At 43.1% G+C, this 112475-nt stretch overlaps 2 protein-coding genes across 10 annotated transcripts; both read left to right on the top strand.

Moving 5' to 3' along the window:
• Positions 1 to 1240: 1240 nt before the first annotated feature.
• On the top strand, positions 1241 to 82428 carry LOC117366587 (UDP-GalNAc:beta-1,3-N-acetylgalactosaminyltransferase 1-like). Of its 9 annotated transcripts, XM_033958109.1 has the most exons (5): positions 1241 to 1415; positions 15236 to 15348; positions 70896 to 71022; positions 72240 to 72375; positions 80941 to 82428. In XM_033958109.1, exon 5 carries the CDS (start codon positions 81050 to 81052, stop codon positions 82013 to 82015), a length of 966 nt encoding a protein of 321 aa, XP_033814000.1. In that variant the 5' UTR covers positions 1241 to 1415; positions 15236 to 15348; positions 70896 to 71022; positions 72240 to 72375; positions 80941 to 81049; the 3' UTR covers positions 82016 to 82428. The 9 variants fall into 9 exon arrangements, 8 of the variants coding, with proteins under 8 accessions (XP_033814000.1, XP_033813996.1, XP_033814003.1 ...); XM_033958105.1 differs by lacking the exons at positions 1241 to 1415; positions 70896 to 71022 and adding an exon at positions 12588 to 12598; XM_033958108.1 differs by lacking the exons at positions 1241 to 1415; positions 15236 to 15348 and adding an exon at positions 45457 to 45670.
• LOC117366589 (UDP-GalNAc:beta-1,3-N-acetylgalactosaminyltransferase 1-like) lies at positions 12570 to 20019 on the top strand. The gene is made up of 3 exons (XM_033958113.1): positions 12570 to 12598; positions 15236 to 15348; positions 18581 to 20019. The coding sequence occupies exon 3, from the start codon at positions 18690 to 18692 to the stop codon at positions 19653 to 19655; it is 966 nt and encodes a 321-aa protein (XP_033814004.1). The 5' UTR covers positions 12570 to 12598; positions 15236 to 15348; positions 18581 to 18689; the 3' UTR covers positions 19656 to 20019.
• Positions 82429 to 112475: the final 30047 nt, after the last annotated feature.

The raw sequence follows: 112475 nt of genomic DNA on the forward strand, positions 1-112475 counted from the left end.
TCAGTGACTGAAACCCATTAAGGCACAGGTGCCAGCCAGCTGTTTAGATATAGTGCTTGAGCATCTCCTCATACTAAGCAAACTCATTCACTGTGTGCAAGGGGTGGTGGGGGGAATCTGTTTTTTAAACGTTATGATTTATGAGGACTTTTTTTTATAAGTCCCCTTGCTGTCTCAGCAGCTCTTCTTTCTTTGAGCAAGCTGTGGACTTTGTGTAGCACATAACCTGCCAGCACCACTTTCCTGCTGACAGTGAAAAAGTAAAATTATCTTGGGTTTACATTTTTTTTTAATAGTGCCTATTACAAACAAATCTAGTGAAACACCTACCCTAGCATAGCTGTGCCACCGCGAGAGTTTTGGGGATCCTTCAAACAGGAACAAAGCATATCCCCAAACACACAGAGATAAAACAAAAATATTCCCAGCCCTGCTTTCAGTATCCCAAAGGAAAGATGTAGCACATGGAAGCTGTGAAACCCCAGGTGGGCAAGGGATACACTCTTCTAGGAATGTAGCAGACTAAAAAATCCACTTCTATCCTGACGGCTACACTTTCCTTCCCCTAGCTGGTGTGAGCTTTTGCAAACAAAGAAAAATAAATAAATAAATAAAGCAGTCTGCCACAAAGAAAATGTAAACAAAAGACAGTTTATTCTAACTCCTCACTCTCCAGCTATCACCTCAAGCATCATCTTTGTAAAAGAATCAGAAGGCGTTGACGCCAGAATGAGGCTTGGAACGCACACAGGCGGAGGACGAGGGAAGGGGGTAGGAGCTATTGGGAGATCCCAGGCACTAAGAAAACGCTACAGTATTAGAGACCCAGAATGAGGCTAGGAATACACAGAGAGGCGTCCGGAACACTAAGAACACAAGAATTGCCACAAGCACCTAGTAGCAAAACCAATTCTATGCTGCTTATCCTAGGTATAAGCAGTGGATTAACCCCAAGCCATCTCATTAATGGCCTATGGACTTCTGAGGTTTAGAACGCATATTTGGTCGTATTAGTGAATACTGGCCAAAGAAATCCCTACAGCCAGCTTCAGAAATAACTACATTTGGCGGGAAAGCCAGCTAACTGGAAATGCTACCTTCAGCCCACACTCCCCTCCCCTTGAAGGGCGTGGATCTCGCGCTCCTTGGTTCCTGATTCTTCTGCAGTTTTCTAGGTAACGCCTGCCCTCCTCGCGCTCCTCCCTTCTCCCCTCCCCCTCTAGTCGTGGGGGGCGGAGCTTGCTGCTTTGCGGTTTTGATGCTGCTGAGTCGACTTTTCATTATTGTTCGGAGGGGGTAGAATGTAGCTATTTGGGCCGGATGGGGCTTTGTCTGAGGGCAGAGCTTGCTGCTTTAAACCAGATCGCTGCTGAGAAAAGGAGAACAGAGCATACTTTCGGCTCTACTGCTTCAAGGTATTTGGGGCTGGGGGGAAACATGGTTTAATGATCTTTTTACTTCCGTTTGTTCTCGGTGCCTGTTACAGAGAGTGTTTCCCTGCTTTTTGTCAGTACTGCTCCTATGATCTTATTATAACGCAATAAGCTAGAAGGATGCTAAGTTGCATAGGGAGAGGAATGGCCAGTAGGAAAAAGGAGGTATTGATGCCCCTATATAAGACTTTGGTGAGACCTCATTATAAATATTGCATACAATTCTGGAGGCTGCACTTTCAAAAAGATATAAAAAGGATGGAGTCAGTCCAGAGGAAGGCTACTAAAATGGTGTGTGGTCTTCATTATAAGGTATATGGGGTCAGCAGTGGCGTACCTAGCATGTGTGACATCCGGGGCCCATCATTTTTTGGCATCCCCACCCCCCCCATCTTTACGAGAACATGATTTTTAGTAACAAGCCATATGTCACACATGAGTACCTAGGAAAAGGCAGCATCTTACATACTGCAGTTAGAAGTACAACAGCAAAACCATTGTAAAACTAAACAAGCCAGACTAGTACAGATCAATCCTAACAGAAAACCATGTCTTTCGAACACACAGAACACAGAAAACAACTTCGTCTAGTATGGAATGTCATCACAAACTTACCCCTCCCCCTTTTACAAAACTGTAGTGTGGATTTTAGCCACGGTGGTAACAGCTCTGACGCTCATAGAATTCTGAGCATCAGAGCTGCTACCACCATGGCTGGCGCTAAAAAACGTTCCACAGTTCTGTAAAAGGGAGGATAAAATAGAAATATATAGACAAAGGTTAAATTGAACCAGCAAGAAACTGAACTCTACATACAATGAAATACCACAGAAACAGTGACACATGTCTCCTAAAGCAATAAATAAATAGAAAATTTTTGTTCTACCTTTGTCTTCTCTGGTTTCTGCTTTCCTCATCTTCTTGTTACTCTCTTCCTTCCATCCACTGTCTGCCATCTCTCTACCCCTATATGGCATCTTCTCTCCTTCTATGCCCCTTCCAGAAACTGTATGCCTTCCCCTTCCATCTCTCCTTTCACCCCCATTGGTCTGGTATCTGTCTCCTCTCCTTCCCCCATTGCTCTGGCATCTCTCTCTCAGCTCCCTTCCTCCTGTTCTTCCCTGGTCTTCCTTCTCAATTTATTTTCTGCCTCTGTCTAAATTCTTTTTTATTATTCAGTCCTCAATTTCCCTCTTTCACTGTGTCTACCTATAGCTTGCCACCTCTTTCCCTCACCCCTTCCAGAACAGAACAGCTAGAAAGATAAGAAAAAACAGCAAAGGTGACCTGTGGTGCTCAATTCTTTATTGCATCGATTAAAACTCTACACATACAATGTTTTGGCCACTATGGCCTGCCTCTGGACTATGTATCTTGAATTTATAAAAGAAAATAATGTCAACTATATTATTGAAAGAAAATAAAAATAAAAAATTGAAATGTGTCTTAAGAACATAAGAATAGCCTTACTGGGTCAGACCAATGGTCCATCAAGCCCTGTAGTACATCCTCACGGTGGCCAATCCAAGTTCCAGTACCTGAACAAAACCCAAAGAGTAGCAAGATTCCAGAACCCCAATGAGAGTAACATTCAGAGCTGAGCTTGTGATGTCTTAATGCCTCATTCGATAGTGCCTCAGAGCCAACCTCATCAGTGATGTTACAATGGCTTAACTGCCTATACTTGGCTCACATAAGAATAGCCATACTGGGTCAGACCAATGGTCCATCTAGCCCAGGATTCCATCTTCATGGTGGCCAATACAGGTCACCAGGTCACCAGTACCTGGTAAAAACCCAAAGAGCAGCAACATTCCATGCTACCGATCCAGAGCAAGCATTGGCTTCCCCCATGTCTTTCTCAATAACAGACTATGGACTAGGGGTTATATTTGATTTAAAAAAACTAACCATATAAGTTGTGTAATCAAATCATGTTTTTTCAAGCTATGACTGATTCGATCAATCTCTAAATTTTTAGAACCAAAATCCATTAACATTATGGTTCATTCATTAATCATTGCAAAATTAGATTACTGTAACAGTTTATTTACAGGAGTAATCCAGAATTAAGACGCCTACGTAAGCCCCCTACTTCGAAATGCCCATTGGCTGCCAATTAATCAAAGAATCTGTTACAAAATCTCTTTAATAATGTTTAAAACAATTCATTCTAAACTGCCCCAATTTATTGATAGATATCTTATCCAATATGAGCCACCCCGCAGTCTTAGATTGTTTAATCGTAAATTGCTGACGGTCCCCTCCCTTTGTATAATAGGAACCAAAAGGCACAACATTTCTCAGTCGTAACCCCACAACTTTGGAATACTCTACCAGCTCTCGTAAGGGAAGAAGCTAATCTTGAACTTTTCAAAAGCCTACTCAAGAGTCATTTATTTAAAGAAGCTTTTAACATTTTAATAATTTACAGTATCCTTTTAACTCCCTTAAGGAATTAAGCAGCAATGAGCCCTTTCCTTTTGGTTTTTTCCTTATTTGGCTTTCGTTGCTATCCAATTTGCATTTCTAACCCTATTTCCTTTTGACTCCCATTTGTCTGTCATATTTATCCCCTTTTAATATGCCATGTATTAGTTGATGCTTCTCTATAATTTTTTTTTCTCTGTATATGTGTTAATGGTATTGTTAATGGCATTTTTATTATGTTCATGTTCTGTTTTTTCTTTTATTTTTTATATTGTAAACTCGCTTAGAAATTGGATAAGCGATCAAATGAAATTGTAATAAAACCTTGAAACCTTGACTTTTCCTCCAGGAAATTGTCCAAACCTTTTTTAAAACCAGCTACACTATCCACTCTTACCACAACCTGTGGCAACGTGTTCCAGAGCTTAACTTTTCTCTGAGTGAAAAAATATTTCCTCCTATTGATTTTCAAAAGTATTTCCCTGACAGTTTGTTTCCACGAGAAGACACATTTCAATTTTTATTTTCTTTCAAGTACAACATCTATAACATAGTAGACATTATTTTCTTTTATAAATTCAAGACATAGACTCCTGAGGCAGGCCATAGTGGCCGAATCACGTACATGTCGAGTCTTAAATCGATCCCACCAAAAAAGGGAGCCCAAGGAGGCCTCAACGACGAGACAATTAAGGCACAACAAAGGAGTCGTGAGGATGAGATGTCAATAATTCAGCCATGGGTGTAAAGTTCAAAGCCTTTGAAGATGTGGGATGCATACTTCTAAAATATGCAGTGCCTACAGTGAACCCTTGATAAAGCCACAAAAGTTGGCAAAATGTGTCCCTTCGGGCTTTTGGATACCTGCATTCTTAAAGATAAGTGATATAATTCTCTCTGCTGGTTAATGTTAAATAAGAATATTAATAAATAAATTTGGATTTAAGCAGAAGAGTTTCAAAACAGGGAGGAGGTGGTTTAGAGGGAAAAGTCAGTCTTGGTTTAAGCTTCTTTTCCTAATTCCAAGCAGGTTTCTGAGACCCTCTACCTCTCCTTTCTTACACTCTGTTACCTCAAAGTGAGATTTTGTGTTCATTTGGATTGTTCCTATACCATTTTTTTTTCTTAAAATCAGTGGGAAGCCACTGCTTGTCCTGGATCAGTAGCATAGAATGTTGCTACTCTTTTGGGGTTTTGGCCAGGTACCAGTGACCTGGATTGGCCACCGCAAGAACGGGCTACTGGGCGTGATGGCTATTCTTATGTTCTTATGAACTTTAATTGCTTGCCTTGAATCTCCTCATCCACAGAAGAATCACTGTGGTCAGCCAGTGTTGTATGTTGTCTTTCAGGAGTTATAAATAAAGAAAAATGTAAATAATGGTATTTTCTGGTAAAGAATATTTATGACAGTGTTGATCTGCTGATTTGTTTCTCTTCAAGTAGAACTGAAGCTACATTGTGAAGATGCCCAGCTGAAGTTGTGGTAACTGAAATCTAGAGATCAAATGATGACCCAAGATACCTGTGCGAGATCAGCTATTGAAGAAGAGCCGTATCATTTTTAAAAAGCATTCCTCATGTATGCATTCCCAGCATGTTTTGTTTTCAGACTTCTTTATGATTAAACAATTTTTATTGACTGAAACAATGCAGAACCATGACAAAATATCAAAGTACAAAATACATTTTGTACGGAGAAACTTTTGAACGGAGAACTTTTGAACGGAGAAACTTTAACTAGGACTTCAGCAGAACGAGATTTAGGAGTAATCATCAGTGCAGACATGAAAACTGCCAATCAAGTGGAGAAGGCTTCATCTAAGGCAAGGCAGATATTGGGTTGTATCAATAGAAGTTTCGTCAGCCGAAAGCCTGAAGTCATAATGCCGTTGTACAGGGCCATGGTGAGACCTCATCTGGAGTACTGTGTGCAATTCTGGAGGCCACATTACAGTAAAGATGTGCGCAGAATTGAATCGGTTCAACGGACGGCCACCAGGATGATCTCGGGGCTCAAGGGTCTCTCGTACAAAGAGAGACTGAACAAATTGCAGCTCTACACTCTTGAGGAACGTAGGAAGAGGGGAGACATGATCGAAACATTTAAGTACCTCACGGGATGTGTCGAAGTGGAAGATGATATTTTCTTTCTCAAGGGACCCTCGGCCACAAGAGGGCACCCGCTCAAACTCAGGGGCGGAAAATTTCATGGCGACACCAGAAAGTATTTCTTCACAGAGAGAGTGGTTGATCATTGGAACAAGCTTCCAGTACAGGTGGTCGAGGCAGACAGCGTGCCAGACTTTAAGAATAAATGGGATACCCATGTGGGATCCCTACGAGGGTCAAGATAAGGAAATTGGGTCATTAGGGCATAGACAGGGGGTGGGTAAGCAGAGTGGGCAGACTTGATGGGCTGTAGCCCTTTTCTGCCGTCATCTTCTATGTTTCTATACACCGAAAAGAAGCGGGAAATCCGCTAGAATAATACATAACAGTACCAAGTCATGTGTCTTTTTTTATATCAACTCCCCCTATCCCCATGAACCCCCAAAAATCCCCCCTTCCCCCCCTCTCTAGGGAGGGAATAGACTCAGATGTTTTCAGATTTCTTTATTGTACCATGTTAAGAGTCGATTTGCACGAGAGTTTGGAGAGAATCAATATGAGATATATTCCACATTTTAACAGTAAGCTTTTATTTCAGTGTTTTAAATAAATATTAGTTGTCTTTTGATTCTCTTCCATTTTTTAATTTCTTTTTTTCTTCTAAAATATTTCAGCATTTTTTTCTTTTCTTACCTCCCCTTTTACAAAACCACGATAGCATTTTATAGTGCAGGCCGGTGTGCTGAATGCTCTGCGCTGCTCCCGACGCTTATAGGAATTGTGGCCTGCCCTAAAAAACCGCTATCGCAGTTTTGTAAAAGGGAGGTTATTTATTTAAAACATTTTATACTCTGCCAAGATCCTAAGTGGCTTACAAAATCATCAAAAAAAGCCCACTAAAGGAGGTACTGAAGTAAAAATCACACACAAAACACCCTTTAATCACTCCAGTAATTTGCTGGAGATATCTGCCTATTCTAATTCAAACCTCTTGCCAAATATGCTTTAAGGAACAGAATAAACTGGCCTCAGAAGCCTCGTTGCTCCAGAGCTATGGAAGGGATCTTAAGACTGTTATAGCTCCCTTCCAGGGTGTGGCATGTTGCAATAGTTTTCCTGTGCTATTAATGAATCCTCTAACTTGCCATTTTGGATTGCACTAACGGCAGCTACTTTTGGATTGCGCTAACAGCAGCTATCACGGTTATCACCTCTTCCTCAGAACTTAAAAGACTGTTATAGCTCCCTTCCAAACTTCTATCATTGGCCTCAGTGCTCCTTACTTCTCTTGAGCACTGACTGTTCCTGAAACTTTCTTTGCAATTTCTATTTTATTTGTTTTAAAGCACTGGCAGTTGCAGAACTCAATATCAGCAAATATAACAAAAAAATCAATAAAGCAAGCTTATCTTATCTTTTAGACGTATGCTGCTTGTCAGCTCTCTCCACTTCTTTCTGTCTCTATGCAGACTGAATTAATCATAGGAAATCTTCCCGACTCTGTTATGCTGACAGGCAGATATCCCCAGTAAATTACTGGCGTGATTAAAGTGTGTTTAGTATGTTACAAAATCAACACACATAATTAAAATATATATTACAATATAGTCTTACATCAGATTCTCAAGACTTTCTGAAACACATGTCCCATATGCTTTTCTAATAACAGATAATCATCTGCCTCAACCACCCTCAGTTCAAAAGCTTGCTGAGTAACATAATTTCTTAAAAAGCACAGTTACTTACCGTAACAGGTGTCATTCAGGGACAGCAGGCAGATATTCTCTACATGTGGGTGATGTCACCGACGGAGCCCCCTAGTGGACGTTCTCACAAGCAGACATGCTTGAAGATCTTCAAACTTGCGAGTGGACCGTGCATGCGCGAGTGCCTCTCCTGCCCGACCTAGGGCATGCATCTCCTCAGCGTGGCCTCAGTTCAGATGGCCAGCAAAGAAGCCAACCCGGGGAGGTGGGTGGGTTGCGAGAATATCTGCCTGCTGTCCCTGGATAACACCTGTTATGGTAAGTAACTGTGCTTTATCCCAGGACAAGCAAGCAGCATATTCTCTACATGTGGGAGACCTCCAAGCTAAACAAAATGGGAAGGAGGGAGAGCTGGCAATTTAGGAGAACAGATTTTGCAAAACTGACTGGCCAAAATGGCCGTCACGTCTGGAGAAAAGATCCAGACAGTAGTAAGAGGTGAATGTATGAACCGAGGACCACGTGGCAGCCTTGCAGATTTCCTCAAGTGGAGTCGAGCGGAGGAAAGCAACTGACGATGCCATCGCTCTGACCTTGTGGCAAGTGACTCGACCCGGCAGGGAGAGACCAGCCTAAGCATAACAGAAAGAGATTCAAGCGGCCAACCAGTTAGAAATGGTCCACTTAGAAACAGAGCACCCCAAGCAATTAGGATCAAAAGAGATGAACAGCTGGGGAGCAGTACGATGAGGAGCGGTGCGCTGTAAGTAGCAGGCCAGCGCACGCTTACAGTGAGGAGAATGTAAAGCCACTTCTCCAAGATGAGAATGGGGCTTCAGAAAAAACACAGGAAGGACAATGGATTGGTTGATGTGAAAGTCTGAAACAACCTTAGGCAAGAATTTAGGATGGGTACGGAGAACCACCTTATCATGATGGAAGATAGTGAAAGGCAGGTCCACCACCAAGGCCTGAAGCTTACTGACCTGACGGGCAAAAGTGAGAGCAACCAGAAACACAACCTCCAAGTGAGAAACTTCAAATGAACCTGTGTCAGCGACTCAAACGGGGGCTTCATCAATTGCGCAAGGACCACATTGAGATCCCAAACCACAGGAGGAGGTTTAATGGACGGATGAACGTGAAAGAGTCCCTTCATGAAGCGGGAAACCACGGGATGTACAGAGAGAGGCTTCCCATCAATCGGCTGATGAAAAGCAGCGATGGCACTGAGGTAGACTCGAATCGATGAGGACTGGAGTCCAGCGCCAGACAAGTGTAACAGGACAGAAGACAAGGAGGCAGACTGCGGATCTTGACACAGCCGAGCACACCAAGAAGAGAAACGAGTCCACTTCTGATGATAACACTGGTGAGTGGACTCCTTCCAAGAGGCCTCCAGGACATCCAGCACAGACTGAGAAAATTGGAACGAGGGCATTAAGTCTTTAGGAACTAAGCTGTTAAGTGCAGAGACTGCAGGTTGGGATGAAGCAGAGATCCCCGACTCTGCGTAAGCAGAGAAGGAAAAACAGGCAGAAGAAGAGGCTCCCTGGAACTGAGCTGCAACAGAAGGGAGAACCATGGCTGGCGGGGCCACCGAGGAGCAATCAGAATCATGGTGGCGTGTGCGGACTTGAGCCGGACGAGAGTCTTAAGAATCAGAGGGAAAGGAGAGAACGCATACAGAAACCTGTGCGTCCAATCCAGAAGAAAGGGATCCGCCTCGATCCTGTGAGGGGTGTAAACCCTGGAGCAGAAGCAAGGCAATTTGTGATTGAGGGGGTACGCAAACAGATCGACATCCAGAGTCCCCCAACGAGCAAACACCTGACACGGGGTCGAGGAATGGAGAGACCATTTGTGAGGCTGCAGAAGACGACTCAACCTGTCCGCCAGACAATTGCGCCAGCCCTGAATGTAGACCGCCCGAAGGAAAATGTTGCGGCGAATAGCCCAATCAGAGCCGCATCACCTCCTGGCACAGGGACAGGGACCCAGTGCCCCTCTGTTTGTTGATATAATACATGGCAACCTGGTTGTCCGTGCGAACCAGCACCACACGGTCGCGAAGCAGGTGATGACAAGCCTTCAGAGCGTGGAAAATCGCCCGAAGCTCCAGCAGATGGATGTGACAAAGGCGGTCGGCACTGGTCCAGAGACCCTGGGTGCGAAGACCGTCCAGATGTGCTCCCCAAGCATAGGCTGAGTCCATCATGAGGATCTTCTGCGGAGGAAGAATATGAAACAGAAAACCTCTGGAAAAATTGGAAGAGAGCATCCACCAGCGGAGAGACTGTTTCAACAAAGCAGTCACGACAATGGGTCGAGAGACAGGATCCCGATCTGGTTCCACTGGGACGTCAGAGTCCATTGAGGAATACGGAGGTGAAGTCTGGCAAAAGGAGTCACGTGAACCGTGGAGGCCATGTGGCCGAGGAGGACCATCATTAGCCGAGCTGGGGCCGAGGACAGAAGGGCCACCCACTAGCAAAGACGAACAAGGGCCTCCTGACGAGGCTGAGGCAAGAAGGAGCGGAGACGAACCGTGTCCAGGATCGCTCTGATAAACTCGAGAGACTGAGACGGACAGAGGTGAGATTTGGGAAAGTTCACCTCGAAGCCAAGACTCTGGAGGAGTGAAATAGTCTGATTCGTCGCTCACAGAACCTCCTGGCGAGATGATGCTTTGATCAACCAGTCGTTGAGGTAGGGAAACACCTGAAGCCCGCGGAGATGCAGAACCGCAGCCACCACTACCAGGCATTTCATGAAAACCCTTGGCGAGGCCGCCAGGCCAAAGGGAAGAACATGATATTGGAGGTGGAGATCCCCCACCCGGAATCTCAGGTACCGGTGGGAGGCCGGATGGATTAGAATGTGCGTGTAAGTCTCCCTGAGGTCCAACGAGCACAGCCAGTCCCCCTCATCCATCAGGGTATACAACGTAGGAAGGGTGAGCATTCTGAACTTTTCCTTGACCAGATACCTTAGGGTTCAGAACCCTAAGGTCCAGGATCGGACGCAGATCTCCCTTCTTTTTGAGAACGAGAATATACCGGGAATAAAACCCTGTATTCCACTGATCCGGAGGAACCTCCTCGACCGCACGTAGGCGAAGGCGTGCCTGAGCTTCCTGCAAAAGAGGTAGCTGAGACCTGGCAGAAGGAAACTCTCTTGTTGGAAGTTCCGGGGGTACGCAACTGAAGTGAGAGAGTACCTGTCCCAGATAATGGACAGCATCCAACTGTCAGTGGTAAGCCGTTCCCACTGAGGATAGAAGTGATGGAGATGACCCCCGATGGGAAGGGGGGAAGGCTCCAGAAGGAAGGGAGCCAGCAGGCTCATACAGGAATTGTCAAAAAGACGGCCTTGGCTTCGCTGGGGCCGGCGGCTGGGCCTTAGCAGGGCACTGCTGCTGCGGACGCTTTGGAGGCAGCCGAGAGAATGCAGGAGTAGATTTCTGCGGGTACCTCCGAGGAGGGATCTTATATGGCCAAGCCGGAGGAGTTTTTGATTTAAGTCATACCAGCGAGGCGAAAAACCGCTCGTGCTCCGAGAGGCGCTTAGTGGCAGCCTCAATGGAATCATCAAAGAGCTCATGCCCCACACAAGGGAGATTGGCCAGATGATCCTGGAGGTTCGGGTCCATATCCACAATCCTGAGCCAGGCCGTGACCCTCGAGGACAACTCAAAGGTGTCGTAAGCCACCTGAAACAGATAGAGATGGAACTGGGAGAGGGTCTCCTCGAGAAGTTGAAACTTCTGACGCCCATAAGGCGGCACAACCGCCTGGAACGAGTGGAGGGCGTCCACACAGTACCTGAGATAGGACGTGAAGGAAAAGTATAGTTAAGGACACAGTTCGCCATCATTGAATTTTGATAAAGGCGACGACCAAAGTTGTCCATCGTACGCCCCTCCCGGCCTGGAGGGACCGCCACGTACACCTTCGAGGGGTTGGACTTTTTCAAGGAAGACTCGACCACCAAGGACTGGTGGGAAAGCTGAGCATTCTCAAACCCCTTGGCAGTAACTGCATAAGGCGTCTCCAGGTTCCGGAGGAAAGTCTGCCTAAGAACCTGATGCTGCGGCAAGCGCAGCGCCTCACGGGGCGGGTGAGGAACCCCCATCTCTGCCAAGTATTCCTGGGTATAGCGGGACTCAGACTGGAGATCCAGTTTCAAGGCCTTACCCATATCAGAAATAAACCGAGTGAAGGAGGAGTTACGAGGAGAAGACTCATCCTCCAAAGGAGACCCAGAACGAGATCTGGGGGCAGCAGAGAAAGAGGGAGAAACCTCCCTCGAGTAATAAGCAGGAGCCTCGGAGTCTCGAGAACGAGAGACCAAGGAGGCTCTACTGAAATGCCTCATGGGCGAGGAAGAACGGCACCGCGGTGGAACCAGACAGGCATTGTGCCTGACCTGGTTCCAGCTAAAGTTCCTGCTAAGACACAGAATAAAACCCGGAAGGGAATGGACAAGGGTTGTTCTAAGGAAAATAGGGATGATTTTCAGGTTAACCGCCAGGGGGAGCCTGAAATCTCCAAGGATCTCCTGAATGAGCAGTATCTAGGTCACCACAGGAGGAGCCTAAGAGCCCCAGGCAGGTCTGCTGACTCATGTAGAATAGGGTGTACCCTTAGAGTACAAAAACCAGCAGCTGAGAGCAAGCAGATAGGCAGGCTAGGGAGAAGGTTGAGACCTTTCCTCCCCGAGAGTCTCCTCGGGCCAAGCAAGGGTGATCCAGCCTCACCTATGGAGGTACAGGAGGCCGGAGAAATGCTGGATTAAGTCTTTTCTGATTCTGATCTCCCGATGGAACTGGACAACTTGCCTGAGGAAATAAGTACTGGTGAAGTAGCCATGGAGGTTGGTCTTTCTACCAGCTGCAAGTCCTAACTGGAGGAAACGGTGAGTGTGTTTTCAGCTTGCTTTGTTTGAGAAAGACTGTTTGTTGAAGCTGAACCTTTTGGGATCTTTTGGGTTTTTTTTTTTTACTGTTTTGCATTTTTGCTGTGAAGCTGATAGTGTCTGATTTGGGAGAGGTTTGCTGTTACCTGGGAGGGCATTTTGTAGGCTATATTATAGCAAGATAAAAAGCAAACCTGTGACACTCTCCTGTGCCTGGCAGTTTAGTAAATGTCTGCCAGAAGCTTCACTATAATAATAACAATTTATTCTTGTATACCGCCACACCCAATAAGTTCTAGGCGGTTCACATCCATTAATTAAGATCCGTGCTGACACATGGATTTACAAAATTTTGACAAAGTTACAGCAACAAAGAAGGGAGCGTGGGAGCGCTTTAACAGTTTTATCAATAGTACAAGCAGCAACAAAGGTATGGATGGAAGGTAAAAGAAGATAGGAGAGAAACCAAGTAGGGGGAGTGGGGGAGCAATAGGAGCGGGGAGAGTGTAGGATAGGGGTAGTTGCCGGTGGAAGGGGGTTAAAGGGCCTGTTCTCGGAAAAGGTGCGTTTTGAGTAGTTTTCTGAAGCTAAGGTAGCACTGAGTATAGGGTATCCAGTGCCTTGAACCCTATTGTTTTGAATGAACTGAATAACCAGCTTGGGAGCAGGCTGCTTTAAATTCTGAGGTGAGCCCAAACCTCAGAGGTGTGAAATAAGAAAAAGCAGTTGGACTTTATATTTGAATTGTTTGTTGCTCTTTCTTTTGAGTTTGGATTGTCTGAAGTTTTGGGGTCTACTTACCTTTTTGTTTGGACTCATAATACACTGACTTTTGCGCTTTGCCAAAGAATAAAAGTGAAGCATTTTTGTATTTCAACCTATTTGGGAGAATTTTGTTTTTTTTATTATTGATTGGTGTCGGTTCAGGCCTGCAGGGTGACTCCAGGCCGGGTCACATGCAAGTGCTATTATTTCTTGTAAGCACTGAGGGGTGCTGTGGAGTCCCGATCGAGCGGACCACAGTACTGGTTACAGCGGAAAGTGACTTGGGGAGGATCCCGGCGTCCGGGGCACAAGTCTGTGAAGCCTCGGGGAGGACGGAGCAAAGGAAAACTCCCCTTCATGGCTCGAGGCAATCACCCGGGAAACATCCAGCTGGCGTCCCGGGAAAAGCAAAAAGGACGGGGTCAAGCGAGGACCCGCCTCCAAAGCTGAAGACAGCAGATGCCCCGCGGGTCTCGAGGTCGGAGCCTGGCCCCGGAGGAGCAGAGAAGACTGAAGCCTTTTAGAAGGAGCGAGCCTTGATGAGGCCGAGGAGCGGGTTCCCTTCCATGACGCCCGAAAGGCCACATGCCCCGACTCCGGGGAGGAAGAGTCACTCGAGGACAGTCTGCGAGACTTCCGAGCACGACCCCGAGAGACAAGGGAAGAACGCCCAGGCTGGTCAAACCGGGACTGGGTCGAGGTCGAGGCCAGTTGACTAGAGGCCGGGACCAGTTGGCTCACCACCAAGGAATGCTGCATGGTAAGGATAGCCTTAAGCATGTCCTCGAACATAGGCACCGAGACCAGGGGCTGTTGGGTCGGAGGTGCAGCAGTGCGCTCCTTCGGTGGCGACCTCGAGGAAAAGTATTCCCTATGTGAGGAGGAACACTTTGAATGATGTCTCGAAGAGGCCGATGAAGCGGCACTCACATGAGACTCCGAGATAGGCTTTGCCGGCACACCTGAGGAGGCAAGAGGAGACTTACCCGAGGCCTGGGTAGCAGGAGGAGCCGAGGTCGCGGCCTTCGAGGCCGAGGCCCCCAACGCCGGGGCCGAGCTCGAGGCCTGTCCCGCATGATCCATGGGACCAAACAGTTGAAGAATCTTGGCCACTCTCCGAAGCACCCGCGGTTGCAAGGTCGCACAATGAGGGCAGGCCTCAGCACTGTGATCCGCGCCAAGGCACTGCACACACCAACGATGCAGGTCGGTGATTGAGATAACCTGGTTGCACTGGGTGCAGTTTTTAAACCCGATATGAGGCCAGGAATAAGAAAAAATACCGCCGCGGCCCCGCGAGGCCAAGCGGCCTAACAAAGAACGGTAACCCGGCAAAAAGACACAAAGTGAAAAACAAAAGACGCGAGCACAGCGACTAACCTGAAAACAAATGCAAGCCGCGGTGCAAAGAGGCATGATTTTGCGCAAAGCAAGGGAGCAGTGCTCCTGGCTCTGCGGAAACTTAAGAACTGAGGCCACGCTGAGTAGATGCATGCCCTAGGTCGGGCGGGAGAGACACTCGCGCATGCGCTGTCCACTCGCAAGCTTGAAGATCTTCAAGCAAGTCTGCTTGCGAGAACGTCCGCTAGGGGGCTCCGTTGGTGACATCACCCACATGTAGAGAATATGCTGCCTGCTTGTCCTGGGATAAGATCTTGTTGCCAGTTTCTTGATCCTATGCTTTCTTAATTTGGCATTTAGTGGGTCTTTTACTAAGGCGCGCTAGCCGATTTAGCGTGCACTAAATCAGCTAGCATTCCTTAGTAAAGACCCCCTTATTTTTGAGTCTTATCTTTTAGATACATTTATACTTTAGAATAACAGATGTTCACTTTTTAATATGACCACTTTTTTTTTTTTTTTATATTACAGTGCCTGAATGCACTTTACAGGCTGCATTCTTGTTTTTAATGTGACTGTGTGATGTTCTGAGCTTCCAAGGAGAATCAGCAAAGCAGTTTATCAGTTTACCAATATTCCTGAGGGTAAGTGTGGTTAAACATCACCATCTCCCCAGAATTGAAATATAAATTGGAGCCAAAAGAAGTAGTCTTTAGTTTGGTTAAAATGTCAACCTTATTATTCAATTTGCTGGTATGCTGTCCTTAGATACGGCAAGTCTCAACCGTTGTATCCATATCTGGTGGAGTATTAGAGAGAGAGGAAACACTGATCTCCAAGTACTGAAGGCTGGATAGACTTGTTTACATAGTCAATGAAAATTCACAGTTAATGGCACCTATATGAGGGGCTGCTGAAAAGCTCTCAGTCCAACCAAGAAGTGGAGCCATAAAACTTACAAGTTGTTCCATACTTTTTGTTTCATATGATTGAAACGAAAAGTGTCAAGAAAAGTGTGGAATAACTTGTAAGTTTCATGGCTCCACATCATTCTCTTCTTGGTTGGGCTGAGAACTTTTCAGCAGCTCCTCCTAGACTACAGTTGCTTGGCCTGTGACAAGATGGCCTCTGTACCTGTTCCAAATCACTTGTTTTCTCCTCCTCATAAGTTTGTAACATGATGTGTAGGACAATTCCGATAATGGCAGCCAGAGGAATTAGAACATTGTCTTGGAACTAAAGCGGTGTCATTAGTTCTTTTCATTTGGGTCCTTTTTATAAGTTCAAATTGAATTTGAACTACTGATGTTGTGCTCTGATAAATCTCTTGGATCATCTGGTTCCCGTTCAAACCACTTAAATGCCTCAGACATGAAAAATTCAACTTGTAGGCTGTGGGAGATTCCTGGCTTGGTTTTTCAAGAACCCTGCACATTCACCCAGTCAGCGCACATAAACTACTTTAGAAGGTGCAAAAAAAGTCTTTGAGACATCTATCTGAGCCTTTTCCCTATAGTCTCGGGAAAGACAAAGATATAATTTTAACTTTATATCTTGTATCTAGTGCAGCAGCCTGTACACATTTAGGCAGTTAGCCATATCCCATTCAGTCCAGCGACCTCAGCTTTTGGTCAATTTCCCCAGTTCTCACAGGCTTAATGCACCATAAGTCTGGTTCCTACTTCACTTGTTAAATAGTCCAAACAGAAGAACATTTAGGAGAAAGAAACCCCTTTTCCACAACAACAGTCTCAACTGGCTTTGGCTCAGTTGCCACACCCCAAACACCTTTAAACCAGTAAGTTCAGTTTAGAGAGATCTTGGATTAGAAGCTCACCTTTCTAGTGTTTTCCTGGATGAGTTCTTGGCTAGCTTTCTCACTCCAGTCCTCCCCAGGGCTAGGGAAGGTCTCTTTTCTTTGAGATCCTCTCTCTCTCAAGGGACCTCCCTGAATGACTCTCCTTTGTGGCAGATAAACACCTCCCTGCTGAGTCCCACCTCCTGACTCAGCAGGGCTGCCTTGTTAAGCCCAGTGCATTCTGGGACAAGTAGTCCGCTTAGTCTTGGGATAGTAGCCCCTGCTGTATGGAGGTGGAATGGTAGCATTGGTGGAAGATAACCCTTTACTGTTCCAAATAAACACAGAAAAGGAGAAAAGTAGGACAAGACTACAGAAACTTTTAGTAGGCAATTCTATAACTGAGCACCTACTAGGAGCCTGTTCTTTAAAATAACATAGGTGCCTGCCTTCCTTTCTAGAATACTAGGGTAATTGTGAATATAATATAATATAATATAAACTAAGTGCACTTAGGCCTGCCATAGAGTTGACAAAACCATGTGTGTCTGAGTGCCTGAGATAAGCACATAACTTATAATATGCAATAAGCTACACATGTGTGAGTCCTGTGCCATGTGACTTGTACACTGCCTTTTTGTAATTATACAACCATAGTCAAAGTGGTTTACAAATATACAGGTACAGTAAAATCCTGATTATCTGAGACTCAAGCAATCGGCACTCACCCAACTAAAAAAAAAAAATTGCCAAGAAAAAAAATCATCCTCCCTCCATCACCCGATGCAGCAGCGGCAGTGGTCCTGACCCACCAAAAACCCTCCCTCCAGCCCCGAAGTGGCAGTGGTCCTGATACACTAAAGTTAAGTGCTTCCTCCTTTTTTCTTCTTTCAGATGCACATACGAGTTGGTACATTAGCCAAATTTGAAAATATTTTACAAATGGACCAACACCCCAGTAAGGGCACGAAAGAAATTTTGATTAGTGTCCCGGGTGTATGAGGTCCAAAAGTTAGGTTTAACATTATACAAGTTTACTCTCGTAAAATTCTTCATAAAAATGGCCTTAGTATGTGCTGAGACTATATAGCTGTAGCAGCTTAGTAAAAGGACCCATAATCATTTTTTTCCTGTTTGTCTTTCTGCTTGAGTTGCTATGAGCCAAGGAAGTGGAAGGGCAGCTGTTGTAACGGAGCGGCGGTTAACATTCTGTGACTGCAAAAGTTTGCAGATTTTTGGGAGGCTCAGTTCTCTGAAAATACTGGCCTGAAGTTTCTGGTTTTCATACTCCTCCATAATATTTTTTTTTTTTGGGGGTGGGGGAATAGTTATCATGCCTATAGGTGGACATTTAGTTATTTCATATAATGAATTCCAACATTCCTTATGTTGGAAAGTATACAAATATTGTCATAATAGTATAAATTCAAATCTGCCTGCTCATTTTGATAACAGAAGAGGGATGAAATGGGAAAATGACTCTGCTACATAAATAAGGCCCTCTTTTACTAAGCCACGGATCAAGTTCCTACTGTGGCCTGAAGCACTAAATGCTCCGACATTGCTCCAACGCTCATAGGAATTCTATGCGTTCAGGGCCGCAGTAGAAACCTCTACCGCAGCTTAGTAAAAGGGGGGGGGGTTAAATAAATTAGATTTCATATATAGTACCTTGGTAATATACAGAGGTTTTGTCTTATGCTGTGGATAAGACATAATTTCTTTATATTGTTATTTCATTAGGCAAGATTATAAGGGGTGCAGTTATTAATATGGTCTGCCGTTAAGACATTTTACCACTAACTCATGCTATTGCACAGGTCCCATTTCAGGCAGTGAGACCTACCCCCTCTTTTGCTAAGGCGCACTAGCTGATTTAGCATGCGCGCCTTAGTTAAAGGACCCCCTAGTTAGTAATAATTGGTAGTCCATGTTGATAATTGCACTCCTAAGTCCTTTTTAATTAAAATTTTATTATATCATTTCTCTGCCAAAAAGGAATGCAGTTTCATAATGTACCAAATTGTAAAAAATGTGTTTTTATATTTAAATCTTATGTCATTTTGAATCCCTTTTAGAGACGAACAAAGAACAGTTGTCTTTTAAACATTTTGCCCTGAAACTTGAAGAGCATTCAGAGCTTCTTTTGACGTACACTTCTGTCAAGTAGAGTTCTTTGTGAAACCCATGGCTCAGAAGTGTTTCTTTTGCTGTTTTCTAGTCCTTGCTGGACTGTCCACTACAATTTTTATATGGTTCTTGGTGCAGCCCTTTCCTACTGTGATTAAGTCTGAATATTGGATGTATTTCTATGAGTATGAACCAGTTTACAGGAAAAATTTCACCTTTACTTTACGTGAACATGTGAAATGTGAAGACAGAAATCCTTTTGTGGTCATTTTGGTATTTTCAAGGCTTAGTGAAGTGAAAGCAAGACAGGCCATCAGGTCAACATGGGGTTCAAATCGAACTTGGTGGGGTCAAGAAGTTGTAACCTTTTTCTTAGTAGGCCGTGGAACTGAAGCAGAAGACAGGACAACCTTGTCGATTGTGGAGGATGAAAGCCATTCATATGGCGATATAATACGTCAGGATTTTCTGGACACTTATGGCAACCTAACCCTGAAAACAATAATGGCATTTCAATGGGCATCTGAATTTTGCTCCAACACAAAGTATATTATGAAGGCTGATTCAGATGTGTTTATCAATACTGGCAATCTAGTAAGATTTCTCTTAAGTTTGAGTTCAACAGAAAACTTAATTACTGGTTTCCCATTCCTTGACAATAAGCCTCAACGAGGACCTTCTGAAAAAGTACACATTTCTTATGAAGAATATCCTTTCAACGTGTATCCACCATATTGTACTGGTCTGGGATATGTAGTGTCGATTAAGCTGGCACTGAGGATCTATGAAACTATGGGTCAAATTAAACCTTTTAAATTTGAGGATGTTTATGTTGGGCTTTGTTTACAAAAGCTAAGAGTGAAAGTGTATGTTCCAGAAGATACAGAACTTTTCTTTTTGGACAAAATTAAATTTAATATTTGTAAGTACAGACATTTGATAGCAGTGCATGGATTGTCTTCCAGTGAAATCATAAAGTTTTGGCAGAACTTGAACAAATATTTTATGTTTGTCTGTAAGTGATGCTTTTAATTGTTCACAGAGCTTGAGGCAGCTTCATTTATTGGTGTAATTTGTCAATCCTAATAATATTGTTCCATATTTCTGAAACTGATAGGTAGAAGCAGGATTGGAGTTTGACCTTTTGGCTTGTAAGCCATTCATAAGAATAAGAACCTAAGAATAGCCTTACTGGGTCAAACCAATGGTCCATCCTCATGGTGGCCAATCCTGGTCACTAATCCCTGGCAAAAACGCAAAGTGTAGCAACATTCCATGTAGAGAATGAGGCGGGGAAAGAATTTGGCCCCATCCTCGTCCCCACCTCATCCCCATCCCCACATCCCATCTGCACAAGCCTTGAATAGTTATGATTTTATACTGAACTTATTTTATTAAAATATAAAAAGAAACAATATTCTGTACAATTTGTCATTTTATAAACACAAATAATGCACATCAAGGATCAACAAAATCCCTGTCTCCCATCCCCTTCACAAATATCCTCTCCACTATCAAGAAAACTGAATAAGCCAAATTATTACAGAATGCTACACAGCAAAAACATGCTAACAGAGTATCACAGAATATTTATGAAATTTACTAGTACGTTTAAATATACAAAAGTTCTTAACTTAATGAAATATTGAATAAAAATGAATATATTATGATCCCATGGTGACAGAAAACATAAAGCTCTGTTGTCACAACCCCAGCCTTAAGGCTAAGTTTGTGCCAGGTAAATCTCCTCACCCAAGCCTTACCTTGAAAAGGGCTAACCAGTGTGACAGGTTAGACTCAGACAGACAGATAGGGTCTGAGTTCCAATTGAACCACCATGTTACAGAACCCTGGGGAGGGGAAGATGAGTGGGAGAACAGCCTGGAGCAGCAGGAGGTGCCTAACAAAAAGGGACAGCCTAAGAGGCAGGCTCCTAGCTCAGGTAGTTCACAGCTGTTGAGCCTAATTAAGGCTCAGAGGAAAACTCAGCAGGAGCAGCAGGTTGCCCTTCTCCCTCCCAGGTTAGGGCGTGGCCAGCTCAGTGCTTTAGAGGCTGAGCTGAGAAAGACCAGATCAGTCTACCCTGGGGCAGCCCAGAAAGGAGGTCCTCAGGACTGGCCTCCTGAGTCTCAAGAAAGCCAGGACATTGAGATGGTGGATGCAGCCCTTGTTCCTGAGGCCAACCAGCCAGCCAGCCCAGAAGCCATGGAGTTTATGAACACTGCCATGTACCCAGAAGTAACAGTGATGGATGAAAGTTAAGTGCAATAACTTTAACTTTTTGCTGTGGTTGAAATTTTGTGGATTTTTGGTTTTTGGAAACCTGCATGCACCCGTTTGAAGCCCGGTGAGCAGTGCTGAGCTCACAGCTACAAAGGTGCCTGGATCTGGTGACATTAAAGCCAGGTTGAGTTTGTTTGGGCAATTTTTACTTTTGGCCTTTTTGCTGCTTGTTTGGGACTGCATTGTTGACTGTGTAAAGGGGTAGTAGAATTGGGGAGAATCCACACAAGATACTTGGGTGGGATTGTGGGGCCATTTGTGGCAAGTTTATTTGCAAGTGGATTCGGCTACTCCCCTCCTCCCACCAACTGCTTGCTGAGTTGGCGGGGATAGGCCTGTTACAAGCCAACATGGTGTACTAGTGCCTGAGCAGCATTGTGAAAAGACTTGTATAAAACTGAAGAATTGTAGTAGCCTTATTTCTGCCCTGCTTGGACTGTAGGAATATTAGGGCTGAGCTACTAGGGTCTATTGGAGCACTTACCTATTGGTACCTGCAAGGAAGGTGTGGGCTTTTGTTTTGCAGCCCGGATGTTTTGTTCATGGTTTTTTTTTTGTTGGAGTTAACCGACTAACCCCGACCTAGGGGCTATGCACTCAATACAGTGAGACTCAAGTTAATAAGAAACTTTATTGTTCCTGACAATTTGTTTTATTTTACTTAAGTACCAGCAGGGCTTCCAGCATCTTCTGGAGGCACGTCGAGTTCGGTCCTTTCTGCGCGTTGACCGGGGGCCATCGTTAAAGCCGGCACCGGCAACGCCACAAATGGTTTCAGGAGTGGGATACAGTGCCTCCTGCTGGTGGTGTTGGGAACTTTTGGAAAAAAAAAAAAGTTTGACTTTGTTTTTTTTTTTAGTTTGTTTTGTTGATTCCTGTTCCGGATCAAGGAGTGTTCCAGGACTCTTCAGCGGGTGGCCGGTGAGAGAACCAAGGCTGCTGGAGAGGATATCCGGAAGACTCGAGGAAGTCGGCGGGAGCTGGAGCCAGAGGAACCGGGACGTACTGGCCTGAGCTGTCCTACAAGGTGACCGACAAGTGCCAGACCGAGTTCCAGAGGACAGAGACGCAGACCGAATGACTGGGGGCCAAGGAGGCCTATAATACAAGCACAGACTCATCAGTACCGTCGGTAAGAGTACCTGAGCTAAGGGGCTGGTGAGGGGAGAGAACTAAGCTGTCTGGAGGTACCGAACTTGGTTTTGTTTTTTGTTTGTTTCTGTTCCAGACCCGGAAGGAAGATGGACCAGCAGCAGCTGATGGCGTTTCTGGCTGGAGAAAGACAGAAGCAGAGTGAGGACTTATAGACTGTCCTCAAGACTAACCAAGACTTATGGTATCGTTTTCAGGAACATTCAAGGCGGCAGTATGACGAAATGCTGATAGCTATGGGGGAGCAGACAGAGGTACTGACACAGCTTTTACAAAAACCTGCGCCAGCCACAGGCAGCGAGCCGGGACTGAGTTTTTCGCAGCAACCGGCAGTAGCAGCTAACCCACTCTCAGTTATGAACTTATGCAAAATAACACCGTCAGATGCTCCGGATGAATTTTTGTCCGCATTTGAGAGGGTAGCTACTGCAGCTGGTTGGCCACAGGGACAGTGGGCTGTCAGGCTTTTGCCTTGTCTAGCTGGGGAGACACTGACAGCATTTCAGACACTCAACCCCGAGCTAGCCAACAACTACCAGGCAATGAAAATTCACATCCTGGAATACTTAGGGTTTACTCCCGAGCACTACAGGCAAAAATTTAGATCCACTGTAATGCAGGAAAAAGAGAGACCCAAGGCTTTGGTGCAGAAGTTAACAAAATTGGCAGAGAGATGGCTGCACACATATTTAGGGGACCCCAGAGCTTTGTTTCTAGAAGTGGTAAAGGAACAGTTCCTAGAGTCAGTCCCGAAAAAACTACGGGGCTGGATTCGGAGACAGGGATGCAAGAACCTTCACCAAGCTATGGAGGTGGCTGAGGCGTATTTAGACGCCCAGGGCACCGGTGAAGAGGAGAGAGCAACCTCTTCACAGAGCTAGGAGAAGGGGAAGGCAGTGCTGCCTCAAGGCCAACCTCACAAGACCACTGGGTATCCCAAGCCCAAGGAGCCCTTGCACAAAGAGGCGCTCCGTTGCTATCGATGTGGGAAGTCGGGGCATACCCAGAGGTTTTGTAGAGACAGATGGAACTTGATGGTGACCCAAGGGACACACACCCAGATTCCTGAGGCATATCGTGCTCTAGTCTTTGTTGCAGGTAGGGAAGTCTCAGCCCTCATTGACACCGGGGCCGAGCAATCAGTGGCCTCGGACCAACTCTGGTCCGAATTGGGAAAGGATCAGAGCTTGGGGGCAGAGAAAGTTCCCATTACCTGTATTCATGAGGAGTCTAGGGAATATCCTCTAGGGCCCTTGACTATAGATTATGGCAGGGAGAGAACCCGCATACAAGTAGCGGTCTTAAAATCTACTCCTTACCCGTTAATCTTGGGCAGAGATTGGTTAGCCCAGGCTCGTGCAGGGGTTCCTCAAGGAGGGGGGAGCCCGTGGAAGTGTGTGTTGGGGGACAAGGTAGAAGGGAGAGTGACTGCTCCATCGGGGAGATGGCATTGGCCTAGAGTGCCGAGGCGGAGAAGAGGGCGTCCGACTATTCGCTGGGCCCCTCTTTTGGATAAAGCCTTAGCACCAACCCTGGCCTATCCTAGGGCAGCGGGATATGATCTTTACGCTGCCCAGGAGCAAACTATCCCAGCTAAGAGGAGGACCTTGGTAATAACCGATATCCAGGTATCACCACTGCCAGGTTCCTATATCAGGATAGCCCCACGATCAGGGTTAGCCCTTGAACACGCAATAGATGTGGCCGCGGGGGTAATTAACCCTGATTTTTAGAGGGAATCTGGCGGTACTACTCGTCAACCAAGGGGATACTGATTATAGGGTTCAGGTCGGGGACCGTATAGCTCAGATGGTATGCGAAAGGATTTGGCACCCTGAGCTGGAACAGTGGGAGCGGCTCTCTGATACGAGCCGGGAACAAAAGGGATTCGGATCTATGGGGGTTGGGACCCGAGGGTCTAGTGCATTCCCTGAAACCTTAGGTACAAATAAAGAGAGTACGGGGGAGGCAACCCTAGCCGCCCTTACGGCGGAAATAGGAACTCTAAGGGGGGAGTTAGAAGCCGCACAGCATAAATGGGAAACAAACTTCAAGACCCAAGCTGAGGCTAGTTTCCAATCCTGGAAGGATCCACTGGACCGAGCGAACGAAAAGTCCAGGGAAGAGATCACTGCTCAGTGCCAGCGAGAATCCGACGGGTTGAGGAAACTAGTTGACCAAATGAACGCTCAAATAAAGTTAGTTCAGGGGCAGGTAAAGGAAAGCCAAGCCCAACAGCAGGCTGTCCAGCACAGTGTCAGAGATATAAAAACATTGTGTGGGAAACTAACAAATAAAACAGGGAGAGCGGAGAGTTGGGTTGAACGTCAACAAGTCCAGGACGAACAGCTAGAGCACCACACCCAACAGTTTGACCGGGTCATAGACACATTTAAGGAGATGGAGCAAGGCATGAGTGAACTAAAAGAGCAAATCACTCAAATGCAAAAAGAGGAGCTAGGAGGGATGACTCAGGTTATCGCTGCCTTAGCACAAAGGGTGGATGGATTGGAGAGGCCAAAGAGTTATGACAGCGGGGCCTCAGAAGGGAAATACGAGACCCCCCATTTTACGGTGGCCAGAGGATTTTGAGGACCCAGATACACCACCCCTAAGTCAAGGGAAAAAAGGTAACAAACCACGGAGACGCTACTGAGCATCGCTCAGGCAAACTTAGCACTAATGTGGATAGTCTCTCCAGAATGCAAGAGAGTAGTAAAACAGTTCTAAAAGCTAGGGACGGCCAACCCTTAAAGGTGAGGGTATGTCACAACCCCAGCCTTAAGGCTAAGCTTGTGCCAGGTAAATCTCCTCACCCAAGCCTTACCTTGAAAAGGGCTAACCAGTGTGACAGGTTAGACTCAGACAGACAGATAGGGTCTGAGTTCCAATTGAACCACCATGTTACAGAACCCTGGGGAGGGGAAGATGAGTGGGAGAACAGCCTGAAGCAGCAGGAGGTGCCTCACAAAAAGGGACAGCCTAAGAGGCAGGCTCCTAGCTCAGGTAGTTCACAGCTGTTGAGCCTAATTAAGGCTCAGAGGAAAACTCAGCAGAAGCAGCAGGTTGCCCTTCCCCCTCCCAGGTTAGGGCATGGCCAGCTCAGTGCTTTAGAGGCTGAGCTGAGAAAGACCAGCCCAGAAAGGAGGTCCTCAGGACTGGCCTCCTGAGTCTCAAGAATGCCAGGACATTGAGATGGTGGATGCAGCCCTTGTTCCTGAGGCCAACCAGCCAGCCAGCCCAGAAGCCATGGAGTTTATGGACACTGCCATGTAACCAGAAGTAACAGCGATGGATGAAAGTTAAGTGCAATAACTTTACTTTTTTCTGTGGTTGAAATTTTGTGGATTTTTGGTTTTTGGAAACCTGCATGAAGCCCGGTGAGCAGTACTGAGCTCACAGCTGCAAAGGTGCCTGGATCTGGTGACAATAAAGCCAGGTTGAGTTTGTTTGGGCAATTTTTACTTTTGGCCTTTTTGCTGCTTATTTGGGACTGCATTGTTGACTGTGTAAAGGGGTAGTAGAATTGGGGAGAATCCACACAAGATACTTGGGTGGGATTGTGGGGCCATTTGTGGCAAGTTTATTTGCAAGTGGATTCGGCTACTCCCCTCCTCCCACCAACTGCTTGCTGAATTGGCGGGGATAGGCCTGTTACAAGCCAGGCTCAAACAACATGGTGTACTAGTGCCTGAGCAGCATTGTGCAAAGACTTGTATTAAACTGAAGAATTGTAGTAGCCTTATTTCTGCCCTGCTTGGACTGTAGGAATATTAGGGCTGAGCTACTAGGGTCTATTGGAGCACTTACCTATTGGTACCTGCAAGGAAGGTGTGGGCTTTTGTTTTGCAGCCCGGATATTTTGTTCATGTTTTTTTTTTGTTGGAGTTAACCGACTAACCCCTACCTAGGGGCTATGCACTCAATAAAGTGAAACTCAAGTTAATAAGAAACTTTATTGTTCCTGACAATTTGTTTTATTTTACTTATAAGTACCAGCAGGGCTTCCAGCATCTTCTGGAGGCACGTCGAGTTCAGTCCTTTCTGCGCGTTGACCGGGGGCCATCGTTAAAGCCGGCACCGGCAACGCCACACTGTGTAGTGAAAGTTTATTGAACACAGAGTAGTGTTTCTGAGGATCAAAGGATTCTGGAAAGGTGATACTATTGGGGGATATTTGAATTTAATGTCCTTTCTATGATATTACCTTTAACACCTTAAACATTGATCACGAAAGCGCAGTTATATTGATATACTAACAATATCACAGTCACACATGACAGGAATAGTGTTAGGGGAGTTCAACTAGGGCAACTGCCCCCTGGTCAGAGAGAGCCCTAAGCCAGCTGGAAGCTAAAGCATGGCCTGGGCTATGTGGTACCCAGATATGTCTAACACCAATTCTAGCAGGATACATATTTCAAATCTGATATATTCTTCTTTTTTTTAATCTTTATTAATTTTCAATCTATGACAGCGCATTACAAATAATATAATATAAAAATATTACATAAAATGCACCATTCTCACAAATATTAAAGAAAACAATCATTTTCCCCATCCTTCTCCCAATTAATAATATATCAAATCATATTATGTATTACATTATAATTAAATAATTTTAATCTTCAAATAAAAACCCCTCCCTCCCTTCCCCCCACCCTGGATGTGCAAGGAAATCTAAAAAAGAAAAGATACATTACCATTATTGTATGTTAACAAAATCAATCAATGGACTCCATTCTTTATTAAATACAATACTAAAACCCGAACATTCCACATGCAATCTTTCATATTTATATGTTACACACACTTTCCCACCAGAATGTATAGTTAAGTCTGTCATGACATTTTCAGTTTTTCGTGATCATTTGGATGGCTACTCCTGTCATGATCAATAAAAGACGGCTTTTATATTTATCCAAAACAGGCTTTACCTGTAACAACGTGCCACAAATTACAACTTCATAAGATAAAGGAATAGATGAATCAAGAATAAGATTTATTTGCCCCCAAATTGACCTCCAGAAATCAAGTATCAATGGACAAAAATATAACAGATGATCAAGAGTCCCTATATTAACATAACAATGCCAGCATCTATTAGACTTAGAATTATCCAACTTTTGTAATCGAACTGGAGTCCAAAAAATCCTCTGCAATAAAAATAACCATGTTTGCCTCATAGATGCTAACGCTGTACATTTAAACCTCCAAGTCCAAATTCGTGGCCATCGAGATTCAGAAATATACTGTTTTATCTCGATACTCCAAATATCCATGAGACTATTTTTTGGCTTTTTATTCAAGAATTGAGAAATTAATTTGTACCACTGGGCAGCCTGATGTCCTACTAAATCTGTCTGGTAGCAAAGGATCTGCAAGCTATAAGTTTTTAAGTTTTCCCATTCGGGGAACCCACTTTGAATGGCCTGCTTCAGCTGCAACCCCCTATATTGTTGAGATTTTAGAATGCCAAATGATTGCTGCAGTCATGAAAAATCAAGCAGTTTCCCATTAGATATAACATCATCCAATGTCCGAATACCTGCCTGCATCCAGTTCTTCCAGGCGATCCCAGCACCGCCTATTTGAATCTTGGAGTTTAACAATAAGGATTGCAAAGTAGATTTCATTATAGGAACATCTGTTAGTTTATCAATAAATTTAATTGTTTTCCATGTATCCAATATACAGTCAAACCTCGGTTTGCGAGTAACCCGGTTTGCGAGTGTTTTGCAAGACAAGCAAAACATTCTCGCAAAACGTGTCTCGCAAACCGAGTGTTGACTCGATTTGCGGGCACCCCCCCCGTGCAAACTGGCACCCGCTGCCCGAACAACTTAAACTTACACCCCCCCCCCCCCGGTCTGGCACCGTCACGCAGCCCACAGGATGTGCCGGTGCCGCTAGAAGATCTTCCTGCTTCTGCTGGCCTTAAGCATGCATCTGCGCATGCTCAAGGACTTCTAATTCTCCCTCTCGCCGACAGGGGGGGGGGGCGTTAAGTTTAAGTTGTTCAGGCGGGGGGTGCCGTTTCGCGTGGAGAGGGGCTTTGCGAGTGTGGGGGGGTTCAGCGCCGCTGGCCTCGGGGGTAGGGTGGGAACGTGTCAAAGCAAGTTTCCATTATTTCCTTTGGGGAAACTCGCTTCGATATACGAGTATTTTGGTTTACGAGAATGCTTCTGGAACGAATTATGCTCGTAAACCAAGGTTCCACTGTAATTCGGTTGTGCTTAGCATATCTGGGTATTTTGATACTTAATATATGACATAGTCGCATAGGGGACATAATTTTCCATTCTAGATGTAACCAATCTGGATAATGCTCAATGAGCTCGGGGAGGATCTAATACATTCCTTGGCGCATTATATAGGCCTGATAATACCTATAAAAATTGGGGAAATTTACCTCACCCTCCGTAATCGGCTTTTGTAAAGATACTAAAGCAATTCTCACGTTTTTCCCAAGCCAAACAAATTTTGTCAGAATACTATTTAATTTTTTGTAAAAGGGTCTTTATTCATCTTAGGCAATACCAGAATTCTTGCCGTATTCATACCATCAGACAAAGCCTCTGCACCAACCATGATGTTAAACATCCTAGCAAGTGGATTGATAATCTCTTCTTTTAGAAGTTTATAAAACTCTACTCGCATCCTCACCTGGCGCCTTCAGCAGAGGACTATTCCCAATTGCCCAGTACACTTCTTCTGGAGTACTGTATTTTCACGCATATAACGCGCGCGTTATACACGGTTTTTACAAACTGTGCATAACCTTGCGTTTTAAACGCGTGAGCGCGTTTTACAAATTTTTTTAACATAGTTCCCCCCCTGACGTCTGATGCACCCCCACCCCGAAGGACCGCTCGCACGCACCCGGACTCGCACCCCCACCCCGAAGGACCACTCGCATGCACTCCTACCCGCACCCCCACCCTGAAGGACCGCTCGCACCCCCACAGCCTCCCGACCCCTCCCCTCATCATGTAGAAGTTCCTACCGGTGTCCTGCTTCCTCTTGGCGGTCCCGGCCCTTCTGTGAGCCCTGCGTCTGCGCTGCTTCGTCTTCCAGCGGTCCCGCCCTTTCTCTGACATCTGACGTCAGAGAAAGGGCGGGACCGCCGTAAGACGAAGCAGCGCAGATGCAGGGCTCACAGAAGGGCCGGGACCGCCAAGAGGAAGCAGCAGGACACTGGTAGGAGCTTCTACATGATGAGGGGTGGGGGTCGGGAGGCTGTGGGGGTGCGAGCGGTCCTTCAGGGTGTGGATGGGAATGCGTGCGAGCGGTCCTTCGGGGTGGGGATGCGTGCGAGCGGTCCTGCGGGGGGGGGGGTGAATCGGACGTCGGGGGGGCATCAGGCTTTCAGGGTGGGGACAGGACTTCAAGGGGGAGAGGAGAGTCAGGGCGGGGAAAGGAGAGTCGGGGTGGCCAGAGGAGAGTCGGGGCGGGGGAGAGGAGAGTCAGGCGGCGACGGGAGAGTCGGGGCAGCATGCGCGGTATACGGGTGTGCGCGGTATATAAATTTTTTTACATATATGTCGGTTTCCCGCACGCTATACCCGTATGCGCGTTTTACACGGGTGCGCGTTATCTACGTGAAAATACGGTAATTGGCTCATTCAGACGCTCCCTATCATTCTCAGAAATACAGGGCAATTTTATCCCATCCAAATATGAATTTGTCAATATCTCCTATCTCCGGATCAGTTATAACCCGCTTCCCTTGTTCATTTATCAAGGCTTTAACCCTATTGGGACCCATTCTAGATGAAACCGAACGAGTTAATAGTTTTCCCCCTTTATTCCCTTGTTTATACAGTTGAAATTTATAATAAGCTATAGATTTATGTGCTCGCTGATGTAGAAGGGAATTAAGAGTTATTTGGTATTCCATCAATTCCTGTCTAAGCGTTGAGTCACTCGAGTGCCCATATTTCTTCCTAACCTTTACAATATCCCTCTCATAACGCAAAATTTCCCTATCCCAAGCTTTTTTAACATGACAACTATAACTTATTGTATCTCTTCTCAACACCGCCTTTGCCGCTTCCCAAAATAAAATAGAATCCTCTTCGGCGTGAGCATTATGCCTCTTATAATCTATCCATGTACTCAATAGTCTTTCTCTATATATTTGTCCCTATATAGTGCTAGCGGAAACACCCATCGCCACATCCTTTGAGACCCCCTACCATTCTGCCACCTCGCATATACCCATGCATGATCAGAAATTGTATAAGGACCTATATCCGTCTGCACCAAATTCCGAAACACCGAATCCATTACCCAAATGTAGTCAATACGAAATAATGTGTACCATGTGCTCAAGATACATGGGTATAATCCCTCTCAAATCCATGTAATACCCTCCAAGAATCTATTAATTCCAGATTTTCACTAAATTTTTGGATCTCCCTTTCCCCTATTCAATGCATAATACCCCCTGGCCCCGTACAATCCAAATTAGAATCATGCCCAGCATTAAAGTCTCCCCCAATAATTAAAGAGACTTGAGCAAAAGGCAATAATAATCGGGTTAAGTTGGCAAAAAAAAACAGATCGCTATCATTTGGAGCATATACACAGCAAAAAACAAAATTCTGTTGCGCTATTACCCCTTGACAGAGTATATATCGTCCCTCTCCATCTTTACTCAAAATTTGTAAAATATCCACTAGACCCCTACGAAACAAAATCGCTACTCCTGTGTCTACTTTGTTCAGAAACTGCCACACATTCCCCAACCCACCATTGCTTCAATTTCATATGTTCAATATCATTTAAATGAGTCTCTTGGAGAAAGGCCACGTCCACCTTGTGATGCTGTAATTGCTGCAAAATATTTGTACGTTTGATGGGAGAATTAATTCCCCCCACATTCCAAGATACAAAATTAACCAGGACCCATTTTTATTAACCATTCCACATACTCCTTCATCAAAATCCGTGTAACCCAGCCATCTCAGCCACTGACCAAGTTCCACCCTAACATCAGCTGATCATCCAACTTCAAAGCTAGATAGAGAGTACCATTTCCTTTCACCCATCCCTTTATTCCCAACCTTTCCCCTACTTTACTACTATAATTTCCCACCCCCTAAACCCTACCCAAAATTGTATCTCAAGACCTACCATATAGATCTTAAGATCACAAGAAAGAAGTAACCTCATCCCAACCACCCCAAAATACTTCTCCAACTTCCAGATAAACACCTAAGAAATCCCCACCTTCAGAACATCCCTTTTAACACACCTTACTACTCTGACAGACTCACCACTATTTTCATCACCAATAGTAACCCTAGCAATCCATTCAACACACTTTCTGCACTCAAACCACCCACCAATTAACTTCACAATCCTCCAATCATCCTCACACTACATGCAAACCAATAAAAAGGTCCAGGAATGATAATAATTCTTCTTAAACCAGTCGACTTCCTGCACATTTCGCTGAGGCTCCTCTGGTTTATCGACGCCATCCAGAAGAACCAATTACATCTTTTCCTTGGTCACCAGCATATTCTTTCACCAGGAGATTAGGAGCTCCTAATTTTTGTAACTCCGTCCAAGCCTCCACTACAGTTCGAACACGACTAGTTGTACTCCCCACTGTCAAAGCCAAAGCAAATGGAAAAAGCCATCTATATTTAATACCCTCTTTACGAAGATAGGTAGTTACCTTTTGCAACTCCTTCCTTTTTCGTAAGGTAACAGCCGCTACATCCTGATAAATATCCAGTTGTAAATTGTTCCATTTGTAATCCTTTAGTTTTCTTGCTGCATGAAAGATTTCCTCCTTCATTCGAAAGCTTCCCAGACACAAAATAATGTCTCGAGGCAATTTGGATTTAGGACGTCTCAGTGCCCTATGCACTCGTTCAATTTCAATCTCCTGTACCTGTCCCTCACCTGTCTTTGCAGTAGTGAGAATGTCTTTACAAATGTCCAAAGCAGTTCGGCGTGTATCCAAAAAAGCATGTTCTTCCGGAACCCCCCTGATCCTTAGATTACACCTCCGAGATCTATTTTCTAGATCTTCCAACTTATCTAAAATTGCTGACTCCTCCAAGTGAACTTTTGCCACTTCCTGTTGTACCACCATAATGTCTTCAGTCATGGTGTTAACATGTGTTTCCACCAAATCTTGTCGCTTCACCAACTCCCCAATTTCATGCTTTAAATCTGTTACAGCTTTAGTCACATCAAGACGCAGAGATTGCATTTCTTTACAAATATCCAAAAGTAGATCTCTCAAACAATCCGGCGCCTCCTATGAACTATCAAGGAGTTCTATTTCATTTCCTTTTATAGCTCCCAATTCCACTAAATTAGCTTCTTGCGAACCAACTTCCATCGATTTTTGAAGCTCCCGACTTCTTACCAACAAATCCATAACTGTCCAATTTTCTCCGCGAAGACATGTTTAAAAAAAAAAAAAAAATTACAGCTGTAATCAGTCCAGATCAATTGGATTCAGTGATTCAGATTGTTTCAAACAACCTCTAGGTGGTAGCATAGATTCACTTTTGTTATACAGCTGGAGACTTTGGATTGTGCCCACACTTTCTCACAGCTGATGATCCAAGACGCTGCATAAAACCAGCAGCAATCAAAATATCAGCTCCAAATGTATTCAGCTCCAGTAAGATCTCATTAGGTAAGAAAACCAAAGCAGGCAAGCAGACCGAGCGTTCCCACAAAAACCACCAGCAGTCAAGGAGTAAACTAGATCAAGCAGGTAGGCAAAAATAAACAATGCATCAGCCAACTGTCTCCTCAATTCACTGTCAGCTCAAGTCTACCCGATTGAACTGTCACTGTGTAGCAGTCAGCGCTCATATCCGACAGTTGATTTCTGACCGCCGCTGACAGCACATAAAATCTTCATTTAGCTGCCAAAGCAGGCAGGCAAAAACAATTCACTGTCAGCTCAAGTCCACCCAATTGGACCGCCAGTGTAGCAGTCAGCACTCGTGTCCTACAGTTGATTTCAGACATTAACGGCAAAACTGCCGCACGGCTGACCGTCGCTGACAGCACATAAAAACTTCATTTAGCTGCCAAAACATTCGAACTAAAAAGGAAGTTTCCTTCTTGAGCGCTGACTATTATTCATACAACCGACAGCTGATTTTAGGCATCAACGGCAAAAACCGCCACACAGCTGACCGCCACTGACAGCGCATAAAAACTTCATTTAGCTGCCAAAACACTCCTCTGACTGACACAATCTGCATGGGAAGTTTCCTCCTTCATTTTTGAGTCATCCAAGAAGCTGCCAATATGCATCAAATTAACTCTCAAGGTGGTTGAAGACGGAGCCTTCACATTAGGCTACCATCTTCTCTGATGATGTCACAGTCTTTCTTTTTCTTTTTATTATTACTTGACTTTAGTGGATAAGATTCAGTTGGAGAATATTGTTTAATGGAATGTTCATTGGGATTTGAATACATGAGAAAGTAATGCTGATAAGTTTCTTAGCGATTGAAGAAGAGTGACTCTGACAGTTATTGAAGAGAACGGGGACATTGCCAGTAGGTTATAGTTCTCTACCAATCAAAAAAAAAATCTGATATATTCCGGCTCATCAAAGAAGACCAGCACCAAATGTACCAGAAATCCCTTAAATAATGTCAAAAGAGCCCAAAAGAGAAAACTGCTACTGTCGTGAGACTCCATTATTGAAGGAATCAACTTGAAATCACAGTTCAAGAGACAGGAAAAGGTTAAATGCCTCATGGAATCCTCAGCCACAACAAATTGTGAATGAAATCAGAGCAGACAGTAAGAATTATAAAATTGATGTCTAATGCTGAGGCATTAGAAATAATGCCTCAGCAATACAATTTTCAGAAGTTCTATTTGCTCATGGTAAGGGAGAAGAGAGACTGCTAGTGATGGTGGGGGGACTGATAGAAGATATGAAAGAAGGGTGGTAGAAAGGAACAGATAGTAAAGGAGGAAGGGAAGGGTGGTGGTGGAAAGGAATAGAACAGACATTGAAAGAGGGTAGAGAGGAACAGCAAACTAAGGTGAGGTGGAGAGAGGAAGCTGGTTAAACGATCGAGCCGGCGTGCGGGTGGGGGCTGCGGGGACCGCACGATCCTTGATGCCTCACTGCAGTGACAAGACCATTCACCGCTCCACGGGGTGGTGAATGGCCTTGTCCCTGTCCCCGCAGAGGCTGCTATTTTTCATTTCCCATTTTGGTGGGATACCCGCGGCTAAACACGGTAGCCGCGGGTAAACCGCCACCGTGTCATTCTCTAGTTGGGAACTCATCACTTCGGATCAGTGGGTCCTCACCATCATTTGTCAGGGTTAGTCTTCATTTCCAGACTCTTCCTCCAGACTGTCCTCCAAAAGAGTCTGCTTTGGACCCTGCACAGTCCTCCATTCTTCAGGAAGTTCAATCTCTTCTTCAACTAAATGCCATCGAAGAAGTTCCACTCGATCAGCAGGGGAAGGGGTTTTATTCCTGTTAATTCTTGGTTCCCAAGAAGACGGGAGACTCAGACCCATCTTGGATCTCAGAGCTCTCAACAACTTCTTGGTCAGAGAAAAGTTCAGGATGTTGTCACTAGCTCTCCTGTATCCTCATCTCAATCTCAACGATTGGCTATGTTCCCTAGACCTCAAAGAAGCCTATATGCATATACCCATGCACCCAACATCTCGGAAGTACCTTCGGTTTCAAATAGAGTTGCACGGGGACAGAAATCCCACCCGTCCCCGTCAGGATCCTCTCCGTCCCTACCCATCCCCACAAGGAATTACCTCCATCACCGCCCGTTCCCATAAAAAGCAGCAATTACTTCTGACAGGATCATCAATTCCACAGTTTCTTTTTGTGTTTGCGCTGCTGTTTTCCTTGTAGAATCTCTTTGGTGGAACCCTTTTTTTGTTTTCTATTCAGTAATTAACTTATAAACCCCCTCTTTTACTAAGGCTGACATGTCCATTATATTATATGGATGAACCCTGCTTCCAAAGCCTTCCATCCCCAGTTGCTGAGATTTCGGGATCAGGTTGCCCAGTTGCAATTGCCCAGATTGCGAGTTCGGGTACTAGACTGTGTATTCCTGTAGACCCCCCCCCCAACGGCCCTCCCGACAATTGCAGCAGAAGGGTACCCAACCCCTCCTGCCGGTCCTCCCAATGGCCTCCCCTAAGATCGCCGGCAGGAGGGTACCCAACCCCTCCTGCTGGACCCCCCCCCCAACGAACCCTCCCACCCCGGAACCCCCTTAGTCTTACTTTCCAAGTTGGACCGGACGGCTCCTCACACGTATGGCCAGCAGGCTTGCCTCCGTCCAAATGAGGCGGGCCCGCCCCTACCCTGCCCAACCCACAGGATCCTAGGGCCTGATTGGTTTAGGCACCTAAAGCCACTCCCGCTATAGGAGGGGCCTTAGGTGCTTGGGCCAATCAGGCCCTAGGATCCTGTGGGTTAGGCAGGGGAGGGGAGGGGCGGGCCCGCCTCATTTGAACGGAGTCAGGCCTGCTGGCCAGACGAGCGAGGAGCTGTCCGGTCCAACTTGGAAAGTAAGACTAAGGGTGGTGTTTCGGGATGGCGGGGTTTGTTGGGGGAGGGTCCAGCAGGAGGTGTTGGGCACCCTCCTATTGGCGATATAGGGGGCCGTTGGGGGGGCCGGCAGGAGGGGTTGGGCACCCTCCTATCAGTGATCATAGGGGGGCTGTTGGGGAGCTGGCAGGAGGGGTTGGATATCCTCCTGCCGCGATCGTTGGGGAGGGCTGGTTCTGTCGGCATGAAGGGCTGAGCACCTTCCTGCCGGCGATCGTCGGGGGGGGGGCGGGTTCTATTGGCAGGAAGGGTTGATCTGACAAATGCAAGTTGGATCGAGAGTAAATGCGGCAACGTGCGAGTTGGATCGAAAGTTGGAGGAGACAGACAACATGGCGGAGACATCTAACACCCGGTCACGAACACGGTGAAACACAGGTAAATAGCGGTTCCTAGAAGGGGGGACATTGGCCTGCGGGGACAAATCTATTCACCGTTTTTGCGGGCGGTGAAAGGATTTGTCCCCGCGTCTGCGGCGATTTGCTAATGAGGTCACCATAACCCGCAGCCAAACCGCAGCCACGCAGCGGTTCGCTGCGGGGATCGCTCCCCGTGTCATTCTCTATTCACTATGTTCCTTAACCGGGTCCTGTTTGTGCTGAAAACATGACCATATATGTACAGTACTTTGCCCTCCTGGACAAATAATGAAACTGCAAGGCTTAGAAAAAAATTAGAGTTGCTCCCTATAGCACTATAAGGCTACCCCCTGAACCAATAGTAAATGCAGGCTTAGGACCAATGTATGTCAAGAATTTGTGACAAGAGTAGCGAATGGAAAATTGCAGCTAGCATCCTTTTGTCTTAGACAGGAAACATATATTTACCACTGCATATCCTGTTTTTGAACACTTCTGAGGCAAAACTTTACTGCCCAGAAGTCTCGCATATGCTGAATAAAAAACCCTGTTGCTTTCTTCAAGTCTCTGATTATTGTGGTTGACCAAGTGACCTTTCATAACACCTCAGTTTTCTACATCATACATCTACGTTTTCTTGCAGAGAGCCCTTTCTCAAATTCTCTAAAGTTGTCAGGCCCATGGGTTCAAAGAAGAGTGACAAGATTCTCAAGTTGTTGAGTGTTTGGAGTGTTTTCCTCCTTTATCTGGAGGTGACAAATGAATTTCAACTTTGGATCATCTCTGTACTAGTGGGTACTGACCGTCGGAGACGGCTGGCATCCATTTCTCGATGGGTTTGCATGACAATTTCTTCAGCTTATATTGGAAGCAGAAGACAGCCCCCCTTATTGTTGAAAGCACCCTCCACTAGGAATATAGCGTTGTCTTGGGCAGAGTCTAGAGCAGTTACTCCTGAAGAAATTTGTAGAATGGCCACAAGATTCTCCCTCCACAAAGTTTTCCAGAGTGGATGTAACGGCCAATTTGGATACATGTTTAGATACTCCATACTGTTAGCAGTGTCATCTGTCCTGTCCTAGACTTAGGAGGCTGCTTTGGTATGTCCCATAAGTTCAAGACTGATGTGCCTATTGCACTAGAAGGGAAGATTAGGTACTTACTTTGATAATCTGTCTAGTACAGAGTTTCTCAACTTCTTCAAGCCAAGTACCTCCTAAGTCTAACAAATATAATCTGAGTACATCTGCCCATGTTCCGCCCCAGCCCAGACCCCACCCCCATAATAATAATACTAATTGTAATTTTTCATATACACACAATATAATCTTATTATTACATAATGATAACCACAAAATAAAAAACCACAAAGCATACTGTAGGAAGAGAAATTGTTAATTATATTCAGGGGTTTTTTTTTGTTTTTTTTCAAAGCAGATTCAGGCAGATTCAGTGTCACCTCAGTCAAGGCAGATTCAGTGTCACCTCAGTAACAACAGTAGAAAGATAGACAAATATAGTGCAAAATATAGACAGCAGATATAAATTCTCAAAACTAACACATTTCGATCGCTAAATTGAAAATAAAATCATTTTTCCTATCTTTGTTGTCTGGCGATTTCATGAGTCTCTGGTTGCATTTCCTTCTGACCGTGCATCCAATATTTCTTTCTGCCTCCTGCATGCTTCCTCTACTCCAGACCTCTTTCCCTTCCCCAACCAACATCTCTGTCCATGAACTTTTCTTCCTCTCTCTTCCACCTCATTGGCAAAATGTCTTCCTCTCTCTCTCACTGTCCTTTTATTCCCTCCCTTGCTGCAAAGGGAGTGAGGAGAGAGATCCAGGGTGCATCTCTCTCATGCCCTGTACTGCCATATCCAACATTTCTCCCTCTCCACCAGTTCAAACATTTCTTGCTCTCTGCCTCCTGAACGCTTCCTCCTACAGTCCCCATTCCCTCCCCCAACCAACATCTCTCCCTTCCTCCATGAGTCCAACTTTTTACTCTCTGCCCTCTCCCCCTTCCCGAGTATGACATTTCTCTTTCCTTTCTACCCTCCCCATCCATCTCTCTCCATGAGTTCAACACTTTCTGCTTCCCTCAAGTGAGACATCCCTCCTTCCCACCCCTCAGTCCATCTCCACAACCCCACTCACAACAAGCTCTCTTTCCATGCACCATTTCTTCCTCCCCTCCACACCAATGTCCATTTCTCCCTCATCACTCACTCATCCTGCAACAATTTCCTTCTCTTCCCAACCCCACTCAACTAATATGCACTCTTCCCAAGCACCATCTCACCCTCCCCTCCAGCATGCAGCTCCTTTCCCTTCCCTTCTCCTTTAAGTCAGAGAGAAGGCTTTCAGATGAGGCACGGGATGTGCAAAGAGCTGCTGCCCACAGCTTTGTGCACTGCATCAGTGAGAAAGAGGGAGCTGGCCTGAAGATAATACCGGGGGCGGAATAAAATGGCCAGGCGGGAGCAGGCCAGAAGATAAGGCATAGCATGGATAGAGGGAGACAACAAAGGTAGGGGGGAATGATTTTATTTTTGAATTTAGTGATTGAATTATGTCAATTTTGAGAATTTACATCTGCTGTCAGTGTGCTTTGTGTAGTTTAATTTTGTGGTTAACCATTATGTGTTGTTAATAAGATTATATTGTGTATCTGTGAAAAATGAATGGAAAAAATAGTGTTACAATTAGTATTATTGGGGCAGGGTCTTGGGTAGAGATGGGCGGGGTCTGGCCCACGATTTAGCCCAGTGTTCTTCAACCACTGGTCCATGGACCGATGCTGGTCCACAGAATAATTCTTTTATTTCTGTCAGTCCATAGGTGTAAAAAGGTTGAAAAACACTGATGTATATCATACCTGATTTCCTCTATGAATCCGCTTAATAGCAAAATACATACAGAGAATATTATTATGCTTTTCCTTAATATTAATCTGTAGTGTGTTTTTCAGGCCTTGGCTACATCCATATTCAGATTTTCATTCACCAACTTTTTGTATGCTTCTATTGGGCGTGGCCTTAACTTTCATATGCACTTCTAACTAGTTTACCTAGAACAATACGAAAAGCAGGCGTTTTTTGTAGAAAAAACTCCACAAAATACTGCATCATGTCCTGCACACTATCCATTCCATTAGCGCCCCCTACAGCCCACAAGCGCCACTCCACCTCAATGTCCAGCAGTACCCCTTCCTCCGGCCCTTCCCCATGTCCATCAGTACCTCTCATCTCCCTAACGGCAGCTCACTTTGTGCTTTTAACTTCACCACATAGCTGCCACTAGCATTAGTTTAGCTGCAGTTCCATCAGGCAGCCTCCGGGACTTTGCTAGGCCTGCCTGCCATCCAATGATGCAACTTCCTGTTTCTTTGGAGGTGGGCCATCCTAGCAAAGGTCCCGAGGCTGCCTGATGGAACCGCAGCTAAACTAACTCTAATGGCAGCTGTGTGGGGAAGTTAAAAGTCACACAGCGAGCTGCCGCTATGGAGAGGTTCTACTGAGCCTGCAAAGACCCAAGGCTGCCTGGTGGAATTGCTGGCTCAGCAGTACCTCTCCTCTCCTTAGCCACAGCTCACTGTGTGCTTTTAATTTCCCACACAGCTGCCGCTAGTATTAGTTTAGCAGCGGTTCCATCAGGCAGGCTTGGGGTCTTTGCTAGGTTGGCCCTCCTCTGATGATGCAACTTCCTCTTTTGTCAGAGGCAGGCCAGGCTAGCAAAGGACCGCAGCTGCCTGATGGAATCGCCGGCTAAACTAATACTAACAGCAACTGTGTGGAGAAATTAAAAGCACACAATGAGCTGCTGCTGTCTTTTTTTTTTTTTTTTACATTTCCCCACACATTTTTGTTTTTTTTGTGCACACAGTGAGTAGAAAAGATTTTTATGCATGCTGATTGTATGTGCATTAATTTGGAGATTTATGCATATACAAGATATTTGTATGCACTTTGAATTTTTAGAAGTCCATATGAACTGAATGTACATCCCTAAGGTTTAAATCCTTACGTTTCCCATCAGATGATTTTTCCTGCAGACCCCACATTATTTTGGTAGCCTTTCTTTAAACTACCTCCAGTCTGTCAATATCAGAGTCCATGAAGCCATCTGCACAATGTGCTGCAGCGGTGAAAAGGGCGAACAGAATGCTAGGAATGATCAAGAAGGGGATCACGAACAGATCAGAGAAGGTTATGCCGCTGTACCGGACCATAGTGCGCCCTCACCTGGAGTACTGCATCCAGCACTGGTCACCATACATGAAGAAGGACACGATACTACTCGAAAGGGACCAGAAAAGAGCGACTAAAATGGTTAAGGGGATGGAGAAGTTGCCGTACAGTGAGAGATTGGAGAAGCTGGGCCTCTTCTCTCTTGAAAAGAGGAGACTAAGAGGGGACATGATCGAAACATTCAAAATACTGAAGGGAATAGACTTAGTAGAGAAAGACAGAATGTTCACCCTCTCCAAGGTAGGGAGAACAAGAGACACTCTCTAAAGTTGAAAGGAGATAGATTCTGTACAAACGCAAGGATATTCTTCTTCACCCAGAGAGTGGTAGAAAACTGGAACGCTCTTCCAGAGTCTGTTATAGGGGAAAACACCCTCCAAGGTTTCAAGACAAAGTTGGACAAGTTCATGCAAACTGGTGAGACTGGACTCATTTGGAGCACTGGTCTTGACCTAGGGGCTGCCGTGTGAGCGGACTGCTGGGCAGGATGGATCATTGGTCTGACCCAGTAACGGCAATTCTTATGTTCACAAAATAACATGAATGTGTGCAAAAAAATATAAAAACTACAAAAACTAGCCCAACATCCAAAGGATTTATGCTCCTATATTAGAGGTGTATTATGCTCATAAATTGGCATCTTTGAAAATATTTACTAGTATAGTAGATTTTCTTAGGAGCATTTGTCTGATGTGGAAGGGCATTTTTAATATGCTGTCTAAATCTGAATATAGATGTTTTGGAAAAAAAAACCTTCCAAATATCCAGTAGAGAAAATGGCCATTTTCAAACCTGAAAAACATCTTATAACATAGTAACATTTCAGTGTGTCTATCTTTTTGAACCATTTTTGGGAAAAAAAAAAATCCAAATGAAAAATGCACAAAAAAATCAACCATTGGGACATAGAAGGAACCAGCATTCTTAGTAGACTGGCCAGACATCCCAGCAGAGCAATGGGGATAGACTTAGTAGATAAGGACAGGTTGTTCATCCTCTCCAAGGTAGAGAGAACGAGAGGGCACTCTCTAACTCTCTAAAGTTGAAAGGGGATAGATATCGTACAAACATAAGGAAGTTCTTCTTCACCCAGAGAGTGATGGAAAAATGGAACGCTCTCCCGAAGGCTGTCATAGGGGAAAACACCCTCCAGGGATTCAAAGCAAAGTTAGACAAGTTCCTACTGAACAAGAACATACGCTGGTAGGGCCATTCTCAGTTAGGGAGCTGGTCTTTGACCAAAAGGGCCGCTGCGTGACCGGACTTATCGGCATGATGGACCACTGGTCTGACCCAGCAGCAGCATCTCTTATGTTCTTATGTAACACCTGCAGGCACAAGGGCTATTGGTGTGGTATACAGTTGGATAGAGTAGGTGTTGGGTGAGTTTTGGAGAGCTCACCATACAATTTAAGGGGATTATGGTGAGATTTGTACCTGGAACCTTTTATATGGTCACTGACGTCAGAGGAGGGGGGCGGGACTGCGGTGGAGGAAACAGCACCGAAGCAGTGCAAAGATCGCTGGCATTGCGATCTTGCTGCAGGCTGCTTCTCTACGGTACATGGTGCGGGGAGGCCAGGGGGATAAGCGGTCCTTTGGGGTGGGGGGGGAGAGCGGTTCTTCGGGGTGGGACAGCAGGCCTTCAGGGTGGGGCGGGCAAGCAGGCCTTCAGGGGGAAGACAGGCCTTCAGGAGGGGGGAGACAAGCCTTCATGGGGGGGAGACAGGCTTTCAAGGGGGACAGGCAGGCAGACCTTCAAGGGAGGGACAGACCTTCAAGGGGGACGGACAGGCAGGCAGGCTTTGAAGGGAGGGACAGGCCTTCAAGGGTGGGGGACAGGCCTTCAGGGGAGGGGGGGCCCTGATGTAGAAGTACACGGAGGGAAGGGGTGGTGTTCAAAGAGACATGCATATGCCGGACTTTGGGGGGGGGAAGAAATAATGGGTTGAAAATAGAGGAGAGGGAGAGAGATGATGGACCATTAGATTTAGGGAGGGAAGGAACAAAAAGGAAGAGAAGTTGGACACAAGGGATGATGTGGAGGGGGGGATAGAGATACTGGATAGGAGGATAGTTGGGAAAAGAAAGGGAGAGATTGTGGACCCTGGCGAGGTGGGGAAGGAGGGAGAGATGCCGGATGAAAGGGTAGTTAAGAAAAGGTGGATCTGTGGAGGGAGACGAAAAAAAGGAAAGATGCCAGACCTCCTGGGGAGGGAAGGGAAACGGAAGGGGAGGACAGAGATGGCAGATGGATGGTTAGCATGAAGAAAGAAGGAGACCCTGGCAAGCAAGTTATCAGAAGACAACCAGAGCCTTGGACCAACAAGATTTGAAAAATAACCAGACAACAAAAGGTAGAAAAACTAATTTTATTTTCTGTTTTGTGATTACAATATGTCAGATTTGAAATGTGTATCCTGCCAGAGCTGGTGTTAGACCGCAAACGTGAGCTAGGATTTAACAGAGAGAGGAAAAGTCCTTTTTGTTTCTTTATTTTATTTACACCACAGCGCCAGTGTGGTTAGAAGACAAAGGGGGTGAAAAAGCTATAAAATAAACCCACCAGGATGTTTGAAAAAAACACCCAATTGGGCAGGAAAATCGTATCAAAAAACCAATTCAATAGGCTGAATCGAATCGAAATTTTTTTTCCTGAATCGGGCAGCACTAGTTTGCGCTACTGTCTTAGACTTTAGGACCTGGGATTGGGGAGAGATGGCATCCTGAGTACTTTATAATGCAAGTGAAACGAGGATTTGGTCAGACTTTTGAAGAGTCTGCAGAAGAAAAATATTGTATAGGCCGAGGACATGAGACAGCAGGAAATGGGAACTTTTCTATCTTCTATTTTTGTCAATGGCAAGGCTGAGGATGTCAGAGAATTCAGTTAAAATATGTGCTTTATAAGAAAATATAATAATGTGTTTTATAAAGTTTATAAGCATTGCTGGCCTACCCGGTGAGGTGTTCCTAGTGGTGGTGGCAACGTGTCAATGTGTTGAGAGGAAGAGGTGGGAAATTCTGCTGAGCCAACTCCGGGCCGATTTCCACCCCCCAGTTAGTCCACTCCACTCAATTGGTTCACACACTGAATGGGTCTTTTGGTGTTGTGCCTGGGTAGTTGTTTTGGGATCTCTTCCAGTGGTATGTCAGGATCTCCTTGTGGTCCAAGGAAGGAAACTTTGTTAACCTTGCTGCTTGTGTGTCATTAGGCTATGTAGTGATCGAAAGAAAAAACCAGACCTTTGCACATTTTTGCACTATATGGTGGGTGTATGAGGAGATTCACATTTCCTGTACAGCTAAGTCCGTGTGAAGTTACCTTGTGCTGTATTTGACATCTAGCAAGGTCTCTGTTTGGAAGGAAAGATCTAAGCTTAAAAATGAAGTGGCCAGAAGTTATGGTAAAAGCAGATAGCGTAGCTGGTTTTAAGAAAGATTTGGACAAATTCCTTGAGGAAAAGTCCATTGTCTGTTATTAAGACATGGGGGAAGTGTCTGCTTGCTCTGGATCAGTAGCATGGAATGTTGCTACTCTTTGGGTTTTGACCAGGTACTAGTGACCTGGATTGGTTACCATGAGAATGGGCTACTGGGCATGATTGACCATTGGTCTGACCCAGTTAGGTTATTCTTATGTTATGTTGTCATCTGTAAGGGCCTTTGTTTTCACTTATTTTAATGTATTTTTTTTTCTGGGAACTTATCAGGGTTTTTTTTTTTATAATGGGAACAAAAATGGAAGAGAATTAATGTGTGTGGAATGGGGGGGGGGGGTAACTAATTTCTTCAGCTAAATAATTCAATCCACCTCAACTAGACATAGGAGAACTCACGCACCATTCACACACCCTCCAACCAAAAATGTCAAAAGAAAAAAAACTGTTTGACAACCTCCTAGCCAATCGAGTTGCACCACTCGACCCCCAACTCTACAATTTATTGAACTTGACCATAGACTACAAAACCTTCAAAAAAGAAATAAAAACCCTTCTATTCAAAAAACACATAAAACCGAACTAACACAATCAGAACTGTCCCAAGCATCACCTGCAAGTACTCCATATATACTTCTGATGTCATGACAATTCAGACATAATTTATGTTATGTTATGTTTGGAATAATGGTTACATATATGAGGTTCAATAAAAGAAAATTTTCACTGCCTGTTTCTATTCTGACCATTTATTCCGTTTCATGGTTATTACAAAAAATATTTTTTTACATGGGGGTGTCAAAAAATGATGTGCCCCGGGTGCCACATACCCTAGGTACGCCACTGTTCAAACAGGAACGAAGCATATCCCCAAACACACAGAAACACAGAGATAAAACAGAAATATTCCCAGCCCTGCTTTCAGTATCCCAAAGGAAAGATGTAGCATATGGGAGCTGTGAAATCCCAGGTGGGCAAGGGATACACTCTTCTAGGAATGTGGCAGACTAAAAAATCCACTTCTATGGCTACACTTTCCTTCCCCTGGCTGGTGTGAGCTTTTGCAAAAAAAAATATAAATAAATAAAGCAGTCTGCCACAAAGAAAATGTAAACAAAAGACAGTTTATTCTAACTCCTCACTCTCTATATATCACCTCAAGCCTCATCTTTGTAAAAGAATCAGAACGCAGTAGATGGTGATGACGCCAGAATGAGGCTTGGAACGCACACAGGCGGAGGAAGGGGGAAGGAGCTATTGGGACATCCCAGGCACTAAGAAGACGCTACAGTATTAGAGACCCAGAATGAAGTTTGGAATACAGAGAGAGGCAGCCGGAACACTAAGAACACAAGAATTGCCACACTGAGATAGGCCGAAGGTCCATCAAGCCCCTATCCCGTTTCCAACAGTGGCCAAGCACCTAGCTAGATCCCAAGTAGCAAAACCAATTCTAAGCTGCTTATCCTAGGTATAAGCAGTGGATTAACCCAAAGCCATCTCATTAATGGCCTATGGACTTCTGAGGTTTAGAACGCATATTTGGTCGTATTAGTGAATACTGGCCAAAGAAATCCCTACAGCCAGCTTCAGAAATAACTACATTTGGCGGGAAAGCCAGCTAACTGGAAATGCTACCTTCAGCCCACACTCCCCTCCCCTTGAAGGGCGTGGATCTCGCGCTCCTTGGTTCCTGATTCTTCTGCAGTTTTCCAGGTAACTCCTGCCCTCCTCGCGCTCCTCCCTTCTCCCCTCCCCCTCTAGTCGTGGGGGGCGGAGCTTGCTGCTTTGCGGTTTTGATGCTGCTGAGTCGACTTTTCATTATTGTTCGGAGGTGGTGGAATGTAGCTATTTGGGCCGGATGGGGCTTTGTCTGAGGGCACAGCTTGCTGCTTTAAACCAGATCGCTGCTGAGAAAAGGAGAACAGAGCATACTTTCGGCTCTACTGCTTCAAGGTATTTGTAGCTGGGGGAACATGGTTTAATGATCTTTTTACTTCCGTTTGTTCTCGGTGCCTGTTACAGAGAGTGTTTCCCTGCTTTTTGACAGTACTGCTCCTATGATCTTATTATAACGCAATAAGCTTGAAGGATGCTAAGTTGCATAGGGAGAGGAATGACCTGTAGGAAAAAGGAGGTATTGATGCCCCTGTATAAGACTTTGGTGAGATTTCATTTAGAATATTGTGTACAATTCTGGAGGCCGCACCTACAAAAAGATATAAAAAGGATGGAGTCAGTCCAGAGGAAGGCTACTAAAATGGTGTGTGGTCTTCATTATAAGGTGTATGGGGTCAGATTTAAGATCTCAATCTTTGGAGGAAAGGCGGGAGAGGGGAGATATGAGAGGGCATAAGATGAAGTTAAGAGGTGATAGGCGTCGGAGCAACAGTCTCCTGGATGAGGTGGTGGAGACAGAGACTGTCTGAATTCAAGAGAGCATGTGGGATCTCTCGGAGAGAGAAAGAGATAATGGTCACTGCGGATGGGCATACTAGATGGGCCATTTGACCTTTATCTACCATCATGTTTCTATATGTATTTTTAAAAGACATTATTGGTTGTGACACATCACAGATAAGGACAAACCGTAACAAAAGTAATGGGGGTGCTGCTGGGTAGCCTCGATACCAGATGCTCCAAAAATAGGAGCTGGGGAAGGATCAATAGTCTCTACATTGTGCCTGTACTTGCTGTCTGTCATATGTACTGGGGCTTGGAAATTCAATGTATCATGGATCTGTACGATTGATGCAGTTGGCTGCATTTTGGATACAGAGAGAAGATGTGGGAGGGGAGCGCATTAGAAAGCTAAAAAGCAAGAGGAGAGCAGCTGGAGGGAAGAAGCTTGTGTGGAGGAATGTAGAATGAAGGGAGGGGAGGGAATGGTTAAGAACCACAAAGAGGACTGCTATATCACCCTGTATCTCACATCTCCATCATTCACACCAAGGGATAGTATCGGAGTGATTTTATTTTTCCATTTCATTGTACATTGTAATGCACATATTTATTTCTGTGTTGTAGCATGTGATAATTTACCATGTCTGACTAATTGTAAATTGACCTTGCTAGCACTAATTTCAGAAATTGATTCAAATATCATTATAAACCACATAGATTCCTTGCAGAAAATTGAGGGTATATTGTATTAAAAGCAGGGTGGATTTGATTTAAATCAAATCTATTTAAATCATTTTTTAATGCACAATTTAAATCACTAGTCAGAAAGACTAGATTTAGTTTCAAACAATTTTTATTGATGCAATCCAAAAACAGAGCCAATCGGCAAAAACAGTTACCAATGTAAAGAGACAAGAATGCAGCTTATTCCAAATAAGAGACAATGTCCAGCATAAAAAAAAAAATTGTTATCCCCCCCACACTGGTAAAAAAAAAAGTAGTAGAAAAGCAGAACAATAAAGAGGATTCTTCAGGAAATACAAAAAGTACACACACAAGATTTGAACAAGCAATAAAACAGCCAGAATAATAAGCATCACAAGAACTCGATAACCCCTCCACCCCTCAAACCCCCAAGAGGTGCAAGTGGAGATGAGCAATAAATAGAAGAACCCTAAAAAACCCCCAGAGAGGAACTAACTCTCTATCCATTCCAATTAAGAAGGGAACAGCAGCCTGATATGGAAACTGGCCTCAACAATTACCAAAAAGAGCAAAAGACAATCCCCAACTCAACCTCCCCCCCTACAAGTACCAGAGGAGAGTAATCAACAGCAAACCACACAAGGGCCTTGGACTCTTATGAGCCCTGATGAAATCCCTCACTCAGATCCACTGACTCCCCTATCCCCCCCCCCTGTACCCCTGCTTACCTACTGAGAGGGAAAAGAGGATGAGACGAAGAAGAAGAAGACCTGGTGTGATACAGGTGAAGCAGGACAAGTCCTTTGGATAAAGGTGAAGTAACCAGACCTCACAAGAGAAAAACCCCCTCCCCTCCCTCGTGCTCTAATAAATCAGTATATTAACTGTAAAAGATATTTCATAACCCACTTGCCAGCTGGCCTATAGTGATTGAGAAATATTCTGCTTCTGAGTTAGCTATGGTAAGCAAAAACTTGTAAGAAACAAGACTTAAATTCTGATGCATGGCACCTGGCCGGATATTATGCAAAGAGGAACACAGCTCATGGTCAGAAAAACAGAGTACTCAGGAACATTATTTAGCAAGATATATCATGTGTTACCACAGCAGAGAAGGAATTTTAGACTCGGAATTGCATATATGGTAAAGGGAAAAGGGCATTTGCAGGAAAGGGTTAGGCCTTTCGGCAAACTGAACAGACGTATAAGATGACACAAATAGATAAGCCAATAAATGAATCTACTTATGTATTGACGTATAAGAAAAATAACCAATAAAGATGTATCATGTGATTTAGGCTAACGTGGTATTGACCACCAAGAAATGTATAAAACCAGGCCTATAAGCAGAAGTAAGCAGAACAGACATCAGAGGACCCTCAGGCCTGAGGATCACATCGTTACATTATATGCTGAATAATTTATTCTTGTAAGCTGTTACTGTTTTGTTAATAAATGTATACCTATTGAAACCAGTATATAGTGTGTGGAGTCTCCATTTCGAGGTAGGCCTAGACAGCGGTCTACTTCAATGGTGACCCACGACTGTGTAGGACACGAGCCTTAAGCGACCTCACTGGATTGCAGGCATAAAATCTGCTTGTCAGATTGCCTCTCCATTACTTTTGGCCAAAAGTTTGATTCTGGGTTTTATTTCTGTATTTATGCATTATTTTCAACTGAACTTCCTTATTTTACAGAGTTGCTGTGTTGCCTTCTTTATCTTGTTCCCCTTTTTTTTTTTATGCCGCACTTCTCCTTCATTTCCTTTTACACCAGCAATTGAATATGTTCTGCCTTATACACTATTTTCTTTTTCAGCACTAATCTTTTTTTTTTTCTTTTTGTTTTTTTACGTAGGACTCACTGGTGTCAAATTTGGATGGTCCCGGACCCTGGAGCGGTTTTTCTGCATTGCCTTGCCCAGGACCGGGTTCCCATCCTCAATTGTCCTATTGGTCCTACGCACTGCAGTTAGTGAAAACAGGAACTAGGAGGTAACGCAGCATAGCGTAGTATAAGGACTGGCTTTAGAGTAGCCAGCATAGTATAAGGACTGGCTTTAGAGTAGCCAGCGTAGTATAAGGACTGGCGTTAGAGTAGCCAGCGTAGTATAAGGACTGGCGTTAGAGTAGCCAGCGTAGTATAAGGACTGGCGTTAGAGTAGCCAGCGTAGTATAAGGACTGGCGTTAGAGTAGCCAGCGTAGTATAAGGACTGGCGTTAGGGTAGCCAGCGTAGTATAAGGACTGGTGTTAGAGTAACCAGCATAATATAATGACTGGTGGGAAACGAAGCTAGGATAGCATATATAGTGGAGCAATATTTACGGCCGTTATTACTTTATCTCTGTGTAAATCTTATGTTTACTTCTTTTCCAAACTCTTTCCTTGGTACAGACACTGATTCAATTGCTGGTTGAATTCTTTCCTCTGCTCGGATAACGCCTGGCCTTCCATTTTTCTGTCCACAGGTTAACCATTTTGTAATATTACATTGTATAGTGACATTGTATTTTGATGCTTCTATGAATCCACTGTCTTACATTTTGATGTTTCTCTGCATCCGCATCGTTGGTGCCATGTGAAATCAGTCCCCTATATATATCTCTGTGGTAAATAATCTCTAAATCTGACCTATTACTGTTATCTATATATATCCATTTTCTGTCAGCATGCATCTTTGTGAACCTTCATTATCATAAGTGTTGGGGGAACTGATGCCTGACTTCTTTTATCTCGTTCTTCCTAAATTTTCCTCCTAGTACCGGCTGGTGCATACTTGGTGTTCAGGCATATTTTTGAGGGCGGTCTTTATGCCAGTAATCTCTACTGAACGCCTATGAAATATATGTCTTCAAATCTATCTTTCTCAGCCTCTCTTCTCCATGAGAGTCCTGGTATCTTTTCCCCGGGTCATTGCACATGACCTACAGGGGTTCAGGGACACACATCGTTGTTCGTCTGTGATCACTACCGGACACTGACTCATACATTAACTTCCTGTGTCAGCGTCTCACTGGTGATCTGCTCCACATCCTAATTTCTTATCTATTCCTATAGTCTAATAAGCCTCTAAAGGGAATCCAGAGGGGAAGCGCCCCATGGCTATAAACCCCTCTTACACATACATTATTAGTCTGACCTACAAACAAGCTCCTCCGTTCCTGTTACCCACTGGGTGGGCTGCCCAGAGAGGTGGACTGTGGGGGCTTGCCAAACTAACCACACCATTTGCTATCTCTTAGGTTATTTCACAACTGTTGAGCTCCATTTCAACAGCTGTGAAGAGGGGGGGTGAATAAAGGTGAAATTATTTTTGTTTTTTGATCACAGACGGATTTCGCATACACTATAAACAGATTACTGGAGATCAGAGAAAGATAATGCACGAAGAAAACAGAAACTGTATTTGCACAAGAAATACATATATGTCCAATTAATAGACAAGGTGACAATGCAAGAAAAAAAATAAAATAAAAACAAAAACAGGTCCAGGATTTTAATATTGCCACCTACGTTTCTTTCTTTTTACTAATGCCTATTTTGTTTCCTAGAGTCAGGGAAGACTGCAGTGTTCCTGTCTCGGGAAACCACATCTTGAACAGGCTTGCCCGTTATGTCTGATTTCTCCCACTACTCTTGCTGACATTAGGAATCCCCCTGTTTTATTCTTCTCTGGCTGCCAGTGCTAGCCATGATTATTTGTCTTGTGCCTCTAGCCCTAGTTTTTCTTTCTCTTGCCTGTTCCCTCTTGATTCCATCTGCCGTTGGTTTTTCCTCGATCTTCTGTTAAGCCGTTGCTTAGACAATTCTGTTCCTCCTTCTGCCCCCATATTTCCTACCATTGTTGAGCCAAAAGTATACACCTCTTCTCTGCATTGTGCTTTGTGTTACCTAGCCCCTTATGATGTCACCATACTGCTTGCTTATGACGTTGCTTTCCCTGACATACCATCTTGCCTTGCCAAGCTTTCTTTATTTACGCTTGATATGTTGTCTTCCTGGATTTTATTAGTGTAAGTGGTATTATCATGTGTGGTCACTATTTTGTATGGGTTTTGGCTTATTAGTTCTGCTTTTATGGGTTCATTTTTTTGCTACTGACAAGAGAGGGTCTTCTAGCCTTAGTACAGCTCTGAGTCTGCGTTTTACTGTAATATTTTCAGCTTGTCATGCTGTCTGATGGCTTCCTTTGTTCTTCCGTTTATGCTGTTTGCTTTACATTTTAGCTGTCGCTTGTGTACTGGCCTGTGTAATATATGGCACTTTATGGGAAAGCGAAAGCATTGCTCTCGTGGTTCTTGTTTCCTGTTCTTTTGTGGTCACGAACCAGAAAAAAAAAAAAAACGGGGAGTGAGGGGGATGAGATTGAATGAGACTGAAAGAGGAAGTATATATTTTAACTGTGTTTCAATGTTACCATAAGCTTTCATTAAAACAATTATTTATTTCATATAAGTTTGCTGGATTAAGAACATAAGAACATAAGAACATAAGAAATGCCTCTGCTGGGTCAGACCTGAGGTCCATCGCGCCCAGCAGTCCGCTCACGCGGCGGCCCAACAGGTCCAGGACCTGTGTAGTAAACCTCTATCTATACCCTTCTATCCCCTTTTCCAGAAGGAAATTGTCCAATCCTTTCTTAAACCCCAAAACTGTTCTCTGCCCTATAACGTCCTCTGGAAGCACGTTCCAGGTGTCGACCACACGTTGGGTAAAGAAGAACTTCCTAGCATTCGTTTTGAATCTGTCCCCTTTCAACTTTTCCGAATGCCCTCTTGTTTTTTTATTTTCTGAAAGTTTGAAGAATCTGTCCCTCTCTACTCTCTCTATGCCTTTCATGATCTTGTAAGTCTCTATCATATCCCCTCTAAGTCTCCTCTTCTCCAGGGAAAAGAGACCCAGGTTCTCCAATCTCTCAGCGTATGAAAGGTTTTCCATCCCCTTAATCAGTCGTGTCGCTCTCCTCTGAACTCTCTCGAGTAACGCCATATCCTTCTTAAGGTACGGCGACCAGTACTGGACGCAGTACTCAAGATGCGGACGCACCATTGCCCGGTACAGCGGCAGGATAACTTCTTTCGTTCTGGTTGTAATACCCTTCTTGATTATACCTAGCATTCTATTCGCTCTCTTAGCAGCCGCTGCACACTGTGCCGTCGGCTTCATTGTCATGTCCATCATTACCCCCAAGTCCCTTTCCTGGGTACTCTCAGTCAATAACATCCCTCCCATCGTATAATTGTGCCTCGGGTTTCTGTTTCCCACATGCAATACTTTACACTTCTCAACATTGAACTTCATCTGCCATCTCTCAGCCCATTCCCCTAGTTTGTCCAAGTCCCTTTGCAATTCTTCGCATTCCTCCTTCGTCCGAGCTCCATTAAATAGTTTGGTGTCGTCCGCAAATTTTATTATCTCACACTTCGTTCCTGTTTCTAGATCATTTATGAATATATTAAAAAGCAGTGGCCCGAGCACCGAGCCCTGCGGAACACCCCCTCCCAGTCATGCAGTGAAATAGTAAGGATGGTGGAGGTGTGTGTGCAAATGTCAGAGCAACAGTCAAATCAAAGCCTTCCAGGAGGAGGCAAGGCGGCATCCCCCAAGCGATTTAAGATAGAATTACGCAGGCGATGAGGCAAAGATTGTATGTAAAGATCAAACAGAGATCCTAGAGTTCCAACAGTAATAACTCATGAATGCATACTGATGGGGAAAAAGACTATCCTCCTTCTTTGGCTGGATGCCCAGAACCCCTCTTTACAGCAGTGGCGCTTGCTTATTATCAATATGTTGAAGATGGAACGCACGCAGATCAGGAGTTTCAAGTCCCTAGCTGGCCAGAAGTTCTCTCGAATTTGGAGCAGATTTTGGAACTCCTTTTCTCCTGTGGCCGGCTGCTGAACTTTTAACTGAGTCTTCCTTTTTTTTTCTCTTCTGTTGTTACTTTTACTCTTTTTGTTTATTAAGAGTGGGTTTGGGTGTGGGGAGGTGAATGGTTTCTTCTGTATGATAAAACTGTTTGAGCTCATGCTGCTCTTTGCTGTACAGGTGTAGTCTGTTTTTGCTGGAATGGTTGGCAACCTGTTCTGTTTGCTGAGTTCAATAAAAATGATTTAAACATAACTTATGAATGCGGTTGCGTCAGTGTCAGAACAAAGAAGCTGCCTCGTTTGTCCAATGTTGCAGGATGCATTTTTTTCCCCTACAATGCAAGATTTGGTAACCCAAAGTCGGGGTCCCTTACCTCGAACCCCAATAAAGAAACCTACCCTGGAAGAACACCCACAGGATGAATCTGAATCGATTGCTGGAGAATACCTTCAAGATACCGAAAAAGTGCCTTAGTGAACAATCTGGGGGCAGATCCACAGAGAATGTATAAAGATATTCAAGGCTTGATTACAGCGACAACAAAGATCAGAAAAAATGCCTCCCATCAGGAAAAGACCATACTGACATACGTATGCATGACACAAGATACGAAATTGGCACTCCCGCAATTCAGCATAACCCACCCAGGAGGGAATAAACCGCATGAATGTCCATGTCTAAGTTCCAACCCCAGCGAGCAAGGATAAGCGCAACAGATTTAACAGGGAGATTTTGCACCAACCTCTTATGAAAATACGAAAAAGACAGCATCTCCTGTAGAAGGATTTATGGTTCACTTATCAGTATTATAAACACGTTACGTCTCTGTTAAGTTGTCTAGGGAAAACCATAACCTCTTATTCAAGTCCAAATATCCTGGTCTAATTATACGACACAAAACCCAGGCTAATGAGAAATATCTTTATTATGAAAATAGAAAAATATAATTCACAAGCCAGCTGCAGAATCTAAGTATTGTTCACAAAATATCTGATTACACAAATGAAACTCAGTACATAATTATCACAATCTAATGGTTAGACAATTGAGTAATTTTACTTGTTAAACACACACTACACAATTCCTTATAATAATAATCCCTGATTAGCAAATGATTATATTATCACCAATGAATCTTTTCAACCCTTATCCTTTATCACAAGTGATCCTTATCTAACCCCGCTGATAAGAGTGTAAATTCCGTAATCTCACTTTAAGATTAGCCTCTCAGACGAAATTAGGTGAAAGGAAAAACTTCTTGGCAGCTTTGGTAGACGTCAGGAATCCGGTTGTTAAAGGCACACATGTTGACAATCCTTGATGAGGCTATAAATCATCTGCAAATAAGTCCCGTTCCGTGCCGAGTTCAGAGCCGTTTTTAAATGTCTGAATTTCTTTCTCTTAGGCAGAGAGTCACACGAGGTATCTTACAGGTCTAATTATTGAAAGAAAAAGTTTACAATTAGAACATCTGTGAGCAGATCTGAGCTTCCCCGGACCTTATCACAGACTATCTAACTAATTAATTAGCAGTCTTTCTTGTATCTCATCAGATGACCTCTCGGACCAATCCAGAAACAGACTTGGATGAATAGCCTTTCTGTAGAAAAGTATCATATAGGCTGGAAGACCCAGGGCCGTTAGACAGATAAGAACAGGATAATTTCTTCAAGATTCACACTGTCCCATTATGAAAAGCACAGATGAACGTCCTTGTATAGTATAACATTCTGGTACATACCCATAATGCATCAGGCAGAAACAGCAAAGCTGTGTACTTCTTTCTTCTTGCAAAATTCATGCTGGAAAGTTGCTTGCAGAGATATTTCTTGAGACAATGGTTCAGGCTTGGTGACATCATAGAGGCCTAACCCACAGGTGTGAATACGGAACTATCCCTACAGTCCTCCGTAGAAGGAACAAAGATATCATCCAAAAGTTGAGCTACGTCCAACATTAGGAAGTCGCAGACAAAGACTTCACATAGTGATAAAGCTGTCTATAAGCAAAAACCTCTGCCTCCCCAGTCTCCGGTCCCCCAAGGAGGCCAAAGGGCAAAGCTGTCCCGTGGGTGTAAGAAAATGCCTGACCTGAACAAATCCCATAGATCCCCCCACCGACGGTAAGTAGTGCTCCCTAGGCCTGGCAAGAAATCGCCATTCCCCTGCAGCAGCAATAAGCCTGTCTCATTATGAATGGATTAATGAGATTTATTTACCCAAAAATGTAAACACAGAATGAATATATAGCCTCATGCCACCACAACAGAAGAGGGGATACTACCTTCCCAGGTAGAAAGACAAGAAAAAACAGCAAAGGTGACCTATGGTGTTCAATTCTTTATTGCATCGATTAAGACTCTACACATAAATGTTTCGGCCACTATGGCCTGCCTCTGGAGTATGTGTCTTGAATTTATAAAAGAAAATAATGTCAACTATATAACACTGATATATAGGCTTGTAACTGAAGAATAATTATAGAAGAATACGTGCTGTAACAACCTAAGGAGAGGGTTTCACTGTAACCCTCCCCACGTTGTCTTCTATGTCACAACTGCTCAATAACCAGAATCTTCAGACCCTCAGAGGTGCCACCAGATGCTCAATAGTATCTCATAGCAACTGGCTTTATGCCCCCTATCGTCATCGGGTCACATAGACTAATTAGTTTTTAGAGATTTTTTTGTGCAATGCTATAATTTACTTATGTGTTAATTCAATAAATAATTAATAAAGTTTGTTAAAGTTTGTTACACTTATCTTGGGTGGTTCAGCCAAGAGGGACAGAGTACTGCCAACATATTTGACCCTATCCGGGTTTCCTCAGGGCACAATCCCTCAAAACTGTGTTACTCTATACGACGTGGCCACCCGATAATTGTTTTTTCTTGTCTTTCTACCTGGGAAGGTAGTATCCCCTCTTCTGTTGTGGTGGCATGAGGCTATATATTCATTCTGTGTTTACATTTTTGGGTAAATAAATCTCATTAATCCATTCATAATGAGACAGGCTTATTGCTGCTGCAGGGGAATGGCGATTTCTTGCCATCAATATCTTGGATCAATTATTCGGGTGGCCACGTCGTATAGAGTAACACAGTTTTGAGGGATTGTGCCCTGAGGAAACCCGGATAGGGTGAAACATGTTGGCAGTACTCTGTCCCTCTTGGCTGAACCACCCAAGATAAGTTTAACAAACTTTAATAAACTTTATTAATTATTTATTGAATTAACACATAAGTAAATTATAGCATTGCACAAAAAAATCTCTAAAAACTAATTAGTCTATGTGACCCGATGACGATAGGGGGCATAAAGCCAGTTGCTATGAGATACTATTGAGCATCTGGTGGCACCTCTGAGGGTCTGAAGATTCTGGTTATTGAGCAGTTGTGACATAGAAAACAACGTGGGTGGCCACGAGTGGTTGAATTTCGGAGCGTCTCCTGAGCGTTCGGTAGACTTTACAATTTACCTGTTCTGGTTAATCAGCTTGTTCTGAAGATTTCCTCATGCCTAAGAGGAGAGGGAGAAGTGCCGCCGGAGCCTCGCGGCGTTCTGTAAATCCTCCTCCTCTCACTATTGAACGCCTCTTGACGCGGCTTCAGAGGGAGCCAGTAACTTCGGGGAATCGCCCGCAGGTCTTGGCGGTACGGGGTGAAGCCGCTAGAATCCAGGGGCTAGAGGTCACGTTGAGCCCGGAAGTAAGAGATACTCCCCCCCCAACCGCAGCATACTAGCTCGCCGCAGGCACAAGGCACATCCATAGAGGCAGTGCCGGTAGCCCAGGAGGCTGGTTCATCTTCGAGCGATGTAATGGATCTATCAAAAGACTTTTTAAGTCTGGAGAGGGATACTGTTGGAACATCAAGGGAAAGGGAGATACAACAAGACTCGATTCCTACAAGCATGGCAGGTGAGACTCCCTTCTTTTTGGTTGAAAAACTCACTGAAATTACAATGGAGTCTCTCTGGGACTTAGTAGTCAAACTGGGAAATTCATTGAATCCACAACTTAAAGCACTAGAAATGAAAATTCATAAGCAGGAACAAGAATTGACTCAAATACAATCAGAACTGACTATAGTTAAAGCTACCTCAGAAAAAAATAAAAATGAGATAGTAGGGGTCAAACAAGTACAAGAAACTATGATTAGAGATAATACAAATATCAGGATGAAACTGGAAATGATTGAAAATGGCCAACGAGCCAATAATTTGCGGTTCCTAAATTTCCCCAGGATATCTTCTATGTCTCCTAGGGAAATGTTAAAAAAAATACTTCTTGGAGATTTTCTCAGTTTCAGAAGAATTAATTCCACCATTTACACAAGTATTTTACCTGCCTGATAGAAAATTGGATCAGCAATTGATCAACGAGGGACAACAGGAATCAAAATTGGACATTACTACATTACTGGAAAGTTCAATGAAAGAATTAGTTAAACCTGCGACATTGTTGGTAACAGTTGTATTGATGCCAGATAAGAACTGGATTATGAAGATGTTCTTTAAAAATAGAACTAAAGAGTTCCTGGGTCAGAAAGTACAAATTTTTTCTGATGTTACCAAAGAGACTCAAAAACGTAGAAAACAGTTTTTGTTATTAAAACCTGGTGTAATTTCAGTGGGAGGAAAATTTTTCCTTAGATTTCCTTGCAAATGTATTGTTCATTATGGTTCTGATAAATATGTTTTCTTTGATCCGACACACCTAACCAAATTTGTGGCATTGAGAAAGGTAAACGTGGCATTGAAAGGTAAATTTGTGGCATTGAAAAAGGTAAACGTCTTGAGAAAGGTAAAAAAATGGAAGTAACAGCAGAAATACATGATTAGCTCCCTGCGATTTCATCCATTTAGATTTTCTTAAGTATAAGATTAATATTATGATCTTTTGTTTTATTTCACCCTATTGAAGTCCTGGATCCAATAATTGTGGACTAGAGATTGTCTTTATAAAGAGAAGATGTTATGATATTTAATATCTTCTATATTGTATTGTAATTTGTTTTCTTTTTCTTTATTTGTTTCAAAACAATCTTACTGTACAAGATGTTTATGCTTGGGAATAATGTCTAAAATTATAAATAAATAATTAAAAAAAAGAAGACAACATGGGGAGGGTTACAGTGAAACCCTCTCCTTAGGTAACTATATAACACTGGCATTCGCATCACTCCTTATACTCACATCACTGAATAAAGACACATAACACTTAGTAATGGCAAAGCATGGGCCGCAGCTTTATTAAACTTATCCATCAATGAATTTGTAAAACATAACATTTTATACATAAATAATTCAGTGTAGCTTAACAACCATAAACCTTGGAGCTATTCGGTGTCGAACTAGCTCAACTCACAAAACTCAAACCCCTTGATGCTAATCGGTGTCGAATTAGCACAGCTCAACAAATTCATCACATTCCATGAAACACCACTTCCCCCAGCAAGACTCGCGGTATCGCACAATCATGCCGGCCACCCATGGCGGTTCAGCACATGAGCAGAATAAGCACATAAAATATATAACTTCATAAGCCACACTGTGCACAATTCACCCCATAACACATTTCCGCCACAAGCAGTGACTGCCTCGCAAGTCACCGCTCCCCCCCCCCCAGCTGCGACCATGCTGCCCATTATAACAAGCTTCCAACAGGTCTTGAATAGAAGTCAAGAAAATATCAAGACCAATATCAGATAAATGCACACCGTCTGGTCTGTATAAACCAGGACAATCAACTGCAATCAAATCATGGCATAAAACAAACCCACCAAGAGAAACAATGAACCGAGAAATTTCAGAATTCATCCGTTTTCTCAAGCGCTCAATACCTTCAACTTTGAGCGCATCCATCCAAACGATCCGAGGAATAATGCGAGACCAGACTAAGCGGGTGCCAGGAAAGTAACTGGCCACCAACAATAAGTCTCGCTTTATACATCGAATCAAATCCACCCCTTTTACCTTGCAAAGATCATTCCCACCAACATGGAAAACAATCAATTGAGGACAGGAAAATCTTCTGGCTTGCAACAAGGTCGGAAGAACTTGGTCCCAGCACATGCCTCGGAGTCCCAGCCAACGAATTCGAACTCCATAATGCACAAGGCCCAGATTCGATCCCCAGCGAGATTCCACTGCACGTTTCTGAGCCCAAAAGATGTAAGAATGGCCACATAACCACACACAGTTATCAGGCGGCAAAGGACCTGCAAGAAAAAACTGAAGCAGCAAGAAAATCATGAACAAACTGACATACAACCCGGCCTCACATAGCGTTTATAACAGGTAGAACGCCAACGCCCAATTTTACATAACATGGAAGGAGAAGCCCCCCGTTAAGCCGCATAAGAAGCAGCCCCAATACGGAAGGAATGTGTCCCAAAAGACCGCGGGTCACAGCCAACTGCCACCAGACACCTCTTCAAGAGGGCAGAAAATTGAAAATGAGTCAGTGGCGTTCCATCAGCATGAATAAGCCAATATATACCCCCCAGCGGCCGCACCGCAGCATAAGACAATGCACACTGCACAGGACACAAGGGATCAGCTGCCAAAGCCCGCAAATAAACAGAGGACCCTCTCCCGAAAGGATCAATCTTTGAACGCCGAATATGCAAACGCAAACAGCGCTTACCCAAAAACACATCAAATACCAGGAGGCCAGTGCTACCAACCGCAGACTTTGCCGGAGCTACCAGTTCACCAACTCGCAAAGCTGCAAAAAAGGCAACACTAAAAGCCACCCAGAACAACAACACTTCGAAGCCATCTGTACAAACCCCAGGCAAAACCGCACACAACTGCTTCAATAAAAGTGGTAAAATAGGAAACGCTCAGGCCTAACAGGTCTAATAAGAGTAGAGCGCTGAAAGCCAACCCACAATTTCTTCACTAAAAAGTACGCACAAGGATTCGGATAGCCGAGCAGCTGAGCCAAAAAAGCAACACTGGCCAAAGAGGCATGAACTACCCCAACAGACCAGCCCCGTTGCTGAGCAAAAAGCAAAAAGTGTACCAAGAGAGATACCGAAAAGGGCGGAACATCCAAAGCAGATGAGGCTTCCAAAAACCCCAGGTAACGGCGCCAGCCAGCCCGATAAGAATTCCACGTATTCTCAGCCAAGGAATTCCTCAGTAACTCTCCCAACGATCCAGCAAACAGGTCCACAATGTGACAGGCATGACCACAGGTTCTTCGTCCACTGCAGGTACCAAAGCCCGGAAACGGGCCCACTGAAACCGAGATAAAGAATCAGCAATCTCATTCAAGAAACCAGTAACATGCTTAGCAGAGAGTGTAGTATTAAGCTGTAAACAACGCAAAACAATGAGCCTCAAAAGCTCAACCAATAATGGACAATGAGCAGATTGAGCATTAATCGCCTGCACAACAGCAATGTTATCAGAAAAAACCACCACTCTCCTGTTAGCCAACTTGTTCCCCCAAAGAACCGTAGCCACAAAGACCGGAAAAAGCTCTAACAAAGCAATGTTATCACACCAACCCCGATCTCGCCACCACCCAGGCCACCTATCCGCACACCACGACCCTTCAAAGTAAATGCCAAAACCGAAGCCCACCGCGGCATCAGTAAAAAGACGTAAATCCACTGATGTAACTTCCTCCTGCTGCCACACACAAACCCCATTAAAGCAAGCCAAAAAATGAGACCACAGCCGAAGATCTTCCCGCACACCCCGTGTAATGTGCACACGGAAATGCAGTTTCCGCAAACCCCGAGACAAAATTGCCAAACGACGGCAAAAAATCCGACCCTTCGGGATCACCCGAGAAGCAAAATTAAAGTGTCCCACCAGAGACTGAATTTCCCGCAATGTCAACTTGGATTTCTGCAACGCTGCCTGAATAGCCTCTCTCAAGGCAGCAACCTTAACAGCAGGCAAACGAGACTCCATACGCACAGAGTCCAGTTCAACCCCCTTAGAAAAACTAAGGAAGTAGCTGGCCCTTCAGATTTATCCAATGCTAAGGGAACCCCCAAATTCTGAGTTACTGCGTGAAATGCCCCCACCAAATCAGCACACTGAGAAGAACCAGCCGGACCTCCAAACAAAAAATCATCCAGATAATGTACAATAGTTACACAGCCAGAAACACATTGAGTAACCCAATGAATAAAAGTAGAAAATGCCTCAAAATAAAAGCGATGCTCAAAATGAAAACCAAGCAAATAAAAAGAATCTGGATGCACAGGAAGTAAACGAAATGCAGACTCGATATCGGCCTTAGCCAAAAGCGCCCTCATACCCAGATTACGCAGCATAGCAATGGCCACATCAAACGAGGTATACTGCACAGAACAAAAAAGGGGGTCAATAAAAGAATTCACACTACAGCCCAAAGGAAATGATAAATTATGGATGAGCCGGAACTTGCCCGGCTCCTTTTTAGACACAACACCCAACGGTGATAGTACCAAGTCTGGAAAAGGCAGAAAAGAAAATGGGCCAGCAATCCTCCCCAACTCCAACTCCAACTCCTTCTGCAACTTAACACGAACCACCTCCACATGCTGTTCAACTGAAGGAGAATTACGACAATGATGAGCAAGGGGTGGCCCAGCAAAAGGAATCACAAAACCAAAATGAAAACCTTCTCCCAGCAGCTGAGCAACATCCTCTAAAGCACAGGTGTCAAAGTTGGTCCTCGAGGGCCAGAATCCAGTCGGGTTTTCTGGATTTCCCCAATGAATCTGCATGAGATCTATTTGCATGCACTGCTTTCAATGCATATTCATTGGGGAAATCCAGAAAACCCGACTAGATTCCGGCCCTCGAGGAGGGACTTTGACACCCCTGCTCTAAAGGGTACAAATCGAGCCATAGATCAAGCATGAGTAAATTAATTGGGGACTCTGCTTTGACCCGGCAAACTCCCGCCAAAGGTCCCGGCAGACCGGACCCCTGCCCCGCGACCACTGGCTCCCGCACTGAAACAACGAAAGGCTGGGTGGGCACTGGAACATTGACTACACCGATGTCTGAATTTACAGACCGCTCGGTCACAGCGCCCGGCATTAAACTGGAAACAGAAGGTACCCACGGCAACCCATGACCCAGGCAACCCAAAGGTCTCACCCCGTCCGGAATTACCAAGGGGCACCCGGGAACCAAAAGAGGTGGAGACCCCACTAACTGAGGGCCCTCCCGAAACAGCAGAGCCAGCACCCCCTCCCAAAACGAAAGGAACCAGCACGAGCCTGTGTCATCTCTGAAAGCCATAAATCCACATCCCTATACCCCCACACCCATGATTTGTCAGTAGCCAAACTTTTATGAAATTGCTCATCATAGTTTAACCATGACCATCCACCATAAATCCTAAACGCCTGCAAAATGAGATCAGAATATTTCAACAAGCCTGCATACAACCCAGGCCGTGCTGCCCCAACCACAGAAGCATAAATATTAAAACCCAACAACCAATTCATAATGGTTCTAGGCACACGAAAATGACTACGCTGCCCATCAGCCTTACTAGTATCTTTTTCTTATCCAACGTACCCTGCTCCTTTTCCAACAAAGAAAAAACATCCACATACTTGCCCTTCAATATTTTTTCCCGCAATTTCTTAGAAATACTACAGTCTAAGGGCGCAATTTCGCATAAGGTATGTCCACGACGCATCATCTGAGCAGCTGCACCAGCAGAACCACTCGACACAGGCATGGACGGCGGGACACACACTCCCAAATCCACCGACTGAGCCGAAGGTCCAGCTGCATCACCACTCTCAGATGAGGAAGAGGCACCAGAAGAAACTTCCGAGGAATCCGACAACTGCCAAACAGCCATAGGATCAGCAGGAACCCTCCTACGCTGCCTCTTGTCCACATCTAACCGCTTCACAACATGCTGAAGATGTTTCAAAAAATTTTTATCCCGCAAACGCTTCGCCACAGATCGAGCCGCCGGACGCACCCGCGAGTGCCCCCGTTGTGCCACCCCACTCCCAGACTCGGCAGCACCCACACCAGACAAAACATCCATCAAAGCCCCAAGAGACTCACCAGAATGATCAACAGGAGCAGGAGCCACCACAGATGGACCAGGCTGAGAGGAAGCTGGCACCACAGATGTCCGTGTAACAGGGGTCCTGACACCCCTCCGAACAGCTGCACAGGAACCATGCCTCGGCGTCCCAGCCGCAGGATCACGGGGAACGGCACCCACCCCTAGCCGAAGAGCCCCTTGTTGCCGAAGAGCCCCTTATAGCAGAAGAACCACCTTTAGCTGAAGAGCCCCTGCTAGCATTACGCAGCTTCCTAGGAGCCATAACAAAACAAAATAGAAAAACCTGCTCTCACTACTGTGCAAGAACTAAGCCCCAAACAAGCCCACCCCCACCCAAAGCACTCACACCACACACAGCTCAACCACACAGCAACCCAACCCCCACACCACGAACCCAACACCTCCCCCCCCCAACAGCCCCCAAGAATACACACCCAAAGAGCCTGACCAAAATGAAGAAGCAGGCAAGAACCACGGGCAGCAAAAAACTTACACACACCACAAAGGCAACCCACACAGCAGGAACAAAAAGACTTCAGCTGTGCACTGACACCGCAGCTCACCGACACCCGGTGCTCCAGATAACAACAGAAGCAGAAGAAAAGGCTTACCCGACCAGCTCGGTGCTCACACTGGCAGCTCCCCTCCACTGGACTGAGCAGGAAAAATGCACGAGGCTGACCTAGCCAGGCCGGCAGGCCAAGCCGGCTCACAAAGATGCGCGGCACCCCTGTCAAACCAAGCAGGGAAAAGATGCTAATGCCGCGTGTCGTGTAGAGCCGGCCCCCAGGAAACGCGGAGCCCGGAACAGCCAGAAACAAGCAGGAAAACACAGAATGAGGACCTATCAAGTCCGGCGCCACACCAACGCGCGTCACCCCGTCAACGACGCGAGTAGCAAAAGGACACTCGGTAATGGAGCCGCTAAAAACCTTGACAGGAACTCCAGCTCAGCTCCAACGCGTGTCACAAATACCGGCACTACCCAAAGAACAAAAGCAACGGTCCGTTCTCCACAAAACCACCGCACACCAGCCCAAAAACGCTCCAAAGCAACAACCACGTCAGGAACCAGGAAGGAAAGGTAAAGCTACCATTAAATTGCTCAACAACAACAAAAAACAAATTTAAACCTGAACAAATTTAACCCTGCCTACCCACCTCTTCCCACACTCCCACCCTTCCCAAACTGATTTTGCCCGCCAAATTCACCCTTAATCCCCACAAGTCCTCCACCAATCACCCCTCACCCTTCTTCACAACCAATCCTCCTGTCCTAGCACCCCAACCACCAATCCCTGCCAACCTCTAGCTCCCACAACCAACCCTCACATTCCAACCCCCCCCCCATCCCCAGCCCACTGTAATTATGGTATAAGAATTCGCTCAGCCACTGTTATCAGCTTACAGCTAAACTGTAAGCTCCCTTATTAATGTACATGAAAGAAATTAAAAATTGAAATGTGTCTTAAGAACATAAGAATAGCCTTAATGGGTCAGACCAATGGTCCATCAAGCCCTGTAGTCCGTCCTCACGGTGGCCAATCCAGGTCCCTAGTACCTTGCTAAAACCCAAAAAGTAGCAAGATTCCAGAATTCCAATGAGAGCAACATTCCAGAGCTGAGCTTTGAGCAGCCAGGTTTGCTCATAGGTGGGTAAAGTGTACATGAATGATGGGCACATGACGCAAAAGGTTTAAAAAAAAAAAAGTATTAATTTTATTTATTTCCATAACATTTATCAAAAGATTATTGCGTCTTTGGTGGGAGTCATTACAGGCGCCAAATGCTGGTATTTCTGGCAAAGAATCCCCACCAATAATTCGTTGCTCACTAATATATATTTTCTGTCCAATCTGACATCATTACTTATAAACCAATCGGCTAATAGAGGCTGTCCGTAGGTTTAAACAAAAAAATTCTTTTTTGACACCGAAAAAGTTTCACAAATCATATTTACACAAGGACAAAAAAAAAATCAAATGATCTAACGTCCAAACTTCTAATCTACAATGCCAGCATCTATTGGATCTAGCACTATCTAACTTTTGTAAACGTGTAGGGGTCCATAAAACTCAATGTAACAAAAACATCCATGTTTGACTCATAGATACTGACCTTGTAGACCTTAATCTCCAGGACCAAAATCGTGGCCATTGAGATGCAGAAATTGTCTGTCCAATCTCAATACTCCAAATATCCCTAAGTCCAGTTTTCTTTTTTTTATTTAAAAATCCATATAATAATTTATACCATTTTGCGGCTTGGTGTCCCAAAAAATCCGCCTGAAAGCAGAGGACCTGCAAGCTATATTGAGTGTTAAGACCCTTCCATTCAGGGAACCCTACCTGAATAGCCTGCTTCAATTGCAACCATTTAAAATATTGTGTTTTATTTAAGCCAAATTTATGTTGCAATTGTGAAAAACTAAGCAGTGATCCATCTGAAATAACATCATTCATTGTCCGTATACCTGCAATTATCCACTGCTTCCAGATGATCTTAAATCCGCCAATCCTGATCCTGGAGTTAACCCAAATGGATTGATTTAATGATTTTGCAATTGGATCTGGTGACAAATTACTAATATACCTTAAGGACTTCCAAGTATCAAGTAAAATCCTATTATCTTTGTATTTCCTAGGCAATTTTATACTAATTACATGCTCTAAATGTAATGGGAACAGGAGCCGCCATTCTAAATATAACCAATCAGGTACATTCTCCATGAGATCTGGGAGGATCCAAAACATACCCTGTCTTAGAATATAGGCTTAATGGTACCTATAAAAATTTGGAAAATTTACCCCTCCCTCCACAATTGGTCTTTGTAATGATGCTAAAGCAATTCTGGGTCTTTTCCCAAACCAAACAAATTTTGTAAGAACATTGTTTAACTTTTTATAAAATGACCCCTGAAAAAATATTGGTATCATACTCATTTGATAACAAACCACAGGCAATATCATCATTTTAATTGTTTGAACTCTTCCCCACCAAGAGAGATGTAAAGGATTCCATTGCTCACACATTTCCGTTATCTTTCTTAATAAAAGTTTTTCATTTTCTTTCACTGTGTCCTCAATTGTATTTTTGATAATAATACCTAAGTATTTTAAACCTTCATCTTTCCATATAAATGAATATGAATCAAATAATCCTTTGGTACAATGAACATTAATTGGAAGAACTTCAGATTTACTCCAATTAATTTTATATCCAGAAAATTTTCCAAACTTCTCTAAAAGATTAAGTAAACATGGAACAGTATTCCCCGGTTCTCTTAAATATAGTAAAATATCATCTGCATATGCAGAAAGTTTAAATTCCCAGTTAGAGTATGGGATTCCCTTTATCCCCTTAGTTTGATTAATTGCAATTAATAAGGGTTCAAGAACAACATCAAAAAGTAAGGGGGACAAAGGACATCCTTGTCTAACCCCCCTTCGCAAGTTAAATCTATCTGATAAATTATTATTAATATATAATTTTGCGCCAGGAGAGCTATACAATGTCTGAATCATTTTAATAAAACCGGGGCCTATACCAAACCATTCTAAAGCTTGATACATAAAACTCCATTCCACTCTATCAAATGCTTTTTCTGCATCTAAAGACACTATAAAAGCTGGATCATTAATATTTTTTACTAAATTTAAAGAGTGAAATGCTAATCTAGTATTATTTGAAGAATGCCTTTTAGCAATAAATCCTGTTTGGTGGACATCAATAATAAAAGGAAGAGCTTTTGCCAATCTTAATGCTAATACTTTAGCAACCAATTTACCATCTACATTTAATAAAGAGATAGGCCTGTAATTTGAAACCAAAGTAGGATCCCTGTTTGGTTTTGGCAAGACAATAATTACAGAATCAGCCATAGTACCTGATATATTCCCATTATTCATTTGGTACTGATATAAATTTAATAGATATGGTAAAATAATATTTTGAAATGATTTATAAAATTCAACAGTATATCCATCGCCACCTGGAGCGGATCCAATTCTAAGAGACTTCAATGCTGATTCTACTTCTTTTAAAGATATAGGATCTTCTAAACTTCTTTTTATATGATCCGGAACATTTGGTCCATTAAATGAATTTTAAAAATCTAACCCATCTTGTTCTTTATTTTCATAAGATTCAGAAGAATATAAATCTTTATAAAAATCAAGAAACTGTATTAAAATATCCTTAGTGTTAGTGTGTGTATTGCCTTGTATATCTTTAATTGCAATAATCTTAGATTTCCTTTTTTTTGCTTTAAGAAAATTTGCTAATAATCTTCCAGCCTTGTTTGAATTAGCATAATACTGAACTTGCCGAGAGAACATATCTTTCCTCACAAATTGAGAAGAAATCTCATTATACTTAGCTTTTGCTTTTAATAATTTTTGTAATATATTATGTTCCCATTTCTCAATTTATTTTTTAATACTTTAATTTCTTTTTCCAAATCAACAAATTGTTTTTTAAGTTGTTTTTTAATAAATGCTGAATATGAAATAATATTTCCTCTCATTGTTGCTTTAAAAGCATCCCATAAAATCTCAACATTTATATTATCCGAATTATTAATTTGAAAAAATTCATTCATCTTTAATTTAAGATCTTCCAGAAAGTTCGAATCCACAAGTAAAGCATTATCAAATCTCCAAATTGATTTAGAATATACCAAATCATCATTCTGAAAGTCAATCCACACACCAGCATGGTCCGATATTACAATAGGATCAATAACTGCTTTTATTACACGCTGTGCTATATTATTAGACACAAATATATAATCAATTCGTGAAAAAGATTTGTGGACCTGAGAACAAAATGAAAATTCCTGATCATTAAAATGAAGAATACGCCATATATCAACTAAATCACAAGATTGTACCAAATTATCTAATCCTAACGATTTCATAATTCTGCTTGGTCTCTTATCCAAAATCGGATCCATTACAGCATTGAAATCCCCAGCTACCACTAAATTAGAAGCAGCCAGTGGTAATAATATTTGTTGAATTTGTTTGAAAAACTCCATTTGATTCGAATTAGGAGCATACAAATTAAATAAATCCAGGGTTGTGTTTACCAGAACCATTTTGATATGCACCCATCTTCCTAAAGGATCAGAATTTATTAATTGAAAATCAGCACTGCATTTCTTATTTACAAGAACAGCTACCCCAGCTTTTTTCCCAACAGCAGGTGCAAACAAACATTTAGATACCCAACCCCCTGATAGCTTCTTAGATTCAATCCCAGAAAGATGCGTCTCTTGAATGAAATATACATCCGCATTCTGTTTATGTAGAAAAGCTAACATTTTCTTCCTCTTAATTGGGTGATTTAGACCATTGACATTTATAGAGAAAATTTTAATATCCATCTATTTTTATGATTAAAATTTGACACATAACTCTATAATAAGTATTATGATCAGACATCCGCACATATTTAAGATATAACCCCTTTCCCCTAATCCCCCATCCCTTTTTTTCCCAAAAAATAAAATTATATTGAAACAATTCAATTTTTACATTCCTTCTAATTTCATGTCTTAAAGAAACAGTAATCATCCCACCACCCCCACCCTTTAATAAAAGTGAAAGCCTGGAAAACCACATATGGTAACAAGTGACAAGAATCTCCCCCAGGTCAATTATACATATATCACATTCTTACAAATCAATAAGCTATCTTCATTTATTTCCTCCCATGAATTCCTAACTAAATTAATCCTTTTAATAATTAATTTATAAGAAACTTTTATCCAATTTCCCCTCAAAATCTTAAAAAATCCCCAAATAAATATTACCATCCTTATAAGTCAATCCCTAAACATTAATAAAAGTTTATAAGGAATCCCCAATTAGTGTATAACAATTATATATAAAATACTCTATCCTTATTACCTCCCTTTAACATAATACATCTTAGTTAACCTATAACTAAACATCAGTATATTCTATCATATAAAGTTTCTCATATTATAATATTTGCAGTACAACATTATGAATATAATTCATAAATTACATTTAATTTCTTTACTCTCTTTTACTATTTTTTTCCCCCTTCCCCTCAAATTATACTAAATTCATAAATATCTTTGAAAATATCTAGTCTTCATACCAATTTGTTAAGACAAGATCCAAATAATTTTAAATACTTTACAATGCATCAACTTTTCATACATCTTCCCAAAAAATTTTTTTTTATATATGTATCTATTAGATATTAAAATAGTTACTATCTTCACTCATCCTTTATCTCCTCCAAAAATCCTTCTATATTTATATTCACTTTTCCCTTTTAACAATAAAAGAAACCCCATAAAACAATATTTAAAATTTGTTTTCATTCCTATAAATGAACCAAAACCCTTCTCAACTTTTCAACACCTTCCCTAACTCTTACATTAATACTTTGCACTAATATCCAAAAGAAGGGGTTAATAAGACTTTTTCTATAATGAGCCCTTTGTAATTACCATTAAATTATAACAACAGGCTCATTATATAAGAAACTGTGTATTTGAAACATAACATGGAATCAAGTTATGTAAAACACTCCTCATTCTATATCCCCATTTAATATGAAATACTGAGTTATGATTCATCCATACTATCCAATACATATACCATATATTTAAGACTATTCAGCATTCTTAAAGTCAAATTTCTGATATTCTCTCAATCATCTTCCAAGAAAAGTACTTGTGTTAAAATCCTATAACTTCCCACATCTTGAATACATTGTCTTCAAAGCTTTTGGCATAGTTTATATTTCAATTCCGCTTCTCATCTTTATTACAGAAGTAGTGCTAGCCTTTCAACTTCTTTAACAACCCACTGTACATTAATTCCAGCACTTATTTCCTTTGCGGAATATCTTTCCATATTCATTTCTACTCTCCAACATTTTACTTTAAGCTTAAGCAAATTGTCCCACAAATTATTTATTCCTTCACATCCAATAGTTTTTCATTTTCCTTATATGTCCAGATCCGTTTAGAATGTTCACTCGAAGCATTCCACTCCTACACACTGTCTGCTAGCTGCATTGAAAATAAATTAAACTGACATCTGGCATTCACAGTTTTCAATAAAGTCACTTAACTTCTCTGGATCCTCAAAATTAAGAGCCTTATTGTCATATGTGACCTTCATTATGGCTGGATAAAACAGCCCATATCTCGCTCCTAGACTCTTTAATTTCGGTCTGAAGTCCAACAGTTTCTTTCTTTTCTGAGCCGTAGCCCTGGTGAAGTCAGGCACAATGTATATTTTTGAATCCTGATATTTTAAATTCCGGTTTTCTTTAGCCAGTCTCAGGATTTCTGCAACCTGCTGAAATCTTAACAACTTGAATATCAAAGGACGCGGTCCCAGCTGTTTATTTGATCTTCTTGTCGGAATTCTGTGAGTCCTTTCAAACTCCATCGGATACTTGAACTTTAAAGGTAAGATTTTAGGTAAAAAATTTTCTAGAAATGAAACAGGATCATTTTTTTCTGATCCTTCCGGCAGCCCAATTACCTTCAAATTATTCCTTTTACTGCGATTAATACAATCTTCCAGATCACTTGTAAGGCTCATAAGTAACTTTTTATCTGGCTTCAACTGTCTAATCTGCGCTTCAGTCACCTCAGTTCTTTTTTCTAACTGATCCATTTTTATATCTAAAACTGCTATTTTCCTTGTAAGAAGCGCCACTTCATCAATGGCTTCTTGTATCTTTTTTGAATTATTCAGTACTATTTCTGTAATCTGTCTGAGTTCATTTCCTACATCAATTCTTTCCTCACCTGGCAACGGAGCTTTTCAGCGTTTCAGTTTTTGATCTTTTCGCACTTACTTCGCTTGTACCAGCCACCTCTCCCTTTGATTGTTTTGAAGCTGCCATTATATTCACAGAAACACCGTCTCAAATGAAAAAATTCTTCAAAGCTTATTTATCCAAGATATAGATCTGTTATGAAGGAGCTACTATATCACCCGTCCATTCCGTTGCAGCTCCAAGCCACGCCCCTATTTCCTCCTATTGACAGTTTGTTTCCACAAGAAGACACATTTCAATTTTAAATTTGTATTTTCTTTCAAGCACATCAATAACATAGTTGACATTATTTTATTTTATAAATTCAAGACAGATTCCTGAGGTATGCCATGGTGGCCGAAACACGTACATGTCGAGTCTTAATCGATCCCACCAAAAAGGGAGCCCAAGGAGGCTTCAATGACGAGACAATCAAGGCACAACAAAGGAGTTGCAAGTATGAGATGTCAATAATTCAAATTCAAAAACGCTGTGGAGAAGATGTCCAACATGCAGGCTTTATTGAAGATACATAATAAAATGTGTAGGACCCATAAAATAGGAACTATGGACTCAACACAGTCCTGTCTTCTTCAGGGTTCCTAAGAGTCCTAAGTCAAAGAATGTGGGTCAAAGGCTCTATCGTGCAGAGTAATGCTCTATCGCGCAGAGCTCTCGAGCAGGATTGTTCTCAGCCTTTGATTCACGTTCTTTGACTTACTACTCTTAGGGACCCCTGAGGAAGACAGGGTCATTGAAACACGGACTATTGGGTCTAATCTATCGCGCAGAGCTCTCGAGCAGGATTGTTCTCAGCCTTTCATCCACGTACTTTGACTACATCTTGGACATCTTCTCAGCATTTTTGTTTTTGGTTGCTCTTTGATTCTGTGGAGTATCAAGGATCAATTTCTATTTGTTTGTGTTTCATGATAATAATTCAGCCATGGATGTAAAGTTCAAACCTTTGAAGATGTGGGATGCATGCTTCTAAAATATGCAGTGCCTCCAGTGAACCCTTGACAAAGCAACAAAAGTTAGCAAAATGGGTCCCGTCGGGCTTTTGAATACCTGCATTCTTAAAGATAAATGATGTAATTCTCTCTGCTGGTTAAAGTTAAATAAGAAGATTAATAAATAAATTTGGATTTCAACAGAAGAGTTTCAAAACAGGGAGGAGGTGGTTTAGAGGGAAAAATCAGTCTTGGTTTAAAGTTCTTTTCCTAATTTCAAGCAGGTTTCTGAGACCCTCTTCCTCTCCTTTCTTACACTCTTGTTACCTCAAAGTGAGATTTTGTGTACCTTTGGATTGTTCCCATTGGATCTCACATACCATTTTTTTTTCTTAAATTCAGTAGGAAGCCACTGCTTGCCCTGGATCAGTAGCATGGAATGTTGCTACTCTTTTTGGGTTTTGGCCAGGTACCAGTGACCTGGATTGGCCACCGCGAGAACAGACTACTGGGCTTGATGGACCTTTGGTCTGACCCAGTAAGGCTATTCTTTAGTTGCCTTACCTTGAATCTCCTCATCCACAGAAGAATCACTGTGGTCAGCCAGTGTTGTATGTTTTGTTTCATGAGTTATAAATAAAGAAAAATGTAAATAATAGTATTTTCTGGTAAAGAATATTTATGACCGTGTTGATCTGCTGATTTGTTTCTCTTCAAGTAGAACTGAAGCTACATTGTGAAGATGCCCAGCTGAAGTTGTGGTGACTGAAATCTAGAGATCAAATGATGACCCAAGATACCTGTGTGAGATCAGCTATTGAAGAAGAGCCGTATCATTTTTAAAGAGTATTCCTCATGTATGCATTCCCAGCATGTTTTGTTTTCAGACTTTATGATTAAACAATGTTTTATTGACTGAAACAATACGGAACCATGGCAAAATATCAAAGTACAAAATACACCGAAAGGAAGCAGGAAATCTGCTAGAATAATATGTAACAGTACCAAGTCATGTGTCTTTTTTATATCAACTCTCCCTATCCCTGTGAACCCCCAAGAATCCCCCTTCCCCCCTCTCTCCCTCTCTAGGGAGGGAGTAGACTCGGTTGTTTTCAGACTTCTTTATTGCACCACGTTATGAGTAGATTTGCACAAGTTTGGAGAAAATCAATATGAGATACATTCCACATTTTAACAGTAAGCTTTTATTTCGGTCTTTTAAATAAATATTAGTTGTCTTTTGATTCTCTTCCATTTTTTAATGTCTTGTTTTTTTTTCTTCTAAAATATTTCAGCATTTTTTTCTTATCTTACCTCCCCTTTTACAAAGCCGGTGTATTGAATGCTCTGCGCTGCTCCTGATGCTTATAGGAACTCTGGCCTGCCCTAAAAAATCGCTATCGCAGTTTTGTAAAAGGGGGGTTAATTAGGTACACAAACAATAGTATGTATTTTTATTTATTTGAAACATTTTATACTCTGCCATGATCCTAAGTGGCTTACAAAATCAAGAAAAAACCCTACTAAAGGAGGTATAAAAATCACACACTAACACACTTTAATCACTCCAGTAATTTGCTGGAGATATCTGCATATTCTAATTCAAACCTCTTGCCAAAAATGCTTTAAAGAACAGAATAAACTAGCCTCAGAAGTCTCGGGGCAAAGAGTTGCTCCGGAGCTATGGAAGGGAACTGAAGAGCCGGCTGATTCGGCTTTCACTGACAGACCACTCGACACTCTTTATGCTGGTTTGAGTAATGTCAATTTAATAATAAATCAGCAATAGCTTGCATAAATAAATCACATAGCATACAGAGTAATAGCACACATACCAGGCTGGCCAGACTGATGAAGAACTTTGGATCAGTTCTGAAACCATTGTTCAAGGAGTTTTCTTTTATATGATTCTGACAGCTGTGGCCCACATTGGTGCATGTTAAGTTTCACATTTTCATTGTTTAATCATACTCATTATCTCACTTATTAATCTATTGATTGGTTAACATTTCTGAGTGATACTGTGTGTCACGCTCTTCCTCTAGGTCTATTCTATTTCCCCATAAATGTCCTGTTAATATACCAAAGTTCCTCTTTTGAACACCTGGGCCTAACAGCTTTTAGCTCTGTGGTCAGTTTTCTTAAATTTCACATCCTTGTTTATGTGATGCTTTTAACCACTGTCCATCCTGGCTTGGGTGGAGGGTAGCTTTTCACAAGAATTTCCAACTTTGTCTTCTGTTCGACCTTGTTCAAAGCTGACAGTTTCTGGTTAGAGTGTGTCTTTAACCATTTTAATCTTTTCATCAGCCATTTTAGGTTCTTGGGCTGTGTTGGCCTATTTCTGCTATAGTGGGGATGCTCAGGGGTCTTCCAGTGGTCTTCACCTGTGCTTTCCTGCACAGGACTTTCTGCTCTTCCTTCCTCATCCTCCTCTTCGAAGACTGAGAAGTCTTTGAAATCCCAAGGTCAGGATTTGGTTGAAGTTCATGCTGGTACTTGGTCAAGAAGCACAGGCATAAGGCCCAGATACTCAATAAGTGGGTTTGATATGGGATTAAGAGGATAAATAAACTAACCCAACCCCAACTATACTATAGAGGCATGTGTCACAGTATAACTCAGCAATCTTATAAGGTCATATATGCAACTGTTACTATAAAAGAATAATGGTGATAGATTATTAATTTACAGTTTGTTCAAGCAAAGAAGGTGATATACCAATGACTCTTAATAACCTGTCATACCCTGATCCGTAGAGGCATTATTGTAGGTGTAAGGAGTCCCTATTTCAACATTTGAGATAGTTCGGGCAACTAAGCATCTCCGGGGGTTCATCATCTGATCTGATATTCAGGATCTGTGGCATGTGAAGCAAGTTCACAGTAAATATGGGTGGCTAACATTTTAATATACCTTTCTTTTATGGCTTCATCCTGTCATGAGTATACTATATCAAAAAGGGATAAATTAACAAGTTAGATAATTTCCATGCCCTTCCAAAATAGCCGGGATCAGTGCAGACTCGGCTGGGTCCAAATGCCATCAGGTTATGCTCATAGGCCAGGGCGGAAGTCCAGGTAACCACATCAAATCTTCAGCTGGGCTCGTTACTTCTTATTCACTGCATTTTTTCTCAGCTTAGCAGCAAGAAAGGGGATGGAAAGAATCCAGTTGAAATGGAAAATAGCTAGGGAGCGATTATGGGAGTCAAAACAGGATGAAAATGCATAAAAGTCACAATCAAGCAAAACACATGAATCTTGCAATAGGGCTGTTGTTAAAAATAATTACAAACACATGAATACTAATACTGCATAAGTCCATAAAAGAGTTAAAGTGCAAATCAACGAGTCTCCAATTAAAGCTGTAGAAGTTCAAGGTCATAAAGGTCATCCTTTCCTTAGTAGCAACAGTCAAGAAGTCTTCGCTGGTAAGTCTTTAGGGTTTCCTAGGCGCTTATCAGATTCCTTCTCTGGTAGCAAGGTCCTTCCGCTGGGGCTCATCCATCATCAGGGTTTCATATGAATGGAAATCCTCAGCGATGATATTTCAAATAGCACTAGTCCATAATTGTGCAATTACGTCATTAATAGACATCAAAAGGGTGTAAACACAGATTTTCAAATAGCAAAACAGCTTCATCTGATATGGAAAATGTCTTTGAAGTGATCCACAATTAATAAGGCAGAAATATCTGTACTGTATATGCCATTTAATTTGTTTCCAACAATATCTGAGTAATATTACTAACAGGATAGGTACAGCATTAAAAAGATGAAATACAAAAGAAAACAAAAACTTATCTGCTTCTATTCAAATAGGCTAAGGTCTGATATATATTTGTCAGCCTAAGGGAAATATGGCTACAATGACATATGATGTTAAAAGGACAGAGGTAATATGCTAAAACATAAATATGAATTAGCAAAGAGTCCGACCTAAGTAAAAGGATGGCAAAGCTTTAGCCTTAGACATATTAACACATAGGTTATATTGAAACACGCTAAAGTAAAGATGATAAAACCTAAAGATTAAAATAAAATGTATAGGGAAATTTATGAGAGCATTGTCCTTCCCATGGAGTTCTAGCAAAGTTAAGGGTATAATTTTGTTTGGCTCATAATATATTTCACTAAGAAAACAAATAAAATAATACATATTGCTTAAAGCTAGAACAGTGAACAGCCTATAATGGGTTAACTGTATAGTGTATATCTCTCTGTTGAAACACTCAAATCTTAGCTTGGGAGAGTTTTTTTCCAACTGCGACAGAGGAGATGAAAAAGCAGAAGTTAGTTACTTTCGCTTCAGTGTGTGGTACATTCGAAAAAGACTTTCACTAATATTTTGAATTTCAATCAGCAAATAGACCTAACCACAATATTCTGAATTTCAATCAATAGGACTGGGCATTTTCTCCAGCAACTTATTAGAGAACTTTTTTTAAGCAAAGTTAGAAATGTTTTTAAATAAAGCAAAACGCTGATTGCATTGTGTTAAAAACCAGGAAGTATTCCTGCGTGTGTCAGAGAATCAGAAAAAAAAGGAAGTAACTAATTTATTTTTATAAGTTCCAAGAAAAGGCAGAGAGAAAGACTGCTAGAAGGTTTTTGAAATTGTTATGGTAACTAAAGGAAAAATAGTTTTCCTTTTATATTGTTAATTATATTGAGCCCTTAATTATATTTCCAAAAACATTGAATTTGACGTATGACATAATACAACAGATAATGACTCACAGTAACATAAAGGACTGTAGTGCTGAAAAATGGACAGACATTAATTGCTAGCAATTCTCTGTAGAAGACTGCAGGGTTTTTTTTCCTCTAACTCTTAAGAAACAAATAGTCATTAGTAATAATAATAATAACAGTTTATATACCGCAGGACCGTGAAGTTCTATGCGGTTTACAATGATTAAAGATGTTACAGATTGAGTGGAATAAATAATAATAAATGGGGAATGGCCATATTAAAATCCTGGACCTATAAAGACAAAGGGGGTTTATTTTTATATTGCCAGTTATCATGCCTGTTATTTTGTTAGAAGTAATATGACATATATCATTGTGCAATTATGCAAAAGCTTAACCCAAATTCTTCTTATTTACGTACACTATCTTTCTCTGATCTTCAGTAATCTGCTTATAGCTTCCCGTTATTACCACTTTCACTTGACAATCTCTATTAACTTCTGGTGTTTTCCTATTTTTGCTCACCAACATTCTTTGAAATCTGTCTGCGATCAAAAACAAAAATTTGTCTGTGATCCTTTTTCTCTTTCTCACAAAGCAATCTCATAATACTGCGATTTTATATGGGCCAAAGTATTTAGGTTGTCATGAGGCGTTCTAAGGGTGTGGCATGTTGCAATGGTTTTCCTGTGCTATTAATGAATCCTCTAACTTGCCATTTTGGATTGCACTAATGGCAGCTACTTTTGGATTGCGCTAACGGCAGCTATCACAGTTATCACCCCTTCCTCAGAACTTAAAAGACTGTTCTAGCTCCCTTCCAAACCTCTATCATTGGCCTCAGTGCTCCTTACTTCTCTTGAGCACTGACTGTTCCTGAAACTTTCTTTGCAATTTCTATTTTATTTGTTTTAAAGCACTGGCAGTTGCAGAACTCAATATCAGCAAATATAGCAAAAAAATCAATAAAGCAAGCTTGTCTTATCTTTTAGACGTATGCTGCTTGTCAGCTCTCTCCACTTCTTTCTGTCTCTATGCAGACTGAATCAATCATAGGAAATCTTCCCGACTCTGTTATGTCAACAGGCAAATATCCCTAGTAAATTACTGGAGTGATTAAAGTGTGTTTAGTGTGTTACAAAATCAACACACATAATTAAAATATATATTACAATACAATCTTGCATCAGATTTTCAAGACATTCTGAAAAACATGTCCTATATTAATTCCTAATAACAATCATCTGCCTCAACCACACTCAGTTCAAAAGCTTGCTGAGTAACATAATTTCTTAAAAGATCTTGTTGCCAGTTTCTTGATCCTATGCTTTCCTAATTTGGCATTTAGTGGGTTTTTTACTAAGGCGCGCTAGCCGATTTAGCGTGCACTAAATCAGTTAGCATGCCTTAGTAAAGACCCCCTTATTTTTGAGTCTTGTCTTTTAGATACATTTATACTTTAGAATTACAGATGTTCCACATTTTTAATATGACCACATGTTGTTGTTGTTTTTTAAAATTTTACAGTGCCTGAATGCACTTTACAGGCTGCATTCTTGTTTTTAATTTGGCTGTGTGATGTTCTGAGCTTCCAAGGAGAATCAGCAAAGCAGTTTATCACTTAACCACACTTACCCTCAGGAATATTTGGTAAAACATCACCATCTCCCCAAATAAATTGGAGCCAAAAGAAGTAGTCTTTAGTTCGGTTAAAATGGCAGCCTTATTCAATTTGCTGGTATGATGTCCTTAGATACGGCAAATCTCAACCCTTTGTATCCATATCTGGTGGAGTATTAGAGAGAGAGGAAACGCTGATCTCTAAGTACTGAAGGCTGGACAGATTTTTGACATAGTCAATGAAAATCCACGGTTAATGACACCTATGAGGGGCTGCTGAAAAGCTCTCAGTCCAACCAAGACGTGGAGCCATGAAACTTACAAGTTGTTCCACATTTTTCTTGGCACTTTTCGTTTCATATCATTGAAACGAAAAGTGTCAAGAAAAGTGTGGAATAACTTGTAAGTTTCATGGCTGCACATCATTCTCTTCTTGGTTGGGCTGAGAACTTTTCAGCGACCCCTCTTAGACCAGAGATGCTCGGCCTGTGACAAGATGGCCTCTGTACATGCTCCAAATCACTTGTTTTCTCCTCTTCATAAGTTTGTAACATGGTGTGTAGGACAATTCCGAGAATGGCAGCCAGAGGAATTAGAACGTGGTCTTGGAACCAAAGCGGTGTCAGTTCTTTTCATTTGGGTCCTTTTTATAAGTTCAAATTGAATTTGAACTACTGATGTTGTGCTCTGATAAATCCCTTGGATCATCTGGTTTCCGTTCAAACCACTTAAATGCCTCAGACTTGAAAAATTCAAATTGTAGGCTGTGGGAGATTCCTGGCTGGGTTTTTCAAGAACCCTGCACATTCACCCAATCAGCACTTTAGAAGGTGCAAAAAAAAGTCTTTGAGACATCTACCTGAGCCTATTCCCTTATAGTCTCGGGAAAGACAAAGATATACTTTTAATTTTTATATCTTGTATCTAGTGCCGCAGCCTGTACACATTTAGGCAGTTAGCCATATCCCATTCAGTCCAGCGACCTCAGCTTTTGGTCAATTTCCCCAGTTCTCGCAGGCTTAATGCACCATAAGTCTGGTTCCTACTTCACTTGTTAAATAGTCCAAACAGAAGAACATTTAGGAGAAAGAAAATTGTTGTTTATAATCACGTTTTGCGTTAGTTGTATTGTATTCATTTTGTCAAATATTTCACATTATAATTTGAATATTGTACTTTTTATTAAGCTGTAAAAAAATAATTTCATTCACCACTATAAAGTATCTCTATTTTAATCCATTTACAGTGTTATTGCTATAATTAAATACCCATGCAACGCTGGGGCATCAGCTAGTATAATATAAACTAAGTGCACTTAGGCCTGCCATAGAGTTGACAAAACCATGTGTGTCTGAGTGCCTGAGATAAGCACATAACTTATAATATGCAATAAGCTACACATGTGTGAGTCCTGTGCCATGTGACTTGTACACTGCCTTTTTGTAATTATACAACCATAGTCAAAGTGGTTTACAAATATACAGGTACAGTAAAATCCTGATTATCTGAGACTCAAGCAATCGGCACTCACCCAATTAAAAAAAAAAATCATCCTCCCTCCATCACCCGATGCAGCAGCGGCAGTGGTCCTGACCAGACAAACCCCCTTCCATTCCTCCCTACAGCCCCCAAAACAGCAGCGGCAGTGGTCCTGACCCATCAAAAACTCTCCCTCCAGCCCCGAAGCGGCAGCGGTCCTGATACACTAAAGTTAAGTGCTTCCTCCTTTTTTCTTCTTTCAGATGCACATACGAGTTGGTACATTAGCCAAATTTGAAAATATTATACAAATGGACCAACACCCCAGTAAGGGCACGAAAGAAATTTTGATTAGTGTCCCGGGTGTATGAGGTCCAAAAGTTAGGTTTAACATTATACAAGTTTACTCTCGTAAAATTCTTCATAAAAATGGCCTTAGTATGTGCTGAGACTATGTTTTACAGCAGCTTAGTAAAAGGACCCATAGTCATTTTTTTCCTGTTTGTCTTTCTGCTTGAGTTGCTATGAGCCAAGGAAGTGGAAGGGCAGCTGTTGTAACGGAGCGGCGGTTAACATTCTGTGACTGCAAAAGTTTGCAGATTTTTGGGAGGCTCAGTTCTCTGAAAATACTGGCCTGAAGTTTCTGGTTTTCAGACTCCTCCATAATATTTTTTTTTTTTTGGGGGGGGGATGAATAGTTATCATGCCTATAGGTGGACATTTAGTTATTTCATATAATGAATTCCAACATTCCTTATGTTGGAAAGTATACAAATATTGTCATAATAGTATAAATTCAAATCTGCCTGCTCATTTTGATAACAGAAGAGGGATGAAATGGGAAAATGACTCTGCTAGATAAATAAGGCCCTCTTTTACTAAGCCACGGTACAAGCTCCTACTGTGGCCTGAAGCACTAAATGCTCCGACATTGCTCCAACGCTCATAGGAATTCTATGCGCCAACGCTCATAGGAATTCTATGCGTTCAGGGCCGCAGTAGAAACCTCTACCGCAGCTTAGTAAAAGGGGGGGGGGGGTTAAATAAATTAGATTTCATATATAGTACCTTGGTAATATACAGAGGTTTTGTCTTATGCTGTGGATAAGACGTAATTTCTTTATATTGTTATTGTTATAACTTTATTTATTATTCTGTATGATAATGTGTTAAATTTATGTATCCTTTTATAATTAATCTGTTGTATCTATTTTTTATCTGTAAATCGCTTAGCAATTTAAATTAAGCGATTCAACAAGTTAAAAATAAACTTGAAACTTGATTTCATTAGGCAAGATTATAAGGGGTGCAGTTATCAATATGGTCTGCCGTTAAGACATTTTACCACTAACTCGTGCTATTGCACAGGTAACATTTCAGGCAGTGAGACCTACCCCCTCTTTTGCTAAGGCGCACTAGCCGATTTAGCACGCACGCCTTAGTAAAAGGACCCCCTAGTTAGTAATAATTGGTAGTCCATGTTGATAATTGCACTCCTAAATCCTTTTTAATTAAAATTTTATGATATCATTTCTCTGCCAAAAAAGAATGCAGTTTCATAATGTACCAAATTGTAAAAAATGTGTTTTTTTATTTAAATCTTATGTCATTTTGAATCCCTTTTAGAGACGAACAAAGAACAGTTGTCTTTTAAACATTTTGCCCTGAAACTTGAAGAGCATTCAGAGCTTCTTTTGACGTACACTTCTGTCAAGTAGAGTTCTTTGTGAAACCCATGGCTCAGAAGTGTTTCCTTTGCTGTTTTCTAGTCCTTGCTGGACTGTCCACTACAATTTTGATATGGTTCTTGGTGCAGCCCTTTCCTACTGTGACTGTGACTGAAAATTGGATGTTTTTCTATGAGTATGAACCAGTTTACAGGAAAGATTTCACCTTTACTTTACGTGAACATGTGAAATGTGAAGACAGAAATCCTTTTGTGGTCATTTTGGTATTTTCAAGGCTTAGTGAAGTGAAAGCAAGACAGGCCATCAGGTCAACATGGGGTTCAAATCGAACTTGGTGGGGTCAAGAAGTTGTAACCTTTTTCTTAGTAGGCCGTGGAACTGAAGCAGAAGACAGGACAACCTTGTCGATTGTGGAGGATGAAAGCCATTCATATGGCGATATAATACGTCAGGATTTTCTGGACACTTATAACAACCTAACCCTGAAAACAATAATGGCATTTCAATGGGCATCCAAATTTTGCTCCAACACAAAGTATATTATGAAGGCTGATTCAGATGTGTTTATCAATACTGGCAATCTAGTAAGATTTCTCTTAAATTTGAGTTCAACAGAAAACTTATTTACTGGTTTCCCATTTATTGACAATAAGCCTCATCGAGGATTTTATGCAAAAGTATACATTTCTTATGAAGAATATCCTTTCAACGTGTATCCACCATATTGTAGTGGTCTGGGATATGTAGTGTCGATTAAGCTGGCACAGAGGATCTATGAAACTATGGGTCAAATTAAACCTTTTAAATTTGAGGATGTTTATGTTGGGCTTTGTTTACAAAAGCTAAGAGTGAAAGTGTATGTTCCAGAAGATACAGAACTTTTCTTTTTGGACAAAATTAAATTTAATATTTGTAAGTACAGACATTTGATAGCAGTGCATGGATTGTCTTCCAGTGAAATCATAACGTTTTGGCAGAACTTGAACAAAATTAGTATGTTTGTCTGTAAGTGATGCTTTTAATTGTTCACAGAGCTTGAGGCAGCTTCATTTATTGGTGTAATTTGTCAATCCTAATAATATTGTTCCATATTTCTGAAACTGATAGGTAGAAGCAGGATTGGAGTTTGACCTTTTGGCTTGTAAGCCATTCATAAGAATAAGAACCTAAGAATAGCCTTACTGGGTCAAACCAATGGTCCATCCTCATGGTGGCCAATCCTGGTCACTAATCCCTGGCAAAAACGCAAAGTGTAGCAACATTCCATGTAGAGAATGAGGCGGGGAAAGAATTTGGCCCCATCCTCGTCCCCGCCTCATCCCCATCCCCACATCCCATCTGCACAAGCCTTGAATAGTTATGATTTTATACTGAACTTATTTTATTAAAATATAAAAAGAAACAATATTCTGTACAATTTGTCATTTTATAAACACAAATAATGCACATCAAGGATCAACAAAATCCCTGTCTCCCATCCCCTTCACAAATATCCTCTCCACTATCAAGAAAACTGAATAAGCCAAATTATTACAGAATGCTACACAGAAAAATCATGCTAACAGAGCATCACAGAATATTTATGAAATTTACTAGTACGTTTAAATATACAAAAGTTCTTAACTTAATGAAATATTGAATAAAAATGAATATATTATGATCCCATGGTAACAGAAAACATAAAGCTCTGTTGTCACAACCCCAGCCTTAAGGCTAAGTTTGTGCCAGGTAAATCTCATAACCCAAGCCTTACCTTGAAAAGGGCTAACCAGTGTGACAGGTTAGACTCAGACAGACAGATAGGGTCTGAGTTCCAATTGAACCACCATGTTACAGAACCCTGGGGAGGGGAAGATGAGTGGGAGAACAGCCTGAAGCAGCAGGAGGTGCCTAACAAAAAGGGACAGCCTAAGAGGCAGGCTCCTAGCTCAGGTAGTTCACAGCTGTTGAGCCTAATTAAGGCTCAGAGGAAAACTCAGCAGAAGCAGCAGGTTGCCCTTCTCCCTCCCAGGTTAGGGCGTGGCCAGCTCAGTGCTTTAGAGCAGTGATTCCCAACCCTGTCCTGGAGGAACACCAGGCCAATCGGGTTTTCAGGCTAGCCCTAATGAATATGCATGAGAGAGATTTGCATATGATGGAAGTGATAGGCATGCAAATTTGCTTCATGCATATTCATTAGGGCTAGCCTGAAAACCCAATTGGCCTGGTGTTCCTCCAGGACAGGGTTGGGAACCACTGCTTTAGAGGCTGAGCTGAGAAAGACCAGATCAGTCTACCCTGGGGCAACCCAGAAAGGAGGTCCTCGGGACTGGCCTCCTGAGTCTCAAGAAAGCCAGGACATTGAGATGGTGGATGCAGCCCTTGTTCCTGAGGCCAACCAGCCAGCCAGCCCAGAAGCCATGGAGTTTATGGACACTGCCATGGAACCAGAAGTAACAGCGATGGATGAAAGTTAAGTGCAATAACTTTACTTTTTGCTGTGGTTGAAATTTTGTGGATATTTGGTTTTTGGAAACCTGCATGCACCCGTTTGAAGCCCGGTGAGCAGTACTGAGCTCACAGCTGCAAAGGTGCCTGGATCTGGTGAAAATAAAGCCAGGTTGAGTTTGGGCAATTTTTACTTTTGGCCTTTTTGCTGCTTATTTGGGACTGCATTGTTGACTGTGTAAAGGGGTAGTAGAATTGGGGAGAATCCACACAAGATACTTGGGTGGGATTGTGGGGCCATTTGTGGCAAGTTTATTTGCAAGTGGATTCGGCTACTCCCCTCCTCCCACCAACTGCTTGCTGAGTTGGCGGGGATAGGCCTGTTACAAGCCAGGCTCAAACAACATGGTGTACTAGTGCCTGAGCAGCATTGTGAAAAGACTTGTATAAAACTGAAGAATTGTAGTAGCCTTATTTCTGCCCTGCTTGGACTGTAGGAATATTAGGGCTGAGCTACTAGGGTCTATTGGAGCATTTACCTATTGGTACCTGCAAGGAAGGTGTGGGCTTTTTGTTTTGCAGCCCGGATGTTTTGTTCATGGTTTTTTTTGTTGGAGTTAACCAACTAACCCCTACCTAGGGGCTATGCACTCAATAAAGTGAAACTCAAGTTAATAAGAAACTTTATTGTTCCTGACAATTTGTTTTATTTTACTTATAAGTACCAGCAGGGCTTCCAGCATCTTCTGGAGGCACGTCGAGTTCGGTCCTTTCTGCGCGTTGACCTTGGGCCATCGTTAAAGCCGGCACCGGCAACGCCACACTGTGTAGTGAAAGTTTATTGAACACAGAGTAGTGTTTCTGAGGATCAAAGGATTCTGGAAAGGTGATACTATTGGGGGATATTTGAATTTAATGTCCTTTCTATGATATTACCTTTAACACCTTAAACATTGATCACGAAAGCGCAGTTATATTGATATACTAACAATATCACAGTCACACATGACAGGAATAGTGTTAGGGGAGTTCAACTAGGGCAACTGCCCCCTGGTCAGAGAGAGCCCTAAGCCAGCTGGAAGCTAAAGCATGGCCTGGGCTATGTGGTACCCAGATATGTCTAACACCAATTCTAGCAGGATACATATTTCAAATCTGATATATTCTTCTTTTTTTAAATCTTTATTAATTTTCAATCTATGACAGCGCATTACAAATAATATAATATAAAAATATTACATAAAATGCACCATTCTCACAAATATTAAAGAAAACAATCATTTTCCCCATCCTTCTCCCAATTAATAATATATCAAATCATATTATGTATTACATTATAATTAAATAATTTTTAATCTTCAAATAAAAACCCCTCCCTCCCTTCCCCCCACCCTGGATGTGCAAGGAAATCTAAAAAAGAAAAGATACATTACCATTATTGTATGTTAACAAAATCAATCAATGGGCTCCATTCTTTATTAAATACAATACTAAAACCCGAACATTCCACATGCAATCTTTCATATTTATATGTTACACACACTTTCCCACCAGAATGTATAGTTAAGTCTGTCATGACATTTTCAGTTTTTCGTGATCATTTGGATGGCTACTCCTGTCATGATCAATAAAAGACGGCTTTTATATTTATCCAAAACAGGCTTTACCTGTAACAACGTGCCACAAATTACAACTTCATAAGATAAAGGAATAGATGAATCAAGAATAAGATTTATTTGCCCCCAAATTGACCCCCAGAAATCAAGTATCAATGGACAAAAATATAACAGATGATCAAGAGTCCCTATATTAATATAACAATGCCAGCATCTATTAGACTTAGAATTATCCAACTTTTGTAATCGAACTGGGGTCCAAAAAATCCTATGCAATAAAAATAACCATGTTTGCCTCATAGATGCTAACGCTGTACATTTAAACCTCCAAGTCCAAATTCGTGGCCATCGAGATTCAGAAATATACTGTTTTATCTCGATACTCCAAATATCCATGAGACTATTTTTTGGCTTTTTATTCAAGAATTGAGAAATTAATTTGAACCACTGGGCAGCCTGATGTCCTACTAAATCTGTCTGGTAGCAAAGGATCTGCAAGCTATAAGTTTTTAAGTTTTTCCATTCGGGGAACCCACTTTGAATGGCCTGCTTCAGCTGCAACCCCCTATATTGTTGAGATTTTAGAATGCCAAATGATTGCTGCAGTCATGAAAAATCAAGCAGTTTCCCATTAGATATAACATCATCCAATGTCCGATTACCTGCCTGCATCCAGTTCTTCCAGGCGATCTCAGCACCGCCTATTTGAATCTTAGAGTTTAACCATAAGGACTTCAAAGTAGATTTCATTATAGGAACATCTGTTAGTTTATCAATAAATTTAATTGTTTTCCATGTATCCAATATACAGTCAAACCTCGGTTTACGAGTAATCCGGTTTGCGAGTGTTTTGCAAGACAAGCAAAACATTCTCGCAAAACGTGTCTCGATTTGCGAGCACCCCCTCCCGATAACCGGCATCGCTCCCCCCGCTCGAACCGGCACCCCCCCCCCCGCGCAAACCGGCACCCGCTGCCCGAACAACTTAAACTTACCCCCCCCCCCATCTGGCACAGGATGTGCCGGTGCCGCTAGAAGATCTTCCTGCTTCTGCCGGCTTTAAGCATGCATCTGCGCATGCTCAAGGACTTCTAATTCTCCCTCTCACCGACGGGGGGGGGGGTAAATTTAAGTTGTTCGGGCGGGGGGGTGCCGGTTCGCGCGGAGAGGGGTCTTTGCGAGTGGGGGGGAGGGAATCAGCGCCGCTGGCCTCGGGGGTAGGGTGGGAACATGTCAAAGCGAGTTTCCATTATTTCCTATGGGAAAACTCGCTTCGATATACGAGTATTTTGGTTTACGAGCATGCTTCTGGAACGAATTATGCTCGTAAACCAAGGTTCCACTGTAATTCGGTTGTGCTTATCATATCTGGGTATTTTGATACTTAATATATGACATAGTCGCATAGGGAACATAATTTTCCATTCTAGATTAACCAATCTGGATAATGCTCAATGAGCTCGGGGAGGATCTAATAAATTCCCTGGCGCATTATATAGGCCTGATGATACCTATAAAAATTGGGGAAATTTACCTCACCCTCCGTAATCGGCTTTTGTAAAGATACTAAAGCAATTCTCACTTTTTTCCCAAGCCAAACAAATTTTGTCATAATACTATTTAACTTTTTGTAAAAGGGTCTTTATTCATCTTAGGCAATACCAGAATTCTTGCCGTATTCATACCATCAGACAAAGCCTCTGCACCAACCATGATGTTAAACCTAGCAAGTGGATTGATAATCTCTTCTTTTAGAAGTTTATAAAACTCTACTCGCATCCTCACCTTGCGCCTTCAGCAGAGGACTATTCCCAATTGCCCAGTACACTTCTTCTGGAGTAATTGGCTCATTCAGACGCTCCCTATCACTCTCAGAAATACAGGGCAATTTTATCCCATCCAAATATGAATTTGTCAATAATCCCCTTTCTAATGGAGGACCATAAAGAGACTTATGTAATAGCGAAAAAAAAATATCTCCTATCTCCGGATCAGTTATAACCCGCTTCCCTTGTTCATTTATCAAGGCTGTAACCCTATTGGGACCCATTCTAGATGAAACCGAACGAGTTAATAGTTTTCCCCCTTTATTCCCTTGTTTATACAGTTGAAATTTATAAAAAGCTATAGATTTATGTGCTCGCTGATGTAGAAGGGAATTGAGAGTTATTTGGTATTCCATCAATTCCTGCCTAAGCGTTGAGTCACTCGAGTGCCCATATTTCTTCCTAACCTTTACAATATCCCTCTCCAAATGCAAAATTTCCCTATCCCGAGCTTTTTTAACATGACAACTATAACTTATTGTATCTCCTCTCAACACCGCCTTTGCCGCTTCCCAAAATAAAATAGGATCCTGTTCGGCGTGAGCATTATGCCTCTTATAATCTATCCATGTACTCAATAGTCGTTCTCTATATTTTTTGTCCCTATATAGTGCTAGCGGAAACACCCATCGCCACATCCTTTGAGACCCCCTACCATTCTGCCACCTCGCATATACCCATGCATGATCAGAAATTGTATAAGGACCTATATCCGTCTGCACCAAATTCCGAAACACCGAATCCATTACCCAAATGTAGTCAATACGAGATTGTGTACCATGTGCTCAAGATACATGGGTATAATCCCTCTCAAAACCATGTAATACCCTCCAAGAATCTATTAATTCCAGATTTTCACTAAATTTTTGGATCTCCCTTTCCCCTATTCAACGCATAGTACCCCCTGGCCCCGTACAATCCAAATTAGAATCATGCCCAGCATTAAAGTCTCCCCCAATAATTAAAGAGACCTGAGCAAAAGGCAATAATAATCGGGTTAAGCTGGCAAAAAAAACGGTTCGCTATCATTTGGAGCATATACACAGCAAAAAAACAAAATTATGTTGCACTATTACCCCTTGACAGAGTACATATCGTCCCTCTCCATCTTTACTCAAAATTTGTAAAATATCCACTAGACCCCTACGAAATAAAATCGCTACTCCTCTGTGTTTACTTTGTGCAGAAACTGCCACACATTCCCCAACCCACCATTGCTTCAATTTCATATGTTCAATATCATTTAAATGAGTCTCTTGGAGAAAGGCCACGTCCACCTTGTGATGTTGTAATTGCTGCAAAATTTTTGACCGTTTCATGGGAGAATTAATTCCCCCCACATTCCAAGATACAAAATTAACCAGGACCCATTTTTATTAACCATTCCACATACTCCTTCATCAAAATCCGTGTAACCCGGCCATCTCAGCCACTGACCAAGTTCCACCCTAACATCAGCTGATCATTCAACTTCAAAGCTAGATAGAGAGTACCATTTCCTTTCACCCATCCCTTTATTCCCAACCTTTCCCCTACTTTACTACTATAATTTCCCACCCGCTAAACCCTACCCAAAATTGTATCTCAAGACCTACCATATAGATCTTAAGATCACAAGAAAGAAGTAACCTCATCCCAACCACCCCAAAATACTTCTCCAACTTCCAGATAAACACCTAAGAAATCCCCACCTTCAGAACAACCCTTTTAACACACCTTACTACTCTGACAGACCCACCACTATTTTCATCACCAATAGTAACCCTAGCAATCCATTCAACACACTTTCTGCATTCAAACAGCACTCAAACTACCCACAAATTAACTTCACAATCCTCCAATCATCCTCACACTACATGCAAACCAATAAAAAGGTCCAGGAATGATAATAATTCTTCTTAAACCAGTCGACTTCCTGCACTTTTCGCTGAGGCTCCTCTGGTTTGTCGACGCCATCCAGAAGAACCAATTACATCTTTTCCTTGGTCACCAGCATATTCTTTCACCGGGAGATTAGGAGCTCCTAATTTTTGTAACTCCGTCCAAGCCTCCACTACAGTTCGAACATGACTAGTTGTACTCCCCACTGTCAAAGCCAAAGCAAATGGAAAAAGCCATCTATATTTAATACCCTCTTTACGAAGATAGGTAGTTACCTCTTGCAACTCCTTCCTTTTTCGTAAGGTAACAGCCGCTACATCCTGATAAATATCCAGTTGTAAATTATTCCATTTGTAATCCTTTAGTTTTCTTGCTGCATGAAAGATTTCCTCCTTCATTTGAAAGCTTCCCAGACACAAAATAATGTCTCGAGGCAATTTGGATTTAGGACGTCCCAGTGCCCTATGCACTCGTTCAATTTCAATCTCCTGTACCTGTCCCTCACCTGTCTTTGCAGTAGTGAGAATGTCTTTACAAATGTCCAAAGCAGTTCGGCGTGTATCCAAAAAAGCATGTTCTTCCGGAACCCCCCTGATCCTTAGATTACACCTCCGAGATCTATTTTCTAGATCTTCCAACTTATCTAAAATTGCTGACTCCTCCAAGTGAACTTTTGCCACTTCCTGTTGTACCACCATAATGTCTTCAGTCATGGTGTTAACATGTGTTTCCACCAAATCGTGTCGCTTCACCAACTCCTCAATTTCATGCTTTAAATCCGTTACAGCTTTAGTCACATCAGACTAAATGCAGAGATTGCATTTCTTTACGAATATCCAAAAGCAGATCTCTCAAACAATCCAGCGCCTCCTATGAACTATCAAAAAGTTCTATTTCATTTCCTTTTACAGCTCCCAATTCCACTAAATTAGCTTCTTGCGAACCAACTTCCATCGATTTTGAAGCTCCCGACTTCTTACCAACAAATCCATAACTGTCCAATTTTCTCCGCGAAGACATGTTTAAAAAAAAAAAAAAAAATGACAGCTGTAATCAGTCCAGATCAAATGGATTCAATGATTCAGATTGTTTCAAACAACCTCTAGGTGGTAGAATAGATTCAATTTTGTTATACAGCTGGAGACTTTGGATTGTGCCCACACTTTCTCACAGCTGATGATCCAAGACGCTGCATAAAACCAGCAGCAATCAAAATATCAGCTCCAAATGATTTCAATTCCAGTAAGATCTCATTAGGTAAGAAAATCAAAGCAGGCAAGCAGACAGAGCGTTCCCACAAAAACCACCAGCAGTCAAGGAGTAAACTAGATTAAGCAGGCAGGCAAAAATAAACAAAGCATCAGCCAACTGTCTCCTCAATTCACTGTCAACTGTCACTGTGTAGCAGTCAGCGCTCGTATCCGACAGTTGATTTCTGAACGCCGCTGACAGCACATAAAATCTTCATTTAGCTGCCAAAGCAGGCAGGCAAAAACAATTCACTGTCAGCTCAAGTCCACCCAATTGAACCGCCAGTGTAGCAGTCAGCGCTCGTGTCCTACAGTTGATTTCAGACATTAACGGCGAAACCGCCGCACGGCTGACCGTTGCTGACAGCACATAAAAACTTAATTTAGCTGCCAAAACATTCGAACTAAAAAGGAAGTTTCCTTCTTGAGCGCTGACTATTATTCATACAACCTGAGCGCTGACTATAGGATCCGACAGCTGATTTCAGGCATCAACGGCAAAAATCGCTACACAGCTGACCGCCGCTGACAGCGCATAAAAGCTTCATTTAGCTGCCACATTTAGCTGCCAAAACACTCCTCTGACTGACACAATCTGCAAGGGAAGTTTCCTCCTTCATTTTTGAGTCATCCAAGAAACTGCCAATATGCATCAAATTAACTCTCAAGGTGGTTGAAGACGGAGCCTTCACATTAGGCTTCCATCTTCTCTGATGATGTCACAGTCTTTCTTTTTCTTTTTATTATTACTTGACTTTAGTGGATAAGATTCAGTTGGAGAATATTGTTTAATGGAATGTTCATTGGGATTTGAATGCACGAGAAAGTAATGTTGATAAGTTTCTTAGCGATTGAAGAAGAGTGACTCTGACAGTTATTGAAGAGAACGGGGACATTGCCAGTAGGTTATAGTTCTCTACCAATCAAAAAAAAATCTGATATATTCTAATCACAAAAATAGATAATAAAATTATTTTTTTCTACCTTTTGTTGTCTCGTCATTTTATTCTTCAAATCATGTTGGTCGCGGACGATGGTCTCTGTTTTCTTTTGTCTTCTCTTAACTCACTTGCCAGGGACTCCTGACCATTTGACATTTCTTCTTTCTCCATGCTCAAAAAAGGATGAAGACTGTGGAATATAATGTTCTTGCAATCTTCTTTATTGTAGATTAACATCATTTCAAGTCAATTACATCCACTATGAAGGGAAGCAGATCCAATTGGTAGCAACGGACCCGACACGGTCCGTGTTTCGGTTCTTACGAGCCTTCCTCAGGGGTACAGGTCAGTAAACTGAGTCCACTTCTTTTGATAACATTATTGTGTGGCCGGTTTTCTAGAAGAATCAATGATGTGACAAACAGGCTGAGAGAGGAGCAATTGAGTAGAACTCAGCCCGAGAGAAACCAAGCTGTCAGGTGTAGAGACTGAAGGTTGGGATGTAGAAGGGATTGCTGATTCTGAGTAAACAGAGTAGGAAACACTGGAAGTAGTATGGGTTCCCTGGAACTGAGTTGAAGGAGGAAAGAAAACCAATGTTGTCTGGGCCACCATGGAGCAATGAGAATCATGGTGGCTTTTTCTCTCTTGAGCTTGAACAGCGTTGTCAACATGAGAGGAAGTGGAGGGGAGGCATAAAGAAACCGACCCATCCAATCCAGTAGAAAGGCCTCCGCCGCCAGACGGAGAGGGGAGTAAAGTCTGGAACAAAATTGGGGCAACTGATGATTGTGAGGCGCTGCAAACAAGTCCACCTGAAGAGTGCCCCATTGAGCAAATACTGACTGGAGAGTTGAAGAATCCTGCTGAGGTTGTCTGGTATGGAATTCTTCTTGCCTTGGATGTAGACAGCTTTGAGGAACAGGTTGCGAGCTGTCACCCAGGACCAAATCTTTTGAGCCTCCTGACACAAGAGGAGAGAACCCGTGCCTCCCTGCTTGTTAATGTAATACATTGCTACTTGATTTTCCGTGCAAAGAAGGAGGACTTGAGGATAGAGGAGATGTTGAAATGCCTTGAGGACGTAAAACATCGCTCTTAGCTCCAGAAAATTGATATGAAATTTTTTCTCGGCAGTCCAGAAACCCTGAGTCTGCAGATCGTCCATATGCGCCCCCCCCAGGCATAAGGGGAGCCGTCTGTGGTAATGATCTTGTGATGAGGTGGCAAATGAAAAAGAAGATCTCTGGAAGGATTGGAGGAGGTTATCCACCAACGAAAAGACTGCAGAAGCGACGATGTAATGGATATGTGCTTTGAGAGACGATCCCTGGCTTGAGACCACTGGGACGCCAGATTCCATTGAGGGGTGCGCAGATGAAGTCTTGCCAGGGGTGCGACTTGAACCGTGGAAGCCATATGTCCCAGAAGAACCATCATCTATCTGGCAAAGATGGTCTGACGAGGAAGCATGTACTGACAAAGACGGATGAGGTTCTGAAGTCGATCTGGTGGAAGAAACGTCCTCATCAGAGTGGTGTCCAGAATTGACCCAATGAATTGGAGATGCTGAGTTGAAATGAGATGTGATTTGGGAAAATTGACTTCGAATCCCAGAAGCTGAAGAAAGGAGATGGTTTGAGATGTTCCATGAGCTACTCTCTGAGCAGAGATCTCCTTGATCAACCAGTCGTCCAGGTATGGAAAGACCTGGAGACCGTGTAACCGCAGACAGGTGGCTACTACAATCAGGCATTTCGTGAAGACTCAGGGAGAACATGCCAACCCGAAGGGAAGAAACTTGTACTGGTAATGATGATGATGAATTTGAAACTAGAGGTCTGCACGGGAACGGGGATCGCAGGTCCCGCGGGGTTCCTGCGGGAATCCCCCTCTAACCCACGGGGATTCCCCTCTTGTCAACGGGACTCCCACGGGGATGGAAGGCTTTGAAAGCAGGGTTCATCCATATAATATAATGGACACATCAGCCTTAGTAAAAGAGGGGGTTTATAAGTTAATTACTGAACAGAAAACAAAAAAAGGGTTCCACCAAAGAGATTCCACAAGGAAAACAGCAGCGCAAACACAAAAAGAAACTGTGGAATTGATGATCCTGTCAGAAGTAATTGCTGCTTTTTATGGGAAAGGGCGGTGATGGAGGTAATTCCTTGTGGGGATGGGTGGGGATGGAGAGGATCCTGACAGGGACGGGTGGGGACGGAGAGGATCCTGAGTGGGACGGGTGGGGATGGAGAGGATCCTGGCATGGATGGGTGGGATTTCTGTCCCCGTGCAACTCTATTTGAAACCGAAGGTACTTCCGAGATGCCGGATACATGGGTATATGCATATAGGCTTCTTTGAGGTCTAGGGAGCATAGCCAATCGTTGAGATTGAGATGAGGATACAGGAGAGCTAGTGACAACATCCTGAACTTTTCTCTGACCAAGAAGTTGTTGAGAGCTCTGAGATCCAAGATGGATCTGAGTCCTCCAGTCTTCTTGGGAACCAAGAATTAACAGGAATAAAACCCCTTCCCCTGCTGATCGAGAGGAACTTCTTCGATGGCATTTAGTTGAAGAAGAGATTGAACTTCCTGAAGAATGGAGGACTATGCAGGGTCCAAAGCAGACTCTTTTGGAGGACAGTCTGGAGGAAGAGTCTGGAAATGAAGACTGTAACCCTGACAAACGATGGTGAGGACCCACTGATCCGAAGTGATGAGTTCCCAACTAGAGAATGACATGGTGGCGGTTTACCCGCGGCTACCGTGTTTAGCCGTGGGTAACCCGCCAAAATGGGGAATGAAAAATAGCAGCCTCTGCGGGGACGGAGACAAGGCCATTCACCGCCCCGTGGATGCCGGCTTTCTTTTTGGCGACCGGCACGCTTTCAAAGAGCCGCGCATGCGCGGCTGCTCAGTATTCAATCTTCTGCTCTGACCCAACCGGAAACAGGAAGTTGCAGCAAAGCAGAAGATTGAACTTCTTTGAAAGCGTGCCGGTCACCGAAAAAGAAAGCCGGCAAACTAAGGTGAGGTGGAGAGAAGAAGCTGGTTAAATGATTGAGCCGGCGTGCAGGTGGGGGCTGCGGGGACTGCGTTTTCCCGGCTCACACAAGGAAGGAGGGAGTGAAAGGAAAAAAGTTTCTCTTCCTTGGAAATAGATTCTGAAGTGACCTCATCAAAGAATGTACAAGAAATCCCTTAAACAATGTCAAAAGAGCCCAAAAGAGAAAACTGCTACTGCCGTGAGGCTCCATTATTGAAGGAATCAACTTGAAATCACAGTTCAAGAGACAGGAAAAGGTTAAATGCCTCATGGAATCCTCAGCCACAACAAATTGTGAATGAAATCAGAGCAGACAGTAAGAATTATAAAATTGATGTCTAATGCTGAGGCATTAGAAATAATGCCTCAGCAATACAATTTTCAGAAGTTCTATTTGCTCATGGTAAGTGAGAAGAGAGACTGCTAGTGATGGTGGGGGGACTGATAGAATATATGAAAGAAGGGTGGTAGAAAGGAACAGATGGTAAAGGAGGGAGGGAAGGGTGGTGGTGGAAAGGAATAGAACAGACATTGAAAGAGGGTAGAGAGGAACAGACCCTGAAGGGAAATGTGGAAGGCAGAGTGGGGAGAAGACGCTGGAAGGGAAGAAGACAGATACCAGACTATGAGGGAGCGGAGGGAAGAAGATAGGTGCTAGACCAATTGTGGGAGGGGGTGAAGGGAGAGGCACAGTAACAGCAAATGGAAGACGCAGAGAGAAGACACACAGTGGATGGAAGGAATTGAATGAGAAGATGTGGAAAGCAGAAATCAGACAAAAAAGGTAGAAAAAAAAATTCTATTTATTTATTTATTTTTTGCTTTAGGATAAAGTAGTATATTAGTTGTGTTGATAAAAATTTATAAACAAAGCCCTGCCAGCTGAACATCTCTTTCTCTAGTTCAGCAGCCAGAACTTTGATTTATAAGAAAGGAATAAGCTAAATATTGCAGTACTAAGGCTTATATGGATGCTGCGGGGACGGTGACGGGGCGGTGAATGGGATGGCAGTGGCGGTGACGGAGAGGTGAAAGGGATGGCGGTGACGGGGAGGTGAAGGGAACGGCGGTGCAGAGGATGGTGGGCCGGGGACGGTGCAGTGACGGGGACAGATTTTTTTCCCCATGTTATTCTCTATTCCCAACGATTGATGAACCATTGAAGACGACCCCCTATGGGTTGAGGCAATGGATGGGAAATGTTAAGATTGGCTGTGCTCCGAAGAAACAGGTCAAAAGGGCTGCTGAGACTTAGGTTTTGCAGCCGGTTGTTTCTGCTGTTCACCAGGCGCTACAAAGCCAAGCAGAAACCGATAACGTGGAAGATATGTGGTCGACTTTGAAAGCAACCATACAAGAAGCAACAAACCGCTATGTTAAATCAGTAAGTAAACGGCGAAGGAACAATAAGCCACAGTGGTTTACTGCAGAGATCTCAGACCTCATCAATGAGAAGAAAAAAGCATTCATCTCCTACAAACAATCGGGGAAGCAGGACTCTAGAGCAGACTACCTGACCAAATCAAAAGCCGTCAAAACAGCAGTCAGGGAGACTAAATTCCACATGGAGGAGTCTCTAGCAAAGAACATCCAGAAGGGAGATAAATCATTCTTCAGGTATATCAGTGATAGAAGAAAAAACTCAAGCGGGATTGTACGTCTTAGGAATCCAGACGGAGACTATGTGGAAAAGGATTCGGAAAAAGCCCAATTATTAAATGAATACTTCTGCTCAGTCTTCACCCGAGAAGAGCCGGGGCTCGGCCCTCAGCTACAGACAAGGGTTGGCTCAGTTGACCCGTTTAGTAACTTTGAGTTTACGCCCAGCAGTGTCTACGGTGAGCTGTCAAAGCTCAAGGTTAACAAAGCAATGGGGCCGGACAACCTGCATCCCAGGGTGCTAAGGGAGCTGAGTGATGTTTTGGCGGAGCCACTGTCCGCGCTCTTCAACCTCTCCCTTAGTACAGGCAGCGTCCCGTTGGACTGGAGGATGGCTAACGTCATTCCACTCCACAAGAAAGGCTCAAAGATGGAGACAGCAAACTACAGACCATTGAGTCTAACATCGATAGTGAGCAAACTAATGGAAACTCTAATCAAACACCAATTGGATAAGATCCTGGATGAGGAGAATCTACGGGATCCCCGACAACATGGATTTACTAAAGGGAGATCATGCCAATCCAACCTGATCAGCTTCTTTGATTGGGTGACGGGGAAGCTGGATATTGGGGAGTCCCTGGATATCGTGTACCTGGACTTTAGCAAAGCATTCGATAGCGTACCACACTGCAGGTTGCTGAGCAAGATGAGTTCTATAGGATTAGGCGACACATTGACGCAATGGGTTGGGAACTGGCTTGGAGGTAGGCTTCAAAGGGTGGTGGTGAACGGCACCCCCTCCGAAATGACGGAGATGATCAGTGGAGTGCCACAGGGCTCAGTCTTGGGCCCAATCCTATTCAACATCTTTATAAGAGACTTGGCAGAAGGACTTTGAGGTAAAATAACATTATTCGCCGATGACACCAAACTAAGTAATGTAGTGGGCAAATGCACAACAGACGAAGATTCAATGCCCGACAACATGATGCACGACCTACTCCTACTGGAGCGATGGTCTAGGACATGGCAACTCAACTTCAATGCCAAAAAATTCAAAGTTATGCACCTGGGCAGCCAAAATCCATGCAAGTCTTATACCCTTAATGGCGAGATCCTAGCAAAAACGGTAGCAGAACGAGACTTGGGAGTAATCGTCAGTGAAGACATGAAGTCTGCCAATCAAGTGGAACAGGCTTCGTCCAAGGCAAGACAAATCATGGGCTGCATACGAAGGGGTTTCGTCAGTCGTAAGGTGGAAGTCATTATGCCATTGTATAGATCCATGGTGAGGCCCCACCTGGAATACTGTGTGCAATTCTGGAGGTCGCATTATTGCAAGGATGTGCTGAGACTGGAGTCGGTGCAGAGAATGGCCACCCGGATGGTCTCGGGACTCAAGGATCTTCCGTACGAAGAACGACTTGACAAATTACAGCTATACTCGCTCGAGGAGCGCAGAGAGAGGGGAGACATGATCGAGACGTTCAAGTATCTTACGGGCCGCATCGAGGCGGAGGAAGATATCTTCTTTTTCAAGGGTCCCACGACAACAAGAGGGCATCCGTGGAAAATCAGGGGCGGGAAACTACGAGGTGACACCACAAAATTCTTTTTCACTGAAAGAGTGGTTGATCGCTGGAATAGTCTTCCACTACAGGTGATGGAGGCCAGCAGCGTGCCTGATTTTAAGGCCAAATGGGATCGTCACATGGAATCTATTCACAGGGCAAAGGTAGGGGAGGGCCATTAGGGTGGGCAGACTAGATGGGCCGTGGCCCTTATCTGCCGTCTATTTCTATGTTTCTATGAGGTGGCCTCTGAGGTTGAGTCTGAGGTTGTTGTAAGGGTCTAGCAGTAAACCTATGTTGGTAAGTAGATTGTGGCCTGTAAGGTCTAGCAGGTGGAAGCTTTAAAGTATCCCACCTGGTTTCATGAGCTGAAAGCTTCTGAGTCGTAATATCTAAAGACTCACCAAAAAGTTCATCGCCCAAACAAGGAGCATTGGCTAGACGATCCTGATGATTGACATCCAATTCAGAAACTCGAAGCCAAGCTAACCTTCTCATGGCAACAGACATGGCGGTAGCTCTTGAGGTAAGCTCAAAGGTATCATAAACAGGTAAATATTTCTGGAAAGCAGAGACTTGTTGGATTAAATGCTTAAGATAAAACGAAAAATGGAAAGCATAATTTCTAGACCGATTGGCAAGCGTAGAATTCTGAAATAAACGCTTGCCAAAATGATCCATAGTTTTACCCTCTCTGCCAGGAGGAACAGAAACATAAACACTGGCACCTTAAGAGTAGACTCAACGAGAAGTGACTCATGAGGCAGTTGCGGTTTATCAAAACCAGGAAGAGCCACCACCCTGTAAAGGGAGTCCAGTTTTCGAGGAGCACCTGGAACAGTTAAAGGTGTTTCTAAATTTTTATAAGTCTCCCTAAGAATATCATGAAGAGGGAGCTTAAGATACTCCTTAGGGGGTTGGTCAAAATCTAATGCATCCAAAAATGCTTTAGATATTTTAGAATCAGATTCAAGAGGAATGGAAAATGTCTCTGACATTTCCCTCAAGAATTTGGAAAAAGAGGTCTGTTCAGGCTTTGAAACAGGCTCCCTAGCAGAACCATCATCATCTGAGGAAGCCTCATCGGCTGTCATGATAGGTTCCTCGGAGTCCTCCCAAAGATCCAAATCTTTCGTCGGTGGAACCTGGAAAATGGGTGTCGAAGGTTCGGCATGTTTAGTCTTCTGAAGAGATTTGCCTGATTTGACCGCCATCGTCTCAGGCGATGTCAATGAACAACGATGTCGAGCCGAATCAGACATCGCACCAGAAGACAAAACTGTCGGCACCGATAAAATTTTTTTAGACGGTGTCGGTACCAAAGGAGGAGCCCACTTCAATGGCTCAGACCTGGTCGATATCGCCAAGGTTGATGCCGAGACCATGGGCTCAGACCGAACCGGCGCCGGAGGAGCCAGTGTCACCATGACCAGGAGCAAAAGTTGTAACTGCTCTCGTAACTGCTCTCGCAATTACTCTTTAACCACTGCAGCAATTGTGTCCTCAAGAGACTGCACCGGTACCTCTTGTTTTTTCTTCGGTACCTTTGGTGCCGCTTTGTGCTCCGGAGATGAGGAGGCCGATGATGAGGCCCTCACCTCTATCGGAGCCGAGTGTTTTTTAGGATGCCTCAAGTTCGGCAGGACTTGACTCACTACAGTGACGACTGAGGATCTGAAAGGGAAGGAGAAGGCTTCTTAGCCGGCTTACTCACGAACACCGAGGGAGAATCCTGCGATGTCGAATGATGCAAAATCGATTTTGGTGTAGACTCCGATGCCGGGACCGATGCCAAATCCCCTTCCATAGTGGGGCCGAACAGTATCCGTTGCTGGATTTGACGGTTTCAAAGAGTCCTGTTCTGAAGAGAGGAACGAGTGCAGGTTTCAGCCTTATGGTCCGGCCCGAGGCACTGAAGGCACCAGCGATGCGGGTCCGTGAAGGAAATAGGACGATTACACCGTCCGCACTTCTTAAAACCCATAGACGGTCGTGACATCGAGGGAAAATAGCCTCAGCCAAATCAAAGGACGAGGCTTGAGGCGGTGAAGAGGCCCTGCTGAGGCGAGATCGCAAAAGCGAAAAAGTTAAAAAATTTTTTTTTACTTAAGTAAAAGAAAAAGAAAGAAAAGAACAAATCCTATGAAACAAATAAAAAATAAGTACCGCGCAAGTGAGAAGGCAGGGAAAAACGCACAAGCAAAAAAAGAGTGACTGATTAGCTCTGCGGAAACGAAAAAACTGAGAGACCACGTGCCTCCGTCGGGCGGGAAGGAACTCGCGCATGCGCGGTGCGAGCATCAAGAACTTTCTAAGTTCTTAAAGTGGTCCGTACCAGGGGCTCCGTGGTGACATCACCCATTCGTGAGAATAGGCTGCCTGCTTGTCCTGGGATAAAAGGGATTACGATGGCTAAAAAGCTGTTTTTCACTGAAACATTTCTTTATCTAAGAATAGCTGTAAAGAAATATACAAGATTGCTAACAGTGACCTTAAGGGTAATGTTATGCCCTTAGTTACCCTTAGGGACTTTCCCAGATACTGAAAAATGATCCAAAATCTTTGTGAAGAAAATTGAAGGTATGCCAAGTTGGCTTTTCAGCTACAACCTTAGCCATTTCTTGTCCTCAGCTTTGCCCGTTAAAAGAATATTCATGAAATCACCTCAGATAAGAAACTGATGGTAGCTAAATTCAGCAAAACCTTCTATGAGCATCACTGCTATCTGACATAAGAACATAAGAAGTTGCCTCCACTGGATCAGACCAGAGGTCCATCGCGCCCAGCAGTCCGCACCCGCAGCGGCCCATCAGGTCCATGACCTGTCAAGTGGTCCCTGTCTCATTCTATAACCTATCACTACTTCTGCCGATACCCCTCAATCCCCTTATCGTTCAGGAATTTATCCAAACCTTCTTTGAATCCCTGTAGTGTCTTCTGCCCTATCACAACCTCCGGGAGTGCTTTCCACATGTCCACCACTCTCTGGGTGAAGAAGAACTTCCTGGCATTGGTTCTAAACCTGTCCCCTTTCAGTTTCTCCGAGTGCCCCCTTGTACTTGTTCCCCACAGTCTGAAGAATCTGTCCCTGTCTACCTTATCTATGCCTTTCAGGATCTTGAAAGTTTCTATCATGTCTCCTCTAAGCCTCCGCTTTTCCAGGGAGAACAGCCTCAGCTTTTCTAGCCTGTCGGCATATGAAAAGTTTTCCATACCTCTTATCATTTTTGTCGCTCTTCTCTGGACCCCCCTCAAGTATTGCCATGTCCTTCTTGAGGTACGGCAACCAATACTGGACACAGTACTCCAGATGTGGGCATACCATTGCACGATACAGTGGCATGATGACTTCCTTTGTCCTGGTTGTGATTCCCTTCTTGATGATACCCAGCATTCTGTTTGCTTTCTTTGAGGCTGTCATGCATTGTGCCGATGCTTTTATTGTTGTATCCACCAGCACACCCAGGTCTCTTTCAAGGGTACTTATCCCTAGCAATGATCCCCCCATTGTATAGCTGAACATCGGGTTCTTTTTCCCAACCTTGCATTTCTCTATATTAAAACGCATCTGCCACTTTTTTGCCACTCTTCCAGTTTCGTTAGGTCCCTTTGCAGTTCCTCACAGTCTTCCGTGGTTCTGACCCTGCTGCAGAGTTTGGTGTCATCTGCAAATTTGATAACCTCACATTTTGTCCCCGTCTCCAGATCGTTTATAAATATATTGAACAGGAGCGATCCCAACACCGACCCCTGCGGAACTCCGCTCATGACCCATTGCCAGTCTGAGTAGTGGCCCTTCACTCCAACTCTCTGTTTTCTGCCCGCCAACCAGTGTTTAATCCATCGGTATACATCCCCCTCCACCCTGTGGTTCCACAGCTTCTTAAGCAGCCATTCGTGGGATACCTTGTCGAAGGGTTTTTGGAAGTCGAGGTAAATGATGTCTATGGGTTCCCCTTTGTCCATCTGGCTGTTTATTCCCTCAAAAAAGTGCAGTAAATTTGTGAGGCATGACCTTCCCATGCAGAAGCCATGCTGGCTCACCCTCAGCTGCCCATTTTTATCCATGTGCTCGCAGATGCTGTCCTTAATCAGTGCTTCCATCATCTTATCCGGAACCGAAGTCAAGCTCACCAGCCTGTAGTTTCCCGGGTCACCACTCAATCCCTTCTTAAAGATAGGCGTGACATTTGCTATTTTCCAGTCCTCTGGGATCTCCCCAGTTTTCAATGATAGGTTACATATTTGCCGGAGTGTTTATGCTATTTCCTTTCTCAGTTCTTTTAGTATCCTTGGGTGGATTCTGTCCGGGCCTGGTGATTTGTCGCTTTTCAATCTATCTATCTATCTGTCGGAGGACGTCCTCATGGCTTACCTCTATTCGCTCCAGCTTTTCATCTTGATCTCTACTTATGATCTCTTTGGGTTCTGGTACATTGGATGTGTCCTCGCTCGTGAAGACCGACGAGAAGAACTTGTTTAACCTGTCCACTACCTCTTTTTCCTCCTTTACCACTCCCTTTCTGTCTCCATCATCCAACAGTCCCACTTCCTCCCTCGCCGGTTGCTTCCCCTTCACGTACCTGAAGAACGGTTTGAAGTTTCTCGCTTCCCCAGCCAGCTTCTCTTCATATTCTCTTTTTGCTTTCCTAACCACTCGGTGACATTCTTTCTGGTGTTTTTTGTGTTCCTTCCGATTTTCCTCAGTTTGGTCCTTTTTCCATTTTCTGAACGATGTTTTCTTGTCGCCTATCACCTTCTTCACTTCCTTTGTTATCCACACTGGGTTTTTTGTTCGATTCTGTTTGCACCCTTTCCTAAACCTGGGGACATACAGGTTTTGTGCTTTTTGCACCGTGTCCTTGAGTAGAGACCAGGCTTTCTCTACGGTCTCCATCTTCCGCGAGCTGTTTCTGAGTTTCTTTCTCACCATCTTCCTCATAGCATCGTAGTTCCCTTTTCTAAAGTTGAGTGCTGTCGCTGTGGTTCTCTTCACTTTTGCTGTTTCTATTTCTAATTTGTACTGGATCATGTTGTGATCGCTGTTTCCTAGTGGCCCTACTACTACCACCTCCTTTGCGGGTCCCCCTAGTCCGTTGAGGATTAGGTTGAGAGTGGCATCTCCTTGTGTCGATTCCTTGACCAGCTGTTCCATGAAGCAATCCCTCATAGCCTCCAGGAACTTGCTTTCCCTCGCGCTGCTGGAGTGTCCAATAATCCAATCTACCCCAGGGCGGTTGAAATCCCCCATAACCGTCACCCTTCCGCTTTTGCATTCCTGCCTCAATTCTGCTTCTAGGTCATTGTCGCTTGTTTCTGGCTGTCCAGGTGGGCAATAGTAAAGTCCCAATTTTGTGTCAGCTCCCTTTCTTCCTGGTAACTTAACCCATAGTGACTCCAAACCTTCTGCCCTCGTCGCCATATCCATCCTGGTCGATTGAATGGAGTCTTTTATGTATAGCGCTATTCCTCCACCCTTCTTGCACGTCCTGTCTTTTCTATAGAATTTATACCCTGGTAGTACTACGTCCCATTTGTTGTCCTCAGACCACCATGTTTCTGTGATTCCAATTATGTCTAGGTCCTCTTTGTTGGCCATGACTTCTAGCTCTCCCATTTTGGTCTGTAAACTCCTTGCATTGGTATACAAGTAATTTTTTTACTTTCCCTGCTGTGTTTCCTCGTAGTTTGATTTTCTTGTCGTCCCCCTCCTGGGCTGCCAGCACCTAAGTTCCATTTTGCTCTTCCCCTTCCCGTGGTGTGTTTTCTTCGTCCTCAGCCGGCTTCCTTATTTCTGCATGTCCTTCTAGTTCCTGCTGTTTTTCCTTCTTTTTGCTCTCTATTTTCACTTGTTCCTTGGACACCTGTAGTTCGTCTTTGAGTCCTTCTTCACATTTTTCCCGCTTGTCTTTGAGGCCTACTTTGCATTTTTCCCGTTCAGTATCTTCATTTGATACTCCTGTCCGAAGCGTCGACGCCAGATCGACTGTCGGCTTTCCCCCTCTCCTATCTCATTAAGAACGTATATGATGACCTGTTGAATTAGAGCCAGAGAACCTCCTTTTAATACATTCCCTCACATCTGTAATGTCAGTCATCCTCCATCTTAAAAAAAAGAAAAGAAAAACTGCAGCAGATTCAGTAGTGTATGTAAACTATTGACCCATAAAAAACGGAGGAATGGAGGAAAGTATAGTACAAAAATTCAAAAATATCACTCCAAAACAAAAGCACCACACAAGCCAAGAAAGCTTATTACTTAAGTGAAAGAAAAGCCTCAGACAAATGGAGAAATGTACCCACACTCTCCCACCAAAGCACCATAGGCAAAACACAAGTTTAAAGTTAGCAGGTGGGAGCAAAAAAATAGTCGAGAATGATTAATGGTAAAAACCACTGAACTCAAACAGGCCATGCCAACGATCGTTTCATGGCCGGTAACCACTGCTTCAGGGCCTTAGCACCAAATCCAAGCTATCAGTACGCAGATCCTAACTGCTGCTTTCAGTGGCATAGCAAAGGTAGGAGGTGCCCCCACCCCCCCGCATCTCCACCCCCTCCTCACTCCTTCCACACACTCCACATTCCTTCCCCAAGGCCACACTCGCACCCTCCCTTCCCCCGTACCTCTTTGAATCTTCGCCGGTGTGAGCAGCTTCTCTGGCCTGCTGCTTGTGCCGGCATTGGTTCTCTCTCTGATGTCATTTCCTGGCCCCGCAACCCAGAAGTTATTTCACAGGGGAGCCAGGCTGGCTCAAGCAGCAGGGCGGAAAAGTTGCTCATGCCGGCGAAGATTTAAAGCAGGTAGGATAGGGCGTCATCATGGCATGGGGGGCAAAGAGGTGCCAGCGCTCCCACAACAGCACCCGGGATGGTCCGCCCCATCCTTACTACACCACTAGGTGTCCTGAAAACCTGACTGGCTAGGTGGTTCCCAAGGCCTGGGTTGAGACCCACTACCTCTGTGTAATAACTGACTCCCTGTTTATTAACTAGAGGTACCCTCAAGGATCCTGGCTAGATCTAAGTTATTCATATGTGACTATAATGCTAAATTCGTTTGGTAGTCAGCACTTCACAGCATACAAAGAGACATACACAAGGTAATGCTTATTATACTAATTTAATGGTTACATAAATTACATAGCAGTAATATACAAAACACAAATAATTTAGAACTTCACCATGATCATAGCAACACCCCCCTCACAGACAGGAAATCCCCCTTTTGAGGCAGCCGATGGGCTGGGTCAATCACGGGACTATCACTTTACGGCGCACAGATGGATTCCAAGTAAAGTTCCTCGCTTGCTCCGGTTACGTGCCTAACTATCATGCATCACTCTGTGCTTCTGCAGTAAACAGCAGGCTTGGACATTCATTAAGCCATGATAAGATTCCAGTCTACACTCTAAACCAAGATAAGATTCCAGCCTCCACTAGCCTCCACCCCCTCCCCTAATGATGTATCCTGAGATTCACTGCTTGTCATGTACACCAAATTCCACAAGCCAGCTTCTGGAAAATGGCTGCACAGTGACATTCCAGGTAATTAGCCAGTTATTTGGAAGCAGTACTTCTATGCCAATCTGGGTCATTTGCACTTGAAGTGGCCTAGATTGGGGGCTATCTTATCTCTTGGTAGAATTCCTATGCATTTATCACCCAAAAAAGAAACTATACAATATATAGCAAAGTTTGATAATTCCTCCCATTTCTACTGAGGTGCGATTACCCAGAACAAGTAAATTGGCACTTCTGAGAAGGGACCGTCTTTTGAATATTAAATGTACAGAGTTGCATACGCCTTTCAGTGCTATAGCATTGATAAAAAGTAGTAGTTATGCAGCCTGACAAATCTAGAATAGTCTTCCTCTCAACCTTTGTTCTTTGCCATCCCACCGGTTTTGTTTTTTGCTAAGGAAAAAATAAATGCATGGTAAATTTTCTTTTGAATTATCCATGGTGTAAACCAGTAGCCCGCCAGGTACTATTTTGAGGCCCTCGGTATATTTATCATAATCACAAAAGTAAAATAAAACAATTTCTTGATCATATGTCTCTTTAGCTATAAATTGCACTTTTTTATTTTGCATCTGTATTTAACGAAGATTTACAATATGTTGTAAACAAAGACGGAAAGCTGACATGATTGACGGTCAGTCTAGAGGAGGTGTGTAGGCAGATTGATAGGCTTAAAAGCGATAAAGCCCCGGGACCAGAGGCATCCATCCGAGGGTCATCAAGGAACTGAAAGGGACTATAGCTGAACTGCTTCAACTAATAGCCAATCTGTCGATCGAATTGGGAAAGATTCCGGAAGACTGGAAGGTGACGAATGTTACGCCGATCTTCAAAAAAGGTTTCAGGGGAGATCCGGGAAACTACAAACCGGTGAGTCTGACTTTGGTACCGGGAAAGATGGTAAATCACTGATAAAGGACCGCATCATTGATCACCTTGATGGACATGGGCTGATGAGGACCAGTCTGTACGGTTTTAGCAAAGGCAGATCGTGTTTGACGAACTTGCTGCACTTCTTTGAGGGAGTAAACAGACAGACAAGGGCGACCTAGTAGATTTGTGTATCTGGATTTTCAGAAGGCGTTTGACAAGGTTCCTCATGAAAATTGCGAGCCATGGAATCGAGGGTGAAATACTCTTGTGGATTAAAAACTGGCTGGAGCATAGGAAACAGCGAGTGGGGGTAAATGGACAATACTCGGACTGGAAGAGCATCACCAGTGGGGTGCCGCAGGGCTCGGTGCTTGGACCCGTGCTCTTCAACATCTTTATAAACGATCTGGACATTGGTACGACGAGTGAGGTGCTGAACCCACGCATGAAAAAGGCCACCAACTTGATATAGCAGCATTCACGTCTCATAACCTCCACACCCCAAATATTCACATCACCAATGGTACCTGGCATCCCTCTCTTTGGTCAGACCACCACAAATACACTTTCACCATCAACTGGCTTCAAAATAACATAAAATCCAAGCCCCAAAAAACAACCTTCAAATCTAGACAGAAAATTGAACCTGCCATATTCTGGGATAAAGTGGACCCTGTAATCGTCCCCACTGACCCTACAGACTTCGTAAATCACTGGCGCACCCTAAGTGAAACAACCTTGAACGAGCTAGCCCCAGAAAAAACCAAACACAGAACCTGCAGACCCTCAGACAAGTGGTTCGACTCCGAACTCCTCCTACTAAAAAGGCATTGCAGACAACTTGAAAGATCTTGGAGAAAAAAGAAAAATGATCAAACCAAATCCGCTTGGAGAATCCAAATCAAACTATATAACATCAAACTTAAGGAAAAGCGCAAAACATACTACACTAAACTAATTGGCACAAACACCTCCGACACAAAAACACTCTTCAACTTAGTAAAAAAACTTACAGACACAAACCCATTCCTTGCCACTCAAGGCAATAAACCACCAACAGCTTCCCAACTAGCAGACCATTTCAAACACAAGATCATCACAATCAGAACTACCTTCAACAACTCAACTACCAAACTCGACGAGATAATAACAACCCCCACAACGGAAGAAGCCATAACTGCAGACAGAACATGGACCACCTTCCCAACTCTACAAAGGCCTGATTTGAACCGACTATACAAAAAATACAGCCACACCTCATGCGACTTGAAGTTTCAAGTTTCAAGTTTTATTTCACATTTGATGAATCGCCTATTTCGAAATTCTAGGCGATGTACATAATAATATAATATAGAAACTTTAACCTAATTACAATAAAATCAATTATGACTCACATGAAAGATAGGGAAGGAGGGTAAAGTTACAATGGGGAAGAAGAAAAAAAACCAAAAAAAACTACTGCCCATCGTATCTGCTTACAAATGCCTCACCTAAATTCAAAACCAGCCTCATGCAATGGATACAAAGCACTCTCATAGAAGGCCAATTCCCACAAGAACTTGGAGAGATTATAATCACACCCCTACTGAAAGACCAAAAAGGTCATATAGACACTCCTACCTATAGATCTATCGCTTCGATCCCATTATATGTCAAACTGATTGAAGGACTTGTGGCTCAATACCTCACCAACTACATAGTTGATCATAATATACTTCACTCCTCTCAATCAGGATTTAGATCTTACCACAGCATGGAAACACTACTAGCAACACTACTAGACATAGCCCGACAATACCTCAGTAAAGGACACAGAATCCTAATTATCCAACTAGATCTTTCCGCCGCCTTCGATCTAGTTGATCATACCATACTACTCCAGATATTTGATGCAATAGGGATCTCAGGGATGGTTTACAACTGGTTCGAAGGATTCCTTAAAACAAGAATGTACAGAGTTAAGACAAATATACGAAATCTAACCCATGGTCAAATCCATGCGGAGTCCCGCAGGGGTCTCCACTATCGCCCATTCTATTCAATCTCTTCATCTCCTCCCTTGGTACCACTTTAGACAACCTAAATGTAACATCATTCAGCTACGCAGACGACATAACTATTCTCCTCCCCTTCGAAACCCAAGACCACACCTCAACAGGACACTTGGAAATAATACTGGAAAAAGTAGAAAAATGGATGACAAACCACAAACTGAAACTAAACTCAGACAAAACCAAATTCCTAATGCTTGAAACGGACAAAAACCCATCCATAACAGACCTGGAAATTAAAGCAACCAAATACCCAATCCAGACCTCACTCAAAATCCTGGGAGTGCTGATAGACAGATGCTGCACTATGCAGACTAAAATCAACAAAACTACCCAAAAAGCATTCTTCACAATGCGCAACTTAAGAAAAATAAGGAAATTCTTTGACAAAGAACACTATAGGATCATTGTACAATCCCTGGTACTAGGTCTTGTGGACTACTGCAATATCCTATATCTACCATGCCCCACAAACATGATCAAAAAACTACAGACCGTTCAGAACACAGCTCTCAGACTAATCTACTCCCTCAGAAAATTTGACCACATCACCAATGCCTACCTAGACTCACATTGGCTACCGATTCGAGCCAGAATTCAATTCAAACTATACTGTCTACTCTTCAAAGTAATTAACGATACTGCACCTGCCTATCTAAACGATCGCCTAAACCGTAACCTTCCACCCAGAACAAGAAGAACACTGACACTATTCTCATACCCACCACTCAAAGGCACTCATCGCAAAAAGCTTTATGATAACCTCCTAGCAACGCATGCAGCAAAACTCGAACCCTCCATCACCAGATTGTTAACCACAACATCTGACCTCAAAGCATTCCGTAAAGAAATCAAAACACTGCTGTTCAAAAAGTATATACAATCTACCTAATCTCCCAAATCAAAACACTGCTGTTCAAAAAGTATAAACAATCTACCTAATCTCCCTCTCCTCTTCCCCACTTACTCCGACCAGGCTCTGCTCACTCCCTGACACCATACCCTCAATCGACCAATAAAAAACAAAAAACGAAATGCCAAGAAAGCTACCTGAAACCTAAATCATCCTAACGAAACCGACTATCTACCAACGTATGGAAACAGACTACTTGCTATGTAATGTAATGTAACCTGATTTATCTTCCAATGTTATTAAGTCTATACCCTCATTCTGTTATTAAGTCTATACCCTCAATCTGTATTCTCCAATGTCATGTACCCTCCTGGAAATGTCCAGTTCTCTTCTTATGTAATCCGCTTTGAACCGCAAGGTACAAGCGGAATAAAAATCACTAATGTAATGTAATGTAATGTAAATTCAGAGTATTCAGAGTAGTGAGGTGATTAAATTCAGAGTAGTGAAGATGCAGGGAGATTGTGAAGATCTGCAATGTGACATAATCAGGCTTGAGAAATGGGCATCAACATGGCAGATGAGGTTCAACGTGGATAAGTGGAAAGGTATGCATGTAGGTAACAAAAATCTCATGCACGAATACAGGATGTCCGGGGCGGTACTTGGAGAGACCTCCCAGGAAAGAGACTTGGGAGTTCTGATCGACAAGTCAATGAAGCCTTCCGCACAATGTGCGGTGGCGGTGAAAAGGGGGAACAGAATGCTATAAATGATAAAAAACAGATCAGAGGGGGTTATTAAGCCGCTGTACTGGGCCATGGTGCGCCCTCACCTGAGTACTGCATCCAGCACTGGTCGCCGTACATGGAGAAGGACACGGTACTACTTGAAAGGGTCCAGAGAAGAGCGACTAAGATGGTTAAGGGGCTGGAGGAGTTGCCGTACAGTAAAAGATTAGAGAAACTGGGCCTCTTCTCCCTCGAACAGAGGGGACATAATCAAAACATTCAAGGTACTGAAGGGAATAAACTTAGTATATAAGAGCAGGTTGTTCACCCTCTCCAAAGTAGGGAGTACGAGTGGGCACCCTCTAAAATTGAAAAGGGATAGATTCCGTACGAACAGCACCCCCCCAACCCCTTGGCATTTGTCTTGCCAGCACCACCAGCACCCCCAACCCCTTGGAATCTGTCTTGCCAGCACCACCACCCCCAACTCCTTGGCATCTGTCTTACCAGCACCCCCCCAACCCCTTGGCAACTGTGTTGCCAGCACCACCACCCCCAACATCAGCCCCCTTTTCCTACCTGCTCTTCAGAGCAGCAGAAGCTTGTGTTCTTGCTGCTGCTCTGACTCTCCTCAACCAACTCTGTCCATTGAAACTATGAGAACTGAAAGCAGAAAGTGAGTATCTGCTCTCTGCTTTTGACTCTACAGTGCTGGCTGACAAGAGTGGGTATAGCGCAGTGTTGGCTCATAGAGTGGGTACAGTGAAAACACAAGCTCCTTAATCCCTTGCAGAACAGTAGGAGGTGCCAGTCAGGTATGAGAAGGGATGACACTAGGAGCAACTGGCAGTAGTATTTTGTTATTGTCCCTTAGTCTGATGTTGCTAACATTGCTGCCCATGTGCTTTGAATCCTAGGCACCAGGTTTAGTGCTTTTTTTTTTTTTTTTAGTTGCCATGGAAATCTGGCACCTAGGATTTAAAATCAAGCCCCAAGATCATTTATGATTTTTTAACACAAAAAGAAAAGACACTGCCTGTTCCTACTCTTTGGTCTTTGCAAACAGTCATAGCACCCTGACTCCGATACAGCTTCACTGATTGCTCATTAAGTAACATATACAGTATGAAGTGCCTATGTTCTTGTTTAAATCAAGAGTCAGTATGTGCACCTTGTTTACAATCACTTCTTCAGCCACACAAGTCAACCGTTGCATGTGTGTTCAATCTAAATACACTTTAGCTCCTTTGGTCAATGGTAAGCTTACTCTAGTCCAACCATGAACAAGCTTTTTTTCAGTGCATGTACCTCCCCTGTAGAACATGCTCCCAGTTGTACTACATACATTGATTTTCAAAGGTTTTTAAAGGCTTATTTAGAGGAGCTTATTTTTGTTAGCCTTTTTTGTTTTCTGTCCGTTTCTTCTAAGTGTGCATTATATTTTTGTTCATTTTAAATGTTTGATTATACTTGCCAAGTCACCCTGGGTCAAGGTGGGATAACAAGCTTTGTATTAGTGAATGACGGGGGGATGGGGGAGACTACTGGACAGGAAATAGGTGCTAGAGTTGGAGAGAGAATCAAAGAGTGTTGGCCCTACAAGAGAAGGTGACTGGAGCTAGAAGGAAAGGAAAGAGGTGATGGATCCATGTGGATGGGACTGGAAGAAATACAGAGAGATGTTGGACCTGCAGGGAGGAGAGGAGGGAAGGGAAAGAGAAGATGCTGAAACAAGGGGATGAAGGAAGAGGAAGTGAAACACTGAACACAGCAAAGGGAGGGGAGAGAGAGCAAGAGACAGTGTAAGGGAGTAAGAGGGAAGAAGCTGGACACATGGAGATATATGGAAAAAAGGGGGAGATGGTGGGCATGGATGAGAGAACAGGGACCCAAAGGGGAACAATGCATGGGGTGGTAAATGGACACAGAGGGGCAATGCCAGACACCGGAGGGTTTACAGACAAAGGGAAGATGGCTAGACATGGGGGAGAATAAGAACAAAGGGGGATGCAGAACTGGGGGGGGGGCATAGGGACACAGAGGAGTGAGGCTGACACAAGGGGGCAGGATGGGGACATAGAATGATGATGATGGCAGGTAGATGGACACGGGGAAATACTAGAAAGGAAAGTGTAAGACACAGAGAAGGGAGATGCTGAACATGGGGGAAAAATACATACACAGAGAACGAAGATGGATGGTGAGCTTGGAGAAAGAAGAAACATCAAAAGGGCATGAGACCCTGTTAAGTGTGTTAAGACAGAAGGAAATAGAAGCCAGAACCAGAGATCAACATGATTTGAAAAATAAATTGACCAGCCCTCAAAAAAAAAAACAAAAAAAAACCCTCACCCTCACCAAAATGTATTTTCTATTTTGTGATTAGAATGTTTCAGGTTTGAAATGTGTATCCTGCCCGAGCTAATATTAGATATAGCTGAGGACCACAAAGACCACCAACAGGCTGTGCCTTCTTCAGCTTCCAGGAGGCTTAGGGCTCTCTCTGGCCAGGAGGCAGCTGCCCTAGTTGCACTCCCCTAACATTATTTCTGCCATGTGTGACTGCGAAATTCTGTTAGACTGATTTTTCTATGTAGCATTCTGTAGTAATTTGGCTTGTTCAGTTTTCTCAGTAATGGAGGGAATATTTGTGAGAGGGAGGGAAGACAGGTGTTTTGTTGATCCTTATTCTTTATTATATGTAATTTATAAAATGACACTTGTACAGAATTTTGTTTCTTTTTATACTTTAATAAAATGATTTCAATAAAAAATCATAGTTACTCGAGACTTGCGCAGATGGGATTAGATAGAGCTCATGGGGATTGGGCGGGGATGGGGCAGTGATGGGGACAGAGCTCGCAGGGACAAATCTTTTCCCCTGCTTTGATTTAAAGTTAGTTACTTGTTGAAAGAACTTTGATAAAGATTCTATAGAAGTCAATTAGGAGAAATTGTTTAGAAACCATACACTCTGCTCTGTAAAGTTTCAAACAAAAACTCAAGGTAAGGAATTTACTAAACCATGCACTCAGTGACACTTAACACTTTCATAAATAAATATTCCTTTTCCTCACTTCAGACACTGATATGCTCACATTATAAATTTCAAAGCAAACACTAAAATAAAAAAAGGGAGACTACATCTATGGTTTTTGCACATCTAAGGCATTTTGCATATTTAAAATATAGCCTATACTGTATGCCACCTCTTAAGAACTCAAAAAAGATTGGGTTCTTACCTTAATAATATCTTTTCCAGTAGATAGGAATG

The sequence above is a fragment of the Geotrypetes seraphini genome, chromosome 9 (genome assembly GCF_902459505.1).
Source record: "Geotrypetes seraphini chromosome 9, aGeoSer1.1, whole genome shotgun sequence".
Lineage (NCBI taxonomy): Eukaryota > Metazoa > Chordata > Amphibia > Gymnophiona > Dermophiidae > Geotrypetes > Geotrypetes seraphini.

Coding starts and splice junctions, on each gene's coding strand:
- LOC117366589 (XM_033958113.1), top strand. CDS start 18,690: ATGGCTCAGAAGTGTTTCTTTTGCTGTTTTCTAGTCCTTGCTGGACTG.
- LOC117366587 (XM_033958109.1), top strand. CDS start 81,050: ATGGCTCAGAAGTGTTTCCTTTGCTGTTTTCTAGTCCTTGCTGGACTG.